The 124,186-nt window shown below is 39.8% G+C and overlaps 5 protein-coding genes and 1 long non-coding RNA gene across 19 annotated transcripts in view; 4 read left to right on the forward strand and 2 right to left on the reverse strand.

Moving 5' to 3' along the window:
• Window positions 1-44,870, forward strand: part of VMP1 (vacuole membrane protein 1) — a 64,315-nt gene extending 19,445 nt beyond the window's left edge. For all 5 annotated transcript variants that reach the window (XM_035343150.1, XM_035343152.1, XM_035343154.1 and 2 more), the window contains 7 exons: window positions 6,755-6,922; window positions 11,669-11,800; window positions 25,409-25,489; window positions 29,088-29,204; window positions 31,649-31,710; window positions 42,664-42,766; window positions 44,071-44,870. In XM_035343150.1, the coding sequence (XP_035199041.1) occupies window positions 6,755-6,922; window positions 11,669-11,800; window positions 25,409-25,489; window positions 29,088-29,204; window positions 31,649-31,710; window positions 42,664-42,766; window positions 44,071-44,214 (807 nt within the window). In that variant the 3' untranslated portion in view covers window positions 44,215-44,870. The remainder of the gene's footprint in view (window positions 1-6,754; window positions 6,923-11,668; window positions 11,801-25,408; window positions 25,490-29,087; window positions 29,205-31,648; window positions 31,711-42,663; window positions 42,767-44,070) is intronic.
• Window positions 44,871-48,123: 3,253 nt separating this feature from the next.
• TUBD1 (tubulin delta 1) lies at window positions 48,124-64,340 on the reverse strand. Of its 7 annotated transcripts, none has more exons than XR_004755316.1 (11): window positions 64,218-64,340; window positions 62,824-63,018; window positions 62,151-62,298; window positions 61,466-61,682; window positions 60,631-60,859; window positions 59,662-59,826; window positions 58,812-58,952; window positions 58,102-58,285; window positions 57,071-57,236; window positions 55,664-55,789; window positions 48,124-50,432 (listed from the first exon to the last, which is right to left on the reverse strand). XR_004755316.1 is itself a non-coding variant. In XM_035343148.1 (9 exons), exons 2-9 carry the CDS (start codon window positions 62,993-62,995, stop codon window positions 57,134-57,136), a joined length of 1,308 nt encoding a protein of 435 aa, XP_035199039.1. In that variant the 5' UTR covers window positions 62,996-63,018; window positions 64,218-64,340; the 3' UTR covers window positions 56,594-57,133. The 7 variants fall into 7 exon arrangements, 5 of the variants coding, with proteins under 5 accessions (XP_035199039.1, XP_035199036.1, XP_035199038.1 ...); XR_004755317.1 differs by having other exon boundaries at window positions 55,660-55,789; XM_035343148.1 differs by lacking the exons at window positions 48,124-50,432; window positions 55,664-55,789 and having other exon boundaries at window positions 56,594-57,236; window positions 60,631-60,808.
• Window positions 64,341-64,602: 262 nt separating this feature from the next.
• Window positions 64,603-80,416, forward strand: RPS6KB1 (ribosomal protein S6 kinase B1). The gene is made up of 15 exons (XM_035343144.1): window positions 64,603-64,802; window positions 67,804-67,853; window positions 68,880-69,000; window positions 69,366-69,434; window positions 69,824-69,971; window positions 70,263-70,320; window positions 71,279-71,379; window positions 72,093-72,183; window positions 72,367-72,457; window positions 72,752-72,859; window positions 73,146-73,208; window positions 74,142-74,219; window positions 75,781-75,888; window positions 76,471-76,583; window positions 77,106-80,416. The coding sequence occupies exons 1-15, from the start codon at window positions 64,731-64,733 to the stop codon at window positions 77,341-77,343; spliced, it is 1,509 nt and encodes a 502-aa protein (XP_035199035.1). The 5' UTR covers window positions 64,603-64,730; the 3' UTR covers window positions 77,344-80,416.
• Window positions 80,417-81,329: 913 nt separating this feature from the next.
• Window positions 81,330-119,921, forward strand: LOC118176260. The gene is made up of 8 exons (XR_004755318.1): window positions 81,330-82,738; window positions 82,882-82,940; window positions 93,394-93,434; window positions 95,913-95,960; window positions 99,453-100,248; window positions 110,717-112,424; window positions 114,654-114,795; window positions 119,637-119,921. It is a non-coding gene; the product is annotated as an uncharacterized LOC118176260 (long non-coding RNA).
• Window positions 83,132-91,861, reverse strand: RNFT1 (ring finger protein, transmembrane 1). Of its 2 annotated transcripts, none has more exons than XM_035343157.1 (9): window positions 91,732-91,861; window positions 89,808-90,171; window positions 89,351-89,427; window positions 88,654-88,754; window positions 87,855-88,008; window positions 86,086-86,244; window positions 85,187-85,252; window positions 84,250-84,351; window positions 83,132-84,075 (listed from the first exon to the last, which is right to left on the reverse strand). In XM_035343157.1, exons 2-9 carry the CDS (start codon window positions 90,127-90,129, stop codon window positions 83,941-83,943), a joined length of 1,116 nt encoding a protein of 371 aa, XP_035199048.1. In that variant the 5' UTR covers window positions 90,130-90,171; window positions 91,732-91,861; the 3' UTR covers window positions 83,132-83,940. The 2 variants fall into 2 exon arrangements, with proteins under 2 accessions (XP_035199048.1, XP_035199047.1); XM_035343156.1 differs by having other exon boundaries at window positions 89,754-90,171; window positions 91,732-91,859.
• Window positions 119,922-122,210: 2,289 nt separating the features above from the next.
• Window positions 122,211-124,186, forward strand: part of MED13 (mediator complex subunit 13) — a 58,621-nt gene continuing 56,645 nt past the window's right edge. For 2 of the 3 annotated variants that reach the window (XM_035342844.1, XM_035342846.1), the window contains exon 1: window positions 122,211-124,139. The gene's annotated coding sequence lies outside the window, so the exon portion shown is untranslated. Of the gene's footprint in view, window positions 124,177-124,186 lie in introns of all 3 variants that reach the window. The other variant, XM_035342845.1, reaches the window with a different exon arrangement.

Here is a 124,186-nt window from a genome sequence, read left to right on the forward strand (position 1 = left end):
CGCAGCAGTGCTCCCCTTCCCAGTGCTGAATGATTTTTGCTAAGTGAGATGTTCGTTTCCAGTCCTTGCTGTTCTTCAATTCACATGTCAACCTGCCAGCAAATGAAATAAAAAATGGTTTTGTCTCATATCTGTGATCAGATTACTGCTATTGAGTTAAGGCAGTTGAAAGCAAAATACATGGTGGGTGCAGAAGACAGAAATTAGTTGTAAAGCTGAAGTGGAGCCTGTTGGTACGAGGGTCGCATGTGACTCTTACTCTTTTATTTGTTTCCTCCATCTCTTCAAACCAACTTCCTCCAGCTGCTCCAAGCTTTTTACAATGAACTGAAACATCCTGGACTACTTGAATCAACACAACTTAAAAATCACTTTTGCTCACCATCCCTTGATGGGAACTCCTGCTTACAGTTCACATGGGCTCTGTTCTGCTCGAACTGCAGCATTTACATTAATAACGCGCTGATGAGCTGGAAGAGCCCGACGCATTAACCAGGACGCCGCTGCCAGATGAGTTGAGCAACCTGGGAGTTTCTTAAATCTCCCGGTGGCTTCCTCGCGTTTAAAACATCTTGAGATGAAAAATGGCATTGTGCTGGTGACTCAGGAGCAGCCCCTGCCGGTCCCCTGCCCTGCTGTGAGGGTGGCAGGGGCTGGTGGAGCAGCTGGAAGCAATAACCTCCCGCACTGCCCCACCGTGAGCTGCCGGGCCGCGTGAGTCAGAACCCGAAGCGGTGGGGCTGCGAGTTCCTTATATGGCCCCCAGCGCTGCTGGAAGTGGTGCACGTCAGGATCTGGACAGTTTATCTAAAGCTGGAACTGTGGTAATAAACAGCTAACGTGAATCTCCTCCATCTGTGCAGGATTAGCTACCTTACTGTGGCTTTTCAGAAGTCTGCACACCACTGATGTCATATTAACATTTAAGCTGTATAGAGCAAGCTGAACTTGCACCAAGGGGTTAGTGGGGTGATCGTGTGCCTGCTTTTCCTTTCAGGGGCTGATGGACTTTACCTTTCGGGTGCTGACACCTTATTTTCATTATTTGCTCGTGATTTCCTTGTCTGATAACTGCTGGGAGGTCGCATTCTGCTTTCCTCTCACTTGTTCTCTTGGAGTTGCTGCTGTGTTTTTTTTTGTTGTTGTTGTTTTAATGCTCGGCCTGAACTTTGTGCTTTTCTTGTCTCTGCTTCCTTGAGCCAGGCTGGAAAAAATGATAACAGTGCAAGGCGATCTCTAATTGGAGATGTTAAAGCCAATCATCACTCCTACTGTCAATTTGAATAGATTCTGTGATTTATTCTTCAGTAATAACAAGTGGGTGGCTAGCGAAGGGCGAGGAGAAAACGCTGACAGATTATTTTTGTCTTCTGTCAGCACCAGAGTATGAACTTGGATTCTTCCAACTGTGCCATGACCGTAGCCTTATGATGCGTCTGCTTTTCATGTTACTCCTCAAAGCAGCAACGTGGCCCTGTTATGCATTCAGAGGTACCACGTGCCTGCTCCCCTGGTGGTTCTTCTCCACTTGTATTTGGAGCTTGTGGCTCATCGTTTGGAATTTCCATCAGCTCTGCACTGGGGCAAGGCTCCACTCAAGTGGGAATGGAAACTTGCGAACAGACACATGACTGTAAAATGAATATGTTGCCTGAAATGGTGTGGTGGTGTGCTAAAGCTAGCCCTGACCGCCTGATGGATGGTTATGTCACTTGAGGATGCTCTAGTTATGGGATCCTTCTTCGTTCTGAGACCCTTTTTACATCCTGTGCTGCCTACCAGGCAATATATAAAATCACGAGACAGTTTAATCTTGTAACGCAGACAGACAGGCTAGATTGACATATTTTCTAGTCACCTCTATGTCCAGTCTTTCTCACGTAATTGCAGAGCGGTTTTCTTGGTGGGTAGTTGTCCACTGCTCCCGGAGATGAAAAGATGCTGTAACTTGGTGTTACTTTCTAGAGAGGTGTAATGACTTCATAGATAAGTATGAGATGAGTCGCAGCTTGGGGCAATGCTTGCAGGATGTTTCCCATGAGAAGCAAGCTTTTGCTTTTCTAATTTATCTTAATCAAATATAGAATGACATGTTTTCCCCCCTGTGGAAGGGCTGAGTCTTGAACCTGGTATGAAAAGCTCTGTATCCGTGGAGGAAAACAGATTTTTAGTACATTAAGTTCAGCAATGAGTTCAGAGTAGTGTTTTTCTTGCTGGCAGACGTATCACTTTTCTTTGTGAAATATTTCTAAATTAGAAGCAGCCTAAAATTATATCTTTCCCCACATAAAAAAAGGTTAAAATTAGATGTCGTTGTTGTGCTCATATCACTTGGGCAGGATGGCTGTTCTGTGAAGGGGCACGTGAGAGAAGAGCATTTGATAAGGAGTCTGTTTGTAGCTATGGTTTTGTTCACAGTCTAGATGCACAGAATGATTAATAACATGAAATGTGATTCACTTTTAATTGGATATTCAGTCGTTTTTCCTTATGGTAAAGACTTCTGTGCTATAAATATAATGCACATCAACATGTTTGTAAGGATTTTAACTTCAGCTTGCAGTGATGAATTTCCAAGTGTGATTTATAAATAAAAGATTATGCTTTCTAGACATGTCATAACACAGCATTTAAAGTAACTTGTTTCTAAGGATTAGCAGTGTCTGTTCTAACTTGGGTGACTTCAATCATGAAACTGAAAATTCTCTCAAGGCCTTTGAGTTCAAGAGTTCGAGGCTGCCTTCTCCAAGACTTTACAGTTGTGTAGAAAGGGATTTCCAAACTCCCCTAAATTACTATTGCTAAAATATAGATTTATGTTGAGTTGATCTCGATGACCAACTCTTGTCTCGTTTGATTTGTAAATTGTACAGATATTTCTAACAAATCACATTCCAGCCTAACCACAGGCTCCTTCTGGTCGTCAGTAGTGGCAAGCAAATGTTTCTCGCCCGAGTCAGCAGAATGTTTCTCAATTTCTTATGTGTTAGCCCTTGGTGGTGCCTCCTGCAATTTGAAAAAAAAAAAATCATTGGAAGAGGGTGAAGAAAAGACAGTTGGTGTTCAAGGATCTTACATGCCTTGAATTTCAGTGACTCTTCCTGGTTTGGCAAGCAGCATGTCTACTAAATCGGCTGGTTTTATATTTGTTGTCTGGTATGAGAGGGTTTGAAGTAGTTTCACAAAGCTATTTTTAAAAGTAGAGGTGCCGTTGGAGTCCAAGAGGAGATACCTTAAAGGTTTCCCTGAAGTGTTGAAATAAACTGAGTTATTGCAAAGAGGTAACACACGGACCGTTGCCTGCAGCTCCATGTGGAGGAGGAGGCAGAGAGGATGGGGAGGCATTGTTTGAAGAGGGTAAAAAAAAAAAAAAAAAAAAAAAAAGAGAGAGAATGAATTCTTCCAGCCCAGGGAGGAGTATAAAGAAAACTTCTGAGTGCATTTTGAGTGGGATTTTTGTAAAGATGGCACCCGGAGCCTTCTTGAAGTTGGTTCCCTATTCCTTTAAGAGTTTAAACCATTGCTATTGCTAAATATAAAGCAAAATGGCACCTCTCTTATGAAACACCCAGTGACCCTCCCACTCTTCCCCCCTCCCTGCACCCATGGTCCTGTTTAGCCAACCATTGTTTTGTGAGGTGCTTGGTAACCAGCTTTGTGAAAGCATGATGCTCGATGTGAGCTTTCGGAGCAGAGCTAGAACAAAAGCAGATGTCAGAGATGTTGCGTGCAGCCTGCCAAGCTGTGCGATGCTGTCCGTTCGACTAGCAGGACAGCTGGGCTCCGCTGTGAGAGGAGGACACGGGATTGTTCTGCTCTCCTTTGGCTCTCTCTGAATTCTAATACTCCACACTTCATCACTCTCAATGAACTGTTTATGCTTTATTTCTTATTCCAGTTAAAATGTGGCTTCTGTGGGTTCCATAACTCCAACTTTTTTCCATTATAGAACTGTTTACATTGCAGTGGAAGAATTATGTTCAATTGGCGTAGTCTTCAGGTGGCTCTCTGGCCATTTACAGCAGCTTTGTGAAATGCCTTTTTTTTCTGCTGGCTGCTCCTTGTACAATTTTTCCTTTTGCAGATGTTCGTTGAGGACTGGGAGAGCTCTCCTAACAGGAGGTGAAACTTGGAGGCTCTGAAGCCATCCAAGGATGGCAACTCTGTTGGGAGGAGCTGCTCATGGCAAGGAGCTCCTGCAAAAGCATGCGGGTCATGCAGCAGCGGTCCCCATGGTAGGCATTTTGTCTTGGCAGTCTCCTGGGAGTGCTGTGGCTTCCCTGGGCTGCCTGCGTGAAGTTTGAGAAGGGCTCGTAACGGTGTCAGTGAAACCTTGCAAAGAGGGTGGGGGCCTCACTACAGTACCGATTACATTTGTCTCTTACTATTATAAAACTGAAACTAACAGTCTCCCATCACAGCTGGCTGTAGTTACACTGTAGTGTGGTTGATCTTCCAAATTTTGTAGAACTGAAAATCGTAGTTCTTGATTCACACGCTGTGCCTCACTGCCTTGGCAGCAAGCTTACCCTTACTTGCAAGGGAACATAGGAAATGGTCATTTACAAATCAAGTACATGGGGATTTCCTCCATGCAAATTTCATATTCAAGAGGTTTTTATTGCAAATTTATGCAGGTGAAAACCACGACTTAGGGAAGAAGGCTTGAGAGACCTTTTTGTCCCAAGTTAGCTGTCAGATCAGGGAGGGGAACGGGATGAACTGAACTCCTGGAGGTTGTGTGGTGCAGAAAGAGGTTCCCAGGCTCACCAGAAATGTACTTTGTAATTTCAGGGAAGTTTCAATTCTCTCTTTGCCTCTGTCCTTCATGAGTAAAATAGAGATACATTATTTGTTTAGATCTGAAACTGGGGGGGACAGGGAGTGCCTTGCAGCTGTTACCAAAAAGGAGGCCATTGCCGTTGCGGCCTAGCGAAATGGCTCTAGCATGTGTTACCTCTCACTTGTTCATTCCTCCTTCTATATCAACATCACTTTTTTTGTATCGAGTTCTGTATCTCTTCTTTTTCAATTTTACTTTAATAAACCTTTGATTATTTTTTTGGGGAATAGACTGTCCCTCGTTTTTCAGCTCGATAGGCAGGCTCTATTGTGAGTATTCACAGAAGTAGGCCTAAAAGCGCTTCTTGAATTAGTCTTCTGTAAAGCAACAAGGAATAAATAAAACAGTTTGCTTGGTATCAGAGCAGCTTTTCTTTTACCAATTGCATGCCAGATGACTGGTATTATTTTGAATTGTGTACATGTGACAACAGTAGTCACAGCTGTCATACAGAAAAAGATAACTGGAATTTTTTTCACCATTCTTTGCTACCATTAAATAAATTGTAGTGTCAATGTAATAATCTAGGTCTTGTGCTTTGGTCTGTACAGTGAGACCTGAAATGTTGACATGAATGAAGGCAACAGAAACCTTCCAAGTAAGTCTAGGAAAGGCGAAGAAGCTGCTCCCCCTTTTGTGTGGGGCATGGCCTGTAGGATTTGACCCTTTAATGTGCATATGAAGCCTGAAGGATCCTCTGAATCTCTCTTGCTCCTGCATTTCAAAGTGAGCTTTGGGAGCCTTGTGTAGGATTTTTAGGCAGTGTTCAGGTCAATCATACTTTCTCTTTCCCTCGGTATTCTGTAATAAATCTAGCTTGGGGGAATGTTATCAGGCTTCCTTATTGATTTAATAAAATGCACACGACTCATTTAAAGGAAGAAATGTAGAAGAAAATCGTTGACAGTGAGTTCCCAAACATGATGTCAAAAGCCATCAATTAATAGCAGAAGTTAGTGTAATATATCTGGCTTTTAAAGAAAATTTTAGATTTAAATCTGTGACTTTATGAGAACAGCTTAGTTTATCTTGGTATTTTTTTCCTTTTCCCCCAACAGTGTTTCCCCAACCTTTTGCTAAGTGATTTGTTTTAGCTACAATATCTATAGCTCAGGCCAGAGACTATTGAATTGCTTTTGACTTCTTTTGTAATAAAATAACAGCAATCCTTTTAGATTTTAGCATTATGTAGCAGTTCAATTCCTGAATCAATTTTGATGCTGGTTTTGTTTGGAGGTTTGTCCAAAAAAATCTTTTACTGTTAGCTGGAGACCAGAAGTAATTCATTTATGTGGCATTTAAATAACATTACAATTTTGAATTATATTTCAAACTATTTTAGCAAACAGCAGTAAGGTCACTTTTTTGTATAAATAGAAAAACCAGCACAGGTTAAGTAACAGATTTTTGGGGAAAGATCCAAAAGTTACAAAGGTCCACTGGAAGATGTGATAAGGTCCAGGCACTCCAAAAAAAAAAAAATTAACATGGAATTTAAATCGTCCTCTAAAAACAACAGTAGGGAAAACACCTGCTCTAATAAAGTTGCAGGCCATAAATACCTTGAAGAGACCATTTTAAAGTTTTGAAATTTTTCCTGTTTTAAGAAATTAGAATTCTTATTTTTCCTTAGCAACATCATACTAGTGTACAACAGTATGGCAAGAACTGAAAGGCTCCTTAACATTAACTGTTGAAAAGAGGGAATTTTTTAAAAGAGTATTAATAACTAAAATTACACTTCAGGTGGTCTAGAAAAACTAGTTTATGTATATAACATCATTAATGGCCAAAATGAGAAACAGTAAGTTTTAGCCTTGGTTCTTTATGTCAGTGTGTTTATTTTAATTTTTATTACTACTAACATAAAATGCATTTGAAATTACTTTTTTTTTTTTTTTTTTTTTTCAGGGTCCACACATAGCATCAGTTACTCTTGCTGCATATGAATGTAACTCAGTTAATTTTCCTGAGCCTCCTTATCCTGATCAAATTATCTGCCCCGATGAGGAGGCAACTGATGGATCCATCTCTCTCTGGGCTATCATCTCAAAAGTCAGGCTGGAGGCCTGCATGTGGGTAAGCTTTGCTTTATAAAACTTAAGGAATTTTAATTTATGCACTTAGTTTCCGTGTTCAGCAATACACAAAAATCCCTGAATTGAGCAAAATAATGATGGCTTACACTGCCAACAGTAACATATCTGCAATATAAATAGTTACTTTCCTCCTGATCTGCCTTCTCTGTACTAGCTGTATGGTATTAATCCCCTGTAGTATTAATCTCCTATTTAAAAAAAAGTAATAACCTATTACAGGATTGTCTTTTGTTAACTGTGGTGTTGACTATATTTCTACATTATAGCAGAAAATACTTGTGTGCTTCAAAGCTGTTGATGCCAAAGGTAAGTTTTAGAGAGGGTATCTGCATTAAAAGTGGTCTTACAGCTGTCAGGTCTTAAACTGAATGCAGTTAAGCAATAAATAATTTCAGTAATTTTGAACCTTTAACTTGAGTGAAGTTGCAGTTACAGTTACTCCTATGAAGGACTCAGACCCTAATACAATAGCTAAGATGTTTTTCTGGGTTACACCAATAAAATTGGTTAAATATAGTGCGATGTCGCAAAAATGTGTGTATTATTTTTGTTTCTCTGCTTGTTCCCATCATGGCAAGCTCTTTGCTTCTAACAGGAAAAGCAGGTTAGTTTTTCAGTGAATCAAGGTCTTAGGAAATGCTGTCATCAGAACTTCCTTTCTGTTTTCCTTTCATTCCTTTTGCAGCTTTTTTTTTTTTTTACAGCTAGATTTTTGGAGGATTTTGGTCAGTTGTTTTTTTCATTATGGGTAGGTGATTTGGAGCTGCAGTTTATACAGATGCATCTGCTGTGAACTGCATGCCAAATGAACTTTATTTTACTACTGGCTTCCTGTTCTGACTGATTTAATTATTAAATTATTGGTTTTTCCAGCTCAAACGTACAGAGAGGAAATTCTGAAAATACACGGTATCTGATGTCTGCCCTGGTATTCCCAGATACCTTCCCATGATAGGAAAAGATACAGTATGGCAACTTCAGTCACTAACAGCTTTTAAAAGCAGTTTTACTACCTAAAAAAAATTACATTTAGGTTGTACACATAGACTAAAGTAGCATACAGCAGTACCAATGTCAAAATAACAACGGAGAAAGTGGACTTACAGCCCACTCAAGAAATAAAGTATGTTTTAAGTTTCAGTCTCTCGAATGAGAAGACAGATTTGCCTGAACGCTTGATAAATAGCTGGAAGTACAAGTACTTATAAGACCATAAATATAAGGTTTTTTTTTCCTTTTTTATTTTGATGCTGGTTCCCTTCTGCTTAAGTTTGTTTAATGAAGACTAGAGTAATAAAAATGGCATTTACAATTACGTTTCTAGGGTTGCAAAATAAAAATGTAACTCGGGGTAAACATGCATTGCTTAATCTTCAGCATTTGAAATAACTGAACTATGAGGAGAATTAACTAGTTTAGAAATGAGTGAATAGAGCTGCAAACACTGAGATCTTGTGTCCTTCTGAGCAGCCAGGCTGGAGAACAAATGGTATCTTCAGTCTCATGTGAGCAGCATTTCTTGGTTCAGGCTAGGGATAGGACAAGGAAATCGGACCATGCCAGAACGCTTTGTATCCCCCTCTTCCCCGCCTTTCTTTCTTCTCGCCTTCAAATTCACTGTCAGCTACCTTTTCACTGAACTCTGTCTCCATGAGATTTTCCCTTGGGAGCATCCTCTGTCTACCAGTGGTGTCTAGTGTAATGTTATGCTTTCTTGGAATGTTTCATGAGTACATAAACATTGCTTGCTAATTTCCTGTAAGCCAAATCAAGTTGGCAACTGCTGCTGCTTCTTCCAATATGTTTCTTTTGTCCTAATTCCAGTTCACATTTTATGGAAGCTGTTGAAGAAAATTACTTTCAATTCTGTCTCTTTTAAAAACAAATTCTACTTAACTGGAAAGTAATAGTGACTTCCAGAAAACAAAGCAAGCTATTTTTTTTGTAACTCAGAACCTTACAATTTTTTTTTTTTTTAAATTGAATAACTTCTCACCTTTTAAAGTGAAATCAGGAATAGTAAGTATAATTCCTGATCTGGGTATGATTGAATGAACTCGCAACGTTTTTTTTTAATAAACAGCAGCTTCTGATTGCATCTAAATTCTGAACTTATCATAAATGTTGGGTAATTGGAAATAAAAGGAATTACTGGATGTGTACAGATGTGCTTGCACCAAAAGCCTGTTTCTTTTAGACTTGTAAAGTGAAATGATGTTGAAAGGCTCCAAAGTAAACCTGGCCAATCTGCTTGATTGTTTGGAGGGAGACAGGAGGGTGGTAGTAATACAAGTTTTCATGTAAAATGTTGAAAGCAGGACGGTCCCACTGGGGACTCTGCAGGCCTCTGACTATAAAGCTGTCCAGGCTAGGTATCCTGCGAGGCCTGAGTGCAGGGATTTATCTGCACAAGGGATTTGATTCAGATCACAAAAACATCAGCAGCTGTTTCAGCCAACTTAAACCAGGTACAGCTTTTTCCAGAGATTAAAATCATTACTAGTCCCCTGCATGTCAGTGATAGCCATTTCTGCTGATAATAAGTGTTACTGGGATTAAATATCACCGTATCGAAGGAATTATTAGGTGAAATGAAAATGATGCTTTTTAAAATCACTATAAAAATTGGCTCCGCCAGTCCTGGCCTGCAGAAGGACTCTCAAAAACAATCTGCTAGGTGTATGCCAGTTTTCACAGCCTTCCATCCCACAGGGACAGGGAATTCAATAGTGCCCTACATATTTAATGTGTTGCAGCTTTTTTTCTTTCTTTTTCTTTTTTTTTTCTTTTTTTTTTTTTTTTTTACAAGAAATGAGGGGAAAGAATAAAATTGTTTAATTGCTCAGGATTAGCAGAACAGGCATTCTGTGTCCTGGCCAGGATAAAAATCTGTTTAAAAGACTCTTTCTAGTGGAGTAATTTCCCGGTTTCCTTTTTTGAATATACATGTGTAAAAGAATTTTGATCAGCCTTTACCTTTCAGGTGTGTTGTTAGTAAAATTGCATTCAAAGTTAAATTGTGAAAATAGAGAGCTAGTGTTACAAAAAGAAGTTAAATAGTTACTGGTGTGTATCCCTGAATTGCTTGCCTTTTTTTTAAAATGCACTTAAGGAACCTATCTCAGGCAGACATGAAATCATATGATTTTGTTGCACTTCTGAAATGTTTTGTAATGAGCATGTGATTTATCCAATTTAAAGAAAGTTCACGTCCAGTACACGCATGCAAACCTCTTCCTCGGTTAACAAAATGAAGCCAAGGCAAATTGGCAGAGCCTGGAGAAGCAATGTGACTTTTTGTTCTTGCATCACCCTGAGAACATAACCTCAAGTTTAATTTTTCTGAAACGTTGTTGCTACTGTTTGCAGGCTTATCTTCCCTTGTGCCAGAAACCGGCAGATTAATGAAGTTCAGCTTGTTGTGCTCGTTTAAATTCTTTTATTCAGTGGAAAACAAGGCGTAAACATGTGAGGCTGTGTACTTTATATGCTCAAACTGTGACTTTAACAGTTTGGGTAACTGCAGAGAACAGCGGTATTTAAAACCACAACCTGTTGATTTGGAATATCCACAGCAGCTGGAATTCTCCCTTGCATGCAGCTGCATCTAGAGTGAGAACAAAGGAAATTGAAAAGCTTTTACATAGCTTCAAAGGAATAGAAAAGCGTTTGTTACAACTGACCGTAAGAAAGAAAAGCCATCTGCATGCTGCTCAGTTTTAGCACTTTTCCAACGAGCTGCCCAACTATTGTGTTATTACCTGTCCTATATTTAAACTATTCTGACTTTAATCCAAGTTCCTGTTTCATCAGCCTATGTTTATCCATATGTTCAATCTTAGTTGTCTCTTTCCTATTCTTTTTTTCTTTGGTTAATGATGCATTGACCCACAAGACAGAAATGAGTCATTTGATGTCCTGAGAAAACAAATATAATTCTCATGTGGTGAGAAAGGAGATGAAAGCATGGCTCCGCTTCTCTCGGCTTTCTTTATTCCATCTTAAGGAGAGAGGAAACTCGAGCTCAAGCTTTGCTTAACCTTATTTTCCTTGCTCGTAGCGGCAGTAAAACCCGAGCCTGTTTTCTAATAAACACTCGCCCAAAGTCTCATGACTTGGTAAACTGCAAGTAAACTGCATGACGGCACAGGGGAGGAGCTCCCAGATTATTCCGAGGGCCGTCACATGCCGGCAAATGTGTCTGGCATCGTGCGGCGGGGTGAGATGGCAGCGCTGTGCTGAGTCAGGGACCGGGGCAGGCAGCAGGCCGTGGCCTGCCTGGCTCCGGCTCCAGCTGCAGAGCGGTGACAGGGCTGCAGCCTCCCCGCTGCACATCCTGGGCCGTGGAGCTGCGCTGCCGCTGGGCAGCACGCCACTTCGCGGGGCCCCAGGGATGCACGGATCTCGTAGTTTGACCTTGCAGGCCACAGCTTGGGAACTGCTGGCCTGCTGCGTGGTACTCTGCCTTGGGAGCAGCTGAATTTCCCTAAGCTAGGGAAGGAGGAAAGTGGGGTCTCAAAGCAATGTCTTTGTATATGTCAGGAGGAATATGTCCTGCTGGATAAAAACAACCATCTCAAGGCAGCTGGTCTCCGCAATTCTTCTGGAATAACACAGCACATATCTCTGGCTTCTAATCTTTTGAAATGTCTAAGGGCCTGTGTGTATCACATGTTTCCTATTTAAGAGCAAACAAAAAAATAAATCGGGATTATTCTTTTCCCAGGGTGCTGGCACAGCAATTGGAGAACTACCTCCATATTTTATGGCGAGGGCGGCCCGACTCTCTGGTGCTGAACCTGATGATGAAGAGTACCAGGAATTTGAGGAGATGCTGGAACACGCAGAGGCTGCACAAGTAAGAACAGTGCAAAACAACAAAATGAATAAAACACAGAACAACTAGATGGAGTAAATAACCATCCCAATTATATGGGAATGGGCCAAAAAGCCGTTGGTGCAAGTTCACAAGGGACTTCCCAGGGGTGGAAGAAGATTCTCCACCAGGTAGAGATACCTCTGGCAACAGGAGAATGAGAACAGAGCTTGTTGAAGCACATAGAGTACTGCAGCCAAAGTATTTGCTACAAATACTACTTCTAGTTAGAGCTTCTAAAACAGCACAATAAAGGCAGGGAGAAAGTAGGCTAACAGATCAGTGATAGAGGAGGTGCTACAACAAGTACTGTTGTGGAATAGCTGCATTTCAAACCTCCCTGGGCCAGATGATTTTCAGTCAGTGTATCCCCCCAGAATGGTGTTTGTCTGCCTTGCCACTAACAGCCTCAGGGGCCAGTGCACGACCCATTCATCAGCCTAAGGGAACATATTCTTAGTGGTGTGAAAATGCAGCCGAACTGCTCTGAGTCCCTTTTTGTTACTCTTGTAACTTATTTTCTTGATAGATTAAATACTGCTTGTGTTGCAGCATAGTTTGCAACTGATGCTGTACGTGAGTCAGATGTTACAGGTGATAATTTTTCATTCAGGTAAGTAGTTTGCATCTTCTTCAGAAGCTATTGATAATGACTTAAAAGAAATCTAATGTGTTTTATTTTTTTTTTTTTCAAACTTCTTGCCACAGATTTTCTTTGCTATATTATTCCTTCTTACCCTGGTATTTGGTCTATCAAAACCACTAGGTAGAAACAGGTCATGAGGCTGTCGTTACACAAACAGCAGAAGCTATTTACTACTCACTGCTGTCTTTTAACTGTTCTGCTGGGGTACTTTGTTCTGCTCGGGTACTTCCTTGATACAAATAAATACTTCCCGCTACCCCCACGCTCCCTCAAATCATGGATGAAGCTTTTGGAAATACCGAGTGCAATCTAGTAATACTAACAGGAATCCCCGTGTTTTATGAGAGCCTCCCTCTACTAAAAAGTTCCAAAGATTTTTTTTTCTGCTATTGTAAGTAGTAAACTCTTCTATTTCTTTAAAAATACAGTGGCAAAAAAAAATCTGCTTTGGTCTTTACCCTCCTGTCAGTCTTTGCTTTGCAAAGTAATCCCTAGCTGCAAAAAAAAAAAAAAAAAAAAAATCAAACACATGGCTCGAGAGCTGAAATGCTATCTCTGTTTACAGAAACTCTCCCAGCAAATTATACGCATGTAAAGTTCTGAGAGCAGCCAGAGCCGCTTTCCAGAACGCGCAGTGAGATTAAGATTCTTGGGCAGAAAAAGAAAATTTTTTGCTAGAGAGCATTTTGTCAGGACAGGCCAAAATATAGCTAGCTGCATTGACTGCCCTTACTAAATGTGCGTTGTGTAATGAGTTAAGGAAAATGATGGTGTTATTTACCAGTACTTTTGATTTTATTTTCTTGGCAGTTGAATTTGGATCGAAACATGTTGTTTTGTGGATGAAATGCCAGAAAAAAAAATCTTTTAAAACTACACTTGTGGTTTGGTTTCTATAAAATTCTCTTAACGTGAGGCTTTGACAATCTGATTAAATTGTATTGCACTCATAAAACTGACAGTTCTGTTTTTTCCACTTGCTAATATGACTTCCTTTCTGCTCTTGGCTTAAATCATGTTTTTGCTAGATGTCTGTGGGAGACAGGCCTGCCTTTTCCTATGACCTTGAGTAAATCCCAATTTTAAGCATAGTTTATCACTATTTGTCCTGCAATCACAACTTCATGAACTGCAATCGCAACTTCATGAAGTCTACTTTTAAATTGCTTAATACCAGTTGTTATTACCTACATCAGCTTCTCCCATTCCCCAAGTTTAAGCCTTATGCTTAGGAGAGCGGGGGATGTGACAAGTGTGTCATGCCGTGGAGACCGCAAATGTTTGACATCAAATGACAGAAGCCTTCTTTCAGTATAAAGGTCTCCCTTCATCCAGCCGTTTTTGAAAGGCATGAAATTGGGTGTGTTAGATTTTGAAGAATAGCTTCCCCTTCTACTTCTGCTGAGCTGCTCTATGCCTACAAGGCAAAGCCAAATGGCTTGACGTTTTTGCGTGCGTGTGTTTTGTTTAGAAAGCTTGTTGCTGCTGTTTCTCAAAAACAATGGTAATTTTGAGAAACAGATGAGAATCTTCTATGGTGAGAATAGACTATGAATTTAACATCCAGCCTGAATGATCTGTAAGGGGGGAATGTGCTTGCTAGCTTGGCAGTTTAAAAAACAATAGGAAAAAAAGGAACTTAAAAGGATTAAACTGTTTAAAGTTTTAGTGCCCCATTCAGAGTTGCACGGAGTAAAATACTATTTACTTTAAAGAGTCTGTTGATGGATTTTGTGTCATAAATTGCAAATCTAAGTGACCTGTCTCCTTGAGCGAGGCTTTGAGAAAACTCATTACCCTGCAGATGATGTGTAAGTCTGCCTCGGACTTTCCATTAGCATACTTCAGAGAAAGCCCCTCATTTTAAAGGAACACTCACTTCTCCTTTCTGGGTGGCTCTCTGCATGCTGACCAGCCTGTCCTGGTTACATAAAGTGAGCTCCAGAGCTTCACTTGCTTCGTGGCTGCTCTTGTTAAAATCGGGTGACTTTGCCCTGGAGAAGGAGTGCGGTTTACAAGCACGGCTGTTTTTTTTTTTTTTCCTCAAAGCTCCACACAATGCAGAGCCCAGCATGCTATAGAAACAGGGCAACTTGGCCCAATTTGTTAACACTTAAGACAGTATTTACGAATTATACATGCTTAAAATGGCATTCAGTTGCTCTTAGCTCTCTTCCAGTCAAACTCCAGAGCAATGGTGACTTGTATCAAAGCTGCCCTTGGAGCAGGAGGAGTATCCCCAGCGCAGCCGTTCAAACCAACCTCGCAATTAGGGGAAGTGAATCTGCTCCTTAGTGCTGGGGCAGCACATTGGTAATAACACGGTGCTAGCACAGCTCCATGGCTCCACACACACGTGCAGGGCTTTTGCTTTTTGAGCGTTTAAGAGTTGCTGATTGTGAAGTGCTCTCCTCTTTTCTCTGTCTTGCTGAAGCTCTTAAAGCTGACGGAGGTTTCTGGTGAAAATGAAGCTTGATGCCAGCTTCCCTCGAGGTACTTAGCGGTAATGCGTCATGCATGCGCCCGTGCAGTGTCATGGTGCGCTTTGCTAAGAGGAGAAATGTACCAGTATCACTGCTGTATATCTAAGCCTTAATGACTGGAAGTGTTTGGATTCATTAAGTAGCATATTTTGAAGAACTAATGATTTTCACTTCAGGCTTTGCTTCTGTGCAGGATCGCTGCAGCCAGATCTCCATGTGAAAATATTTTCTAGTTGCCTGTGTTACTATCAGTTGCTGCTGTTTTACTTCCCAAACTGTGTCCTGCCTTTGAAGGAATACAAAGGTGAAAAAGGGTTAAATCCATGGAAGTGCTGAGATGCAGCAGGGCTCGGTTGTAAATGATTGAGTGCCATCTGCACACTGAATGCCGGTTGTTGCTGGGACCTGTTTTTGACTCCACTGAACCTTTACTGGTTGTGGTTTGTCTGGCCATCACATGACTTCTCTGAAAATTCCCCCTCCCCTCCATTTCCAGTAAACTGTTTGAACAGGAGTGACTCAGACTGAAACCAGCTTCCCTGTAACCACAGGGCTTGTTAAAGAATTTGTCAACGTGGACTCAAGAGGGTTTGTATTAAACTAAGCTGCAACTGCTTCGGTTTGCATTGCGTCAGGAGTTCCACCGAACAACTTCCTGCTCGGAGAGTCGGCTTCTTGTCTGCAAGGAGTTAAACTGATGAACTTTGCGATAGTGACAGTTAGACACATGCTAAACCCATCTTCCCAGCATTTCTGAAAGGTCTTGTGCCTTGAGCTGGATTGCTTTTCCACGTCCTAATGCGGGGTTTCTCTTTGCAGAAGCAGAACAAAGTAGGCTACCACACCCAGCCATGGTTACTGGGAGAACCCAGCTCTGTGTTCTGACACGACACTGTGACTTCACTGAAATGGAATGATTAGGTTCAGCTAATAAGCAAAATGTTACTTAATTAGCAGCGTAAAGTTAGATCGCCAAATTAAAAATGGATCTCTCCCATGATTAAACTAACAATTAGTGTCTGGTAAGTTCCTGCCTGAAAAGGATTCCCTGGCTGCTGGCTGGTTTAATCAAAAGGTTTTCAGGGTATTCTTCAGAAGAAAAAAGAAGTTAGAGCAGACCACAAGCAGGCTTTTATAAAGCAGTTATGATAAAAATGGAAGTGGTAAAGTCACATACAATAACTGGAAAACATCGACTTCTTTTTTTTCTTTCCCAGAAATAACTTGTTTAAACCCAACATCAAATTCCGCTCATAATTTGTCTTGCTCATTCTTCCAGTCACCCCCTTTCCTCATCAGCTTCCTCTCTTTATTAATTGTGCCGTACAAGGAGGAGTTCGGTGTTTGGTCTAGGCTGCCTGATGGGTGGCCACCAGGAGGCTTGTCTGCACACCGGGCGTTCCTGCCGTTCGCTGTGCGCTTTTGTTAATACACGTTCGGGAGGTCTCTCCCTCCTTTTATCTTGGCCCATAATTAAATGTAAACTCAAAACTAATCAAAGCTTGAAGCTTCGCTCTAGAAACTTCGTATGAATGCTGTGGTTTGAGAGTGAGATAGCAGACTGGTAGCAGTAAGCTAATAGCAAAATGTGGTGTCTTTTTTCACAGAAAATACAATGAACTGTGAGTATATCAGGCATTGGCTTTGTTTTAAATTGTTCACCAAAATTAGTGAGTTGAGATAACCTTTGGAACGGGTCAATGAAAGCTTCAAATAAGGGAACTGTTGTTCCCAGGAACTTCCTCAGAAAAGGGGTAGCAAAGAGTTAAGATAGGCACAGGGTAGACAATAGGAGCTATGAGTAACAAATGTGTAAGCCACCTCCTTGCTGGATTTCTTTGGACACTGGCAAGAAAATAGGGCAGCCTTGTGCCTGCATTGTTCTATTCATTTGCACACCTGCTTACAGATAAGGAAAAAACAGCAATGAGGGTTTGCTAATGGTAATCTAGAGATGATTTTTTTCCACGTTCTTCTCTGAGCTGCTCTTTGTGATGCTTCTGTTAGCTAAAACTCGTACAGGGCCCTCTGTCTTTTTAATGTTTAGTGTGAAAGTACATAAATCAGTAACAGTCAAACCACTGAAGAAATCTGGATTACTTGGTAATATTTTCACTTGGTTTGAGGCTGTTAGCTCAGAGGAATTTCTACAGCAACAAATACCTCGCTTTGCAGTAGAAAATAACGTTTTAATACAGATTATCACCACGTTTATTGGAAGTCTTGCATGCAGCTTTTGTACTGCAGCTGTGGAGTGGGGAGAAGCACTCTGCCATTGGGTTTGCATGCCTTGTTCCCCCAGGTTGGCGATGGTTCATACAACTTTCGAAGGGAACAAACTAGTCCTGGCCAGCTATTTTTCACTCTTTCAGAGTCATATGGGCTTTTCTCCGTACAGATCCGTACAGAAAAAGCAGCAGCTGCTCAATAAACCTCTACAGCTTCGGTGAGGCTTTATGGGAGGTTTGGATCTGAGGGGGGAAAAATAAAATTAGTTGTCTCCATGTTTTCTAGGGAGGAAAGCTGGGGTGTTCTTGTCACATCACTGCATAGGGCTCTTCTGAACCATCCAAGTTAGTCACAATTTCTATAATTTCATGGTTATACATAGTTTTTATAACTTTATATGGACAGATAGGCAGCTGTAATACAGTGCTGGGAAAGTAGCCCCTACAACACAGTTGGCCTAGAAATATTTCAAAGAATAAGTTAAAGATTGGGTTCTTAATTTTCTGATTTTCAATCGGAAGGTGGGGTCAGATAAGCTGCTTCAAAAATATTTTTTTCATGGAGAGCCTTCAATAACTGATACAAATTAATTATGGTATCATAAGAATACAGCAACCTTTTTTTTTTCCTGCTGCAGACACTGTTTAAATATCTGTGTTGTACAAGAGTCTGGTATGCAGACCACTTCTCTGAGCTGTCTGGGAACCTCAGCTACTTCCCAGGGTGAACGAGCGAGAGGTATGCTTAGCTCTGCACATCTGTTGAGTACGAAGACTTGCAAGTGCAAAAGGATTTGTCAGCTGTGTATAGAAGTGCTCACTTTTATTATACAAATGTTTTTTTTTCTGTGCATGGGCTTTCTTCCTTAACTTATTTCTAAATTCCCTATGGGGGAAGAGTATAGGGTTTTTTGAGTGACTTTGGTGACTTCAGCTTTGCTTTGTAAGGGATTGGAAAGGTCAGTCTGTTTGTCTGGTTATCAAAAGTTGCTTCCTTTCTTGGTGATGATGGCTGAAGTAAAGTAACTTGCTTAATTCTAGCCATCCTGTGTCCTTTTTTGCAATGCCTGAATCCCCACCAAAAACAAATTTATATATATATAATAATAGGATTTTATAATTTAAAATACTTTTTTTTTTTTTTTTAAATGACAACATCCTGGCATGGCACTGTACACATCGTGCTACTGTAAGTAGCTCAGCAGACCTGTGGCTGCAATGGCTAACTGCAGTTGCAGCCCTGAGATAAACGAGCGCTCACTGTGCAGCTGCAGTGGTATTTTAGGCAGCCAGTACGTTGGTGGAGGCACTGCCAGCACACACTTTCAACTGTAGAAGCAAAGGCCACAGAGGTCAACGTGTGATGTGTGGGAACCAGAGTGATAGGATGTTCTTCTGCTTCATTCTTCCCTCTGGAGGTGGCTGCTCATATCTCGTTCTGGAATCATGGAAGAATTCGTCCTGAAAGGGACCTGAGGCAGTCTTAGTCCAAATTTTGCTCCAAGCAGGGTCAGCTACGAGATAAGGTCAGGTTCCTCGGGCCTTAGCAAGTCTGGTCTTGAAAACCTCCAAGGCTGGAGACGGCACAACCTGTCTGGGTATTCTGTTCTAATGCTGGACTGTCCTAATGGCTTTGCCACTTCCCTGACATGCTAAACTGACAACTGGCTTCCACAAAAAGGGTTCCAGGATCTATTTGCTGCTGTATCTCCTACAAGATGCCAATAGAAAGTAGCTCTTCAGCATACAAAGAAAGAACAGATTTTTTATTTCATGCTCCACTACAAAACTGAAGTGTCCCAGGGGACGTGTAGCTTCACACTACTGCACTGACCTGGCATGAGGATTGGAGCGGGGAGGTGGCACTGGATGGGGTAAATGGCTACTACTGCTCTATAGGACACACATGATAAGACAAATGACATTCTTCCTCTTCCTTCAAACTGCCACTGATGGCAACGTCACCCTCTTAACATCCAAACATCCTCAAGAATTTGAATACAAGCAGATGTGGAAGTCGATCTGTGTATTTGCCTCAACAGTGTGTGTTCAGTGTCCTTGTCCCAGCAAAGGCCAGTAGAGGAATTCACCCGTGTATTTGTTTCCCTTGGGATTTGTATACAGTACCTACTCATCCTTGCATACAAATATTCTGAATAATGCTTTGAAATCTCATCAAGTCATTAAAATGCCCATACCAAAGGTCTGAAGAAGTTTTGTAGGTACTGCTCTCTTTGTCTTTCCTTAGTGCTTCAGTAAAGCCTGCGAAGTCGAGGTCCCTGTTTCATTGCTGTTCATCCTACTTCCTACTGTAATTTCTGAAACTGTGTTTTCATCTGCAACTTGGGCGTGTATTTCTCTTGTAACTCACCCAGGTGATTACACCATTCCTTGTCCAGAATTCAGTGTCTCAGAAAAAAAGTTGTCTTGTGAAGTAGTTTATTTGTATTTATTTTCTCAAGCTTAGAATTCGAGCCCTTCCTCCTACCATGGGATGTCTGTCCCATGCCTGTCACATATAAATACCTTTTATCAAACTTGAGTGCTTGCTTTGCCACCTTCCCTTTGCTGCTTTAAATAATTCTTGAAAACCTTTAACTTCGTGTTTTGGCAGCTCGTTTTCCAATGTATAGGGCCTTTCTTTCTTTCTTTCCCAGAGTTTCTGGTGATAAGTAACTTTAAACCTTGCCTCTCACACCCTTTTCTCTCCAGGTATCAAGACGGAAATATCCCCTTTTTAGTTTGCCCCTTACTTGCATTAACCTGGAAGTATTTTTGAGGAAAGCTAGAGCGGAGGCTCAGGACCGCAGCCCTTCCCAGACACGTTCAGACGTTGAGAGTCACCGCAGCTGAGGGAGCGGGAGATCAGTACCGCCGCGCACCGCTGTCAGAATATTCCTCTTGGCAGCTGACTGGAGCCTTACTCAGATCTGTCACCTTTGATGTCTTGCAGGAGACGTATGGAATGGTTTCTTTGGTCACTGAGTAATGAGCTATTTGCAGCGATAGGCACTGGCTATCAACTGTATCTTGGTCTCTGTTCCCTTCGTCCTAACTGCAGGTTACTGTGTTGATAACACAGCTGCTGAGCTGCTCCTTAGCAGGGATGTGTGGTGTAACCTCTCAGCCCATAGGTAGCTATCTGCCTGCTTTAAAACTGCTCTTCTGCAGTTAATACGTTATTTCAATGAGTTAATAATTCTTCCCAGTCCTCTGAAATTCTAGAATTCATTGCCTAACCACAAATGGTCATTCTCCCATAAGTTGTGTTTGATTCCATTGTGTTGTAATAGAAAGCCAGAAGAAACAAAATACTGTGCAGCTCATTTTTAACATAACTCGGATTTTTACATAAAAAGGAGCACTGTCTTTGCAGGCAGCTTTTTAAATGTTAAGGAATTTATAATTTTAATAACATGTGCAGCTACCATCTCAGATTGTCTTCAATCTTTGGAGAAAAATGTTCTCCTCTGAAGATTATTTGTATAATTAAGCTTCATTTCTGGTAAGAAAAATGCTATGTCCATAATATGGATTAGGCTCAAATGCTGAGGGATTGTCCACTTCTTCCTCACGTGCAAGTTGAGCCTTCGCATGAGGGGAGTCTGCTGGCACCAGGATAAATGCCCATCTCTGCAGCACCTTTGCTGTTCTCATTGTTTGCAGTGGGCCTGTTCCATCGAGGTGCAACACATTCACTTCGGATCCCTGTTTCTCCGTCTTGGTATCATTTTGATGTTAATTCATCATTTTATTTTTTTGTTAGAATAGCAAATCCTGCATAAGCCATCCCAAACCTTCCACAAATCTGTTTTGGACTTCTTAAGGCTGCCATTTAAGGCAAGGTAATTAATATCCTACTTCAGCAGTTGCAGTCACACTGGCATCGCTGATTTTCCTCAGTCCTGTGTTAAGGCACTGCTCGTACTAGTAGAGAATACTTGGGCTGTGAGATTGTGATGGATTTTAGTGTCGTTCTTATAATGCTACTTCCCCATCCCTTACTGGCCTCCTCATTGGTATATTGGTGGATATAGCGTGATTATCGAGATGTTTGTAAAGTATTTAATGTATTTATAGCAGAAAAAAATGGATAGTGAAATGTTCTTCTGGACCTCAAATCAAACTCGCTCTGGATTGCCTCTTTCAGAGGCTGACAGCTGTTGTCCAGGAAGGTTGGCTTGTGATAGGGACTCACAGCTTTCTTGATGCTCCTAACAACTTATTGCAACTTCATGTTAGAAAATAAGCTGTTGTATTGCATAATTGTTCTAGGCCCCTCCGCACAGGCTTTCAAGGGAGTAACTTCTGTGAGCAGTAAATTGTGACCACTCTGTGTTCTGATACTGTAGCAGTGTTATAAAAGGAAAATAATAATAATAAAAAATCTGCTAGAGCTTGTTAACTAAATCCAGTGAAACAATCATCACTGAAATACAGAAAAGCTTGTGCATTTTATTTTACAGTGAAGGTAGAAAGAAGAAATAGAGATTTAAATTACAAATGGAAGCAAGATAAAATAGAAAAATGGGGTGAAGCCTTGTAGCTAAAACAAGAGTGTCCGATCACTCTTTGCAGAAGCAGGACTGATTTCTGGGGGTATACAGTCCATACTGGAGGACTATGGCTCTACTCAAAGCTGCATCACAATGCACATTTAAAGGAGGAACGTTGTGGTAAGCCTTACTTAGCAGCAAAACATGTAATTTCTCTTTACTAGATCCCTTTAGGTTTAGGAGAGGTTTTTTTTTTGCTTCTCTAACACAGTAATGAAATGCTGTTATCAATAAAATGTGCCATTTTACTAAAGGCAGATATGAAGCAAGCTTCCTCAAGCCGCCAGCTGAGACTTGTGAATCAGTATTTCAGCACTGACCTTTTTATGCCTCTTATTTCCATTCCAGTTCTTGAGATCTGATGATTAACCCAATGAAGTAATGTTTAATCATTTAACCTTCCTTTGCCTGTATTGCAGCAGTCACAGGAAATCTATTTCCAAACCAAAAAAAAGAACAAATCATCTTTGAAAGGAACATAGTGAGCAAAAGTATCCTGAAATGTTGTAGCGAATGAATCATATTAGCTGAGAGTCGAGTCCAGTCTAGATACTTTAATTTTGGGGGAATATGTTTTGCCTGTAAGTAGCTGATCTTTTATGTCTTTCTAATTTTTTTTAAAAGCAGTAAGTTATGAAAGTTGTTTTGCTTTAATTTCTAAAAAATCGGAGAAAAGATGATTCCCTATGCAGGATTTAAAACAGAAAAAACAATATTGTGAAATAGGTAAAAGTTGTGAAACTGATGATTGTATTCTCTGAGAAATGAAACTTTTAAGGGTTTTTATTATTGCAGATGTTGCAAAGATTTGACAAATGAAATTTAAGGAAGCAAGCAAAGAGTACTATTTCTTAACTCGTTTACATTAAAGTAAGGCTAGAGACTGCAACATCTATATGTCTGTTGTAACCCTGCTGTGTATATTGCCATGCAAATGATTTCTATCTGTGATTACATTAGATCATGGGAAATAAGAAAAAAAATTCCTAAAGTTATCTCTTTTGGCTTATTTGGAAAGTTTGAAAAAGGAAGGCAAATTTGATGTTTCCCACTGAAGTTTTAAGTGCAGTAGCTGTGCTTTCCATGGAGTACTTAGTAATACAACGAATGCAAAAAAAATCCTTGAAGAAATAATCTGGGTAAAAACTTAAATAAAATAATTCATAAGTTGTGAAAAATGTCTGCAATATTTTTTGAGACAAACTTGTTAGGCTTTTTTCAACACTTTCATAATTGGTTTCAAAGCAAAAATTGTTTTGGTGGAGATAAAAGTTTAAGGCAGCCTTGATTTTGCACTAGCCTAGAAATCTCGTGAGGGAAGCTGTTTATTTTTAAGAAATGTGATGAAAAATGTGTTGTGCTTTCGCTAGGTAAATACAATCTATATATAATTGTAATAATAAATAGTTTATTAACCCATCTGCACTGCCAGCGTTAACTTGTGAGAGAGTTCCTTTCCAGTTCCAGCCTGTGAGCATTAATACAACAGTCCTAGCAATATAGTCCTTAATGGGTAAATATGTTAAATTTAGACCAGAAACTGCTTCTTTTAAGTATATCCTGGATGTATCTGAATAATTGGATTGTATTGTTTTAAATATACTTTATTGGAAGATTTGTAGAGCTGTGAAAATTTTTAGATGGGCTTGTAGAAGTGCAAATGTTGCTCTAATCCCATGAGCATTGTGAAATGGTGAAAAAAGTAGGAACTGAAACTCCCATGGTCACATTCAGCCCTGTTAGCACGGGGGAGACATCTTATGAAATCCCTACAGAGATGGCACTGCTTTTTCAGTTACTCTTTGTAAAGAAAAAAATCTGCCATTGAAAGGACAGTGGTACTGAAAAAGTATACTGAAGCATGACGTTTTAAACTAAATAGCAGAGAAACAAAAAACGTATTTCTGCTTTTGCACTGAGTTAGGAATTAGAATCCCTGCTACCCCCTTCATGTGCCACGTTTAATTGCCTTTATTGAGGGCTCTGTGATCACATCCTTGCATCCTTTTCAGCTTGTGTCCTAAATCCTCAGTGGGACTGAGCGTGTGTATTGCTGCTGACCCGTATCTGCTCGTATTTTAGCTTGCTGTGGTTTTTATTTACAAACTTGAAAATAACGATGAGGGAATTTTAGTCTGGGAAGGAACTGCCCTTGATGTTGCAAGATCTTTGGATTTAGCTCACTGCTAAGCTATCATTTTTTGGTACAAATGACAATTTTTGCAAAAATGCACTCTTAACTGAAAAGCATTAAAGCTACTTCTCTCAGGCAGGCACCCCCTAGACCTGCCTGTACCAACAGAAGCTCAAGAGGTTGGTATCAGCCCCCCCCGGAGCTGGTTCTGGTTATTCATGCATCCTGCACATATCCTAGAAGTTAAACAGAATAATATCAGGAACTGGTTTTTGACACAGTGTAAATATTTCATTGCCTTCCATTTTGCAATAAGACGTTCATGAGCTGGATCGTGTAATCCCAAGTTATTACTCCTGGCTGAAGACAGCAAATTTGCCCCTTGGAGGATATTCCAAAAGCCTTTTGTATTCTCCTGAGGTTAAAAATGTCCCAATGGAACATGTAGGAAGTCTCATTTATTTGGCTTTTTTCTTTAAGTTGCAGTATTTAATTTGTTTTTTGTTCAAATATGAGCTATAAATAATATAATTCTTTTGATATTAATAATTGTTTTTAATTTAAGAATTTAACTATTTTTAAAGCTTTGAAATGATGAATAGTTACCACTTGAACAGAGTGTCAATTCATAGCAAATGGCCTTATCACAGATTTTTTAAATCTGGCATAAAAAGTTACGTCAGTTCTGTAGATTAGAATTTAATAAGAATGTGAAGTAATTGTAATTTACTTGCACTGGTATGGAGTAATGATGGTTTCAACAGAATTGTAACAAAATTGCATAAATTGAGTTCTTCTGGATTATCTTGTAGTTATCGTGCATTAATTACTGATTAATGTTATTTCCTTCTTAAATTTATCTTAACAGTTCTGTACCAAATGCAAATCACTGAATATTGTTCCTGGAAAATCAGGTTTTTGTTACATCTTAGTAGATTTTTAATCATTTTCAATAATTGCTTTTTAAAGCTTCATAAAGAATAGCTCAAATGTTCTATGATCAGCCAGCTCTGTTTCTTTTCAAGTAGTCTAGGTTTAGCTCTACAGATTCAATGAACTTTACAGACCTGTTTTAGAGAGAACCTAGAATTAGCTATTCTGAAAAAGAAGCTGGGTTTGCAAACAGGTAATGGGATATTTTCTCCTGTCTTTGTGTTTTTATAATTGTAGATGGTATTAAAGGAATTTATTCCCTCTCCTTGCTTAAGGAATAAGGTAATAGTGGCATTGGCAATTCAGAGATACGTAGAAAGAAGTACTAGAAACCTGTTTCACTGAGCTTAGTGCCACTTGCAGAGTTTTGAAGAACCAAAGGAAAGCTAAAAACTCAGTACACGTGAGTGGTCAGATTTTCACAACAAGCATCTTCAATTTCTCTTTCTTCCCTCTGAGCCCCGAACTTCAAATTAACTTTGTTGTTGCGAAAATTCATCCAACTGCAAATCGGAAAATCCCAAAGCATGGAGGACACTGCAAGCACATACACTGAGGTGTGTTCATCTGGGGTTTTGCCTTGTTAATGACTTTGTTTTCTTGTTGGCAGGATTTTGCTTCCCGGGCTAAACTGGCTGTCCAGAACCTGGTGCAGAAAGTCGGGTTCTTCGGCATTTTGGCCTGTGCTTCGGTAAGTTCATGCTGTGAACTGGGGGTTGGTTTGTTCGAGTCCATATGAATCTTCACATCTTGTTTGTTATTTCTGTGTTTTCTGGTGCTTAGGGATGTGGGATGGTTGTGGTACTGGCAAGTACAATAGCATGGAGAAACTCCAGTGCTAGATTAGTACCAAACCGAGGGAATTCTGCATAAATGCACAGCTAACAGTTGTTATCCCTTCCATCAGCTTTACCCTTGGGCTTCTTGACACTCATTCTCCTTGAAAAATAGTGACTTTAGAATAGTACTACTTGTGCTACTGTGCAAGAGGGTTCCCTTGAGTTCTTGGGTGGCTTTATTTTGAAAGATAGAGACATTAGAAACTTGTTCAGTTTTAGGAATTGCTCTGTTTCAGACAAGGGATGCTCCTGGCATTACTTTGAGGCCATGTCTTCTCTAACAGAGGCAGATGCTCGCTGCTCTGTTAGTGGGTGTTTGGCAGGTCAGATTGTATGCCCTAGCTCCCCTGACAGCTATCCTTTTGTGACTTTCCCAGTCCAGATTGTTACCTGGCAGGGTACAGTAAGAGCTAGGTGCTTAACCTCTGGAGCTGTGTTATTTCTTCAGACGTGTGTGCCCCGTATCTTACAGTGCTTGACATTTCCAGATTCAAAGATACACACAAACTGAAGAGTGAAAAACTACCTGTACATAGCCTGACCAGCGTATTCATCCCTAATGGTCCTAAATCTGCTCAGGAGGTGTCTTTGGGTTACTAGGAACCAGGGAGAGCAGAATGCAGGAGAGCATTTCAGTCGCGGCTATCCGAGCTGCAGACTACTTGTAGGTTTTTTTTCCTAAGACAGATGTGGTGTGAGCATCTCCTCTGAGGCTATTTTAGTGTTTTAAGTAGGCTAATACTGTTCTTTTGGAGTATGAACATACCAAACCGGTTGAGGTTTAAACCTCTCCCTGGAAGCTTGATGAAAACTGGTAGGAATGATGTGCCTTGCTCTTCCCTCCCACACCCAAATGCACAGAGACATGATTACAGTAAGGGGGGGGGATTGCAGGTCCTCTGTGATCCCATTCTTCTGGAATAACCACAACCGTTAGCCAGCTGCTCAGCTGATGAGGTATTAATTCCACACTTGTCCCTCTTAGTTTCCTAAATTGTAGAGATGACAATGTTAACTATTTGCTCAAATGCAAGTAACCTGTGTTAGCTGGAAAGAATTAAGCTGATTGCAGCTGCTGGCACACAACCTCTGTTTACGAATCTTTTGAACTGTCTTATTGTTTAGAGTGGGGACGTAGGTTACAAGCTGTTCTTTAAATCTTTCCATCCAGTAAGCTCTGAGACTGCTCCTTCGCTGGCTCTGACTCATTGTTCTCTAGTCACCATCTTGTGAGACATCGCTCGTGGCACGGGCTGTTTGGTCTGTCTTGTGTAATGAGAACAGCTTCGGGACGGCAGGGATGAGTTAGTGGAGTAGCTGGACAAGGTGAAATGTGAGCTAGTAGGGAACGTGAGAAGGGAGTTGCTAGACGTGAGAGGTGATGTGTAAGCTCCTCATAGTTCCTGCTTAGTAATATTTAAGTGTTTGCTTAACTTCTTCCCTACTTGATGCAGTGTTCTTCGGTGAGCTCTGAGCTCCAGCTTCCTTTTGCTTACACAGGCTGCCGTGGGTCGGGAGGGATGGGGAATCACGGATCCACCGCAACGCACCTGAGGATTTGTCAATGTGGTTACAGAATAAATGCAGAGTAGCAGCAAAAAGGGTGAGGTAAAGTGTGGGAGAGGCACTGAAACAAGCACAGGGATTCAAAGCTGTCCCTTTCTGTTGCACCTGTAGAGGATGAAGGCACCTCCCACGTGTGCTGCTCGCCTTTGTGCGTTTCCCCACCAGCTTCTGGACTTTTTCAGGGCTCTTCTTGCTTGTTGCTGCTTCTCCTTGTGCTAGAAGGTGTCTCCTTTCCTACCCCCTTATCGTTGTCCTCTTACTTCTGGATTTTAAACGGTATCTTAGCTGGAAGTATTTCTGTGACTAGCGAAAGCGAGGGGAACTTGCTTGGGAAGTGCCAATGTAATGGCTGCCCTAGCTGCATGCTACCATCTGTCAAGTGATGGCTTCTAAATGCAACGTGAAAACTCAGATTGAACTTCAAGCTTTGTGGATTTATCCAGTGAAATCACCTGAACGTAATGCTTAGTGGCAATAAGAAAACTGTGTTATTGTCTCGAGCCTAATTCCCGTGTAAAGGCAGCTGTGGGGAAGGAGCAGAGCGAGGCAGAGATCCTTGCTGTGATTTGGGAGACTTTGCCCTCCCGTCTCTGGGCATTTCTGGCAGCTCTGTGCTGCACACGTGTGGTGTTCTTGTTTTTTTTAAAGCAAACAAAGAGAAAACCTCACTGACCTGCTGATACACTCTAATGTGGACTTGTTAAGTAGTTTTTTACTGCGCTATGTTTAACGTGTTGGTGATATCCACAGTTACCTGTACCTAAAGCATGCTGCTCCCTCTGTGGTGAGAGTAAAGCAGTAATTAAAAGGTGCTGGGAACGTACCAAAAAAAAGCTAAACCAACCAACAAAGAACTTACCGGAGACCTAGACCAGGCTTGGCTCAGGAGATCAAAATTATCTGGTTCTGGCATAAGTAAATAATTTACCAGCCTCCTATGCCGAAGACAGCTGTCAGAGGTACAGGATCACTTTAGCTGCAGTGGGGCATGGTTAGAGACTGTTTCGGGGCATGGTTAGAGACCGTTTCAGATTTCTTCCTATGCAGGTGGTGTTGTGGGTGCTCATAAATTTGAATTGCTAGTCTATAACAGCTAAGTATAACCCTCGTAAGCTTTCTCGCAGATTTCAGATTTCCATTCAGTCAGTCAAAGTTATTATTTTTTATAGCCTTAGATATCTACACTCCCTGTTTGTGTAACAAAACAACACAAGTGCTGCAGGATATTAGATGATGCACTGCTACTGTAAACACACGGGGCATGTTTCCTTTATTCAGGCCATGAGCCCTTGTACTGAGTGTGAAAGGTTGGGATCTGGAGGCTTTCTTGGTTTAACTTCAAAAATATTTTACAGATAGTATCACAATACCAAATGTCAAGCCAAGGATTTAACAATAATAAAAAAAACCTTCTAATTTTAAATGAAATGCATATGCTTAATAAAATTTAATCAGTGCTTTTAAACTGGATACATATGACCATAAATGCCAGTTTTTAATGTACTTTCTCAGATGGGAATCACTGGAGATGATTTTAAACACTGGCTTCCAGGAGTGATGTGCTTGTCAGTGAGAAAATTTGATAGATCACTCAAAATGGCTTTACTGTGGTTTCTGTGCATTTCATATGGAAAACTTTGCTAGCTGTTTTAAAGTCGGGGGTAAGGAGGGACAGTCAGTGGAATTGTCTGGGACACTGTCTCATTAAGTCTCCAAGACTTAAGTTATATGGTGTAACTTTAATGCTTTGGTAAGTATTAAAACACAAGAGTTTTGGATTAAGTTGAAGAAGGGGAAAATGTACATTTTTCAAAGTCTGTAGTATTCCTGTTCTTCTGAGTTAAATACTGCAACTCATGGGCTTTTTTCCCTTGCACTTTACAGATTCCAAACCCTCTGTTTGACCTGGCCGGGATAACATGTGGACACTTTCTGGTTCCCTTCTGGACCTTCTTTGGTGCCACCCTAATTGGGAAAGCAGTAATTAAAATGCACATCCAGGCAAGTAGATTCTACAGCTCCCGTAGGGCTCCGGGCTGAAGACTTCTTTTTTTGTTTTTTTGGTTTTTTTTTGCCTGTTACACTGTGTTACTCCGTAATGAATTCTGGAGTCTCCTTTCCTGACCTGAAGTAATGGAAATTAATTTGGTGTGGAGGATTTACAATAAAGGATCTGCTAGGCTCCTTCACTCAAAACTGAGGCAACTGAATAATTTATAGCTACAAACTAATGAGCTCGCTGCCTACACCACTCAGGAAATTGGTGGTTAGCCAAGTTATTTACCTACGGTTTTTACCAGACTGAAAGGACTTCGTACTCATAATGAACTTGCCTTTTTGGTAACAAATACTCGTTTCAAAGAGCACTGCAACTGGCCTTTACCAGTTAAGTGGCACTTTTAAACGCTCCCTCAGCTGAATGTATAGAGAGAGCCGTGCTCCTTCCAGGCCCTGCTCCCTGCAGAAGGCACTCCAAGGGTATGTTTTTGGGAGTGATGTCTGCAATTTTCAGGCGTGGTTAGTGATTTCTGGTCTATTCAGTCCGTGTTATTGTGAAAGGGCCTGATTTCAGAGAGGGCCTGTTTGATTTTTCTTGCTAACTCAGAGTCTTACCGGATATTCTTAATTTGGCAGTCAGAATCCCAAGTAGCTCAAAAAAAACTGTTGAGCCTTGCTTTTAAAATGTGTCACCATTTTGTCAAATAAAAGATGAAGTATTGATTCCCTGACGGTTGTTAATTGCTGGCAGCATGGTTAGTACAAGTAGAGTGATATAATTCATGATACAGTAAGGGTTAGAGACCGAGCTTTCAGCTGGGGCTTTCTTAAAATATCTTCATAGGACCGTGCAATGCCTGTAGGTTTGTTGCTTGGAAATCTTTGCTGTCACTACGTTAAAATAGCAGAAGCTTAGTAGTATAAAATTGTCTAGTACCCTCATCAAGCTGCTAAAAAATATCTTCCTTTTGCCCTGAACAAGACTTCAGTCCCCACCCCTTTTTTGTTCCCATTTTTTTGTAAATGGTTATTTTACTTTGCATAGTCTTTAAACAGAAGGTAACAAATAGATCTGAATATTTTTTCACTTACTGTGAAAGCAACACTTCTTCTCTACACTTCCTTTTGTGTTCCCTGAATTTTTCTGCTTTTAAACTTGTGTGCTGTTAGAATTTGTTCTGGCAACAGAGAAGAGAAATAGTACTTGTAGGATATTCCTTTAGTTTTATTTGCCTTGTTTAGATAGGAGATTGTTTGCTATGGAACTTCGTGTTCTACACCCAGATAAAATGTAAGATTGAAAAAAAAAATCCAGTGTCTTGCACTGTTGGTAAATCAGCGTATTTTGTAATATGTTTAGCTATTAGAATTCTGTTTTCTGTGTTGTTGTATTTCAAGTATACTCTTGTGCAATAGCCTTGATTTTTTTTTTTTTTTTTTTTTTTTTTTTTCAGTGATCTTGCTGCAATTTGGAATTTAGGAAATGTAACAGTCACAAAACAAGTTTTTAATGAAACGTTTCTCTAGACAGGAAGTAACTGACTCTGCAGTGGCCATCCTGGAGCTGCTTTTAACTAGTCTTTTCCTCTGGACCACCAAATCATTTTGTATAGTTATCACATCCCTTAGTTCCGTACTAGTGAATGCATTCTCATTAGATCATGCTTAAATTCATTTAAGGAGACCGTGGGAACTGTTTGTGTGTATATGTACATCTAGACCTAGTCTTGCTCGCTCTTTGCAAACAAACAAACTATTGAATGTGACGCAAGGAATTGGCAAAAGCTATTTAAAAAAAAAATTAACATGACAGAAGAGAAGGGAGAGGTAAAATTATGGACACTTGGACTCTATGGAAAATAAGCCAGGTGTTACAGAATTGTCTTTACTGAAATTATTCTGTTTTAAATTATCATTCTCTAATGCAATGGATTCTCTGTCTTCCCTGAAGTTGGTCTTCTCTGCAGGTACCCCATGGCTCTTACTTGTTCTTCACTAGGTGTTTCTTTGTTTTGCTTCTCTCTGAAGCACGTGAACAAGGGCGCTATCATCTTTTCAGCTCTGTGATCTTTAAGTCCGTGTGTTTGTGTAGTGGGATGTGAATTTTTCTGCACAGTGCTGGCTGTTTTTCCATTAAAACATTGTTGACGGAGTAAAGTGACCTTGAGCTTCTGGGAATTTAAGTTTGGGGAGGATGCGAATGGTTAGTAGCACAGGCTACAAAAACATTGCAAGAAATGAGATCTATGAGGAAATAGAATAATAAATACATTTCCTTTCTTCTGCCTATTCTTGAAAAGAGTACTGAAAAACAGAAAAGTGAAGGGAAAACTAAGCGCTGGAGAAGCAGTTGGATTGGAAAGGAACATAAATTGTCGTACACCGTTGTCTTTGCTTCCTTCCCCTTTGATCAAACATTTCTCTAACTGATGTTTTCCTTCCTACAGAAACTTTTCGTTATTATAACATTCAGCAAACATATAGTGGAGCAGATGGTGTCCCTCATCGGGTGAGTAATTCTTTAACACCGTAATACCTTCGCTCATTAAGTGGAAAAATACTGGAGGAGCTAAATCAGATGTGCTGAAAAATGTGCTTTGCCTCTAAGTGCCACCTTTGGCTAACTGCTAGCTCAGGTCTTATTTGCAACTTCATTCCTCACCTGAAAGGCTTCAAGAAACAAAATAGCACTGAAGGTCAGCTGGCCTGAATATCTGCTATCTGCATTTAACTTTCACCCCCAAATAGGATAGAGCAATTAATTGTAGCTTGCTACACTTTTCTGAGTACAAATGCACTGGTTGTTTTTTTTTTTGACTTCAGTGTTGTGTTGGGATCCCATGACAAAAACTGAAAGGACTGTTGTGATGTTTGCAGTGTCTCAAAATGATGATAAACATCTCACATAATTAGAATTGCCTTATATGAAATATTTTCTCATAAAACGTCAGGCTGAAAAGTTGATGTAATATTATATCTCCAGTCTGTTAAACTTCACTTTTTGTAGGAGAAATGAGCATTTTCATGGGTGAGCTGTGCCTATTTTGAGAAAGCTCTTTTTTTTTTTTCCTGGAGTTCTTTAGTAATTGATTACTATTTTTTATTTAAGCGAAAATCTCAGTTTCAAACAAGATTAAGCTGATGTTAGCTGTGTTTCTGCTTAAATATATCAATATTAAAACAAGATATTAGATGTTGCCTTCATGGGCTTGCCTGATGACTGAAGTGCCAGACTTCTGCCTCATCTACTTGCTCAGTCATCCCATTCTGTGCACCTTTGCAAATCCATTGTTGATGTGTTACCATTTAAAGCCTGGTAATCCGACAAATTAGACCTCAATAATATTTTTTAACCTAATATGGGTATCCCAAATAAATCCTAAAGGAGTTCTTCCTTTTCCAAGGTCTTTCACTTGTCATGTGGGGCAAACTGACTGATATTTTGCTACCCAAACTTTAATAGCCGTGTTTAATTTTTTTTTAAAAAAAGCCATACTCCTCAAGAACACTTTCAGGAGAGGTGTGTCTGGAAATAATTGCTTTTAAAATATGTAGACTTGAAGTAGTAATGCTATGCAAAGAAAAAGGACCGTTAAAATAAACGTTCTAGGGTCGTTTACTAGTGAAACAAATCCTGCCTTTATTACTTCCTGATCTTCTGATTGGGTGTCTGCTTTGTAACAAACATCCAAATCAATGTGTTGCTTTCAATATTTTAAAGAAGAAAACAAGAGAAATGTGTCTAATTTCAACAATCATTAGTTAGATTTTCTCAGTATTAATCCCACCGTACAATTTTCTACACAATTTTAATCAACACTGCTACTAAGCTAGGTATATTTCCAAGGTTTTCTTATCCTGCAGATCTTTGAGCCAAAACTAGTAGTTTTTTCCTACTTCATCTGTCTTGGAGATAATTTTGCCTCCAACTACATTGAATGCATTCACAAGACCTCTGCTGGATTCCGATTTTATTAGATGGTTGATGTCAGAGTTAAAAAATGTTCTCGAGAGACAGTAAGATTTTTGGAATGTCCCGGTACCCTTGACTTCTCCCAGTCTGTCTGCTAGCATTACCTCATCAATTTCTTCCTAGAGTGGAGTATAAAATATGTTAAACAATAGCTTGCATTAAACTAAATTAAAATATAGATCTATTTAATGGTTAGTAACTTAATTTTAATCAAATTCTATCCAACAATATGACTTGAGACCTTCTTTGCCTGAGACATTGCTTTACACACTGGGAAATGTCTGAGCATGATACTTAATAATGACGACTATATTAATGTGTGGGACAGCTCGCATCTAGACAGAAGATTAAGTTGAGATATGAGGTGGATTCTGAGAACATCTGATTTTATAAGCTAGAGAGAATTTCTCGATAACTGTGATTCCTAGTCAAAAAGCAAAAATGATTTCTTTACCTGTAGACCTTGCCTGGAGCTCAACAGTTGTCTGCGTTTGTTACTGGAAGCTGAGTGTTTTGGTATAATTCAGCGTGATTTGATTTTACATCTTTGTCTAGGCCTTCGTACAAAAGGATCAGAAAATATATAAATGAAATATAGAAAGAAAAGGGAAATAAAGGGGCATGAATTCAAGAAGCTGTTTTAAAAAAAAAAAAGGGAAAAAAATAAAATATTTGCATTATCCAGTATAAAAAAGTGATAGGAAGGGTGGGTGGTGGCAGCAGCAAGGCAAGCAGCAGCTGTGCTGCAGCAAGCTGTGTTACAGAGCAGGGTCAGTGCTGGCTGAGGGGAAGGGGGCATGGAAGGGGTTCAGAAAGCGAAGCTAGCAGGAGTCCTGCAATCGAAGCTGAGCCAAAGATCCTGGTTGCCTACCTGAGGCCAGTAATTATCAACCTGTTCTACCAGTAATAGTCTAAAGTTGTGTTATTGCTGTCAAAAATGCTCAAAGAGGATCGTGTTTTCTCCCAAGCTGTATTACTTTCATGAGCTCTGTGTGAGGAAGGATGGCGTGTAAGAGCTCTGTCTTGCATTCTCATCACTTATTGATCATCCATGGAAAATACTTGGATGCTGAGCTCATTTAAAATGCTTAATTATCATTTGTGTTGTGGGTTTTCTTCCATCTCTTAAAGATTTCCATTTAATTTGTTCTTTACCTACAACTGTGGGATTGTTTATGAAGGCAAACCAAGCGCGTTGCTTTTAAGCACGAACATATTTTCTTTGAAGTGGTAGTTTCAAATGCACACGAAGAATTCCCAGAAAACTCCTAAAGCAGCAGTACTCAAAGCTCACACCACGCATACCATCCCCACCACCGTCTGCCATCAATTTGGGGCAAGTGTTAGAATGAGAAAAATTTAATCTTTTAAATCCAAGCGCGGTCTGATCGTATTTGGTGAAAACGAGCTCATCGTTGTGGAACTTGGGAAAAAAATCTAAAAAATTCAGAAATGTGTTTTATATAGCAGTAGGCACCCAGTGGCCTCCACCTCGGAAGGAGCTGAACCTCAGTGGCAAGTGGTGTGGCTGCATCTCCTCTGGGACAGTCACAGCCCGCGGGCAGAGCTCCCTGCTGAGCACCCTGACAGGGCCTGGGGCAGCTCCTCGGGGAGGCGCGATAAGCGGTCCTGGGCTGCAGCGGGCAGGTCTTGGAGCAGAAGGGAGCTGCTGCCCGTAGCAAATGATGTTTTGCAAATTTTAAGACAAATAGAATTTAATTTAGTCAATGAGTTAATGAACGGAGTCGTCAAACTAATTTGAAGTTTAATACAAGGCAGTGAAATGCAAAAAAATATTCTGTAAAAAACATAAAATGGTGAACGTCCACGGATTTCGACGTTAATTTTAGTGCCTGTAGGGACGAGGCATGTAAGCCCTGTTAACGCTGGGAGCTCTAATTCAACAAGCTTGCACCTGAAAAGCTGCCCAGAATATCAGTGGTACTGAAAGGCTTCTTAATCTGGTGTTTTTCTGGAACAAATTTTAGTGCTTCCCAGTTACGCCTGCCAGTTTGAATAATTGCATGTCTTAAAGCAAAACAGTTTTTTGGTAACAGGCACTTGAACCCTTGCCTTTACAAACCAGTCTGCTTCTATTTGTTGTGCCGTAATTCTTTGCTTCGCAGCTTAATCTCAGCTGATTCTTGCAAGGAGCACGATGTTCCTTTTAGGAAAGGAGTACGAGTGGAATTATGGCAACTGGCATAACTGGAAACTTTGCTTCAAGATGTACACAATTCTTGAAGGAAAAAAAGTATAGGTTTAGGTTATTTCTTTAGAACATAAGCAAGTAGCTGCAGTAATAAAGGGCTGCACCAGAAATAAAATGTCCTCGGGTGGAACGAGTCCTGTTCCTGATTTGGAGCGTGCCGTGCAGTTCCTCTGCCTTCTGGGGGCCTTCAGCAGGGTTTGACCGCGGAGCACGGCCCCGCCAGGTGACCTCCAGGGCCTCACACCGCTCTGCTTTCCACCAGCAGCAGCGAAGGGGTCAGGCCTGCTCTGCCAGCCACACCTTCTGCTTTGGGGACCTTTGTTTTGCATCTGTGCCCTAAAGTCCATAGCCGGTGACCGTATCCTGTTTTCATTCAAGGGTATTTGGAAATAGTTTCCAATCAGCGTCTGAACTCAGACCTCTGTAGCAGAAATCAATTGAAAGCACCCTGAAACGGCTGAGCACGTGGATAAGTGAGCAGTGACTTTAAAATCTCCTGAGATAAATGCTTTTGGAAGCTCATTACAACACACCTGATGCTTTGGTACCATAAATCACTGGCTCCCCTCCCACAGGTATATCGGAAACCTGTGGGACCGTGCCCTCCTACTCCACCGTGCACAATAGATCCGCTCTGCACAACAAAGGCTTCAGCGTCTTGAAAGGGACGCAGATGTGAATGAAATTTGAGTAGCCTTGGTGTTGAAAACCTTCCAGTGGATCACAGCAGAATTATAAAAAGTTTATTTGCAAAAGGCTTGTAGGGTTTAACTCTGAACAAGCAAGCTTTTTTTTTATAACTTGTGTGTACCAAAATCGTGCTCTGTCTTTAAAATGCAGAGAAGTTTCCTTACAAAGAGCAATGTGGAGCAGAGTTAAGAACCACCAGGTCAGAGATGTTGCAATTCCTATTTCTGAGAGCATTGGCCTTAGCGTAACAGAATGTCCCAAGAAAAATGCTTTGCAGGCGGCTTGGTTAACGTGGGTATTGGAGCACAGCGCCAGGTAGGAATGACGTCAAACGGGCAACAATTCTAGCTTAGTAATCTTCAAGTCAGATATTTTCTTTCCTCATCTTGTAAAACCAAGTGAATCTGCCAGGCAGCCACTTAACCCTCAGGGTCTCTGCTGATCCTGGCCATAAAGGAGATGGACTTTCTGCGGCTGCTCACACCGAGCTTTCACCAAATGCTCTGAAGGCCAAGCGGCAGTGGGGGACGCCGGAGCTGCGCTTACTCCCTCTGGTTTTGGAGCCCAGGTTTGCTGTGAATGCTCTCTTTGAGCCACAGGCACCTTGGGAGCCCGGCCAGACTCGCTGCAGCGTAATCTGTCACGGCTGAGTCAGGCTGGGAGGCTGAGGTCCGTTCTGAGTCACGGCAGCAGGGTCCTGGTATTGGCTGAGCCTCAGGGAAATGGATGGTTTAAATACTGTGAGAATCTTTATCAGCACAGGAAATGACAGCTCATTAAAATACTAACCGTTAAGCCTGTTTAGATCACTGTCTGGAAAAAAATTAACCATTGCAGGTTCAGATAACTCTCAGGAAGAAAGGTGCTCTATTCAGAGAGCAAGCAGTATGCAAACTAATCAGCTTTGTACTCGTCCGGTGGCACCAAAATATTTCCACTGGAATCTCTTTTTCAAGGCTTTATAAAACTGTTAAAGAAGTTGATGGTGCTGGAGCAAAACTTTGAGTTTCTTTTGGGGGACGGGTAGCTGAGATAACCAAACACGGGGCCTCCTACTAATGCCGTGCTGCTTACAGGATGGAGTTTAGCCGTGTTCTTACGGGGAGCGCAGAAGTGTGAATCGAACGCAGACCCCACAGTGTGGGAGGAATGGCTGCTCGGTGCGGTGCTTGTTGCTGTTTTGCATGTAACTGTTGTTAGCCGCTCAAAGGTGCGAGCCTGTGCTCGGTCCCCTGGCCTGGCTGTCAATAGCTGCTCCCATTTAAATAAATACTGCTTAAAAAAAACAAAGTTGGGAGGTTCTGAAAGGGACGACTTCATCCCAGCACACTCCCTCCTTCAGTTCATCGCATTCTTCAGCGCCACTGAACTCCCTTTTGTAGCAGGAGATAATCTCTGGCCTCAGGCCATGCTCGCTCCCGGACAGCAGGATGAGATAGCGAATGTGCGCGGGGCTGTGCTGACAAAACACACAATGAAATTTTCCTCTTGGTTTGCTTTGCTGTTATTTAAAAATTCTTCACTGTTGTCTTCATTCTGAATCGGAGCGCCGGCATTTCCTAAGAGGATGTTTTTCTGTAGCTGGCCGAGCCCAAATAGCTGAACTTTAGCAAAAGGGGAGTGACAGCGTGTCCCCCAGACCCTGGCGGTCTGGACTGTGCTTGGCAGCCAGAGAGCCCGACAAAATCAGTCCCCGTGTGAAGTGAAACGTTTTTTCCAAATGAAGCTGTGGATATTAGGGAGCTCATCTACGAGACGGGGCTGTGACTCAAGGCCGCATCACCTTCCCAAGCAGCGCGGCCGTGTGTTTCGGCCCCGGAGCCCAATGGCTCGTGTGTGCCATCGATTCACTGCTTACGGTTCCGACTTCCCTTCAGATCATTGCCGTGATAAAAAGGGATTGCCATGATTTCACAGGAGCAGAGCTCAATGTGTCTTGGTCATCAGAACCGAGGGACTGATCCCAGTCGCTCCCGTGAGCTGCTGAACAGAGTAAACATTTAAGAACCGAATGCCACTGACGGTCTTACGGACAGCTTTAATTTCAATCAAACTAAGTGGAGTTTAGGAACTGCTTAAAATTAATCAGCTGCTTAATCACTTGCTGTCTCTTACAAATGAAACTTTTATTAACATTTAAAACAAAGCAGCACAAACCAGCACAAACCCACCATATTCCTGTTCCTAAACTGGGGGTCTCCCATGGCAACCTGGGGGGTTTCTTAAAGCACTTGCTGCTTCTAACATTTCTCTCTGGAAAAGTGGGCAAACACGCACATGTGCGGGGGGTTTTGGAGCTGGAAACTCTGTATCCTCAACTGTAAATTGATTATTTTGTGAAATGTTAGCAGTGGGAAGTGATTCACAACTGGGGCGTTCAGATGCAGACCTGTGCTTCAGTATTTAGTGCAGCCTGTAATTATTTGTACATTCAAACTGTGAAATTTGTTAGCTGGGAAATAACCTGTAGCCCTTACCATCTCTTAAGATGATAAATTTGCCTTTCAAAAGCGCACATACTATGGTTAAATTGGTTTAGTTTTCATATTGGTAAAACAGTTGACTGGGGTACTGAAGGATTTGATAATTTTGTTAATCTAGCATAGGGAGAATATTTGTTCCGCTGGATTCGGTGCTTAGTCCACGTGCGTTTGAGAAAATTCCTTCAACAAACTGTTACAAAAAAGAAGTTTCCTAAAAATCTTTCCTGCCGATTCGTGCCTTTGCGGTTCAAATACTGTCAGTCCTTCTTTTAAATCTAAAAGCAAATTACCGAATTGCAGAGTGCTACAGAAAACAGCTTTGCTGTTACTGGGATAAGTTTTAGGGCTAATGCTGTCAGAACACACGCTTGGTGTGTTTTTAAACAAATCCTGGAACAACTTTGCTGACTCTGTGTAGTGTGGGGCTTCGAATAGCTGTGCAGGTTTGTTCTATTTGTGGAAAACTATATGACAATTTAGATAGAAATCGTGGCTCTTAATTAACAATAACGAGGGCAGAGGAGGAGCAGATCCCTCTGTTCAGTTACGAGCACCAGGTAATGCATCTGAAAGCAGGCTTCAGCAGTGAAAGCAGAGTTCTTGCTGGCATTAGATTGCAATCAATCTTTTTTACTAAAATGTTGTGATTTTGATGTATTTAAGCTCTGACAAAGACAAGGGCGATTTTTGAAGTCTGTTTTAAGTTTCGATTCCTTGTGAAACATTTAATTGTACCAGAGAATGAGCGTGAGTTAAAACGAATTGTGAGCTGAGTGCTTAAAAATGTTAACTTTTCCTAACATTAGTAATGAATCAAAATATCTTCAAAGTTTTGTTTTCTCAAAAAAAAAAAAAAATCATTTTTTTTTTTTTCCTGAATCTTTTGGCAAAGCTGTGGCCAGCCTTTGTTCTTCAGCTGCACTGTGCTGGAGGGCCGGAGCTCAGCAGCAGCGCAGCCACCTCGCTGGTAGCTGCAAGTTGTGTGACGAGCAGAGAGCAGATCGGGAAGGGCGTTCGTTGCTTGGCAGACAACCTCTGGCTGAGTAACTTTTTCTAGTGAATGACTTTTTTTGCTTCAAGGTGAGGTCCCACAGCAGCTCACTAGGACCTAGGTTTTTGCAGGGATGGTGTGGTTCTTTTCTGGGGGTGTTTTGTTTTGGCAGATAGAGACTGCAAAGCGTGGATGGGCTGAGTTCTGTTGTGTGTTAAGTTTCTTTTCTTCTGTCATCCTCTCCTATTCCTTATTTGAAAGACAAGAGGCTTTATTTTCAAAGGACAATGCCAGGAATGAGTTTCAGGCTGTCCTACAACGGGGTTTTATCTTCCAGCATCTTCCTTCAAGTCGGATGTGTAAATGTGCCTGTGGTTTGCATCGAGGCTCCTGAAACTGCGGTAGCCTTTTGAAGACTTAAAAAAGTCTGATCTTAAAGTCGGGGCTAAGTGGTGCAGAATTATGATGCAAATCTCTTCCTTTTGCATTTGTACCTGCCTCTGCCTGAAGTGGAGCACCTAAAGATGCAGGCTGAAGCCTCCCCCCTCCCCTTTGATGCCTCACTGAGTTGAACTCCACGTTTGTGAGGGTACCTCTCACTCAGCTCTAAATAAATAAATGAAAACTGGAGGATTTGGGGGTTTTGACTTTCAGATCTCAAATGATTTTTACACTTCGATGTTAGGTGACAAACACGTTAGCTGGTTCAGTAAATCGCAGAATGTTGTTGAAAGGGTACGAGTAACTCACCCACTGAGCTGGGAGTGTGACCATTTTATTTCTAGTGCTGTGGATGCACAGAGTTTATTTTCTAGTTTAATTTTACTTAGTTAAACCTCTGCACCTTTTTTCAATGTTAGATGTGTGTGAATGCGCAAAGCGATGCAGATTTTTAGAAATGAAGGTCCTTACGTTCAGGGCTGTACAGTTCTTCAAAACAGCTATAACAAAATGAATGTCCTACACTTAATTTTAGTCATGCTCACAAAGAGCAAATACTGAATGCTTTAGTGGGGGGAAAAAAAATGAAATAGAGCATTGATACACAGGAATCTTTTCAAGCCATCTGAACTTGCTTTTCATGTTTTTGTTCTGTTGTTTAATGCTAACCGGGCACTGACTTGGTTCAGTTTTTCAGAAGAAGAAAGGAAAAAAAGGAGGAATTTGAGTAACTCTCCTGTTACTCATTAATCTCATAATTTAAATTTTCCCCATTTCATACCCGTGTACAATTTTAGAAGTATTACCTCCAGTGGCTTTTCCTGCTTCCAAGTGCCATTTGAAAAAAGAACAGAAAGCCCAGGCCCTAATTCTCCTTTACAGCCGTGACTCGCACTGATCGGCGAGTCACCAGGAGGGTGTTTTACCACAAATAAAGTGGGATTCTTAAGGGTGGGTTTTGCCAAACTGGAAATTGTTTGTAAAAAGTTGACGTGTTTTTATGTAAAATGTGTAATAGGTGTGCTTTAGTCTCAACACTTTTTTTGGCTGAAGATTTACCACTCCAGGCACAAAATTTACTCACCCATTTGTATCATCGCGATGGTGAATCATGAGGGACGCACACTCTTGTTCTTGTAAATATTTTCAAAAAATGATTTGCCCCGACTGTAGTAAAGGAAATAGGTTTCAGAGAGTGAGCTGTTTTGTTTCCCGAATCTGTGCATTTTCATAAATCCTTAAGATCAGGAAGCTGTTACTTTTGAATTGGGCTTTTAGATGGAACAGCTAAGATCATGACAAAACAGGAGACTGAGGAAAATAACTGGAGATCTAGCCCCACGTAGCAATAGCAGCCGTTCGGAGAGGAGGTGATCGGTTTGTAATCCTGTGAGTATGTCTTGGTGACTGAATCCTAAATCCTTCCTGAAATAATAGAATGGGAACTGTAGCATTAAAATTTAAAGTGACTTTTAAATTTAGAATACCTCATTGATTTCTTTAAAATAATATATATAAAAAAACAGTTCTCTTGGAGAATCGGATGGTTTTTGTCAGTGATGGGGAATCTCCCCTAGTTCTTGTTAGGAGGTGGATTAAACCTTGGGACTGTGCTCTCAGATAGTGCTTGTGTTAATGCCACCGGCTGCTGCTGGGGGTAATTTAATTTCCTCTGTGTAACACCTCAGCTTTTTTGTGCGCCATGGCAATTTCTGAAGCTCCTTGCGCCTCCTGCTAAATTGTGTGGTGTGGAGATCAAAAGAAACATCACCTGTGTTGGTTTAGATTGGGGTCTGGATCGGCTGCAGTATTTGCAGGCTGGAACTTGGTGGCTGCTCGCTGTCCTGCGTTACCACCTTTGTGCTTTGGAGGTAGGAGAGCGTTCCTAGTTCCACAAGGCTGTCGGTGATCCTTAGACGTTAGTGTCAGAACAAGGTGTTGGGTAACGTATTGTAGCTTTTGTGCAAGTCATCTGCCATAAACCATGAAATGATTCAGAACAGGGTTCATAGTTCTTTCTTTGTTCCTTTGTTAATCACTGACTTGTGGGAGGTGCCTGCAGAATTTGCTAATGCATTCTTTTTGGGTAAGGATGACGCACAGATTGTCCTAATAAGGACTTAGTTTGAGAAAGGGGCCGTCTTCTTTGAGAAGATAGGGGCAAGTCATAGGGTGAGCAGTTTCTTTTTTAACTGAGGGATGACACAAGCACAAGTCATTTCCTTATTAATCGGTTCAAACCAGTTCTTACAGGAACTGCTGGTGATAAATGTGGGACTTCTGAGAAGTCATTCATTTTATTCTCAGCACTGCATCAGTGCACAGCCTCAGCTGGCTTCTCCCGGGCTTTAAGGAAATGCTCTAGCTCACGGCTTTCTGTCTTACCAACAGTGTGTTACCGCTGATTTGCTCTGAAATATTTTCTTTTTAAACGCTTTTTGAGGATCTGGGGAAATACGTCCCTTTCAGAAGTACCAGCTAAAAGATAAAATTCACTTTATTTTGTGGCTATGTTTTCCCAAGCAGCAGTACCCTTCTGAGCTGTAGCTCAGTCTGAACTTTGTTCTGTTTGGGTCAAGTGGTAAGTTATAAAAAAATATATACATATCTCTCTTTTTTTTTTTTTTTCTTCCCCTATTTTGTCTTGTTCTCTGGGATGAACTTTGCATCAGTGCTATTCCAAGTATAGGTCCTTCTCTTCAGAAGCCATTTCAAGAATATTTGGAAGCTCAGAGGATAAAACTTCACCACAAATCAGACAGTGGCGTGCCACAGGTAAGAGCCTCTCTGCTTCCCTCCCCAGTTAACTTTTCCTTTAGCTGTGTCTTTGGCTGGTCACTTTTAGCAATGTAACTCTTTATTCCGTTTTCCAAAGATTTGCAGTGGCCCAGGGAATCAGTAAAAATTAATTTTAAAAGGAACCTGGGAATTAAAAATAATACTGTAATTTTATGTAACTGGATTGAAACCTCTTAGAGAATACAAAAAGCATTAAACCAACATCAGTGGCTCATCGTGCCTCTGTATCAGTGTGCCTATTTTGAAAGAGAAACTTAAGCAGACAAAAAAGGTGGCAGTTACATGTGAAGCGATAGTGAGCTGCGGCAGCACCGGTACTCCAGGAGCCAGTGGGTTCTGCAGCTTTAATGGCCAAGGAAAGGAACAAAATCCCCAAGCGTCAGTGTTCAAAAGGAAAAGGAAAGTTGGTACAAAGGGGCAGAAGTATCCTCTCAAAGTACTTTAAAAAAACATAAATTTTCAATTCAATTTCCAAGTCCAATTCCCCCCTCAATGTTCAGTGGGGACAGAGGAATTTTAACTTCAGCGAGAGTTCCCTTAGGGTGCGAAGGCATCGTGACGTAAAACCCATTTATCTCACGCTTCACATTTAATACCTGTGGCTGTCCTTGTAAGTGGTTCTTTGCCTGCTTCTTAATAGAAAGATTAAATTAGGGAGGCTCAGTCGGGAAGAACTAAATACTCAGATGCCTTAGATGAGCATTGGAGTGACTTGTGCAGCGCGTTGCTGCCCTCCTTTGACAGAAGCCCACAGTTAAGAGTAGCAGTGGAAACGCTCAAAGCGGGGCTGCGGAGGTCATCGCGTTAACTCCTGGAAGAATTGGCTCCTAATTGGAAGATAGCACACAGTGTGTGCAGTTTAGGAAAAAAAAACATTGTTAACCAATGACCTTATTGTTTTCCTTGCAATGAACATGACAGGGAATGACAGGGGTTGCTAATTCTGAACTCTGTGAATTGTTAGCGAGGTCCAAACAATGCTAGGAATAATAAATCACTTCACTAGCACACGAGTAATGATCAAGGATTCATCGTCTGCCCTGCGGTGTATTTGGCAACCCCTCCTGCATTGTCTTTCAAGGGACTAAAGTCAGCTCTAGAGAGGGACCTGCAGGAATCCTGTCAGCTTGCACTTGGTTCCTGTTTTTAATTTGATGAATTACATAATCCAAAAAAATGTTTGGGCTTTTCCCTTTCACCCATAAAATGGAGAATTTGCCTTTGTGCTGTCCACTAATCTTCATTTTCCTCCTTGTTCTGTTTTGTCTTTGTCTCTTCAGGGGGAAAACTGGCTATCGTGGATGTTTGAAAAATTGGTGATTGTCATGGTTTGTTATTTTATCTTATCTATAATCAACTCCATGGCCCAAAGCTATGCCAAACGACTGCAACAGAAGATGTACTCTGAAGAAAAAACCAAATGAGCTTGGAAAAAAAACCCTTGGGCTGGGTTTTAACAGACATGAAAAATGACACATCTTTCCGTATATTTAAAAATCAGCATTATTCAAAATGGGGGAAAACTTTTTAACATCATTTTTCGACTATAACAGGTTTTTATTTTATTTTGAAAGTAATTTGACTCTTAGAGCAGACATTTCATTGACAAACTTAAAGATATTAAGGTAAGGTATAAATGCTTTACATGTCTGGGTTGTGTTATGGACATATGAATGGACAATGTGATGTGAAACGTTTAACACAGATGTTGTCCATCCAAATTACTTCCAAAACCGATTTAATATTTCCTGATTTAACTTCAGACTGACCTGAGGGTAACTTTTTATTTTGATGGGTGGCTGTTTTGCTTTTTCCTTAACTTTCAAGACCATCAAAATGTATATAAACGAATACAGATTGGGTAAGAACTGTTGCATGTCCCTCATGGTAAGGTTATTCCATCTCAGTTCTCCAGTGTCCCATTGCATTGCACGTGCTCTCGGTTGGAAAAGCCACCCTTTAATCTTCATGATGTTAGCAGAGATGATTGTCAAAATGCTGAAGCTGGCATTTTTTATTCTGTATATTTAGAATGAAGTTAAGATAAAACTTTATAAAGTCATCTTTGATCATTCCAGAATTTCTTGTGTCAGTCTTTTTAAACTGTTTCTTTTCCTCTCCACTTTTGTATACCCAGTTTCTTTGTTAAGCCTTAATCCCATGATGTGCATGCTTTACTCATCCTTCCTGCACAAATGGTGCTGAAACTGCCCCTTATTCTTGGTTGTTTGTTTGTTTTTCTTTCTTTAAGAACTTCTTACTTAGCAGAAGAAAGTAGAAAGCAAATAACTTGACGTATGGCTCACTGGTAATAACCTGAAGCATGTCTGACGCAGGCAGATTAGCTAGCTAGCTATATCTGTTAGCATAAAGTCTTTGTAGACATTTGCCACTGATCACAGCACCATGAGCAACGAAGGGAAAAGATTCCATCTGAAAACAGAATTGGTGTCAAACCCAGCAATGATGTGTAGAACTGTAGAGAACCTTACAGTTTTGCTTTAAAAATCAGACATTTATAGAACAATATTAGGACTCGGTGTGTTCCAGTTTTAATGTATACGACATAACCCATACCAAAACTGATCTCTTCCCTCTTTAGTAAGTAGACACCCATTCCACTGCTACAGCGTATGTATTGCAGCTCCAACAACTTCAGAACTATTGTTCTTCATTTTTACCCTATGGGGCATTAACAAGAATTTGACTTTCAGTTAGTGTTATCAAACGGTGGAATATGAGCACAAAGTAGCTAGATTTTGTTCTCGCTTAGGTTAGATTTATCCCTCTATTAGGGTAGGGCAGCTCTTGAGCAAGGTGAGAGAATAAGTATTATGTTCAATCCTGCCTGAATGTCCTCTTGTGTTGCCAACCGTCGTGACATCTCCATGGCTGTACCATCCTGTCGGATAGCTTATCAGACTGATGTTGACTGTTGGATCTCATGGCAACAACAGTCGGTAGGCTGTCTGACATTTTGGTATCTTTCATCTGACCGTTTGCTCATCCATCTCCAACTGTTTTCATTGAACATCAGTAGCATATAAATGTTTTTAAGTTCCGGTGGAAATGAGTGCGGAAGTCACGCAGCGCAGCAGTATGCATCAAGCATCTTTCCAAGGTTCATCTCAATTGTGTGTAAGGTTTGTAATGTTTATTTTGTATGCTTCATGTATAACTCTAAACATTCTTACTGAGTGAATGGGGAGGCTTGTAATACGGACTGAGCTGCAGACTACATTAAATATCTAAACCTCTGAGTGCTGGGAGGCACTGTGAGATAGCTAAAAGCATAAAGGCCGTTCATTTGCCCCAGTGATTTTTAAAAGATGAATAGTATTTCTTAATTCTTGGCCATAGTAGCTTTTTTTCTTTTTGGCCTAAACTAAATAGGGTCTTTGACAAGTATGTAGCAAAGAACTTACTCTAATACAACACCAAAAATCAGACCAAAACCAGAAAAAACTCATGGTTCTTTTTGATACTTTACTAAAACATCAATTTGGCACATTGTAATAGATCACGCCAGCAGTTCGTAGCTGTTTGATTTTTCTTCAGGGTATTTGGATTAGTGAAACAGCTGTTCGCAGCCTTCCCCAGCTGTAGTGGCAGTGGTTTTTCCTCCGATCTGCCATTCATCCTAAGGCCACTGGTATTTACTTCACAGTTCTAGTAGTGCCTCATGGTCTTTCATGAGAGTCAATGAAATTTACTTATTTAGGTCCCTGTATGCTGTCACCCTGAGATGAGGAGAATGTAATAATTACAAAAGGAGGAAAAAAAAATTTCAAAGCTTGACCCAATAAATAATGCCTTTCTAAATGCCTTAGCTGTCTTGTTATAATTACGCCTCCTTGCCTACTGATTAGTAGTGAAAGATTGCTAGACAAATGGAAAGCTTTCCTCTCACTTGTATTTCAATGTTAACACACATACAGTGAGAAATATATACATACTGTTCTGCAAGTCACGTTTGTATGCATCCATTCGGATGAGCCATGCTGTTGTTTTGAAGCTTTCTAAGAATCTTTAACCAAGGCACTGCTCATTCTACTTGCTTCTTCTACCTGTGCAGGCACTGAGAGACAGTGAGACTTTGGTAAAGGTAAAAAGTGATAGAAATGGAAGTTATGCAAACCTAGTGAGATTTGAAAATGGAAAGTTTTATGTTTGCTTAAATAAACAACTGATTTCCCATGTTTATTTCAGCTGGATTGTTTCTGGTTTTATATATTGAATTTGGTTGTTGTGCTGTGAAATTTGTTATTTCAAGTGTTCTCTAGTGAGTGTGAATATAGAAGATAAATTAGCAATTGCGTTTTGTGGCTTCAAAGACACAGAGCTTTTAGCATTTCTTCTGAAAATGTGTTTTGCTCCCTAAACCCAGAGTTTCCTTTCATTGTATATATTTTCAGTTTTACACTGGAAGCAGTCACTCTTGTAGTTTAAAATGGGTTAGAGGATTCAAAGAGAGCTCTGTCACAAGAGCAGCAACCTTAGCACGCGTCACTGTAATTTATCTGATTCTTCTTGCAGTTTAGACACTGAATAATAAATAATTATTGGAATTAAAAATCACACAGAAGTAAATAGCCCTCATAACAACTAATGGGTGGTTAAACAATCAAAAGATGACCTTGAGGTGTTAAGAGTTTTTAGTCTTATCTGTGGAACGTGGCTAAATCTCTGCTTTCACAAATGCACTCTGTAAATAGGAAACAAAGCAGAAAGCTGGCCAACAATTCCACGCAGTGCATCAGAGCTGAGGTCAGGCAGGATCACAGCTGATCCCCTCTTCATGCCCTTACCACTCAACCTGTCACTGCCCCTCCTCAATGTACGCTGAAGGCTGGCTGAGCCGCGAGCACCCTGGCTGGCACGTCCCCCTCCATGGCAGCCACGATTTACCCGATCAGGGCAAGAAGGATTGTGTTGATGTAAACAAAGCAGAAACGGCCGCACTGGGCCAGCAGACTGGGCCGGGCCGCGTCAGATGGAATCGCCCAGTTCCACACCACGTTTAACTCTGTAAAAGCCACCAGGAAACTTGCTCCCTGTCTCTGCCTGCAGTTCCTTCCCTCCGCCCCAGTGTCACACTGCTTCTTGTTAAAGCACTTCCCTGTAAAATCACCCAGCTGCCTGTCATGCTAAAAGATACTTGTCACTAATACTTGAAGATGGCTTAATGCCGTTCCTGAACGTCCTTCCCTGCTGTGCTTTTGGATTTCATTATTTAATTTGTTAGAATCTGCCTCCTTCTCGCTGCAGGCAGCGCTAATTGCAAGCGCAAATACTGTGGATGTTTCTGTGATCATCAAGCACAAATATAAATGTTAGTGGACAAAATTTATTGCAGATGTAGAAAGAAGCGGTGATTGGGTGTGTTCCTTGGAGGTAAAAATAATTGCAGTTTTCTTTGAAGCAGATGGTTAAAAAAATACTCTGTAATCAGCAGTTAAAAGGTTCAACGTAATCAATCAAAGTAATTGAAATTGCTCTTCTGGGATTTAAATTTCTGTGTTTTTTTTTTCCATATTTTTTTATTTTTTATTTCTGTGGAGGGGAAGAAGAAAAAACTACACAGTAAGTACTTTACCTAGCCTTGACTGGATTGCAGCATTAAGTGGGGCATGAAGGGGGGCGAGCCAGGGAGGGTTTCCTGCTGGGCTCTCACCCCAGACTGGTCCAGGTGAGGGTTTAATTGCTGGAACCTCGGTGGATTGCTGGAACCTCTTCAGGAAACAGGGAGTGAAGCAATCTCTTTCCTTGTGAAACAGCCTGCGAATGTATTCAGAACCAGATAGAGGGTAAATATTTGCATATGCTCTTGCAAACTCATTTTTAAAGGGATTATGCAGAAAAACTCTGAGCTGTGACTTTGTCATTCATGTTTCTAATTGAGGGCACAACATGCTAGCGACTGGCATTTCTTTACCTCTTTCACTTGCTTATTGATGCATCCATAAAAGGCAGCAGAGCAATATTTTGGTAGTGGCGTGAAGAGGAGAGGCTGTGACAACTTGGGCCAGTTGTCAAAGTGAAAGGAGCTCAAATGCAGAAACGGTCATCAAATGTCCTTCAGACATCTGGCCCTCCAGGTAAAAGCAGACAGGAACTGCCCAGCCACCTGTGCTGGGCTTCTTGGTGTGCGGCAGGAATTCAGCCAAAGGGAATTTTGGTTAAAAAAGCTGAGTATGACTGTGTTGAATTCAGACTGAACAGGCTGTTGGGCTCTGAAGTCATTCAGCTTGTTCACTGACAGTGGTGTTTGGTTGTGTTAGAAAATAAGAAATGCACTTGTGAACCTGTTAAATGGCCCAGGCTTCGTTTTAGTTTGCCTTTAACATTGCCCTTTTTACTGCTGGAGGGTTTTTTATTATTCACTCATGGAATGATTCAGAGAGTATTGACTACATTAGCATTAAACCAAAGGTCACCTTTCTTTAAACCTCATTTGACAAGCTGTTCAGATATGGGTATGTAAGCATGCTGCATCTTCCGTGTTTCAAGGGAGTTACTCCCAGCTTAATTGTTCTGCTTTCCCAAGAAGCTTAAATGAGTTGCCCAGGCAGTTGGTAATAAGGAAACTAGCTGCTATTTCCTGATGAAAAGCAGGAGATAGGACTTGTCAGCTCGGTGTATTGTTCCCTGCTCTGATAGCTGCTCTGCAAACCGCACCCATCTCCTGATGGCCTCAGAAACTGCTTTTCTGTCCGTGTAAAAGGTGTCTTCTCTGGTGATTTCTGTGGTCCTCCTCCGTGAGAGATCCTGTGAGAGAAGGACTGTGTTTGCAGGTGATTTAAAGCGTCTCAAATCTAGGGAAATTTATGAACACTGAAGTGCAGCCTGATTTTATGCAAGATTGCGATCACTGTTAGGATTGCTGACATCAGTCTGCAGGTAGTCACCCGTGAACTTTCTTGAATACTGGCCGATCTACATGAAATTTAAGATCTAAAGCCTTTTCTTTGGAAGGTGGCATCGATATGGCAGATGTCAGCCAGAGCTCCAAGCTACTTGGGCACCACCAGTGGCCTGTGTGCCTGGGAAGGTTAAGATCTGCTTTGAACCATTTGACAAAGTCTAATATTTTTTTTTTTTTGAAAGATTAGATGCTTTTCCCAAAGCTTGTTCTGTTTGTATGCAGTGACTTTGTGGCACCTCTATTTTCCTTCCAATATGTCAGGAAAGAAACTGGCAATTCTCTTGCAAAAGTAACTAATGCCAACCTAACCACAAATACTTCATTTAAGGCTCGCACTTGCATGTAGAAACCATGTGAGTTTTAAGGGACCATTTGTCTTTTTTCCTGAGACTACGTGTTTATTGGGTTCATTCCATCTGTTAAAAGGCTTGAAACAGCAATTTTGGGTGCTCGGCATTTCTTTTCTGCCTCTGAAAGAAACTGGACTTAAAGGAAAAATGAACCTTTAGGTTTACAACTCCGTACTAATCTAGCCGTGTTCACAAAACCTCTGCCGTGCTTCTCATTTGCTGCAGCTGCTTTCTTGATAGCTGTAATTTCAGGACATTTCCATAAAAACAAATTTTGTATTTGATTCCCTGATCCTCATGTCTCACTTCAGTCCAGATGACCTCTTGTGACCCAGTCACGTGCACCCGCGCATATTGCATAAGGAGACTCGAGATGGGGAGTAGCAGGAAGAGAAACTTTTAAGATGCCTGAAGCAAGTATTTAGTTAAGCTCAAAGCAAAGGTTGACAAAAAAAAAGTTCAAAGCAGTATTTCTACTAGACCTGTGTTACTGCAATTGGTGATCCTAATTCTGTTGGCTCACTTAACACGTGTGTGTAAACTTGTCTTAAACACTTCTGCATGTGGCAAATCACACTGCAGCATTTCGGCACGAACTAAGAAATGTGATGGCTGCTCACCAGGAGCCTGGTGTTTTTTAAGTGAAGTGTGGAAGTCTCCCGTGTGGGGCTTTGGCAAAAGACTTCAGCTCTGAGCGAGATGATCGTTCTGATTAAATGACTAATGAAAGTGCTTAACTATTTGGCAGACCTGATCCTGAGAATCCTCGCTTAAAATGGTTACTTATGGCTCATCTGCTCAGTTCTTGTAGCCCTGACTGTCCTTGGTGCTTAGCAATATTTGGACAAGTTCAGGCCTGACTGTTGACTGGAGTTTTGTTCGACTTGAGTAGGATCCCATGTGTACTAAAGCATGTTCGGTTTCCTTTACGCACTGAAAAATAGGCTGTCCTTTCACAGTCTGCGTTAGGTTTAGATCTAGTTGTATGTAATTATACTTCACTGTGAAAGTACTGGCTTTGTGGAGAAGCCTGCCTAAATCTTTATGGAGGAAAACAATACGAAAACCTGAGTTAAGGAGTAGTAGGGAGGGAACGGAAGCTTTCTTCTTGTGAGAAGAGTATTTAATTGGATTTCTGTTCATCAGTTGCCAAATACTAGTGTAGTATAAAGTTTCTCCACCAAAATTCAGCCTCGGAAGCAGTCGTTAACTTACAGTGTCAAATAGCTGTATAAAACATTTGCTGTCCAGGTGACTCAGAGTCATGTTGTAATACAGGTTGAAGTTGCTCAAAGTGGGGTGAGGAGGAAATTTCCCAGTGTTTTCTTTGCGAGTGGTAGGAATGCATGACACCCAGCAGCAAGCAGGCTTACAAGGGAGTATGTATGCTCGAACTCGGTATTGTTCTGAGCCATCTGGAGAGCAGTAGCTCTGAACTAGTGCCCAGCTCCAACCATTCTTATTGAGGATATTGTAATGAACCTACAGCTGCCCTTGCCAACCAAGAAGTACAGAGTCAGTATTTTATTACACCTTCAGCATGTGGGATAAGGCTGCTTTCCATTTGGCTCCTCCAGTGGTGTTCTGCTTACATGCTTCAGTAAATGATCTATTACATATTGGAGCCTGCTGGGCAAAAGTTCAAATTAAATCATGCCATCTGACCACAATTACACCATTCTCAGGCAACTGAAGTGTATTTTTGTGAGCCTTTGAATAAACATTACACTGTATGTGTAACCGAATATGTACAATAATCATTTCTAGAGAACGCACCCATTTAAATGCACATATACTGTTTAAGTGGTATTAATTTCTCATCATGTATAATTAGGGAAAAAAGGGCTCACAGCTTACTACTGAAGCTCAAACAAGAAGTGTTGGGAAATGTTTCTTCTGTCTTTTTTCTATTAACCAGTGGCTTATTTTAGTTTCTCTTTTTTTTTTTTCTTTCAAAATGGGAATCTTGGCCTAGAGAAAGTCCTCATTTTGCTTATTTTTCTCTTATGGTGTAACATTCCATCCTTAGAAAAGAAAAAAAAAATCTGCTTCTAGGACAAGCAGACAAGACTTTCTGCAACCTTATTCACATGGCTCCGTACAGAGGCGCCTGTGACATTACTTTATACTGCTGAACTCTTTTAGCAGTCACCATTCAGAATCTCTCAGGCATGTATGAGCCGTGGGGCTGAGGTTTAGACTTCTTCCATCTATTCACTCTAGTGCAACCATGAGTGTTGTCATTGCACATACACACATAAAAAGGGCCTTTAAATTTCCTGGTTCCGAGGGAGCAGAAGCAGCCTCTCTAATCTCTTATCTCAGGCTATCTTCAGCATTTCCAGTTTGCTCTGTATCATTGGCAATGAAATTCGTTGGAAACACCACCCTATTTGCAGCTGTTCGTGCTTCTGGGAAAGGGTTAAGCAGGTTCTGCTGATTCACTGAGGTAGGTGACTCATTACCCCCACCCGGACAGAGGGGAAGTGGCTGTCTAGAGGGAGAGGATTCATACAATGTGAAATCAGAAGGGTCCATTGTGAACTTCCAGTTTGACTGAAAGAGCCGGAAAGGCTCTATAGTTAAAATTCAGGATTATCAGCTCTACATCCAGGCGGGTTAAAGGCTGTCTGAGTGTCCAAGCCGTGCTTCTGGAGCGTGGGCAGAGGTGGGGTAGGAAGCCCAGAGGCAGGCTTGTGGAGGAAGCCTACGCTGGAATTTGCTGTACTGGTAAAGCGGTGTCTGGGTTGGCCTTGAAAGCAGTAGAGGAAAGGCAGCAGCTCAGTTCCTTTTGAAGCTTTTCATAACACATCGGATTCATGAATCATGTTCCTGATGACTGTTAGGGTTTTTTTTAACGTGGTTTACGGCAAAACTTGGACTTTAAAGTACACTCTGACATCAAAGAATACTTAATTTTGGATGTTTGGTCTGTTGTTTCATAGTATTTACCTATACTGAATTTATTAACAAATGCAGAAGGGAATGAATTATTCATTCAATGCCCTTTTGTACCTTAATGTTTCCTAGTTGTGTATCGGCTGGTAATTCATACATAACTTCCTTCTTTCTTACTGATAGAGTCCTGGTCTTTGTGGAAACCACAGGTTTTTGCCCTTAATCTGGAACTGTTCCTGTCTGGTAAATCTGTGCAGATAATCCTCTTCAAAGCCCCTACACATTTTCACTAAAGTACTGTCCTTTCTTTACTGGTAGTTAATCTTACCTTATAAGCACTGATAAGTAAGTCCAACCAAATGGTATTTATATCAGAGCCCTGTCACTTGCCAGTTACTATCTTTTAAGAACTTGTAACACGTTAAACCCCATTCATTAAATATTTCGGCTATAGTTAGTCCTTCAAGCAACTTCCAAGTGAGCTGCACCTGTCCATTACAAAAAACAATAGTGAGATTTGACACATTGTTCCTTGGTTTATAGACATCCTGTGGGTAGTTCGCCTAAAACTGGCTAGGTCAAGGCCACTGATGCTGCTGTCCCCGCCTCAGTGAGCCATTGGCTTGTGCTGACCTTTGATTACCTCACTGATTAAAATTTCTAATGAAATAAAGGCCCTCTGCCAGGCTCAGGCTATCCTTTACACAATTATTTTTCTCAATAAAATAGAAAGGGACTATGTTACCTTCTAATATAATTTTAGATGATGAAAATTTGGTAATAGTTATTCACTTCCTGTCACTATGACCCTCTCCTCTCCACATCCTGGGGAAAAAATAGAGGAATCCAGCCATAGATCAAAAAATGAAGGCTTAGTTTGGGAAAGGGTGTGAGAATTTCAAAACTGAGGTCAGCAGTGAAAAACACTGACAGGAAGAAGCCTAGAGAAGCCTAAAATAATTCCTAACAAACTCTTCTCCAGCAAAAGGGTCTAAAGCAGCTAATACAACAGTTACAGTTCTGTTTTTGCTTCCAGTTTTCTTGTAGCTTTGAGAAGTCTGTGTTGTCAAAATTTGGCTGATGGGCTTGAACCTCTATTGCTGCTTTGAAAAACGTTGTTCTTGCATGGAAGCAGTATTTTCCCTGAATCCGAATTGTGAACAAGTTCCTGCAGAATTACCCTTGTTAAGCAGTAACGAACTTGTTGGCCTAGTGCTGCCTTTGAGCTGCTGTAGTATTTTTCTTCCCTGCTGTTCATATGCTGTAACTTGATATTAAAGAAGGAAATCCCTATTTTGCTTTAGGGATATACATCTTAGCTGTGTGCTGTGTTCCCTGATGTGGCCCAAATTTTGCCAAACTTAAGGAAACACAGATAGCCTGCTCTTTTAACTGAAAGTGATAGAAGCCGTAGATAATATACGTGGCTATAAAGAATGGATAAATGGCTCTACGTTGTTCACAGCTGCAGTAAGTGCCTGCTGTGCTTGCTTCATGCTCAGAATTATAAATACGTAGAGACAATGCAAAATTATTTGTGCAATAAAGTTGCTTGATGTAGCAATTTTTGGTTCTTGGTTCTGAAATTCCTTGGTTCTGAAAGGAGTTATTTGTATAAGCTTTTTAAAATCTTTTACCTAGCCAGAGTAACACTGAGGAAGAATGTGTTCCTGGGTCTTAGTTATTATTATTTTTTTTCAGAAATTTATATTTTCATTTCTGATACTGGAAGAAGTTCTTAGTCTGATAGCATTATCTGTTGAAAACACTAGGGAAAATTATATCTATGTTGCTAAACATCCTGTGCCTTTTTAAGGAGGAAAGAGGGAGAACCTCACCATACTGTCTGCTTTCCTGACCCTTTGTTCCTTGCAAACTTGAATTGCCCCTGCTGTTTATCTTAGTGTCTTATGCAATCTTCCCTCCAGTTTCTTGTGTGAAAATACCAAAGTTAAAGACAATGGTTTAAACTGACAAAAATACAAGACCAGAAAAGCCCTTCTGATCATAACAGTCCCCTAACTCTGAGCTGCCAGGAAGTGCTTTAGTGAAAAAATAGGAAATAATGATAAACAATTGTACATTAAAAATTATATATGTAGTTTTAAACTTCCAGTATAACAGTATAGGGCTTGAAACATGTCTGAATAGTTGAACCACAATTATTGTGTCATCCCCTTTTGAGAGGCTGTTCCTAAAACAGGAATTAAAGCAGCCGAGTGAAAACAGAAAGCAAAATGGACTGAGTTGGATTGTGTACTGTGGTTTTCCAGAAGAGTATTTTCAAAATCTGTTGTTGTAGATGTAAAGGTCTTTTTATATGAAAAGTTACCAGGTATATTTACCCCATCTGCTTTCTCTTCTTTTCCTTCTCTCCTGCATTTCCCCCCCCCATCCACACCCACAAATGATCCTCTATATTTAATGAGTCAGATGTTACATAGCTCTGAATTTACACAGGTAATTTTCTGCATGGACTAGGCTCAACTCTAATGTTGTATGCTGACAGTTCCCCTACTAGTAACAAGCTCCTGACATTTATTTTTGAACACGTAAGAGATTAATACTGCTTATCTATAAACTGCCTTGAAATTTATCAGAATCCATTGTGGCTTGCACTGAATCTAAACCATTCCAGTGATCAGCTATTACTCTATCTGTATTTGAGCAATTGTGAACTTAGCCCCAGTACTTACTTACTTCAGGTTCAATTGTACAGTTACTTGAATTTTGTCAACAAATTTGTTTGCCGTTCCAGATCTCATGTGCCAGAGCTACTTTAAGAACAGTTGCTCCTGGGGCGATTTTAGTGCTCCTGTTCCTGGCCTGAACAAAAGTGAAGAAATAAATGAAACCAGGAAAGGAAATAGAGATAAGAGTAATATACGGTGTCTGCTGTCCTCTAACTGAAGCCCAGCAGAATTACAAGGTCACTCCTGCATCTACTACTGTGTAAATTCATTAAAGATCTAAAATCTAAATCAGAATTTCTAACAGGGCAAGACTTCTATGTGGCCATCGTTAGCCATACTATGGGCTTGCTCATCCTTTAGTTAAAGATGAAGCCTGGCACAAAATAGCACAGACTTAAAGGGGATTTATGACATTTGTCCACTTCTCAAAAGAAAAGTCCTTATTTTAAACGCTTCCAGTACGTGCCCCCATGTGCTATTGCGATCTCTCGCTCCCGTAACTAATTGGCTGATGTGTCCGGCTGTTTGCGAGCTGCAGCTTTGCAGTGGCACCACCTTGTGGTCGTGGTAAAATTTGTCAAAAAAAGAACCGGTTTGTTAAATCAACTTTTGAAATTAAACAGTATGTGACGCTATATTACAGGGACTTGCATCTGGAATCTACCAGCAATTCTCCTCCTAAATCTTTTTAAATAATAAAATAGATATAAACTATCTGCTCCTAACTCTGTAATGTAGGAAGAAGAGTACAAGTTGTTGTTTTCCCGGTTAAGCCTACAGTTAACCTGTAACAAACAGCCAAGATCTCCAATATGCTATATACATTTTTTTAAAGTGATAGGTAGCACAAACATGGCACAGTGAAATGGGTAGGAAAGCATGCAATTCGTTATAATCTCTATTATATGAAGATACCAAGAAAAAGAACACTCCATTCTTTTTTTTTTTTTCAGATGGTTCAGAATTCCCAGTGTTCTGTCATGCTTAAGGCCCTTAAAATAGAATTTAGGTCTTACTTTACTGTAGAGGACGAGGTGGCAGACTATTGGCTTCTGAATGATACACAAATGGAGTTTGGATTTGTAATTCCAATACTGTGCATTTTTATTAACGTTGAAGCCTTCTAGGACAAAGTGTTAGCATGAAAAGTTGGAAGGGGAGAAGCCAGAATGCCTAGAGAAAAATCCTTTATAATAGAAAGTCTTCATAAAAAAATATGCAAGTACTAAAAATGATGTTCAAAGATTTAGCTTCAGTAGATAACTGTATTGAAAAATAACTATTACATATATTAAATATGAATAATACCTGCCCCTATGAATATACTTCGTTCCCATTCATTTCTTACTTTTCTAACACAGGCACACAGTGCTCACAAGACTGAAAAATAGTTATAGGCCAGTAATTTATATACTTTAAGAAGCTGATGGAAGGTCTTCCGGTGCTGAATTCTTTTGGGAAGAGACCATTTCAAAAATTAAAGGACGGTGTAACTGGAGATAACTTGTTCCAGAGCTGTGAAGCTGTCCAAGAAGTCTTCCTCTTCAATTCCATATTTAGTGTACTGGTGAACATAGGCTCTGTGGGAAGTCACAGCAGAAAAATGGTAGGACATTAGAGATCAGTGAAGCCTCTGACACACAAAATCAGGCCGTATAGTTACTGTAACAACTTCAAATGATGGTTGGTTTCTACCTTGCTCTTTTGAACTTATTTCGTAATTCATAGTTACAGATAAGTCATGACTTATTTCTAATAGCATTTATTACTTTGTATAGTGCTTAATGAGACAAAATTACCTCTAACAAAATTGGGCTAACTGGGAAATGGAAGCTAACACAGCTAGTAGATGCAATCTTTCTCCTTTGGCTTTTAGTCATAGAATTCCTGTGCTAGAAACTCAGTATTAGTAGACATTTGCTGTGACACCCAGTAACTTTGGGTTTATGGTGATCAAAGTAAAGAGCCAATTATTGTCTAGATTTCTTGTTTCTAATGAAAAATCAAGCTAATGGAATTGGAGCCTGAGTAAGCACAGAATATTTTTGAACTAAACTAGGAACTTATTTCCTGGAACATCCAGACTGTCTGTATACAATTTAGAAACTGCATGATCACTAGAAGAGTTTCTATGTATTATTTTTAGAATGGTCAGTCTGGAACGCACTAAATTTTGGGAGCTCTAGTACTGAGAAAATGGTCAAATTGACAGCCCTAGAATATGTGTGCTGTTGCTTATCCACGGAACATAAGCTCTGTTCTGTGTAAGGTAAGCACCCTGCCGTCACATTTCAAGCACAAAAAGGTTTCTGCTAAAGTGTGGGAGTAGTGTTTATGCTTATTCACAATTACTTTGCTGAAAAAGAGTTATATTACAGTGATTTTGCTACTTCTGAAGATATAACAACAGCTCTAAATGAAATCAGCATAATTATTTTCACTTACTTGGAAGCAAACATATTCCAAGCTTTTTGTACAACATTGTCAAGAGGTTTCAGCAGGAACTGGCTATTGCTAACCAAAGAAGCAGACTTTTCATACTTATTAAATGCTCTTGGTGTTTTCCATGCACTGAAAGCGTCCTGAGGGTTTAACCATGACGTATATAATGAAGGGTCTCGGAAACTTCCTGTAGCAGAAATAAGAAAGCCATTTTGATAAATGTAAAGCTACAAGGTGTTGTTTCTTGATCTCAGTAGTCCTGGGTGACCTAATGAGGGTTTGGCAGATCAGTCCAGGCTTTGAAAAAAGTCTGCAAACTGGTCAGCCTGTGGCAAATGTAACTGCTTTAAATAGATTCATTATGTTATCTAGGAGTGTACTCTTCTATCAGTACTTCATATATGAGCTATGCTCGTCACTCCAGAATAAATACATTTTCAGACAATATAGCTAAGAATTCTCACATGTATATAGACTTCAGTCTCTTCTTCCTTCCCTGGAATGCTTTAGGAAAAACGGAAATCTAAGTTGGAAATACAACAGCCTTAACCAATTACACAACATATCCTTGGACATTAAAATCTTCCTAGAGGAAATATTGGCCCTATTAGTTAAATAGGTGATTTTTTTTTCTCACTTTCATCAGAAATGGTTGCAAAGAAAACAGTGAGAGGTGAAATGAATTGCTATGACATTGTTCTTTTCCTTCTCACCTAAGTCTGCACTGTGCGTATCTTTTCCTCTCAGGATAACCAGGTTGGCAATGGAAGTATTGAAATGCAGCAGCTTGTTTGTGGAATGGCTGGAGGGAATGGAGGAGCCTGGACGTGGCGGCTGTACTTGCCAATCAATACCTGTGAGGTTTTAGCAAAGGAGATATAAAATAAAGTTAATGTTTCATGAAGTACAGATTCAGACTAGCTGAAGAGTGTTAGCTAACTAACACCGCCCCAAGCTGAGATCGTGTTAGGGTTTGTAGTTTCTACATGTTAGTTAAGCAGCAATTACACAATTCTTAGAAAAAAACAGAGTTCATCCAGCAGTATTTGTCTGGCAGTCACTAGTCGTACCAAAGAAAATAGATACTTGTTTCTATACTTAGCAACCTGCCAGCCCATTCTTTGTATAACTGGAAGTTTTACTGAATTCTCAGTGTAAATGATACAGGAAAGCTAAGCATATGATTTTTATTAGTAGAAGGTATAACAAGAGAAAACATAGCAAAACTAATGATCCAAAGAATGTTCCAAATGAATCATGTAAATTAAGTACACGACCAAAACTGTTGGTTTGCTTTGCATATTTTCAGTGGTTATAATTAACAGAGATGTCTGGGAGCAAAAACAGAAGCAAGCCAGGAGCTGCTGTGGCAGCTGAGTGAATAGTTATAGAAGCAGCTGGCTATCTAGAGGCAAATTCCTGCTGTCTGAGGGCAGCAGCTTGTTTCTGAACCGACTGACTAAAGTTAGTCAGTGAGCTCCAGAAAACAATAAGCTTTGTTTTAACTGTAAAAATGTATGCTTTAAGAGTGATGGACACTGAAGATGAGTGAAAGCTATTTACCTTCTTCCATTTTAGCATTAGCAATAAGCATTTGCCTTAGATGTTTGATGAGTCCAGGCCAACTGAATGTGCTATATGCAAGGGAATTTTCAGGCATCTGAGGTATGTTACGAAGACCCAACATCTTGAATTCAGGATGTGGAACTAATGCCTCCATTAAGTCTCCTGAGGGAAAAAAAATAACAGTTGCTCATACTTGACAAAATTATTACATCAGCTAGTTAAAATGGGAGAAGAGCTTGAGGAATTTTACCAAGATCTAGTAATTTATGAAACAAAACAAGATATAGAAAGTTTGCATTTAACAAATATACAGACACATCAGACAAAATGCAAGCTCTTCCTACTTACTACTGAATTCTATACAAACAAGTTAGCAACACGTATTCTAAAATGACTTGTGTTGCTTAATAGTCTGGCTTGAAATCTTTAAGACCTTATACGCTGTTGAAAAGATTAATAGGAAGGTGAGAAACTTTAATTTTACAAGCAAATCCCTGGCAATATGGGTACCTTTCTCTAATCCTAAATGTCAGCCAGTTGCTTATTGCTACCAAGCTGCATGCTAACTTGTCTTCAGAGTTGCTCACAAAACTTATATTCTATTTGTTTCATAAACTTCTAACCTAATGCAAAATGTAAAAACTCAGTCAAAAATTACCATCCTGCAGAAATTTCCTCTGAAATGCAAATAGGTACAAGGGTGGCTATAGTCAGCTGAAAAACGAGAAACATGGTTCTTTTGGTAAAGAATGAAACCAGAAGTTGGGGTATCTATTTTTGACTCTGCTACAAAATTTGGGTTGAACTTCTAACTTACTTAGTCTTTTGCTTCACTTTTCTTATCTTAAACCTTGGGAAGTATCCAAAAACTTGAGGAAGGAAACTGAAGAACTTGAATTCACAAAATGAAATGGTTAGAGAAAGATAGGTGAGAATGCATTAGGTGGTTATATTACAGTTAGATACCTAATGGGTTTCTGCTATAGTGTAAGCCTTCTGCTGTGTAAGTGGGCTGGAAAACACTCCCCAGCTGATGTGCAATGATTTGATTTACATCCCTGAAGGAAATCTGTTTCATATGCATCAGCTGAGCACAGATCTTGTGGATGACATCATTTTCGTGAACAAGAAGAGCATCTGATGACTGATACAGATGTGACAGAGTCAAAACAGAGTTGTAATTTTGAACAATGACCTGAAGAGGAAAAAAAACACAAAACCACACCAATGAGAGTCAAACAACTTAATCTCTTTCTAGTTTGTATTTCTCTGGCTACTGTCATTTCCTCAATTATGATTTAGGAAGTGACTCATTTTCTTTACCAAAGTGCAGAATGAGGTCAGGAGCTAGCACAGCTGTTTGATGGAAAGAGAGCAAGACCTGTGAAAATGATGTTACCCATATCAGTTCAGAATAGAATCTGTCTGGGAAGTGATTATAATGTTCAGATATTATTGTAACAGGAAATTTATAGTTAGCTTGTAGAGCTTCTCATGAAACTGCATTGTTCCTTAGTAATCTTAAATGTTTTGTTATTATTAGCTTGAGATCTTAGTGATTTTGATAAATTTTGTATTATTTTTTTGTGTGAAACTGCATAACCAAATGTTAGGCAATTTATTAGCTATGTTACTTTGTCATGTTGAATGTTCAAAAAGTGAACTGTTTTTCTTTTCTAGTTTATTTCACTTGCAGATATTTTGTTTTGCTCATAAAAAGTAAACAGTTTATTTAAATTGCTCTCTCTCCATGACCGTGATTATGAACTTGCAGAGTATCTCAGGGAAAAATGACATTCACCTCACCGGTGCCGTAGGGCCAGATAACATGGTTTAGTATAAACGAAGATGGAAAAGCATCTCTTAAGCACTGGGTCACAAATGCTCCTAAACCAGATCCTGTACCACCAGCCATGCTCATTATCGTGAAAAATCCACCCAGTCGGTCACATTTCTCTGCTTCTTTTTGTACCAGATTCATGATTACTTCTTTGTGTCTAGGCCCATGAACAGTGTAACTGTTGGAGGAAAGGAACAAGACGGTTTTCTTTTAAAAGGAAAAAGAGCGAGACATGGCAGGTTTTAGCACAATAAAAGCAGTAAGGTCAGTGTCAATAAAGGATACATTTCTTTGTATTACTTATGTAACCTGGCATTATGTCTCCCACTCTATCTGTGGCAAACAATCCTCTGCTGCTACATTTATTTTGCAAAACAGCTGTTTATAAATTGCACTTAGTGCTTCCTCTTCTTAAATATATCCTCTCTATTCTAAAACTTAACATTTTCACTGTAAGCAATTTCATCTTGCAAAAAGCAGTGTAGAAATTTTGTTGTAATATATGTTGCTATTCTACCTTAAAAATAAAGCAAGTTGTTACATACCCTGTACCCCGCACAGCTGCAACAGTGTCACTCCTAGGGAGTGCAGACAGCTCATTAGTCTCTACAGTTTTGTTACTGAAGCTGGAAATGAGAGTTCATACCCATTTGCCCAGTTGTTCCCAGACCCTTGCTTCTGACAGAAGTGTGAGTGATCATCGTACTTCCAGTAGCCAGACTTGGCAGCTATTGACAACGTTTGGCTGATTACTTTAGGTTCCATGTCAACAAGCACAGCCCGGGCAACAGGTACTGGGTAGGAAGAAAAACAAAACAAAGTGCTAATATTACAACCTGTTATGTAAGATAGACAGACTTGCATCATGGGCCAAGCTGTATTCCTTCCATCCACATAAGCTGAACTAGTAGAGAAAACAGAACTTGGCAGTGTCCTGGATTTCTGGAGAACAATCGACTGCTCTAAGGAGAGATCTGAACTTTACATAGATCTTTCAGGAAAGAAACCTCTTAATTTGTTTGATAACACCAGATTCACATAATCTAGGCCCTGTTCCAGGTATTACCTATCGACAGGGGGAAATGCAGGTGTTTGGCAGGCAACGTCAGTTACATGTATGTTCAGTTTCCAGTTGTGTTACCGGCAGACTTGCTCTCGGTGCTCAGCTGCGCAGTGATTTTGCTTCCATGGTTGTTAGTGATGTCACGAAGGCAGAAGGTTGTAACAATTCTTCAAAACTGATGGGAAAAGTTTTATTACTTCTGCATTAGGCTGGAAACCAGACCCTCTGTGGGAAATGAAACATTTAAATGCCGTACCTCCAGATTCTGCCTCGATGAAAAAGCGTTCTTTACATGCGTCATGGTAGGATTCATTCTCCTTCTTGGAACACAGTCCGTGTGTGCCGTGGACATCACTGCAGATAGCATTAAATACCTCACGACCGATTTGATTACCGCACTGTCCGAGCTGGACTGTAACAATTGACATGCTTATTCACCTTGTGTTTAACCCTAAAAAGAAAAGTATGCCTTCAGTAACTGGGAAACAGAAGTTAAGCAATAAGTTCTGATAAGTGGAATTCTGATCACTTTTGTAATTTCTGACAACCTCTAGTGAGGAGAAAAGGCCCATGCTATAACCACTGCCTATTTCTGGTGAAATACCAACTGTCAGCACTTTATTCTGAGCGTCAAAAGAATGCAGGTGGCACTTTACAGTAAATCAGTCTGTTTACTGTCGCTATACATCTGAACAGGGCTGAAATCAACCCTACAGCTAGGAGAGTCAAGTTTTCTTACGTTTGTTTAATAAGGCAGAGTAGAAGTGACTGACTGTCAATACAACAAAGCTTTAGGTTAGGCTCTAAAAGTGTGTTAAGCACAGTAAGACAGTGCCATAGGGCTTAAGAAACGTGAAGCCTGCCCACAAGTCTCATTGACTTCCAGTCCTGCACTGCTGTGCGCCCGGTGCCAAAATCTGCTGAGGTGACAACGGGACTCCCTAAAGTTCCACCACACAGAGGAAAGTTTTTGATACAGTACTGGTATGTTTGACATTCTCCCCACTCAGCGTTTAGCAGTAGCTCTTTTTGCACTTTTCTATTTATACAAAAACAAGTTTGTTTGTTTTTTTTTCCAAACCGACTCCGTTATTCCGGGCTATTTTTCATTACCACCCCAGCTGTGCTGGAGCACTTCTGCACCAGCATTCTTTGGAAAGCTGCCAGCTGCTGCCAGCGGACCCCGCTGCACGCTGCAGGCAGGTTATGTGTTATTTTTAATGCCCGGGCCCGATTTCGGCGCCGCTGCCGGGCGGCGCCTGCCAGCCTCGGGCCAGCCCCGGCGTTACGGGGCCCGATAAACCCCCACACGACGCCAGCTGAGGGCTCTCCCCCTGCCACCTCGGGCCCCCTGACACCGAGGGGCCGCCCCTCGGGCCCCGCTCCCGGCCGCCCCGTCAGGGCGAGGCGCTGCCGGGCTCCGCAGCGCTGACAGGGCCCGGCCACCCCCGGGGGGCCGCCATGTTGGCGGGGCCGCCCGGCCCTCACAGAACCCGGCCTCCGCCCGCTCCCGGCGTCTTTCTCCTCGCCGCTGCTCCCCTCCCGTCCCCCCCCCCCCGGCGGAACACCGCCCTTACGGGGTGCCGGCCCCGGCCCCGGGCGCCCCCGGCCCTGGGCGCCCCCGGCCCCGGGCGCCCCCTCAGGGCTGACCTCGGCGCCCCCCCGCCCAGCTGAGGCGCTGGGGCAGCGACGGCGCATGCGCGAATGGCCGCCTGAGGGAGCCGCTTCCCCGCCGGGCCGACCCGAGCCGCGCCTTCGAACAGCCCGCCTCGCGCATGCTCACAATGCACTCCGGGCAGCCCTGCGGGCCTCCCGGCTTCACGAAGAGCTCTGCGCATACTCCCTTCCCGCGGCTTCGCCGCGCTTTCTGCGCAAGCTCCGTGCCGACGGCCAGGGAGGCGGAGGCGCACTGCGCATGCTCGGCCGCCTCACCGCGCCCGGCTGCCCGGCCGAGTCCCTTTCCGCGCATGCTCGGCGCGGCGCAGACAGCGGCGGGGCGGCGCCGTGCGCACGCGCGGTGCCCGCAGTCGGGGCGGGGGCGCATGCGCAGCGCGGCCGGGCAGCCGGCGATGGCGGCCGTGGCGGAGTTGGGGGGTGCGGGCCCATGAGGCGGCGCAGGCCCCGGGCACGCAGCGCAGCCGGGAAGGGGGTGGCGGCGGCGCCATGGCGGGCGTGTTCGACATCGACCTGGACCAGCCCGAGGACGCGGGCTCGGACGAGGAGCTGGAGGAGGGGGTGAGAGCGGCGGGCACGGGCCGGCGGCGCGGGGCGGGCGCTGAGGAGAGCGGCGGGGCCGGGGCCGGGGCAGGCCCGGGGCCGCCGGGGCCATCCCGAACGGGGCCGGGGAAGGAGCCGGCGGTGAGGGGAGCGCGGCCGAGGCGGGGCCGGGCCGGGGGAGGCCCGTCCTGCCCCGGGCCGCCACCGCATCGTGCTGCCCGGGGCCCCTCCCCAGGCACGGGGCGCTGTTCTCCGGCCCGGGTGTCGCAGCGCTGTGGTTTTTTTATTATTATTTTATTTTTATTTTTTTTTATTTACCGTCACGCGTTTTGGCGTCAGCGCGGAGCCGCCGAGCTGTCTCGGGCTGTGTGAAGGCGTTGCTCTGGCGCCAGAATTAAAAGCAGAGCTTTAAAGCGCTGCTTGGCGTCTCTGCAGATCAGCGGGCGTCCTCGGCGGCTTTCCCAAACGGGTCACCTTGTGGTCTGCAGCCTGCCGTTCTATAATAGTCCTATAGATTATATTAAAACTACCAGGAGCCTTACTGCAACATCTCCGTTAATGCTTTTCTAGCACTGCTGCTGTTTATCGATACTGTTTTCTATATTAGAAGTTTGTTATTGCCTGAACTGCAGCCGCATTTATTTTACGCTGTTTAAACGCTACTCGGAGTCTCTGAGATGCCTGGTATCACAGCTGGAATACCCACACTGCGTGTAAGCTGTGGAGATGTTTGACAGTTGCAGGCATGAAAAGGTCTCAAGATTGCAGGAAAAGGCACTGTTTGTCACCTCAGTAATCAATAAAGCGTCTGGCTTTAAAAACGTCAATTGCATCACGCTGCTAATGCTGCCAAGAGCAGGTTCTAAAGGGATGGCAAGGAAGTTGATTTTTTTCTCTCACATTCGAATAATTCAGTCGTAGAAGACAATTTAAAAATTTCATTAGTAATTGTGGATTTTGAAAAAGATGTCACGACTGAAATATTTCTGGCACAGGTTCTGTGAATGTGAATGCACGATGGCAACCTGATGTGGTTCTCAGGTTTAAAATAAGGGAAGATCAAAATGGACCTGAAATTGAAACAGGACTGACGTGTAGGGAATATCAGAGTAGGAAAGACAGGGAAGCGTCTCAGGAAAGCGTAAGGCAAAAAATATTTTACAAGCATCAGAAAGGCATTGCAGCCAGAGCAGCTGAGTTCATTAAACTGAACGTGAGCAAGATGTGAAGCCTGGGGTGTTTTGTCTAATCTCAGTGGTGCTGGACCACGGCACCGCCTGAAAGCTGTGAGCCTGATAGCATCCAGAACAGAGCAGTTGTAGTTTTAAGTAGGCATGGCTGTTCTAGAAAAACTGAAGAATTGTTTACGTGGAGTGGTAGCTCATAAAATGTACGGTTGTTTGCACAAATCATTATGGTAAAAAAAAGCACCTTTAATTTTTAGTTTGTAATAAATGAAACAATAAGTACAAACTGAAGGGCCGCTAGCATCCCCACTGGAATGCTGTTGCATTCTTCGGTTTTGAAACAGGAAGAAATCCTGAAAATAGTTGAGTGATATCTAAAGTATTTTTTTTTCACGTTAATGCTGAGAAGGAAAACCATAGTTGACAGCAGCAAGAGCAGTCTGTACGGGCTTTGCCAGAACCTTTGGGTAACTTGGAAAGAATTGTTCTGGGAACGTGATGGGCGTTTATTCTCTGTGTTTGTTGTCATCTAACAGTAGGGTCAAGGGCAGCTTTAGCAGGTTTTATTGTGAAACAGATGTCAATTGGCTGGATTTATCTAATAAACGATATTGAGAGGACGGGAGCTAGCAAATCTCTGACCTGGAAACAGACCTGAACTTCTGGACTCAGCGATTGTTTGTAGGCGGCACCAGGAGTTAAATTCCCCTCTAGATCACCCCCCAAGATCTACCAGCCTCTGTAAGCTTTGGTGGTTAAATGATTTGGAAAGCTTATAATTTGATTTTGTAAGCGAAAAGCCTAACCAGATATTTTAAAATACACTCCTTATCTTGCTATTTGCAGATCTCTGTGCAGCTTTTTTTTCTTCTGGTTCCTTGTATTACCCAAGTCACTCGTTATAATATTTGTATTCAGTCTGTAGATTCCAGGATGTTTCTTGCTAACTTGCAGGCGCTGTCTTGTGTGCATATTTATATATCTAAAGCCGTAAGCTGTAGTCTAAAGCTTACTAGAAGCTTGCCCATTCAATTCTATTTGTGTGCGTTCCAGCTGTCTGCTTGGTTTGCGCTTCTTTTGCCATCTAGAGCCATAATTAGAGGGAGGCATTCGCTTTCATAAGGGATCAAGTTGAAAATTCTTCAAAGAAAATCTCTCTTCAAAATTCAGCTACATTCTTTGGTCCTGGTGCTGAACTGCCTGAGCCTTCTTTGCTAGTATTCATGAGTTAATCTGTCTGAATGATAATTGGTCAGAAAAGGTGTTTAACACCAGAGTCTACCTTAATTCTTTCATCACTATTGGGATTTGATTATTATCAAGATAGAATAATAAAGCCTGCTCAGTTGATTATTTGTTTCTAGTTCATGTGAATCCCAGTTTATCAGTTCAGTCTTTACTGCAGTTCTAATTTGCATAGTACTGTAGGAGGTATTTAAAATTCCTACGGAAGAGCAACTGTAAATAATAATAAAATAATAATAATAATTCGATGCTTTAACATTTCTAGGGTTCACTTGGGGGATGAAATTGTTGCTTCTAATATATAAGTAACTGAGTGATAATTCAGTCAGGTAAAAGAGCGTTTCCCTGTGTCGTTGTATGAGATACGTCCAAGTATCTCATTGCACAGGATTTTGTAGATTTATCTTCCGCTGATAATTTATCATTCATGACGTTTGAACTTGTTTAATTATATATATACACACATATATAAGAAATGAAGTTGTATATATGTAAAGAAGTTGTAAAATACACCAGTACATCTATTTTTCACTCTGCTTCGTTTCTTATGTTGTAATTAATCTTCCTTCTACTCCTCCTGTCCCCAGGGTCAATTAAGCGAGAGCATGGACCATGGAGGAGTTGGCCAATATGACCTGTAAGTTGCTGCTAGGAAATGTTCTGTACTATTCATGCCAACTGTATATGATCTCTACTTTTGTTACATTGTTAAGTTGAATAGAAAATTCTGTCATTCCTGTTCGAGTTGTTTCTAGTTGTTTCTTAACACTAAAATCTGTGAATTGTATCTTGAAATAAAACAACAATAATAAAAAAGACTTCTGGCAAAACCTGCTGTTGTGTTTAATCCTTGTTTCTCCTAACACACCTATTGGATTTGACTAGTACTTGCACTGTGAATGTAGTGCACTGTTTGCAGAACATCGTATGTTCTGTCATTTCTGTCAGTTTTATAAAGGCTACAGTGCGTATTTGCGTAGCAGTCTGAAGCAGATGAGAGTTCAGAAGTTCTGATTTGAAGTTCATGAGACAGCTACCACTTAGCCTGACTTCATGTATAGATTTCCAGATTGTTTTCAGTGTCCCCTGTGAGAAGAACGCAGTAACAGTTAAAACAGTTCAGTTAAGGTTTCTTCAGCTGGGTCAATGTGTTGGCCTTGCCCTGTGTTTTCCAGAAATGTAGTATAATTTTGAAGCATCATTAACTTATGGTTCAGTCTTCTTTTGTGGCATGTTCCGAGTTGTGAGACTTTTTTTGTTACAGCTTTTTCTGCATGTTATTTATGTTACAGAAGTCTTACCGTGACCATTGGTACCGTTGAATGTGATTTAAAACTTAAACACACTTTATAGCCCTGTAGATCTTGTGGAAATACCTAACAGTCAGTTTGAGGCTGTGGTCCTTCAAACTTAATTCTGGTATAACACAAAGATTTATTAGGCATTAAAATGAAGGAATGGTCTTTTTTGTGCAAGTTGCAACTTACTGCTTTGCGCACACCGTAATACAATTTCTGATGCTAAGAACTCTCCAGATCTCCAAAGCAGCCATTCAGTTATGTCAGTTATACTAAGTTTTGCAGTAAGTAATTTGCTTGATTACTATCTCTTGATTATTTTCAAGTATCGGGTAGTCTTATATTCTTGTTTCGGTTTTATCCAGTGGCATGGAACATTGCGAAAAATTTGAGATTTCAGAAACTAGTGTAAACAGAGGTCCAGAAAAGATCCGACCCGAGTGCTTTGAGTTACTACGCGTACTTGGCAAAGGTGGCTATGGAAAGGTAAGGAACTCTTTTCTACAAAAGTAAATCCGTTATACTGAAGTCAGACAAAGTACTCGCCTGCTGCCTTTGGTGAGGTCTAGTCTTACAGCCCTGTATTCTGAAAAGCTCACCCGCCCTGAAGGTAACCTCAGGGCTGCCAAGGTTGGTTGGGACCAAGGTCAGTGGCAGGGCCTCACCAGCTGGGGGCAGTACAAAATATTCCCAAGTATTTTGGGTTCAAATACTTAGCTATTCTCCATCAGGAAGCTTTGCAATTTGCAGATGACCTTGTATCTGTTTTCCAGAACTTTGTTTTTAACTTTTGACAGCTAATGCAGTTCAAAATAATAATAAGTGATTACTTCTGTATTGGTGTTGTGTAGGTATTTCAAGTACGAAAAGTAACTGGAGCAAATACTGGGAAGATTTTTGCCATGAAAGTTCTTAAAAAGGTAATGTGAATGTTTAGCTGTTACAGTTATATAATTATTTAATATACCTGAAATCAGTCTTTATGATATGTACAGTTGCTACAGAGGAATAGCTGAAATTATAATTAATCTAACTAAATTCTTTAACCCGTGAAGTTCTTAGTGGAGAATTTAAATATTTCAAGAGATCCCTTCCAATCTAAAGTATTCTATGACTTTGGAATAAATAATTAAACTTTGGCAAGAAACCTGTCATGTTATGTTGATATGGGGAAATTTTTATTCTGTTGCTGGCTCATATATAGTGTTGTGATTTTGTAAAATCAGAATGAAACTAATATAAAAGCCTGAATTGTTTAGTGTGTTCTTGTACTTACACGCTTGTTCTTGTACTTGCTTGCTTTTTGTAGGCAATGATTGTAAGGAATGCAAAAGATACAGCTCATACAAAAGCAGAGCGGAACATACTGGAGGAAGTGAAACATCCCTTCATTGTAGACTTAATTTATGCCTTTCAGACTGGTGGAAAACTCTACCTCATCCTTGAGTATCTCAGTGGTCAGTATATTATATTCTGTTACTTATTCTTGGTATCTTAGGTCATCGAGAACTTGGATTTCTAATTATAAATAAAAGGGCAACTAACTGTTGGCATCGTGTCTTAAAAATGTACAGTAGGCTAGCTTTAAGAATACCCAGAATTTGTTGCCATTTTATGTGAAACAGCTCTTTGTAGAGCAGTATAGATTAACTTTTTAATAGTTTTCCTGGAAAACAGTTTTTTTCATTGACTAAAATGATAGAATGCACTTTAATAGAGTATAATACTTCTAACTTTTCTCATGGCAGGAGGAGAACTATTTATGCAGTTAGAGAGAGAAGGGATATTTATGGAAGACACAGCTTGGTAAGTGAAACTATTTTGGTAAACTAGTAGGTTTTTTTTTGAGTGCTTAAATTGTTCGTTCTAACTTGGGAGAACTGTAACTACTCATTCATTTCATCGTCTAGAGAAAACAGCAATTAACTGGGCTTTGGGAAGATACATGTGTAGCAGTTTGTGCTGGCAGAACTACAGTCTTACTGCCAGAGAGGGTCCGCTGCTGGTTGCCGAGTGTGGCTGCATTCCACAGGGCTGTGGTAAAGGATGCTGGGGAAAAGACTGAAAGACTTGCTCTGAATCCACTTGTGTTTTTGATCCATGTGCAATTTTACCAGCCAATTACTGACAAATTACTACTGAGTCTGTGTTCTCCTAATGATCAGATATGTGAAGTGATAAAGGTAATTATTTTAATGACAAAGGTAATTATTCTAATGAATGAGAATTAGCCTTTTGAGTAGCAGTATTTTACATATAAACAAGCTGAAGTTACCTCTTTTTGATTAGGTTTCATGCAACTAAATATGGTTGTATCTTCCCACAGCACATGGCTGATAATGTCTTAGAAAAGCTTTGAAGTGCGTATGAGGCTGTAGTACTGCTCCACACATAGCACTCAGGGTGCTGCCGGTTGCATTTTTAGCTTCAGGTTTTTTCTTCAGCTTTGACATCTAGATGTGGTAATACAGAGTGAAGCATGTTTTAACCAGTAACTGGTAAATTCAGCTTCCTTCAAATAGATAATGAGGTAGCTACCGAGCAGATAAACCTAATACTAATGGTGTAATTTTGTAATTCAAGTGGAGTGTCTGTGCCCTTTGGCAAACAAACCTCAAAGGCATCATTGTTTCTCTAGCTTATTCTCTTAGACACTTCTAATGATACTTTCAAGGAATCATTGCTGTGTACATAGTAGCTTTAGTGCTTAAGATGCTTCCCATGATTGAATGTGTCTAATTGTGTGGCATGTGTTCTCTTCCAGCTTTTACTTGGCAGAAATCTCAATGGCACTGGGGCACTTGCATCAAAAAGGAATCATCTATCGTGACCTGAAGCCAGAAAATATCATGCTTAATCATCAAGGTAGAAATATAATAGTTATGCTGTCAGTCTTCGGAAAGTGATTCTTTAAAGGTCACAACACTTAATTCTTACAAGAATTTCTTTGTAACAATGGTGTGTTCGTTATCACTCCTGGTATAACTGTGTAACTGCCAAAGCTAATTGCTTGCTCTTGAACATAGCTTCCTCAGATTTAATGGAGAGAATCCAGCAAGCTCCAAGTTCTATGTATATAGACACAGGCACTTTTTAAACGGTTGACTTGCTACTTCTGCATCTCTGAAATTTATTTGAGCATAATTCTACTGGGTCATTGTAAACTGCTCAAAGATCTGTGTCTCCACTGCACCATCTCTGATACTTCAGTAACAGGGATAACTGAAGACTTTAGCTAGGAAGGGCCAAGTTAGGTAGGATGCCAAATAATCTGCAGATGATATGACTGATGGAGCTGTTGACACTTTAGCAGCAATTCCTGAATGCACAGTTACTTTGACTGTGTGACATTGATTTAGCCTGTCAATCTGTACCATCCAGGATTTTCATGTTATACTAAACAACTTATCCTTTATTTTTATGGGTGATTACCTCGTTCTGTTTTAGAACTGTATTGCTTCCTCAGACAATTGAGGTAGTTCAGAGTTATACATACTGATGTTAACAATATTTTTAACATAACTTAAATGTCAGAATAGTAGCATTTATGTTCTTAAATACTATTTATTTGATTTCAGGTCATGTAAAATTGACTGACTTCGGATTATGTAAAGAATCTATTCACGACGGAACAGTCACACACACATTCTGTGGAACAATTGAATACATGTGAGCTGCCTGATGAAACGTAAAAGTATTACTCTGGGCTGGGGGTAGTGGTTAAATTTTGCCGTTTTTAACTGATGGTTCACATATTCAGTCACTTACGGAAACTCTACTTGAAAACGAGCAGTCGGAATTAGTATTAAGCTTGTTAAAATACTTTCATATTTTCAATTTTTCTTATTATAGGGCCCCTGAAATCTTGATGAGGAGTGGGCATAATCGTGCTGTGGACTGGTGGAGTTTGGGGGCATTAATGTATGACATGCTGACTGGAGCAGTAGGTGCACAGTTATAATTGCATGTATTTTATAGCTTTTGAAGTTACGCGTATTCTAATTCAATTGCATGTATAAATATGTATATAACTGTAGAGACTGTAAGTAAGAAATACAACTAAAATATGACTATACTTATTTTGACTACAGTCATGAGCTGCTCTCATCCAATTAGTTGGAAGTCCCATTTACAGTAATTTTATCCGCTTTATAAATTACTGAAATGAGTTCTGTGTGCACAAATAAGAGACCTAAACAAGTCGTATTTTTCCTTCCATTACAATGGTGCTTTCTAGCCTCCTTTCACTGGGGAGAACAGAAAGAAAACAATTGACAAGATTCTCAAGTGTAAACTCAACTTGCCTCCCTACCTCACACAAGAAGCCAGAGATCTGCTTAAAAAGGTACAATTTTAACGAATGTCAGTACTACACGAGTATGTAGAAAATAGGAATATAATGACACCGCTATGGCTATTCGGTCCATGCTTGTTTTGACTACTACTAAGTCAGTCTTGGTTTTGTGTGGCACAGAAAGTGATTTTCCTTGAAAATGCGATTGTTTTCTGATGAATGCAGATTTTCTGATTGTTCCATAATCATTCTGCATGGTATTCATTCATGATGATTTCTGTCAGGACTAATCTAATCATAATGGCATAACTAACTTGGGATGTTATTTCTCATTAAGCTGCTAAAAAGAAATGCTGCCTCACGTCTAGGAGCTGGTCCTGGAGATGCTGGAGAAGTTCAGGTAACTTTTGCGAACTCAAGAATTCTTAAAATACCTCACTGAAACCATACAGTAGCTTAGTGGGTACATTAGGGGAGGAGAGTTCTTCTGTCTTTAAGTGTAACGAGCAAAAAGGCAGCTCTGCATGACAAGTGATTGAAACATGAACACTTTGAAGTTTAACAAAAGAGCAGTTGTCTGCCTGTTCGATAATTTTAGATTTGGAAAATAACTTTCCTTCTTTAGCTCTGTCTTCCAATAGATCTTTTTTACTAGTTTCACAATGCTGAATTTGACAGTCAACCATGTAAGTGATGTTACTCTAGCAATCTGATAAAAAACCCACCAGCCCTTTTATTTAGTACAACTCTCGGGGGAAAAGTGTAACTAATAGGCATTAAATGTTGCACAGTGAAATTTTCAGCAGAAGCCTAGTTCCTATTTCTTCCAGCTTGACTTTCTGTGGTGAGATTAACCTACTCTAGAGTCATTTCACAGTTCTGATAAGTTGTCATTAATAAAGTGTTTCATCATTATTTGCAGATATCTAACATTTAAAAAGGTGAAAAACGTTGAGGTGTTTTGCATGTCAACTGTCTTTTTCTAATGCTTTCAAGGAAAACATGATAGGGACCTGTGTTGTCTGACTGGGATGTATGGTACCGATTTTCAGGTCTTCCAGCTAATCTGACGTAATGCTGCAGAATATATTACGCTGGGCCTGTCTGTGATTTTGGAAAGACACCACAGAGAGGGTCTGAAAAGAACATGCTTATTAATTCTTGGTCTTGTTTTAATTTGCTTTAACAGCAACATTTAACAAAAACAGTTGTATCTTATTTCTGGAACATCTTACCCTAAGATAAAATCTAGATCTTAACTTTTTAAATCTTAAATTTCTGCAATTTTTACTCAGAAGCTGGTGCATGACTGTGCTATTGCTAACTCTTCTAGGCTCACCCGTTCTTCAGACACATTAACTGGGATGAGCTGTTGGCACGAAAGGTGGAACCTCCTTTTAAACCCTTATTGGTATGTACTCAGAGTACTGAGAGATATTCCTCCTATACCTTTAGGAAAGGTCTTAAACAATGCAGTATCTGAAACTCAGAAACATTCACTCTTACAAACCAGAATACCATTGCTTTCTGTTAACTTTAAATACTTAAATGCATCACCTGAAGTTACTGGTTCTCAGATTGACCCTTTTCAAATTAAAGGGAGAAACTACTCAAACTACTCTAAGTGCAGATTTTTTTTTTCCTGAGATGCTATGTTTAAGAAACAAAACCATCCCTTCATGCTTTTCTGTCTTATTCTACAGTCATGGTATTCAGCTGTCACTGGAATATAATCTTGCTTATGTGAGAAGGTGGCAACATCAGCTAAGAGCTAATTTATCCATCTGTTCAGGCTCCTGAAGGAAGAAAGTTCTACTTCAGTTTTAATTCCTCCTGCTTCTAAACTGTAGATTAATCAGTCTTGGAAGTGCAGTTATTTCTGAATTTCTGCTTCTAAACATTATATAGTAAATCAGTACTTGAAACTAAGATGATAGTTGCTAGGCAGAAGTAAATGAAGTCACGTAATTAAGCATTTTGGATGTTTGCTTATTAATATTTATACTGCGTCTAGTACATTTAGGCAGTAATTAAAGTTCACCTCAAACCAAAGATGTCATGAATAAGCCTGTATTATCCTAATTTTGTATTTTGATTACATGACGTGTCTTTTTTTTTTTTTTTTTTCCCTCTGGGTCCCATTAGCCACAGCAGCAAGGGCGTAGGTACCCCTGATAGTTCCTGACTCTACTAAAAGTCTCACTTTGAACTGACTTATGCATCACTAATGTTGGGCATACTCCAGTGTGGGGACTCCAGGCCTTTTGTCCTCTCCTTTTCTGAATGAAAGCCAGACTGCTATTTCCAAACCAAGTATCTGAAGATAGCTTTTTTGTCTGTTATTAGGAAATTTTATGAAAGTTGTTCTTACTAACCAGGCGTTTTTTAAAATTACCCTTCCATGGTTGCATGAAGGCCTCCACAAATCACATACTTATTTGCCTTTTCAGTAACACTTGAGGAGTGAGAGAGGGATCTTGGAATGATGTCTGATTAAATTAAAGAATATTCTTCATAGCCACTTATTTCACAGTTGTTCGTCCCTTACAGTATAAACACTTCTCTATCTGCAAAAATGGGATGAAATTATCTGGAGAGAGACTTCCAGAAACTAATAGTTGCAACTGTTCTATACTGGTTGTGACCAGAGTTAAACTTGCAAGAAACTGGCATTGTATTTCTAAAAGTTTTTGTTTGTAATTTGACATTTTTTAAAGGCATCTTTTTAATTTGTGTTCCTTTTTGATCCATAATTTTTGCCCCTCCCCCTTGCCTTTATTTCTCAGTGTCAGTGCCCATAGTGACCTCCCACTGGCAGCGACAGGATTCCGACACCACTCCAGGTTTTTACTACAGCAGAGCTCTGCCAAAAAACTATGGAATGAACTCCATCCAGAGGCTACACTGATCACCGCTAAGCCATTTGGTTGATATCTGTAATATAAACCCTTAATCATTTTGTTTTTGCAAAGCAATCTGAAGAGGATGTGAGCCAGTTTGATTCAAAGTTTACACGTCAGACACCTGTTGATAGCCCAGATGACTCTACTCTCAGTGAAAGTGCCAACCAGGTCTTTCTGGTAAGTGAGCCAGAAAGGCGTTTGGTGACTGCGGAGAGTTATGTAGTGTAACTTGGAAGCAGTAGGGCATTTCAGGTAATTTAATTCTGTAGAATTTTACCACCTGATACTTGAAGCAAACTATCATAATTTTAAATATATATACTGCAACAAGTTTGCAACGCTTGCTTTATATACTTTAGTTTGATTGTTTCAGACTGTTTAAAGTAATGGATACGTTAAAAATCACAGCCAACAAACATTGCTTACTTTCTGAAATGTCAGTGTTCTAATTCGAAATTGCATTAAGAGTTGTGGGGATGGGATTGTTTTTATAGACATGGGGTCAGTCCATTCTGTACATCAAAATTAGTTAATTTGGGCATGCCTCTGCGAATCTGAGTAGAAATATCGGGTGAGCAGGCATCCGAGTAAGGAATTCCCTAAAGTCCTGCTGTTTGCTTCAGGAAGTGAGTAGAAGTTCATGTGTCTACAGTTACTGCCCTTTTTATAATTGTCATTTAATGATGGTAATAACTGCACAAGTGATCGGAAATGTAAATCTTGCCTGCATGTTACAAAGCACTCATTCCTGTTTTGCAGGGTTTTACATACGTGGCTCCATCTGTACTTGAAAGTGTAAAAGAGAAATTTTCTTTTGAACCAAAAATTCGATCACCTCGCAGATTTATAGGTAGCCCTAGGACACCAGTCAGGTATCTCTTTTTTCTTTCTTTCCTTTTTTTTTTTTTTGGTAATACAATTTTTGGCAAGTAGTTAAAAATACGGCCTATCTTCTAAGTAACCCCATCTTCTATTACAGTGATACTTTACAAACCATATTATTAGAGATAAATTTATGGTGTTTGGCAGCACAGGAAGTACTAATTTGCCAGCTATGCAAAACTGGTACAGCCTCACAGTCTGGTGACTTTGGTACGCTGTTCCTGTAAAACTTTCAGAACATGCCAAGTGCTTATGTGCTGCTCAAGGATCATTTTAGCATAGAAAATTCTGCAATTGTCTAGACATTTATCCCAATTATTCAAATGAAAGAATTTTACTTTACAAGAGGCCACAGTAGATGGTAGACTTGAAAACTCTCAAACTTCTGGAAGTGGAAAGAAGAATTAAATACTTCTCAACAGACATTTCAGTTCGGCTTCTTGCAGAATGAAGGACGTACCTTTGTGCTGTGTATATCTTCACCTCTGATTTTTATATTTCTTGTTTTAAAGCCCTGTAAAGTTTTCCCCTGGGGAATTTTGGGGAAGAGGTGCTTCTGCCAGCGCATCAAATACTCAGACACCTGTGGAATATCCAATGGAGACAAGTGGAATAGAACAAATGGATGTGACAGTCTGTGGAGAGGCCTCAGCACCACTTCCAATCCGGCAACCAAACTCTGGGCCATATAAAAAACAAGCTTTTCCCATGATTTCCAAACGACCAGAGCACTTGCGCATGAATCTATGACAACACAATTTTTTAAGCCTTTGAAGGTGGAAAACAAAGAATGGACATAAGCCCCGTGAAGTTGAAATATGAGGGCTTGTATGGTTTACTTTTAAAAAGTGACAGTATCAAAGAGTCAGTCCTTGCACAGAGCGACTTGGAAAGCAAAGAAAAATGGATTTTTTTTTTCTGTCAATCAATGGTGCATAAAAAACTTTAGAAAATGGTATTGCAGAACTCTAGGCACATCATCTAACTGATTCGCAGTGACATCTTCTCACCTTATCAAGGATTTTTCAGCTTGGTAGCTTGAAACTGACAGTATTAAGGGTCAGGATGTTGCTTCAGAATCACTGGTCTAGTTGTGAATGTGTCAAGGAGGGTTAGCCCTTTCACTAGGCAAAGTATGAAATGCCTATATGCTTGCGTCTGAGGAATAATTAGCATGCAAGCTTGGTTAAGCTGTTTCCTGCAATGGGGTGGAATCAAAGATGAGAGATAAAATTAATTGGTATTTCACATTCAAAACCGAATGAGTTTTTTTATATATATAAGAAAAAATATATATTTTTCAAATAGATTTTTTTGATTCAGCTCATTATGGAAAGTATCCCAAAATTAAACTGCAAAATAATTGGTTGCTGCGAAGAAAGCAAAGGCTCTAGTTCTGATTCTCCTCATGAAACAAAAAAATCAATAAGCAAATTACTCAATTACCAGCTTGGCAATGCGGGGTGGGAAAGAACTGTTTCACTTGCTTACCCAGCTGAAATACCTGTTCCTGCAAAGACAAATGGATCTAATCAAATCACAGTGCTGCTATGTTCTAGGCTTAACTGGAAGCCATGGGCTCAAATACACGTCCTGCTTATTTCATCCTTGTCCTCAGCAGACATTTCACTGGGAAACATCACTTTTGTATATGCCAGTCACTTAGATGGAGACAGCTGGATATACTGAGATTCTTACCCATATAAAAGGTCAGGAAAAAGTGCATCGGAACACAAGGTCAGTTGATGTGGATATATTACCACAGCAAACATACGCAAGTTCTACACCGTATAAGCAAATAAACCTTTTTGTAACCAATGGGTAAGAACTCAAGGAAAATTTTTTTAAAATAAAATTTTGCTTATGGGAGTTCCCTGTCATTATACATTTCTAAATTTACTAATTTTTTTTTTCTATGCTGGGGCAATAAATTCGTTGATTGTATGAGGGAAAAAAAAAATGTTATATGGCCTTTCAGTGAATGTCTTCCACAGTGGGTCAGAACTTTAGCAACTTAATTTAGGAAACATGTTCTAAGGACACTATTTATGTTTTTGAAATTGTCATAATCTGTACAAATGACTTACAGGTACAAAGAATAAAATAAAGGTAACTTTACCTTACTTAATACTTCCTGCCTTAAAGAAAGCATTTCCATGAACATAGCTGGTGAAAGGGTTAATATCTGCAGAGCTTTACACTAGTTAGAGCGTGTATGGTGTGTGCGTGTGTATATGATCATGCAACTGCATACAAATCCTGTCATTTTTTGCCTGCCACATGTTGCATTATCTTTAGTCAAACTGTGCAAAGTCTACTTCTAGTGTTTCACAACAGTAGGGATTTTTTATAGATTCTGCTTATTCTGTGTATACTGAATCTTTTTGAGCCATAGGATCCAAGCCATAGAACTCTACACGTGCTGAATCCAATCAGAGTGCTATTTTCTAAAACTTGCAAGCCAGAAGGATTCAGTGATATATCTTGGTGATACTAATGAAGAACCAACAAAAATATACTTATGATTGAGCAAAAAATAGTACTTTTTTCTTCCTGATAAGCCTTTTGTTGGATAATTTCTTCTTTTTTTTTTTTAGCTTTATAAGGAAAATCAAGTTACCTTATAGTGACATAAATTGTACGGGAAGGTTACCATTTTTGGTAATATGGCCACCGGTGACATGTTGTGAAACCGAAATCAAAGTGCTCACGTGTGTATTATACATATTTGCAAAGAGGCAACACTGCAAGTGATGAGCAATGCCTGCTCTGTGCCACTTGTTAACATAGGTTTCGTAACATGTTTACTGACTTTAAAGTGTTTTTTTTTTGTTGTTGTTTTTTTTTTTTTTTTGAGGCAAATCTCTCTTGGTCCTAGCTACAGCTAACAGTTGCTTTTTGGTTGGCTGGATATATCTGTCCACTAGAGTTGGTTTAGTATGGCTGGCAAGAATGGCAAGAGTTGTTTGTCTGAATTCACTGCTTAATTACAGATACAGTTTTATCATTTTTAAAAGTAAATTTCATGTACTGTCAATGTTTCATCCCATAGGTTATAAGTTTAATTCCCTACCATAACTGTGAAACTTTTGGAGTGTGACTCAGACAGCAAGCACACACTATGCAATATGGTTTATCCTGTATTTATTTGTAAAAATATCAGACATAGATCCTCTATATATATATAGTAGTATCAAAATTACTAGTCATGACCTAAGGGGAGTGGAGTTCTAGCTCCTGTCTGGCTATTTCAGATAAGTGCAGAATGCATTGAATATTGGAGAGCTTAACAAGTGCTTTCTTTTGTTCATTTAAAAATGTCTTAAATTTTTCATTAGAGTATAGAATCTTATTTTTTTTATTTTGTATGAGCTGCGCTTTTTTAATTATAATCACTGAAAAAATCACTATAATTTGATTTTATAGGATTTTTGTAGCATTACAAAAATATAGTAAAACTGAGGTTAATACCTGTTTTGGCTAACCATATAAAAGTATTAAATCTTAAACTTGAACAAAAGTCATATTTTTTTTTACTAGATGTTAAACAGGGGAGTATTTTGTTCTGCAGGTCATTATCACAAAAGGTTTATAGGTCAGCTGTGTTACCAGCAGTTTTCCTTTTCCCATTTAATGCAGAAGCTATTCTGGTATAAGATACTCAGAATTTCATCATTTTTTCTCTGTGGGAGTGATACATACATTTGATGCCATTTGTGTACTAAATTGTAATTTTGGGAATGCTGGAATAATTCCTACCAAGACTGTCTTAATTGTGCCATCTGACATTTGAATGTCATCCTGGTATTAGCTCATAATAAAAGATAAAAATAAATGAGTCAATTGTTCCTTTGAATATCCCTTTTTTTTTCTCACTATCCAAAAGCTGAACTGCTGGAGAACATTTAATATGTGTCCACGCTATATGGTGGATGTTTACTTTGGGTCTTATTCTCTTTTTAATATTAACTCCCAAACTGCTCTCACTGTTCATCTCACTCTGTTTCCCAGTTTACAGAGAGGTAAAGAAGAAAAAAAAAGTTTTTAAGAACAAGGCAAATTACTTCAGTATTCTTCCTGTAGGTCCTTGATGATTTACTGTACGTGGTTTCTGTGTATGAACTTCTACAGATTGTTCTCTTCTAGATTAACTTGGCTTTGTAGCTGTGTTCAAGAAACAAACTTCAGCTGCCTTAGTAGGAAAAAAAAAGGTAATCCCTATTCTGTTTTTCATCTTTCACAATTTACTGGAGCTAAATACACTGCAGCGTAAGATGGATGTGAATAGCAATTAACTGAAAATTTAAACATGCCAATCCAAGTGACCTATTTTTTTATTTTTTAGGAAGTAGGTAGGGCCTAAGCATAACTGTCATTCATGACAGCTTTGAAGGAAAAAGGAGGGAGGTAGAATTTAAATGAGCTTAGAACTTAAACGACCTGACAGATGCTAGTTCTGCTCAGTCTGTCTTTACTAAGGGCTGGTACCTTTTCCTAGTTTCTTTGGCTCTTAAAGAAAGGATATTGATTGCCATTTGCCATCCTCTTCTCTGTTCTGTCTCCTGCAGAATCACGTGCTGGGTGTTGGTGTCTGTGTGTGTGCGCGTGTGTGTGTCTGTGTGGAAAGCAGTGCAGCTACCCTGGCCTGAGTGGGCTTGAAGAGGAAGAGCTGCATCTTAATAGCATGGTGCTGACAAGCGGATCAGAGAGGATGTCACTCATGGATGTAAGTTACTCGCTTCTTTCCTCTCTGTAACTAAGATGAGAATGACTTGTTTCATTTATGAAATGTAACCTGGCTGATAAATCTTTTAAGTTCTTTTTTTTTTTTAAATAAACGGTGTTTGATAATATTACTGGGTTTGGGTAATTGTCACTGTATCTTGAAGAAAGTGCATTAACTGGGACAGAGAATAGGACAAATTATTCTCTGATCCTATATCTGACCAATATTCGCCCTTATTCTAGTAAGGTGGTGTTACTACTATGTGGCAGACAAAAACCAGAGGATCAGCAACAATGCAAGACTGACTTAAAGCACTTACAGCATATTTTGTTGTGCTCCCTACTTTTCTAGAATACTAGGCAAGTTGGTTATTATAGTTTAAGAGAAGGGCAAATATGTCTTAGGCTTATTCACACTTTTTTTTTTTTTTGTAGGTGCTGTTTGTTGACTGAATTAAATATGGCACTCAAATTGCTTAAACAATATTCACACAATATCTGTATTAAGAAAAAAAAAACAAACACCACAACAAATTAGAACCCCATTTAGGTAAACTGTATGTTCAGCTTCTTTAGGAAAGTCTAAATATGATTACATAACTGTCTGAAGAGCCACGTAAGCTGCCAAAGTTCTGTGGGTGTTTCAGATTCAGAATCCAACCTTCAGTTCCCCCTACTCATTTTTGTTCCTTGACAGATTCAGTCCTTGTCTATCACTCAAGGTAAGTTCTGCTGCAGCAGCAGTCTGAGCATTAGCATAGATGAAATTCAGATGACAGAGACCTGATCTTGTATCAACTTTAAATGCAAACTAAGGCACAGCTAGATCTCTCCAAGGAAACAAAGAGCAGTTTGTTCTGCCAGTACCGGAGGCATGAGCGCTAGACCGTTATAGCACAGCTCAGGCTGTGGCCAAGCACTAATTTTTCCCTGACACCCTCTGGCCTGCACTAACACCATTCAGCTGCACATTCTCCAAACTAAGTACCTCACCTGCTGGGAAAGGCCTCCCTGAGAACCAGTCTCTTGTACTCCCAGAAGTTTCCAATTACAGACTCAGAAGCTTTTGCCTGTTTTCTTTAAGCTGGAGTCTTTTTCCCCAGTCACTCAGATTCCATGGTGGAACAACCATACAGCACACTTATCTGAACTGCAGTAAACTTCAAACAAAAATGTAATTAGCAAATACATAGTATGCTATAGAAAAACCTGACATAAAACGATACCTGTTAGCTTGAATCTTCCGTAACATTAAGATTTTATTCAGAATAGTAGATCTTACTAGTATTACACTTTAGCTGTACCTTTAAGCACTCTCCCATCATGCTCTGTCAGTCCTATAAATCTGCCTGCTTCTGCTGCAACTTCACAGTACTCAGGCACCCTGCCTGGCTGTTTGAGTTGCTACATCATTCATCAAGTAAGTATTTAACTTTTTAATTCCTTTTTCATAATTTAGAAGTTTCCTAAATATACTCAGTTAAGAAAAACTTAAATTAATGACAACTTAATTCAGCTTTGCCTGTAATAATAAGTGCTTTTTTTTGTTGTTGTTTTTTTTAGTATTTTCTGAATAGCAAGGTGAGAAAAGACAAGCAGGAAAAAAAAAGGAAGTAAGATAGGTAAGTTAGATCCATAATCAGCATAAAGACTAGTCATGAATAAGTTGGAGCATTTGGGTTTTTGTTTTTCATAAGACATTAGTTTAACCAGCAAGGTATGCCTAGCAGTGAGCTGTTACTATGTACTTACATGTAAGTTAATACTGAAACAGTAACGAAACTTGTTTTTTTATTCAATGTGCACCAAACAAATGATTTAAATGCATTTATTCTCTGATTTTTATGTATACCACAAATTGCATATATAATATAAAATAGATTCTCCCCTGTACGAAAATCTGGTTCCTGATGTGACAAGAAAATATAGTATTAAAGATCTGTTTTAAAAATACCAGCTTCATAAAATGCCAAGTAAAAAACTAGTATCAGTGATTGATTCATGTATTAAGCTTAAGATCAATTAGATATCTGCAAGAACCTAAAGGGGAAACATCTTATTCTTGTGTCATATTTCCAGGTACAGTGAGAAATAGTTGCTGTTTTAGATGCATGAATAAGAAGTTAATTTCTCTGATCTGTTGAGCTAGCATTAAAGGATCTTTAATGTCAAGTGTGACACATAGCTTTAACTCCCACTGTAATCCAGAGTGTAAAATTTGCTCATAATCTAGGTTTTTGTTTTCAGTAATGTTAAAAGGATAAATAAAATTTAGCGCAGTCTGGAAAACTATTTAAACTTTTAAATAAAATGTTGAATGAAGAAGCAGCTGCAAGCAGCAATGCAGCATTTTTTTAAGGATTTGATTTGTTTCCCGGAAGAATCACAGGAGAAGCAATGCTGGCTTTTCTCCTTTCATTCTGAAAACTTATTTTTCTGTACTTAAGAAAGCAAATTAACATTCCCTGCACTGTTTTAAATATTGGGATATTTCATAAAGGCATAAAATCCTAGATAATCTATGATTTGGAAACTCGTTCCCTGTCACCTACACTTTCACCTGCAGTAAGCTGGAAGACCTTAGCTTGTACAAATGAACCGTAAAACAAGATTTAACATGCTTTAGAAAATCTGTAGATGCATAGATGTAGCTCCATCCTTCCACTTGTTAACATGGTCTGAAATAACAGTTCTGCAGAGTGGACACGTTTTTTCTCTATTAAACCATAAAGAGATGCATTCTTCACAAAATGTGTGCTGTAATGAAAAGAATGACAACTTAGAGCTTCTAAGCTCTTCCACTTATAAGAAGGTCTATTATTTGCATTACCTCATTTCTAAAGATAATCAGAAGACAGACACTTGCTAATCTATGTTAACCAGTTTTTTTAAAAAACATTTGCAAAAAATAATTCTGATTATGTGTATTACCTGACAGATAAGCAGAATAGGCTTCTGAAATTCAGCTTGACAGATAGAACAAATATCATCTGATTCAGAACACTGTCTCTTGCTAGCCATCACCCCATAGTGCTGTAAAACAAGATTTTTTTCAGCAGATAATAGTTTCAAAGGGGGAAAAGAAAATGACAGAAAGGAATTGGGAATAAGGGTATGTCAGGAGAAATATCCAATCCCTAATCTAAAACCTTGCTAGATTTTTCAACAGTTGTTCTAGGGACTATTGCTTATGCCCTCTCCCCTACCATAATGTGCAGTTAATATCTTCCCCTGATAATAGTTGTAGGAAAAATCTGTAGCAGTTTTATTTTAAGTGACCTCCAAGCAAAACACTTAAATTTCATCTTAAATTTGATCAAGACAGCACTTAAAAAAATGAAAACACTGAAGTGCTTTAGTATTGTCTTAGTTCAGTGATACTGTGCTCTAAAGTCTTCTATATATTTTACTGCATAAATAGCAGATATTAAATAACTATACTTGTTACTATAGAGAAAGATTATTGAGAAGCTTTTAAAACTGTAGCAGATATTACTTGCATGTCAATTATTTTGGAAAGCTTCATTTTTCACTTATATTTCTGCATAAAGCTTTACCTATATCCAACCAATATTTATTCCAGTTAAAAATTAGGAAAACAAGGATAGGTTATTCCACATAGTTTTACCTGAAGGGACATGCAGAATAGTGGTGGTTTAGTTTTCTTTGGTTCAAGTTAGCCCATAATTACATAGTCAGGAAACCTACACTGTGAAATGGGGGAGTGTGTTTAGAGGGATTACTTTAAAAATGCAGTTGTCTACTTCTAGAACTATACAAAGGAATATATGAATGAGATATTTCAAAAAGAAGCCTTTTCACTTAAATCAGATCTACCGTTTTTGTCATAAGAGCATTCAATACTCACTGGTCGTGTAAAAAATATCCGTAAAACCTGTTTGAAGTTTCTCAATTGTCCAAAAAAACTCAAAAGCTGAAACGGGAAGGAAAACCTAAGTTATGTTTAAAGTCTTTCTCTGTGAATTAAAGAAAGCTTCCAAGCTTCCGTGCAAATCCCAGCAGTAGAAGTGCCACTGTAATCTGATGTTGGCAGGAACATAAGCAAAGCAATAGTTCAGACCAACCCTATTTTTAGTTGCTACATGTGTAGCCAAACTCAGAATTTATCCCGAAGATCTTTTTCACCAAGAGGTGGCTGTTCTTTACAAGAAAAATATTGGTAAGGTTATGAAATGAAGCACTCAATTTCAAATATACCAGCATTATTATTATGTACACAGTAGACTTTAGTCTTGTAATTAAGGCACCATAGTATTATGAAGTATTTTTCATGTTCAAAGCAGAACTTGTACTGAGATTGGTTACACTTGGGGCGGATGAGCTCTTTAGCACAGTAGACAGCCATTTTAAACACTTTTCTAACTTGTTTAGCATCACGGAGGCATTCTAGCAGAGAAAATCTCCTTTGTTGGAAAATGCTAGCTTTTTTAAGCCATAAATTTCATCTTTATTTTTCAAGCACTCTTTCTCTGAGTTTCTGATGCCAGTCTGATCAATGTCTGATTTGAGAAGGGTCCTATAGTAACAGTGTTCTTTGATACACAACCCCAGTCTCCCAGAACAGGTGCAGAAATAGACAAGAAGATTTAGGAAAACCGGCTCAGGGTGCTATCGGTTTTGGAAGATTGTATCGGTTAAACTGAAGCATCAACTTGCAAGTTAGTTCTAACAGCTAGCTCATATGCCTCTACCCCTCCAGTGACAATTACTGTAAAATAGTTTATGAGGACTATAAGGCTTACGTACCTTTAGGATGAGGTAGAGAAGGCCCAGCAATATCCCAAGGGTCCAGCCTAGCACACTGTCAGGCTCCCCATAGCCAATAAGAAAACGGAACCAAACTGGTATGGGGACAAACATACGGTAATACTGGCAGAGTTCTTCTAACAGCATGTACCAGTAGCCCTAAGCAAGACATGCAAAAGAATCTCTCAAGATGTAAACTACAAACACTTTTAAAAATATATAGAAAAGATGTACTAGCATTCTTTAGAGTAACTTCCCCATATCAGATCTTGAAGTAAGCGTATATGAAGGACAAAACTGGAAGAACGAAGACCAGATGATAAATTTCACCACAACTGTACAAGCAACAATAGCACAATTAATTGCTGTACTGAAGAAAAATTAATAGGCTAAAATAGGGTGGCTTTGGAGGATGCCTGCCTTCTAGAATGCTATCAAACTTGCTTTCATAAGCATTAAAAAAGAAAAAGTTACCTGAAAAAGGAAGCTAAGACACAGATCAGCTTGTCATTACAAGTTTTCGCCATTTAGGATTAAAAACCAGTAAGGCCTCTCTCTTTATTAAAAAGCATAATGATTAGATGAAACCCATTTTTAATATATTTCATGCCTGTGTAAAAAGGCTTCTCTTGTGATAAATAACCCCTATGTAGAAATGGGTAATAAGAAAAAGGTGGGGACAGGAGGAGAAAGAAACAAGAGTATGTGGGCTGAACAGGTAAACTGAGTTCACTAATGCCCTAAACGTTACTGAATAGTAACTACAAAAGACAAGTAGCCTCCACAGAGCACTGCAAACACATGTATATACTTCTAATAATTGTGAGTGTGTATTTGATTAATCATAGGTATTAGCTCTAATAACAGGGGATGAAGTACTCTTTGACTAATTTGACAGGAAAATGGCATGATTTCTCACTATTGACCAGATTCTTTCTTTAATTTAGTCAATTTAAGTCACCGTTGGTGTAATGGAATTTCCAATAACAATTTTGTGCTGTTGTATGGGTAGTTGTAGATACGGAGATCTTGATTATAAGCTAGTATTTCTCCAAATCATCCATACCTAAGAAATACTGTTCTGGTACATTTTAAAAGATAAAACCTACAAAAACACTTGTTCAAATCCTATCACATGCTAACTATATTTGTTTGTTTTACTAGTACTAGCATGTTATATTTCAACATAAAACAGATTATTTTTTGCATGTCTTACCTTGGGAAGCAGATAAAGATACATACCCACCAACCAATGCACACTTCTATAAAAATCATTAAATTTCATTGGTTTGAGGAAAAAAAAAGCTATGAATCAAACTCATTGGTCTGACAAACATTACTAATTAACAAAAGGAAAATGATTTTTTTTAAAGAGAAAAAAGTCATTTACACGCACAGGTATTAAAATCTCCCCATATCAGTTACTGACAAGCAAGTACAAAATTTACTGTCCATTAGCTGGTCATGCTAGCAGCCTGTATACACATTCTTACATTGCTGCAAATAAAAGGTTTCTTCATCCTACCACTTACAATAGAAATAAACCCACTTATCCCATGAAATAATACAAGCGATTGTTTCAGATCAGACTGTAAACCTTCCTTAGCACCAAGAGGGGAAGAACATGAAATTCACAGGGTTTTCTTGCCCAGTGTAGTGGTAGATTATATACAGACCTTTAATTTAAAAGACTTTCCTTTAGGTAAAATTTATAATTAGCTAATTTTACCATAAAAGGATGCTCATAAGGATAGAGATTGTTTTCTTACCTTGGATTTAAAGGACATAATAAAAGAAGGCACCAAGAGAATAAAGCACTTGAAGCCCATGAAGAGGAATTTCAGAATAAAGTCTGTGACTCCCACAATCCAAAGCACCTCCCAGAAGTTCTTAAAATCCACAGTAGGGTTTAAAAAGATTAAGCTACAAAAAAAAAAAAAAAGTACCAGAAGTTACTGGAGCACACTGTTTAGAGGAAAGCATAACCAGAGATAATACCACAGCAGGCTTAAATAAATAAATGGTTTACATAGAGGAGAAAAATACTTGCTAAGAAAATGAACTCTTTATTATAAATTGATCCTTTATGATCTCTGGCAATCTCTCCATTTCTGAGCCTTCTTTCACAAGGCAAACCTTGTCCTCTAGAGATGGGCTTTCTTTTCCATTTTTGCAATACAGCCTTTGACTGATTTACAACCAAGGCTGTAGCTACAGAATAATAACGGTAACAAATAAATGGCAGATATAAGCCCCCCAGAGTGCCAGAATGCTTTGTATTCAGTATGCTGAAGGCAAGGTGGTAGGATCAAAGCTAGGAATCAAACCCAGCTGCTTCCCCCGTGGCACAGTACAGCCTTTAAGTTGAGTTCGTGGTCTAATTTTGCAAATTCCAACATAATGTTTTTAAGAACAACACCTGTTCAGTTTAGCAGAAGAGGAGGAATGGAGATTACAATGAAAGAAATCAATGCTACAATTAAAGAAAAACAGCTGTTGCCCAGATAAAGTGTTTCCAGTTAATATTTTATTAATCTATGATCTGAGTGGAGATGTTCCTCTACTTACCTGTAATACAGTGACTGAGAATGAAAGGTGTAATACAAGAGGAGAGACGATCCAGTTAGGTATACTAGTAACCAAGCACATTGCAACTTGGAGCACCGTTCCTGTAAGATAATTGTTAAGACAAATTACAGCCCTTATCTTGGTAAAAACATCTTAACTGTGTCTCCAAAGCACTAAGTCATACTTGAACAGAGTTATTGCTAGAGGATTCCATACTAATTCATACTGATTTTAGGTCAGATAAAACCACAGAACTCATTGGAAAAGTAACGCAGTGATTCTAATGTTTTCTACATAATTTCTGCGTGTATCAATGTCTTTCCTAAAAGCACACCAAAAGCCATCCCACTCTGAAAGAACAACAAATTTTCCTTTGAGACTGCTGGAAGTTTAAACTATCAACTGCTATTTGATTCCAAACACAGTTAAGTTCTTCCATAAACTGCAAAAATCCTGTATCACTTGAAGTGATTTCAACAGTCAAAAGCAGAAAAATACTGAATTTTGCAAACTTTAATCTGAGAAGCTCTACACTGTATAAAAGCATTAAGATTTACAAGACTGCTTCTGTCTTGAAACCTATTACACTTAGTTTTATTTACCAAATAATGCTATCTCCATTCAGATTTCTTTCTGGAATCAATGGATAAAGGTCTTGGTTAACTTACAGAATTATGTTGTGTAGGGTGATACTTACTCTTAGAAAAACCTGATTTACTATGCTTTTGTTTGCATACATATAAGTTGTTAGCAGCCCAATTCCAAGAGAAATGCCTATTAGGAAAAAAGGGTCAGTTATACACAAGAAATTAAAAAAAAAAACATACTGAATTGTTTTTTAAAAAAAAGCTGTTTCTAGTATTTCTTTGTGATTTCATTAATAGCTCAAACTATCAAGCCAGAATAATTAAACATGTTTTATGTGTGCCAGCAAAGGAAACAGAAGCTATTGAAATGTAGTTTAGTAAATCTCTATTTCTGATGAACAAAGCAAATAAAAATAAAGCTAAAAATAAATCAAATTATATCTCAGGCATGGTTATCGGTTTATCTTTGGGGGGAGGGTCTCTTCCCTCAGACCGTGTTTTGTTATACTCTACCAATTATATGCTGCATGATCAATTTCACACACAGAATCAAGATATACGGCAGACTTTTGTGCAGCCACTGGAGGAGGTATCTGAGCTCCGAGAGGGAGCTGCCGCTGTGTTCCTCTGAGTCTGGAGCAGAGTCATCAAGCCCCCCTGCTTCGTTGTGGGCATGTCCGTGTGAGCGACTTTGGGAACCTGGCCTCGAAGGCCGGGAACTCGCATTTTCTCTGCCTTCTCCTGCAGCAGTGCTTAGCTGTATGCGAACATCTCCGCTATGATGGCATGAGCTTTCTCCTGATGACCTCGCTGCGTGGGTGCTTTGAGAAGGTGAAGAGTCATCACCACTCCCTTGGATGTTGTGGAGATGACTGCAGTTTGCTTGCATGGTGGGATTGTTTTCTGGTCCAGACTCTTACTACTTTGTCTCCTGAAATGGGAAATAAAAGGTCATCATTGAAGGAAGAGTACAACTATGCAGGGAAAAAAGACACAGCACAAAAATACAGTAAATTGTATTGAGTGATTGCCTGAATGAAGCAAAGTAAAGGCTCTCCTAACAGATACTGGCTCTCTTCATGCTGAAAGCTGATGTGCTGGGTTTGCACCCTGTCATCACAGGGCTACTTTCTGTGTGCCTTATTAAATGGCTTCCTCTCATTCACATGCAGATTTTCTAGCCTGCAGTGAACCTGGCTGCCTTGGCAAAATCTGAGGTTGTTTCAGTGCAAATGAGACCAGCAAAAGCTGTTGAATTGGAGATCAATGCTAGCTGGTACTGTGGCAGCTCAGAACTGCTGCCTAATTTCACAAAAATAGTCAGTAACAGTAGTAGGCCAAAAAAAGGAACAAACGATGATGGGAAGGAAGCAAAGAGTACATTTACATGCATCCACAAAATGGTGTTTGTTCGGACAAGTCTAGTCAAAAGGCAGTGCATATTAAAAATTGAGGGCCATTATAAGATTAACAAGAGATTACCCTGTCTGGGTAAGCAAGCAGAACCCGGTTTAGTCCATATTGTAAGAAGCATTTGAAAGAGCCTGGACCATCTGGTTCAGGTCAAAAAAAAAGAAGCACATCCAACAAGCTGGGTGAGACCACCCAAATGAGGATTTCTTTTTTCCTTTGACATCCTTCTACTGTCTTCTTAGACAGTTTTTCACTTCTGTGTCTGTCTTTGATGAAATAGTGTTTCATCTGTTTTGTGAGATGAAAAGGTAATTTTGCACAGCAAGAAATTCTTAATGTATTTGCACAAACCTGAGAGCCTTTAGCCTCTAAAATTGAGCTTATATTAGATGAGTAAATTGTATGAATTTATACAATAGAACTTCTTACTACCATTTAGAAATGCTGCTGCTACTATATTTTTGTTGGCCAAAGATTACATCATGCTTCAGCACAGCCAAAATTCATGTTCTGTAATTTAATGCAGGAGTAAAGCCAATAAACTGGAAATAGCATTAACTTTACAAACAGCACGTCTCCAGGATTGGGCCACGAATGCTGTTTTTAAAAGGAAAACAACATTCATTTGCGATCTTCAGTTAGTAAAAGTAGGGCCTGCTTCTGCAAAACCTGACAGAACGATGCTAAAAAAAAGTGAGCGAGCCCATTGTCCGAGTACACAGGCTCCTGCCTGACAAACTTGCAGGAACTAAGTTACGGGGGGAAGTTGTGGGGCTGTATTTAAGTGTGTTTCCACACACATACAGCCGCTCTTAGCTCTGACAGCACTTTTAGAGCCCCCTCACGCCGGGCGCTGCCCCCACTCGCTCGGGGCGCGGCTGGAGGCCGCAGCTCGGTCCCAGGAGGACGGGACAGGGCCGGGGCAGCGCCGCGCCGTTCCCCCGCTCCCCACCACCCTCCACAGAAGCCCCGACACGGGAGGGGAACGACCCCGGAGGCGCCTCCCCGCTCCCGCCCGCCGCTGTCGGGGACCCCTCTCCCGCCCTTCCCCTGCCCGGGCGCGGCCCGGCGGCGGTACCTCAGGGGGCGGCGGCTCCTCATGGGGCGGGCGGTGCCTCAGGGGGCGGCCGGCGCCTCCCGCCCGCCGCCGCCGCTGCCCAGGCCGCGGCCGCCCGCCGCCTCCATCGCCGCCGCCGAGGCCGAGTGGGCGGGAGAGGGCGCGGCGGGGGGAGGAAGAGGAGGAGCCGTGAGGGGACGAGGAGGAGAAGGAGGAGGAAGGCTGGGAGTTGCTGTGGCAACGGGCGGCCGCGGCTCCGCCAGGCCTTTGCTCCATGAGGGGACGAGGGGCTAGGCGGGGGGGGACCCCCCTCAGCGGCAGGGCTGCCGTTCCCGGTGGTTTTTTTTTTGTTGTTATTGTGAAAGTGTCGGTTAAAATGGGTCAGGGGAGCAATAATAAGGAAGGAAGTGAAGGAACGTCCGTGTGGGCGCTGGGGTACGGTCACTGCTCGCCGCAGGGAAGTCCTGCTGGGGGAACTGGCTGCGCCTCCCAGGAGACCTGAGGAAAAGGCTGCTCTTAGGAGAAGCTTGGAATTAAATAGCTACAGGGTTTTCTTTCAAAATGTGCTCCCGAATAAATTAGTTTGCATCCAAAAATGGCATCTGTTTCCCTTGGCTCAGACACTTCTGCAAGCGTTTAGGTACGCAGCTCACGTTGAAGCTTGGTGCCCGATACCTGAGCGGTTTTGAAAATCAGAATGAAAACAGGGAAACTTCTGGGCTGTGGGGTCAGTAACCCTGGGAGAGGGAGGGACTTAGCCATCACGTCATGAGTGGAAAACTAGGCATTTTGAGGAGCTAAGTGGCCTGCTCTCTAGTAATTCCTGCCAGCCCATAGCAAACCTCTTTTATACTTGAGGACTGAAGCAGCTGAAATTGCTGGACGTGTCTCTTTCCGTTGGAGGTAGGTTTGAAGTAGGCACCTGCAGCACTTTTACATGCCATTATGATGTTATTGCTGACCTTCGAATGAATCTGTATCCAGGTTCATTCGAATTTCTTGACGGGAAGTTTCTGCCCCCCTCTGAGGGAAGAAGGGATTAGCTTTTGTATTTCACTTGGGCTGCAGATGATGTTTTGGAATCAAAATAACGCCAAACTTGGGCTAGTTATGACAAATATGCTTAAATCCTAAATAAGCCTCCTGTTCCTGTAGGCCCCCTGAACTAAGGAGACCTTTTAATTTGTAGAGAATTATTATCTAAATACTTCTCAGGAGCAACAACAATGCAGACTTAAGATGCTCAGCTGGAAACAGTCTGAGAATTATAATGCTGTATCCCCATCTTATGCTATAAGCGTGTAACAGTACTGTTATATTTTTATAATGCCCTACCTGTGTTATGCTTATATTCATTCTCTTTGCTCAGTAGGTCATTCTCATGGTGTATTTGGATTATGAAGGACAATGTGGACTATCTTGATACTTATATCAGGAAGAACAATTATAAATCTTATTTTAAAGTAGTATTTTATGATTGGAAATTATGCATGCCTTCTGTACATGCTTTGAAAGTGTATAAATATAAAAAGCCTAGTTCAGCTGTTCCTTTTTTGTAATTATAAAATGCATTAAATTATGAATGTAGTTTAAATCGCAGTTGCTCTCAAAGTTTCTTACACGCACTTGAAATATGAAAATAATTAATGGCAAATGATTAATCAATAATATTTGCTCATGCAGGTCACTTGCTGGTTTATCTCCAATTCACAACTCATTAGAAGGTATGTAGCTCTTCAGTGATGTTGTTACTTAACAGGTATCTTTTCATGATGCTATTAATGACATCTGGATTTAGTCACTCCTTAAAAACAAGATAGACTTCAGAGATTATTAACATAAATTTTGAATCCTCTTCCCATGGGTATTGCATATGTTGGGTTATGTAATGCTTAATTAAAAATCAACCAATCTGTATTTTTGACTCGCCTCCTAGAATGCCCATAAATCTCACACAGAGAGACAAATCACTGTCCAGGCATGTTTTCAGGTGGGGAAAGAAGACAGTCTGGAAGCACAAAGATATAAGTAGTCCCAGACTTTCCCATCCTCCTAGGTACAGGTAGTACCTCCTTAATTGATGGTATCAGCAGATTTCATCAGCTTATACCTGCTTTTCCCATCATTGTTAATAAATTCATGAAACAATATTGGAACAAACACTGATCCTCGTGGAACTCTGCTGGTGCTGTCCTGGCAGTGTACTACCTACCTTTTAAACAGTTACTCTGTACTAAAAGTTACCTAGTTTTATGCATAAAAATATTAGAAGAAAGTATTTTGCATCCTAATTCCTGATGGAGCTTTGCAAAGCTTCCCTCTTAGAACAGATTAGGGGATTACAATCTTAATCTTAATTTCTTTTTCCACTTAGTAAATTCTAATATTACTATTTTTCAAAAACGTGGAAGGAACGACGGTCCTTTAAAGTTTGGTGTACAGCATACGTTTTTGGTGAAATTAGTAGGAACTGATCTCAGAGGCATGGAAAGAAATTGTAGTTAATGATATGGTAAAAATTTGTTTCCTTGCTAGAGTATGTAAAATAGCAGAATGTCCTGAATATTCAAAGGCTTTATTGGTTGTCTTCATTATCCACAAAATGTTACATGAGTATGGAAGATGTGCAAAATTAAGGGGATTTAGTTTACACTGTTTGGAGGATTTGAAAATCTTAGCAAGAGGCTCAAATGACCTTTACAATTTGAATGCTTCCTGAGCTTCAGGTGCTCAATCCCTGTAAAAACTAGCTCCTGCAATTATACAACCTTCACTTCAATTTGAATTTTGAGCACAGGAAAACAGTTCTAGCACTCCCGTATGTAAGGCACTTCAGAATAGAGACCAGTTTTGAAAACCCATCACTTGAGTGATTGCAGAGGAATCTGAATTTCACTGTTGAAGTTTGATTATGTAGGCTTTTTCAACAGACTTGTGAGGAATTTTAACCAGATATTTTTATAAAGCAGTGACATCATCTTGTTCCCTGAGGTTTCCAGAAATCTTACTAGCCCTCTGTGTACAGCAACATGCTGAATTCTGTTAAATCATTCTGTACTGAGAGTAATTCCACTGAAATGGTGTCATATAATTGCTTTAAGACTGGTGAATCAGATCCCAGAGTCTTGGGTTTTGTGTGCAGATAGAGCCTTGAATGAAAACTAGACAGTGGAACCACAAAGGGCAGTTGTAATTTTTGCTCACTGCACAGGAGGGTGCTCAGCCTCTGTCTTTATCTGCAAGAAAGAGCGATTTCCATGGTCATTAGGCTGAAGTGGAGAAGCTGTCATCTGGACTGGTCTTTTCTTGTGGTGACATTGAAGGATCTGTTAAATACAATTACTCAAAAAATATTCAGCTGTTGAAGAATTTTAGAAGGTGCACGTTAATTGGTGCTTTGAGAGCTGCTTACAAAGGTATTTAGGTCAGAAGACGAACTATAATGATCATCCTCTGTGTAAGACATCGGTATTCTCTAATGGGTGTGTTTAAAGGTGCTGGAATTTTCAACAGAATCTTTGAAGTTTCTCAAAATTATTATTTTTTCCAATCTGTCTAATGTGTTAATCTGAATGTGTGAAACCTTGTGTGAATAGTTCTATTGAATAATGACTTCTCATGTAAATAAAACCCTGCTCTGTGTGGGTTTACTAGAAAGGGATTTGTTTAATTTGTATTTGATCTATAGTATCTGCTTACAGTTATATCCTTAATTATTCTTCATTTTCCTTGGTAGATATTAACATATTTAAGGTTCAAAAGACAAATGAATGTTCTAACGTGTCATATGATAGAAATATTTAAAAGTTATGTTTTATGTTGGCTTATTAGTCTAGGTTCGTATGTGTTGGTTTATGGTGGGAAAGGCTTTGAGGGGGGGGTCTGTGACACTTTAATGGGAGCGAATGCTGTGTTTTTGAGGCTGTTCGTACCTCAGGATGACGTATTGCTTCCTGTAGGTACTTATGTAACTGCTCCGTGTGTGTGTTCCCATAGGGTGACAGTCCTTAACTCACAGGGGAAAAAAGTCTGCTTTTCTTTTGAATTATTAAGATTGTCTGACATAAATTTTTGTATTTAGCTAATTATAACTGAAACGATATGAGAGATTATGTTCTGGTGTTAGTTACCACTATATAAGTAAGACAAATACTGATTTAAGAGGGGCTGAAAATTGACTAACTTTCTGTTTACGTTTTTAGAGACAAGTTAAACAGAGGTCTTGGAAGCTGTTACCTGCTCAGACTTTAGTGAGTGAGTTAACACATTCTGTCTGTTTGAAAACAATTCATTAAACCTCCATCTTGTCCAATGCTAAAATATTCTGGCCCTCTGAATGCATATCCGTTGCTAAGGTAAAACAGTTATGTTTTTAAAAAGCGTTGTCACTGTAGAAAGATTTCCAGATAATTTTTTTCAGAACTTTTGGAATAAATACAAATACAGAATATAGTAGGCAAAATCTTATTTGATGTTGAATGGGATTCGTCCCATTAACGTCAGCACCTAAATATTTGCTTCAGTTCAGTCAATATTTACCTCGCTGGTCAATAAAGCTTGTTTTGCACTTCACAAAGTTAATATTTGCTTACTGTTTTTAGTTTGGTGACAATATACAAAATCTGTTTCTAACAATATAAAAGGTGTTTTTATTTCTTTTTGAACAAAAAAGACTTAATATTAACAAATCTGATAGTTTATTAGGAAGTCTTACCCACAAGTAAAGCAATGTTCATCAAATAATAAAATTAACTAGATTATGTGTACGACATTTTACAAACATAAAAATATATATTTTTGGGGGAAAAAAAAGGTAAAATGGCGAACTATATTATTGAATTAGAACATTATTGTATAGAACTGTAAAACAGGAATTGCACATTGGTTACTTTTATATTTATTTTGTGCCAGTCAATTTCTCTCATAAAGGAAAAAGTGCCATTATTAATTAAGTGATGGTTTAGTATTTTGTTTTTTAAAGTTTCTTGCATAAAATAGAACAACTAGACTGAAAGAGAACCTCAGAAACAGCATGTAGATTTTTGTCTCATAGAAAAGTTATTGGGAGTTAAATTTAGGTAAATCATTGACATGTCCTAAGCAAATCCTTGTCATCAATATCCAGCGCTTAATGTCTTGCATATTCTAGCTTTCCACAAAAAGAATCCTAGAGCACTAGTGTGGTTTGTTTTCTTTTTTCTTGGTCTTTTTTCTTCCCTTCCATTTTTAAGTGTTGTAAATTTGGACTTTGTTGTCAAATATGTTAAAAGAAGAAAAAGACACGGGGAAAAAAAAGGAAAAAACTTCAAAGTTATTTGTGATATTTTGCCTGATGACACTGCTCTCATATTTGCTTCTCTTAAAAAAAATTAATTTATCATGAGAAGTGTATCTGAAGGATCTCATCTGATAGCAGGTGAGCACTGTGATGATCTTTACTCCAGAAAACTCAGGCTATGTTCGGATGCTCTGCTGGAGTCCTTGCTCACCAGTTTAGAGGTATAACAGAATTGAACACTGGATACTTCTGAAAGCTCAAGAACATGCTTTTGGTCCCTCTCAGAAATATTTTCCAATATTTTGAAGAAATTATGGTCACCTTTTTCGTACCAACGCTTACTGACCATCACTAAATGCAATGTGTCTTCTGTGCTCCCTTTATTTCTCACCTTTTCTACATGTCTGGGGCCTTTTATTAGAGAGTGCAGAATTATTTCCTGTTGAAACACTGCTATTTCATTCATGTTTAGATTAATACACGTTAACATGGTTTTCTTAGTTGAATGCCATACAAGCAAAATGTTACTGCTACAACAGCCTAAACGATCGATTTGGTTTAGCTAAAACTCAAAGCTATTTATTGCAAGTATATTACAAATCAGTGGAGATTACTGCGGTAATACAAAATATGACACTAAATGATTTTTCCTTCTCTGGGAAGCCAACATACTCTGATAGTTTTGATTTCTAAGGATGGGATGTTTTAGCATTAATAACTGTAAAAAGTGACATTACGAGAAACTTCCCAGCTCTCAGAGGACAAGACACTCCTCTAACAATTTTCTGTTACAAAGCAATCACCATAGACTCTCTATGTCCACCAGAGTTTAAGAGGCAGAAACTATTTTTGTCATGATTTTCAAGAAGGTTTACGATTCTAGAGACCAAGGTGCACAGCTTTTCCTTAATTTTGTTAGAATAACGGGTAAAATTGAATATGCAAAGAGTGAGTAAAACATTTTCAGATATGTTAGCTGTAGCTTCTGCAGAAACTTGACTGTGCTTTCAGCAGTGTGAGCTATCTCTATGGTAATTTTTAGGACCTAATCCTTTGAGAGTATGTGATTAGTATACATAAGTGAGTAGTCACATTAGAGTCAAGGAACTCCTTGTCCATGAAGTTATTTGCATGAGGATGTTGGGTCAAGGAAGGCCCTCTTTACCTCAGCTCTAAATAAAAATAAAAATACTTGTTTTGCCGTTAGGAAATCCTTAAGCTTATGCCCACACATAGCTCACTGTGTTCTGATTTCATTGATAAAAGTAGTTTAGCTGGAGAGGAGATACTGATGTTTATATAATGCACACAACTATGGTTGTTCGTTACATAATTTCTTATGATATGCATCACGTAGAAACTCCTGCCTGTAGTTTTCTCATCCTTGCCCTTGTTTAAATCAGTGGTAGGCTGACTAACAGCAACAAGCAGGTTTCCAGGTGTTTGTGGGGCTAGTAGCATAGTATGCTATGCTAATGCTGCAGCTCGTGGAAAGTGAAAAATTAGTAACTGAATTATGCAAAACACAGAATGACTTGTTGCTGAACTTAGGGTTATCATGTGCCCTTAGTTACTACAAAATCAGGTATAGACTTCAACAGCTTCTTGAAGAGGCAGCATGTTTCTGAACTGAATGCCGCAGATGAAACTGGGATGTTAATTCAGAAGGCAAAAGTTTCTGGAATAACATTAGAGTACTTCTAACTTGAAAATTATTTTTGTTTTGGAAAGCAAGCACAAACAGCAAATTTTCGGTAAAGTCAAAGGAAGGACAGAAGTCAGATGCACAGCAGAGGAGAAAACGTGTAGATGACCTTTGGATCCTTACAGCTGACTACTCTAAGTTTCCAAATGTGACAATTAATTTCCACAGAAATTTTTTTCCCTTGTGCCTTTCACATTTGTATCATAGTTGGCTACATGGCTGTTTTGTAGTGGTTTAGTTATAGTATAATTGAATATGTGGTAGCACGCGCTCTTTGACTTTCAACCTGCCAGGGGCTTTGTCTGCAACATATGGTTAAGAGATAGTGCCATCTCCTTGGTATCTGGTCAAGGGAGATAACACTGTTGTTTGTTAAGCAAGTCACATTTGTTATCTTGCTGCAATGTACGCTTTTCTTCCAGTGGCATACTTTAAACCAGTTTTGAGTAGGTAGAAAAAATTCAATATGTTTGCGCTTATGTCGAGAAACAACACTAGCATCTTTTTGCAAAGACCTTCAACTCAGTTCCTTGGAGTGGTGATTTTGTGATTTATACAGTTTGAGACTAGGGTGAGACTATTTAACTCATTAAATCTTATGGTCTGAGTTTTCAGATGAATTTAAGTGTCTAAACTAAATCATAGCACTCCCATACCACTGAAAACTGTCAAATAAAAATCCATTTATGATAAAGATTGTTTTAATTTAAGGAAATATCCTTCTGTTCTAGCTTACCCAATACTTTTCACCTTTAGTAGAAAGAATTAATGCAAGACTGCTTACAAGAGAACTTGCTGCTTACCCAAGAACTGCTTACAAAGTAAAACACTGGTGCAGGAATACTGTTATCCATCTTCGGCTCTTATATAACTTATTTCAGAAGATGTTACAATGATTAAGCATGTAAGTTTGTTGACTCCAAGTGTGGTGTCTCCCCTGTTTTCACTAGAAAATGACTGTCTTGCCCATCAGTTTCAGCCAGCTGTGTGCTCATACCTCAAAAGTACAAACAAAATGCCGAAGGCCATTTGGGCTCTAGCAACTTAACAGACTTATATTTGTTGATATGGCAACTGAAGCACCAAGGTTTAAGTGAAAATTGTAGGACTTGATTGCCTGAAGTTAAGTAAGAAATACTCAGATAAGTAAATATGTAAAAAGGCCCCTTTTTGAGTGATACACAAAGCCCTTGTAACTTGGAGACCTGTGCCTGTCTGCAGAACAGATTTCCTAATATGTGTAAATAAGGATCTGGACGTGTAACTGCAGGCATTCAAACTTGAAAAGTTTGGTCTACTACTCTATTTCTCCTTTTGATGCTGAGTACATCACACCACGCTGCTCGGGTGTTTGTTTGTTTTCAAATTATCATGGTTATAATTTTGACAGTAGCTTTGTAGAATAGAAGACCAAATGGAGATGTCAACTGTGTGAGCAGGGACAAGGAACATATGGCTGGGTATATTCAGACCAACAAAAGATTCCTTTCAGCCCAGTGAGAGGGGAAAGAAAGCTACAGAGAATAGCAGCATCAGGAAAGGGGAATGGATATAGGTAAATGAACCTATAAATTTAGCACATTACAGCACTGTTAGAGCTCCAGCTGCAATATAATAAATGCCCAAAGCTTTTGCCAGCGTGTGTGGAGTAGGGCACATACAGACTTCTCCAAACTTCCCAGTCAGGCATTCCATCTTGCACAATTCACAACATCTCTGTACAGAGGGTATTGCTCTGTGCCTCTTGTCAGAAAGAGCCTGCAGAATGTCTTCTGCACGGTCTTCAGTGAGGCTAACGCTTTGTTTAGTGCTTATGGAAAAACTAGTTCAAGGCTTGCAGAAGAGTTGGCATATTTGTTGAAATTTCTTAAATGCATCACAGTGATAACGGCATATTTCTTGTGTATATTTCAGTGTGCAACAGAACATCCTTTTTCTTGCTAATGTAAAAGGAAAATATGAAGCATTGCAACAAAATAATGCCTGCAGATCCTGCCCAGGGTCACTCAGATATCCATCTAAGCTTTTATGGTACATTCAGAGAAAGATGTGATAGCAGATAAAGGACATGAACCAGTGAAACTGTGGTCAATGGAAATGTTGGATATATTTCATTGTTTATATCCTGACACTGTAATTGTTCTCTATCACTGTATAATTGCCACAATGTTAAAATATAATTGTAAAACACTTTACTCTTTCATTCATATTTTGAAACTTTATACAAGTCACATAATTGTCTACATACAGAACTGTTTGTGATGGTTTAACATGCATACATGCATTAACATGCATAATTCATGTCTATTCTTTTTAAGTAAGTTTCTGTTGAACTTAACCAAGTTTACCATTTTTCAGCCACCAATGCTGCAGTGAAAATGTACTTCCTTAAATCTAGTTTGCTTGCAGACAGAGGCTGACACAGTAGATTTAGTACAGCTGCAGTATTAATGTTCAAAACTCCCATGCTGCACAGTTTTCCCAAATGCTACATAAAAATGCTGTGCAGTTTCTCACTCCAAGGCTGCTCTATTAGGGCATTAACTGACTGTATGCCTCCAGTTTGGTTAATGTTTTCATTTATACACAATGCAGCTTTGCACACTCACCCAAATTACTATCTATTGCAAAATAATGATGGTGAAATTGTAATTTTATCTAATACTGGGTTAACATTAATTTTCAAACTGTGGAAGTCGGTAGAAAATAAATCTGGGAAAGCACTGGGCAAGTGGAAGATGCAGAACCACAGAAGAGTTGCTAGAGAATAACTGGTTATATGTTGTACTTATGCATTTTTAACTAGTTATAAGAAAATATAATTGAGAGAATTTCTGGAAGTATGAAGGAAGCAGCACGGATTTCCATATGCACTGTAGTAGTGGGAGGTGAGGGAAATGCTCACCAATCTGGGTCAGTGCATTTATTGTCCCCTATCATAATGTAGAGTTTTGTTAACTCCGTTTCAGAAGGGCAGCTTTCCCACATTTTTGGTGTTTTTTTTTTTGAGGCAGGTGTAATGACTTCAGCATGTAGTGGATGTAGCAAGTTCTTGGAGATAGGTTTGTAAATCATATTTCAAAAGGTGGCAAATGTGGGTTTCTTTGAAGGCCTGAACTATAGGGCCTTGGTGTTTTGGATGTTGTTGAGTTTCTGGTCAAGAACAAAACAGACCAAAACAGATTTCAGTCTTTGATCTTTCCTTCTGCTCATACACGATAGGACTGTATGCTTTCACAGTTTGATAGCAATCCAGCCTCTTCATCATTTAATCCTTAAAGGCAATGAATAGCTTCAGTGCTCATTTACTTCTACCAAATTTGAGAGCAGTCCGTTACACTGAACAAAGCATTTGAATTCAGGCTTGAAGTTAAACTGTTTGCCTGCAAGCTGTGCACCTTACAGGCTGGATTTCATTTGGGAAGTGTTCAGAAATGTAAATCATTGGGTTTGTGGAGTAGATGAATTTTCAGAGCTCCACAACAGCTAAATAACAGTAGGAGGATTGCAGCCTCCTCCATTTCTTTTCATGTCAAAAGAATTTCTATTATTTTTATCTTCTAAATAAATATTTCCTCCCCTTTATTTTACCTAGGGTCCTTTTTAGCAACCAACTGTATTTCTTGACCCCATCAGTTTTTGTTTTTCTATCCAGGTTTGGAAATCACTTCACCCCATTTCATTCAGCCTCTGGTGGTCCCCTGCGTCCACATAAATCTCGGTTGGATTTCTTATGGGGTCAGTGGTGGAGGCTACAGAGCCGTGCAGCATCCTCGCGGGCGCTGCTGTTGCGTCTCCTGCAGGGAATGCAGTGTCCCACAGCCAGCAGAGCCCTGGAGGAGGAAGTAGCACAGACATTCTTCATAAAGCAGAGAAAATAGGTGCAGGCAAATATTTTAAATCGAACTATAATGAAATTATTGTTTATGGCCTAGCTCCTACCTTACATCCAGAATCTGTCATTTAGGTGATTGGGCCAGCAGGTGGCAAATATAATTGAATTCAAGAAAATAAATAAGGAAGTAGGCTGGGGACTGGTTGCTAAAAAGATGACATCTAGTTTACTAATTAGGAGGATTTATGGCATGCTGCACATAAAAATAGATGATTATTGATAGCTCATCTTGATCGTGAAAGTTACCATTTCCTATATGCAGCGTTGCTGCAGCAGTGTGATGTGCTTACAGCATGCACAGGGAGGCTGACCTCGTGTTAAGCCACCTGCCATGGGCTGCAGTGCCTCGGAAGCTGCGAGGGCAGGGGCTGCGGGCTGTGCTGCCATAGCTGCGTTGCTCCTGGTGTTCAGACATGGCCTTTGGTACCCACAGGTTGCACTTCTTCCTCTAACATTGGGGTGGAGAACAGAAAGAATTGTATCTGGTTCTGTGTTAGCAATAACCTGAAACAAACCAACAGACCCACTGCACTGGGTGCTGTTATTGTCACTGGGATCTTTATGAAAGGCTGCACAAAAACAGTGTTACTAATTTAGAGAGGAGGCAGCGAAAGATAGGGTGTGTTATATCTGTCTTTGAATAGGCAGAAAGAGAAAGGGGGTTGGACTTCTTTTTAATTAATTGAAAGAGAATGTGTAAAAATGATAAGACAACAGGAAAGTAAGGTGGAGATTGCTTCTGAAATTCCCATATATCGAAGTAGCAATCTGAAGGTATTTTAAACAGAAATCAGAAATGGATATTAAAGCATTTGTCAGTGGAGGCTGAAGAAATGGAACTCAACTCTCTTTCTCTGTAGTGAAGATAACTGACATTTAGGTCAATATCATCTCATTAAAGTTGTTCTAATGTTCAAGGCTCTATCCGTTTCTGGTGAGCCCATCGTGGCACCTATGTATGGATCATACATTTCCCTATGCCCTCACCTAATTCATTTTTCTGTACTACATTTTGGAATAATTTGAATATGAAGAATATCAGGAGAACAGAATTGTTTTGTTCTAAATGGAAAGCTCGGGCAGAACTATTCCTCACAAAAAGTAACAAACATCCAGACTGAATTACAATAGAGGAGATTGCAGCAGAGATTGTAAATATTATTTTGAGAGACGTAGGTTTCCTTCTGAAAGGAAAGAGCATTAAGGGATATGTCGAAAATGTAGAAGGGGAGTAATAACAAAAAGAAGATAAGATACATTTGGCTAGCCAGCCTTTTTTGCTATTTCATGGCTCTCATTCATACTGGAGATCTAGCAGTTGCATCAGGCTGAGGTGAGTTGAGTCTTATGTGCCTGGTAAAATGGAGTTGGTTCACAAGGATCTGCTCCTTTCTCTACTGTTAGCTAATATTACTGTTACAATATCTGCGCATTACTTCCACCAACCAAACATTTTTAAAAACAGTTTGGAGAAAAATAAAAGTTTGAAAGTAAATATTTTTGTATTCATTTTCCTGCATTCAGTTGCTCAATAGAGTTTCTTTATTGCATATACTTCCAAGTAATTTGTGGTGATAAAATGCAATACTGAAGTAAGCTAAGTAGTGAATTAAAATTTAGATGGAAAGAGATTAGTTTAGTTTAGTATTTCAAAGAGGTGTGATGTAAACCTTTCTTATGTCCAGCAACAAATAAATTAATGGACAAGGAGTCAGAAAACCTTGCACTTTGGTGTTGAGGCAGGTGCTCGTTCCAGGCTATGGAATAAGGTGGTTCTTTTGGACAGAGAACTTCCATTCTGCATTTGACAGAGCTGCTCTGAGCACGGTCTCACAGTGCCCCAGGAGACAGGATTTTAATTGATTTGATGGAAAACAAAAGGTCTAGAGACATCTTCATCTATTTGCCGTTACTCAGTTGCTAAGAAATAACTTGTCTCATGAATAATCCAACTTTGTGTAAAAATTATTTAAAGATTTAATTGCAAAATGATTCAGACTTTGTGTATTGTATGTGTGAGTAAAACAATTTTAGACTTTAGTATTTGTGCTACCTGTTTTACATGTTTGTGTTTAATGCAGCTGAAGGATAATTGAATAAAATGTGTTAGTTTGACTCGTTAAAGGAACTGCCAACATGCATTTGCCTGAGTTACCTCAGCAGTGGAGAGGAGAGGACGAATTCCAAACACATCATCCAGACTTCACAAGTCTGCAGAGATCTCCAAAGTGAACTTCTCCATCTGCGTTAGGTAGTAAATATCGCTCTACTTTTGCTGCATGCAAATGCCTGCATATGTGCGCTCATTCTCTGTACTTAATCCATATGTTCTCTGTAATGTTCTCTGTAAGCTGTAGGTCTTTGTCTAGTTGTATGTATGCATGTGCTTTTTGGACTGAAGTCACTAAACACTAAGAATAATTGGGTGTACTTAAAGTATCTTAGTTTGTACATGTGTACAAGATACAGGAAAAATTCACAGTTGTTTTTCAGTTGGAAACAGTATAAATAATGAATGATGCTTGAGCAAACAGCAATTGGTATTTGCGATTTAGTTTTATAATTTAGTTTTCTTTCAGTTTACCATGCTAGCTAATACATGGCCCTTGGAAATTGATCAAGGGATAAGGATGTAATAACAAATACGGAATGGCAATCCAGCTTCTTTTCATTACGTAACTACTTTCTTACTCTGTTGATGATGTAAATGTCTTTATTTACATTCAGGTATAAATATTCCATATTCTCAAACTTAATACAGTGTAATAAGTCAAGGTTGCAATTGTTATTAATGGTGAGTACTATTTTCCAGTGTTCAGATGTTAATCAGTATGAATTTCTTAATGATGATAGTGGGACTGCAAAGTCCGTGTTAGTAGAAGTGGCTGTGAGTTATCTTTTTGTTTGTTTGTCTGTTCCTTGTTCAGCATGTATGTGCTTAGTGCAGCCTTCCTAGGCTCTGACGGTGTAGAGGAATCGCCATGCAGTATGGCATGGGTTAAGAGTATGTGTAGGCACAGGCAATTGATGTGATCCCCCCACTGGAAGTGATTTTCTAAAGCCTGTCTGTTGCATCAGAGAAGCTCCTGTTACTTTGAATCTTTCCTTGCATCACAAAGTCATGGTTCAGCCTATATCCCTCTATCGCTTTCTCATCCTGTGTTGGTGGCTGTAACTCTGTAAATTGCTTTATCTGACAAACAGCATTCTGAGTCAAAATGGATGACATAATTCTCTTCTGCTTCCTTGAATGTACAAAGGTTACTCTGCTATGGCAGAGAATTGTCTGTATTTACAGTAGTCCCTGGATCTATTTAAGTAGTGGGAAATGTTTTTGCATTTCTGGTGTCTCATATGGTTGGCAAAAATTGGCAGCTGCAATTATAATCCCCCTTCATTCCCTAGTTGTAGTGCAGGTGCAGAACTTACCTTCTATCTAACCTTCCTCCAGAGCAGGATAAGTTTTCCATCTGAACATCACTAATTCGCTAAATGTTTAGGGAGAATTCTTAGCTCATAACTACAGGCATTCCTCCCCAGAATCTTAGTATTTGTGTGTTCACCCATCCTGAAGTGACAAAAGGCAGGAGAGGAAGGGAGACTTTACCCAAATCTGCGCTTCAAAAGAAACAATGAAGAAAATAACCCTTGTCTGGTTCTCAAAACCAAGGCACCAGGATAGCTGCCTGGTGATGATTTTTAGCAAGCATAGTGGATATTGTTCACAGTTCTCTGCTTTAACAGTATTTAGGCTTTATTGTTCGATTTGTCCAGGGATCCACTGGCATCATCCTCATCGTGGGAGAGCACTTCCCCTTCTAAAGAGTTTCTGTGGGATCTCTTTCCACAGCGCGCACACAAATTGTGTTGTACCTTTCAACTGGATCCTATAAATTAAAGACTCCTGGTATAGCAAAAACGCATTCACTTCATTGTTATTTGCATTGTGTATCCATGAAGGGTCCTTCTGGACTTAGTTCTAAAGGAATAATTATACTATTTAAATATTAATCATCAAAGTTCTTCTTTTATTGTTAAACCAATTTTAAAGTAGGGCAAAACTGATTTACAGTTTATGGCCTTGCATTCCGGAATTGCTGGTGTTGCATTTGATGCCCTGTTTCAGTGATATTGGCACTGCCAGAAGGCTCAGGAGTGTAGATTCTAATCAAAAACTTTGAGATATACTTCGGTTAAGTGATGAATTAATCTTTCCTTATGAACTTTCAGGCTGTTATAAAAGGCGAATTGCTGCAGCTTCCTTTGAATCAATTCAGAAGCATGCTTTTGTCAGTATATGATTTCAATATAATGAAATTGAAAGTTGTGTGTCTTTTTCTCACAGATTGTTATTTAATCACTATATATTAGCTTTCATTGCCCTTTTCATATATTTAAACTCATAAACTTCTCATTGAATGGATTGAATTTACCATTATGTTGTTACTTTTTATGAATAGAATAAATCAATATTGGATACATCGGCTTGCACTGAATTGTTTATTTTCAGGGGTGTTTAAACTTTACCGAAAGGAGAAAAAAAAAAAAGTTATCTCCAGGAATGGAAGGTCTGATGCCCAGTGGTCCACTGTAAAACTCATTATTTGATAACACCTTGAGATACAACCTTCTTCAACTATATGCTGTAAGTGCTACACATATTATCCAGAGATACTAGATTAATAAATTCTCCTAACGTTATTTGAACTGTAATATGTTTTGAAGTAGTCCCAATATATAGCATTTAAATACTTGAAAGTTGTTTTATTATTGTAATAGAAAGCTTTCATTTCATTATTAGGGAAATTTTTGAGAATAACAACAATACTTTTTTCACTAAATCAACTGTGTCCATAATGTCTGCCAAATATCTCCTTTTATTCTAAAACCTAGTCTATCTCATTCAAAAATTGAATACTAGCAGATCAATGAGAGCTGCCTTCTGAAATTTATTGCTCAGTTCTTAATATTTATGATATCCACCAAAGTTGAAAACATCTGTTCTGCAGAGAAGCAGCTATTAAAATACACTTAACCAGGGAGAACTGTCTCTTAATTCAGTCAGAACTTTGCTTGGTAGCCTTGCAGCCTTGATTCCAAGAAAACGATAGATGTTCTTTTGACTGTAAGAAACTAGCAATTTATTTCACTTAAAGGCTGTAGTCCTCGAATAATCTGTACAAACTGGCTGACTTCGTCTATGAATTTGAAGCAGTTTTTTAAAAAAATATCATTTGGTTAATTTTGTCATTGAATTTTAAGAATGCTCTTTCTTGCTTTTTTTGTTCATTTGTTTTATATATGTTTGTTATTATTAATCAAGCAAATTTCCACATAGACAATTGCAAAATTATTTATAAAAACTTGGGGATTCTTACAACAGTGTAATCATGTAATAACAGCTCGTGATTTCTCAGGCTTTGTGCTTGATGGAGATATTTTGTTTGGATTCAGTGTTGCTTCTGCAGTCTTTTCCTCCCCAGTTATGTATGCATCTTTATTATTGTATTAAGTAGCTAATTAAGTCTGGTCAGGTTAACCTTTCTTGATGATTATAAGTAGGAATCTCATCCACTGAAAAAGCTAATCATTTTGGGTGGAACATCTTGTTCTTGTTTGAATAATTATCTTTGTTTACATTCACACAGCATTAATCACTTGAACCAGACATCTTTTGGAAAAAGAAAAAAAAGGGGGAGTGCCCATAGCAGGTTTTCAAATGACATATGCATAAGTTATAAAGGAGGATGCATTTTCCTCCATTCTTCTCTATCAGGAAAATAGGAAGACATTTTGAGTTCATAATCCAGAATAAAAGCTGTGTTTTCAAAGTACACAAAGAACCACAGTTTCTTTTCAAATAACTTTTAATAGCAAGTCCTCCAGGCTGATCAGCTAAATTGAAGTCTTGTTTCCTTGGTGAACATTCTTTAGCAGTAGCATTGCAATGTTTTCCTGGAATAGTGTTTTTTCATTCTTTTCAGTCGTTACTGTTATTATCTTATAACTCTATCTGTCTTTCTTCTGTGGCCTGTTTTTTTTTTTTTTCCTTTTTCTTTCTTAATGCTAGTGAAATCTTTTTCCCTGTCCTTCTTGGTTTTGATCCTTTCTGCTAATCCTTCTGCCTGAAAGCATGATTTTTTGTGATGGGTAGGTCTTGCCTTCGTATAGTCATTGCCTGATCGCTCATGGGAGGAGCACATCCCTAACAAATGCTCCGAATGTTGTGGCTTCTGTCATCAAGGTTGGGAAGACCAAAAGGAGAGACTGCAAAGCAACCTCCTGGCACTGCTTCTGTGCTCCTTCCACCTTGCATCTGAAGACTTTTGTTTGGATCATGAAACGCCTTGGTGTTTATAAACTATTACTTCTCTTGGACAAAAATTTGGCATTCTAAGAGATCTGTTAGCTAAATGCTGTGATGCCTAGGGGTCAAATAGGATGCTAGGAATAATCAGAAAATAGAGAGGGGGAAAACACACAAAACATTTTGATACCATGATAAATACACCATATATCTGCATCTTGATGACTGTGTGTCTTGAAAAGGTTATGTTAAAACAGCAAAAGCTGTAGAGAAGAGCAACAAGCGCAATCAAAGATGTGGCAGATGAGCAGACTGAACCATATTCACATGTGTTTCCACCTAGAGAAGGTCTTGAAGTCATTTAAAGCTATAACTTCTATGCTATTCCTTTTCTGATTAAAATTGCCTTCTGTAAGTGATTTTATGATATATATAAATATGATGGTTATCAGTCTTCACAGTTAAAATAAGGCTTTTGTCTTTGGAGAGTGGAAGGCTATACATGCAAATTCAGATTCCTAATGCATTTCCACTTACTCTGCCCTTACGTTCAGACAGAAGAAAGAAACTGTGTGTTTCATTTCTTTTTTATCTATTTGTTTATGGATCTTCTGTTCTTCCTTGATTGTCACTTTATTTCTTGTATTCTTATCTTGTTCTTTTACTTTTCTGTGGGCACATTTGTGGCTGTGTTTTTCTCTTTCATTTGTTTACTTTGCCTTGAACTTTCTCCCAAGCCCTTAAATTTTCCCCTTCTTAGCTAGACCTGAATGTACACACGGAGTCATCATATTTCTCCCCTTCCATTTCTACTTCCTTTCTTCTGTTCCTTCAGTATTCATATTTTCCCCTTTCCTTCCTAATTTCACCATTTCTTTTCTCAGCATCTGTTGTTATCTGTCTTTCCCTGTACTTCCCTGCCCTTTTCTCAGTGTATTGTGTTTTAGCTCAGAGGGAGAGATTAAAGAAGGATTTGGGCCTTGAACTTTTTCTTAGTAATGCAGAACTGGGTGGAAACTACCTTAAAATCATGGGGGAAAGGCTATCTCAAAGCTGATCTGTGGCATGAGATGACTGAGAGAAAATAAAGTCCTGTTTAGCAAATTTAACTTCCTCTAAAAATTCAGGCTCCATCCTTCAGCTGGAAAGAAAAGAATATAACGGGTGTTACAAGCTGTTAAAATTTGAGACTGAGGAGGGGAAATAGGCTGAAGTTATTCTATGAATTGTTCATTTCTTTGTGGGAGGCTGTTAAAATAAAGCAACAATATAAAAGATGAATTATATACAATTTAATGTAAAGCTGTTTGATGTCATTATGATATTTCTTCCTTGATTGTCTCACATTTGTGTACTTTTAAAAAGTTTTACATTTTTTTTCTGAACATTATGAAAATTGTACTGAGAGGAGTAAATTCATTTGCATAAAATTGACTGCAAAGAGCAATTAGTCCTTCATTAATATGCAAATTTGGTCCAGTGCAAATTCATCTATATATGAGGCTTAAATATGCAAGTCAGTCTTGCTGTGCGAGAAACCCAGATGCTTTTATTTACTTTGAAATTGAGGGATTTGGTTAATGATGTTGTTGACAGGAAAACTTGAATAAATTTGATGATCACCATCTTTCATATTAGACGAAGCCCACGGAAAAAAATTACCAAGTAAAATACCAATTTTATTTGGTAATTTCCTATTACCAATCTAGTAATAAAATGTAAGATACAAAGTAATAGAGTTAGATTTCCTAATGTAGTTATCCTGAGACTTAAACTGTTCCCCAAAGATAGAACCATTTTTCTTAAACTTTGTTTTTCCAGAGGGTAAAGACATCTACATAAGCTGTATGAATAACATACTGCCTGGAGATTTAATATTGGAAAGTTAGCTCTGTTGCTTGGTTCATTTGGAGAGAGTATATAGGCCTGGGAATTAAAAATCAGGAGCTCTGGAAACAACTGTCATCATCGTCTTCCATTAATGATCTGTGTAGTCTTCTCAGGGTTTGGTGTTGGGGCCTTTGCTCTGAAACTGCAAAGCCAGACTGGAAGCTGTCTGAACCCACGGCCAGTTATATTTGGATCACCTAAGCTCATTAATAAACATCTTTTCTTACAACTTTTAAGTCTTTACAGCCGTTAGTAGCAACCTTCATACTGCTATCACTCAATGTGGACGGGCTCAGAGAAGCAGGATTTTTCCTTACCAGACGAAAGATGTGGTGCGTCTGGCTCTTGTCTTCCTGCCACGGTCCTTCTGGCACACCCAGGACTTCCGTGGTTGTGGCCGTTACAGCCGTGGCAGTCTTCACTCCGAGTCGTGTGGCCAAGGTTCCCTTTGCAGTTGTCAGTCTTGCTTCATTTGCAAGGAGAGTGTGCCATGAACATTTGCTCTGGCTTTTCTTCCCTTTCTCCGTTGTTCTCTCAGGCCTATATTTAGCTTTGGCATAAGCAACCTGGTCTTTGACTTTGGTCATGCACACTTGTGCCAGAACTAAATTTGGGCTTCTGTCTTGCCTGTGTGGCACACTGGCACTTTTAAAATGACAGAGAAATGTAGTTTAAATGGACTAGACTCTGGCAATTCATAAAGCTCTAGTTGTAACTACCCGAGGACAAGTTAATAGATTATGCTGTTTGATTCCTCTGACTTCTTGGCACAGCTGTTTGGGATATAAATCCTCTCAGTAGTGAACGGTTAGTTTCCAAATCCTTAATGTGCTATACTAGGCAAAAAGTTCATAGAACGATGTTGAGGGGAGAAAAAATGTAATGAGATATTAAAATTGATGTGCATGCTCGCCACATGCTGTATTGTTGTAGGTGAATCTAAAAGCAGGAAAACAGAGAGGATGGAGTATTCAGGGGACCTGGGGGGTCTGTCAGACTACTAAAGGCTCTGGTTATCCCACAAGGAAACCTGTCCTTTCTTCCCATCACAGTAAGGCATTGACAGCTGTCAGAAGGCATAGCATAGAAGGCGTATTTGCAGGACAAAAGAGTCCAGGAGATGACAAATTGATTAAAAGGTGAAGCTTAAAAATGTGATGTCTTCTGAAATTTTAATAATCCCTGCCCGTGAGAACGTATATATAGTAGCTGGACAGTTTCTAGTACTGTTTAGGAACATCCACAGCAATCTTGGCTTTCTGATCTAGCTCTCAAAAGGAGGAAAATATTAATTTTCAGGGTCTTAAAATACATAAACAATAGGTATCTCAGCACAACCTGAGGTTGTCTCCTATCAACTTTATAATCTTTATATTCTAGATAAATAAACACTTCAGTCTTGGAGTTTATTAGTCCAAAATATATTTATTACCTCATAAATTCAAAGCCCTTCCAGTTAACATCTAATTAAACTGCAGTAGTGTGCAAGCTGTCTTAGGGGACGTATTAATAATGAAATTACGTTGTGAAACAGTAATTACATGCTTTGTACATTCTTTTCCTTACTTTTTTTTTTTTCAGAATCTATGTGATGAGTGGGGCACACAGTGCTCCATTGTTTTGAGCTCCTCCAAACTCTGTAAGTATCCAAGTATAAGCAGATTTTTTCCCTCTTAGTTAAAGGGAGAGAAAAGTTCGTGCATTTTTGCACTTGGGAAAGGGAAGGACCAATGCCACCGGCTAGGCACAGTTATGAAACATGATTGTGCAAGTAATTTTAGCTCATGTTTTCTCCTTAGTCTTTGAGGATATTACTCACAGGAATAAAACCTACTTACAAGATCTTTTTTAAGGCAGTTCTTAACTGCAGTTGCCAAAAAGTGAAGAAGATGACCACTTTATTTGCAAGAGAATATTCACTTACTGAACTTCACGGTTATGTAGATTTGAAAAAAAAGGCAAATGCTCTTAAAGCCTTTCTCAGGAGAGAGATTCACTTACAGTTTTTTTCAGTGGTAAGTGTACTTACTGTATTCTAATTTATATGTGTTTTGGTTTTATCTGTGCTTGTGCTTTATCAAGGTTGTCTTTCCATCTTCTCAGCATACACTAGTGACTGTGTACTGACACTATTTCCTCGCTAAGTTTTCTTCACTTACTGCAGAATAAGGTATTCTGAATCCCAGCTAATGTGCACTTCTACAATGAAAATGATTGCACAAGAGGCAAAACAGTTTGCACATACCTTCCATGTGTTCTTTAAGTACCCCTTTTATCTCTCTAGTTCAAGTACATCTGTTGAGTAATAATACGAGCATGTGACACAGCATTCTTGTTGACATAGGCTCTTGCTCTACCTGAATGAAGCAGGTTTTCATTCTCTGTTGTCCTTCCAGATACTGTAATCCAGAAGTTTGTTTTTTCAGGATCCATATGTAAAGTGGAATGTCCTGCTCTACGGCCACCTTCTTGTCTTGTAATTTTTACAGCCTTCTTGTTGTTTCATTGCAGTTACTGCTTCTCTGCAGTTATCTGCATTTATGGGGCACTTTCCATCAATTTCTTCACTGAATCTTTTAAGTCTTTATGGCACAAGAAGTGTTTTGCCTTCTCCCTAGTTTTATGCTATGCAAGTTCTATAGCCTTATTGGAATTGCATTGCAAAGTTACACTTTTGTGAAATATGATAATATTCAGACTGTACCTAGTACTTTGCAAACAGCAATGAATCTTCCAGGAGCTTAGTCATCTAAAGAAGACTTTTTATTATTATTGTTAAAAAAAAAAAAAAAAAAAAAAAAACTAAGCATGTTTTTGATACATGAAGTAGAACCCAGTTTTGTATTGGTTGGATCATAGAATTCTAATTTATCCTTAACATGGCATTAAATAGTGGTGATATGATTCAACCTCCAGCTAGTACTCCAACCCCATTCTACATTGCAGTTGCAACTTAACATTTTACTTGCATTTTGCAGTCATTCTGGGACCAAGCTTTCAAATCTTCAACATTTGGACTCTTTTATATTTCATTTTAGAGTCCTGCAAGACTGCTGCAAACAGAAAGGTCCATTGTGTTTGAAAGCAGATAGTATTTCTAGTACTTATTGCTTTCTAAACCTAGTTGGTTTTGGGTATCTAACATGAGTGACTCAGGGATTTAGCTTCCTGAGCGTACGAAAGCTTAGGGCTTCAGAGGAGCAATGGGCATCTATCTTAGTAAGCAATTGTTATGGCACTTTCCCTTCTGACCTGGTGATGGGTAGTTGCCTTTTCTAAGACAAATAAGAGTGAATTAGCCATCAAATAAAATAACTACAGTTATTACTTTTCTGGCTTGGTATTGTAAAGCTTTAGACTTGATATTTCTTGAACATACTTTACTATTATTTTTACTATTATTATTATTTCTTGGGATTTAGTAGTGGTTAGTCAGAACCTGCTAATTTCAAAACTTTTGGCAGTCTTATGTTTCTTGTGGCTATTGATGTGAAAAGGTAGTCCCTGTGGCTGCAAAAGCACAGAATGGCTAAAGGTTGTGCCTTGCTGATGCTGTCACACCAAAGTGTATGCCACTGGTGTCTAATTTGAAAATTCGAAAACTTGAAAATTAGATGCCTTTCTAACATACTTCCTGATGTGAGTAAATTCACTACACAGTACTCCCAGAGAGAGAGAAGCTTGTTGTCAAGCAGTTCTATCAGATGAAACATATAGAAGAGTAATATTAAAGTCTAAATTTATTTTACCTAATTTATAGGTGGGAAATCTGAAGATGAATTCTGGGAATTGAGGGAAGGAAAAAGGAAGTTTTTTGTTTTTCTTGATAATTTTTCTCCTTCTTCTTCTTTTCCTCTATATTTTGCAGGAATTGTTTTAACTCTGCAAGCTCTCAGTTCATGAAACATATTATGGCTGAAGATGTAAAGAAGACATTAAAGCTTTTGCCCACTTACAGCTATTACTCTGGAGACAAACACAACTAAGAAGACAAATGTTATGAGCTACCTGTAAGTTCTGGTTCACATAACAGATAAGGAGCCAGAGATACTTCTGAACTCACAAATGAAATTTATTCTCAGTATAATGATTGAGCTCATTATCTACAGCTCTTCCTAAATGTAAAGGAAGGAGTGAAATGCCCATATATTCTATGTGTAAACAGCTGTCATGTTTTCTGCATTCTTGTATTTGCTTAAAAAGTCATGGGTAATCAATTTAATTTGATGTGCAAAATATAATGCATGGATGAATTCTGATACATATCACATGCCATATCTGTGCTGTTATGAGAGGCAAAAACGTCCAGAAAATAAATAGCAATGAAAATCTTCCTGATAATTTTCTCATCAGTTTTTCTCCAAGAACTGTAGGCGGATTCTTCAGACAGGTTTCCCCCCACCCCGAATGACAGGTTCTGTATGTCAGTTATTTTCTCACTGTCTTTCTTGCTGTATTAGAAATCAAACCTATTTATCACTTCAGATGTGATCATTTCAGATCACTTCCCTATAACCTTAATTATGAGAAGCTAACCTGAAATATTTACTTTTCTTTTTTTTTAATCACTTAAATATATTTAAAAAAATAAAAAAAAAAGCCTTTACATGTGTTACAAATAACTCTACACGTTATTGTTGTTGTGAAGCAGAACAGGCAGGAACCAGCAGCATAGACAGATGTGATTGTAACAGAGGCTAGTGTTTTATAAGTAATAGCCTGGGTGTAATGAGACTTGTGGTCTTAATTAACTCTTAGAATGTTTTTCAACACAACTAAAGTAAATAATTTAAAAATCTAATTTACTTGTCCACACACTATCAGCTTACGTTTTGCCTTACTTCTTTTGGGTGACAAAAACCAAGCCAATTTTGCTTAGATTTCAGAGAATTTCTGATAGGGTAGAGTATCTATAGTTACAGCAAAAAGGGAAATTTCCATGGTTAAGGAGGATGAGTGATAATTCTGATGGTGCAGAAAAAGAATTGGTCTGTGAGGTTTGATTTAATTCCGTGTTAGCATATTCCTTTCTTGGAAATCTCTATTTTTTGCCAGAATATCCATCGCCATTACATAGAGTGACAAAATTTTGTTGTAGTATTTCAGATAGTTGGTGTATCTTTTTGCTGGAAAGAAACAGCTGGATATTTTCTGTCATAATGTGACCAGTCCACCTCTGTTGTTGTCACTTTAATTGCTGTGGCTGTTTTTTTAAGTCCTCTACAGAAGGTCTTTGTAGTGACAAGTGAACAGTTTACGCTTCATAAGCAAACATAAAGAAAGCTGCTGCTAATTGGAGAGGGAGTAATGCAGTTATGATTCCATCAACATTTAAGTTACATTGTTGAAGGACACATTTTGGTTGTTTATGTTGCCACATAAAATTTTACTCAGGGTGAATTTGGTGGAGATTTTGTAACAAAAAATACTAATTGTAGGATAAGAGGGGAGGGACAGGAAGAGAAGTTAAATTTTCTGACCCACATATGTAATATGAAAAATCAGCATTATATTACTCGATTATAACTCTAATTGTATTATTATATACTTATATATTGTTATATTCTTATGTGGCTGGTAAAGTAGGTTGTCTATGAAATGGAAAGATACTCACAGCCCCTGAAAAGCTCACTTTCCCCTGCTTTGAAGAACTGTAACCACAGTGTTTCGTGGTGAGGAGGACTCTTGGACTCTTTGAACATCACCAGCAGAGTCATTTCATTTCCCAAAAGAAGGAGATTATTATTCAGTATTTTTTTTTTTTCCCTAGAAATTGTGCATGTTGTGTCTGTAGACCTCCCAACTCTAAAAGTCCGGAGGACCCTATTTTAAATCTTCTTTTTCCTAAATTACATTTCCATGAAATACTTGGCTATAGATGAATAGTTCTGCAGTGACATGCCCCAGTTTGTTTCCTCTTAATACAGTTTTTTTTTTTCCTATTTGCATCTTTTTTCTCAGGTGTCAGAATTCTTGGAGCCTCATTTTGAATAGTTTTATGAGGGCCAAAGGTGCTTCCTTTTCCAGTTCTTTGGCTACCTTGTCTTGTTTTAGCATATACAATTTTTTAGCATCCAAGCAGGGAAATCACCGTTATTTACAGGAGAAGAATCATAGAGCTGACAGGGGTTCCCCCCGCAAAGCACTCTCTGTGTAATTGCTGAAGACATTCCAAGCCACTCTAACGATGTGTACTGTCTGCCAGTCATTATGCTCTTCTTGGAAGACCATCTGTGGCATTTCAAATATGTAAAGGTCTGCTTTTATTTTTTGCACCAAACAAATCAGTTTCTTTATCTGATATGGTATAACTCATGAATATGGACTAAAGGTAGTTTCGGTTGCAAAGTACAGGATATTCTCTTCTGTTGCACTGTAAATGAAAGGTAGTCATTATTCATCTCAAAATTCAAAAGACAAACATACTGATTAAACTAATTTCAGTGCTTTTGAATGATTTCAATTTCTTTGGCAACAAATTATCAATAACAACAACAAAAAAATCTGAAATAGATTTTCTCTTAGCTCAGCCATAAGCATATTGTAAGATTTTTGCTTCTGGCAAATGAACCTGTCCATTGTAGTGGTATCCAGATTTGATGTATACTAACATTTGAGTTAGAATGACTTAATTTAACGAAATTCAGTAGTTAGGTTATTTTAATCAGAAACTAGTAAGTCAAAGAAACTTTCAGTGTCTTTTGGTAAATAATAGATCTAGAAGCTGGAAGTGCTAGGACCTTTCTTCTGATAAGCAGACATCCCTTACAAGAACATAATATTTGGTCGTACAATACTTGATTTAAATGAATTAGCTAGAATCCTTTCTGTGAGCAGAAGATGCAAGATCAGACATGCACTGATGATTTGTTTTGTTTTTTTCCTGGTGCAGATTCAAAGAGTATGTATAGTCATTCATCTCAGATTGGAGACAAGAAGTGTAGTATTTTCACAGCAGCGAAGTTCTGTTCAGAGATTTCCAAGCAGAGAAATACATAAAAATTTCAGTCTGATTAGGGAGTGGGCCTATCTTTTTCTCTTTCCATTCTCCTTACTGCATAGTGGCTAATGTTCTGGTCAGAAGTAATAATATGTTAGATCTTGAATGTCGGTAGCCTCAGAGATTCTGACAAGACTATTCATGTGCATTCATACATCTTAACCAAAGCTGACACTAAAGAGAGTAAGAATTCTCATATTCCTCTTTTTTTTATTGCCATGCGTTAAACTCAGATCTTCTCTTAGAGGCCTCTGCTAAAAATGACATATTCATCATTTGAAAAAAGCATTTTTGCAATATCTAAGCAAAGCAGCCGAACATCAATATAGCACGGAGCGGAGTCTCCTGTGAAAACTCTCAGTGCAAATCTAAATTACGTTTTACACTACAATTATGGACAACTTACAAATGTTATAAGATTTGTGAGTATGTGACTAATGAGAAATAAACAGTTCCCCTAATCTTATCTCCTGGGGGAGTTTTGCTATTGTCATTTTAATTAAAAAGTAACTGGTCTTCTAATTTCTTGAAGCTATATGGCATGCCCTTATAGGAATACTTGGATTCCAGTAACTTGAGCTGGTTGTTTTCCGAGAAACACACATTGTGTAAAGATTCTGCTGTACCTTTTACTCTAGACACAGTTATATGCGTACTTGTAGCATCATGTTTGGGTAACTTTGCAGGGATCTCATCACATTGTTAAAGCCTGATAGACGTTTCTTTGCAGCAATGATATTTTTAATCTCCTTTTAAAAATTGTTTGGTAGTAGTGACTAATGCAGACTAGGTGGCTCTGGGCATCCAGCCATTTTTAGGTAGTTTAATTTGTTAAAAATTGTCTTTCTTCCCACCCAAGTCCCCTTGAAACCATTTGGAGAAGAGAACTGTTGAACAGTTGCCCATAATAAGTCCTGCTGAGACCGCTGTATCCTCCTGATGGAACTCCCTGTGCCAACTGGAGACTGGCTGGCATGAGTTTGAACTCTATACTTCTTGATGTATTTGCTTCACATGGACCAATTACAGTAATTACCACCTCAGTAGCTGAAGTTTAAGCATTCAGTCTGCACTTCATACCTCAGGTTGCTGGCAATATGTTCAATCCTATAATCTCAATTTTCTTTGAACTAATTAAGTAGAAAATAAATACTGTGCAAAACTAGGAGAGAGTCTGAATAGAAATAAGAGGCTAAATAATGTCATTGTTTTTCATGTTGCTATTGTCCTTAAGCTGCATTTCTTTCTTTTTAGTCTTTACTTCTAAAAGGTAGCATTTTCTTTTTAAGTTTGTCCACAGAGAGATGTGCTAGGAGATGCTGTAGACCATTGACTTTTCATATTCAACAGGGGAGTCTCTTTCAGTGTGAATGAAAAAGCAATACAAACAAGAAGATACTAGAAATGCAAACTATATATAAAATCCTGCTTTTTGCTTTGGTGTTTTTCAAAATAGCATTCTTGTCAAAATAAATACATATGACTAAAGGGAAAAACTATCCATCCCTTGCTACTTTGGGAAATATATTTCAGAGTGACTGTATGAGAGTGTAAGGATTTAATACCAGGTCGAGTGACTACAGTGTTAACTGCCCAGTTCCCAACAATTCCATTGGTTTAAATCTGATGCAATGCTGATCATCTCACCCCCGCCCCCACTATCGTTCTTTCCAAAACACTAGTTAATTTTTAAATTGGAACAGTACCTTTCTTTTTTTTTTAATGGCAAAGTTTATATTACAGAAAGATTAACCTTAGAATGAGCACAAACTCGCTTGACTATATCATTCGTAATATGAATGCATCGCACAATGTATATACTAAAATTTATATTAAATTTTCTTCATGCAGTTCGCCTCTAGGGAGAAGAAGAGGGAAGAAAAGGCTACATGTGACAGATGCTAATTATGCAGCTTAATGCACTTCTGGAAGTTGCAGAGATGAGAACTATGTAAGAACCTATCTGAAAAATAGAAAGCATATTTTCAATAACATTTTCCCTTTTTTAATTTTATTTTTAATTTGCCTCCTCCCTCTTTTTTTAAGGAGGCTTTATTTCTCAAATAGTATGTACTGCAAGCAAAGGGCAAGCTATGTTTCAGGTCCAAAATTTTCCATAAATGCATATGACTGTTATCTGGTGTGTCTTAACGTTATTTAGTGCCGTGCGTGTAATTAGGAAAGCTGGTGACTTGAAGGTTCTGTAACTCACATATGACACAGGAAGGGAATGACTCTTAAAACAAATCTCTAGTTGATTTGTTAGTTTTGTTTCCTCTTTCATCAGTGTTTTCTTCATTCATCATCCTGTATTTATGTTTACTGGAGAAATTATGTTCTGTGCTTGACTGTGCTGGGGTACTGCATAGGTATTTATTGTGATTAATATGTAAGTACTAATGAACCGGATCTCAAAATACACTTTACAAATAGGTAAACTGAGACCTAGAAGCTGGGTTCCTCAAAACTGTGAAGTGAATCGGTGCCAAAACCTGTGTTACACACTAGATTAATCTTCTCCTCCAGACACTGAAGTTTATGGTTTCAGGCAAAAGAAGTGGATTCTCAGCTAATGAAAATTTGGTGTCATCCTGAAATCAAGGGGAAGATGCAAGAGTACATTTGTTATGCATCTAGCCCACACTGTGTCATTTGCCTGGATTTCCGTTCCTCCTGCCAAATCCCAGTTTTACCAAAAGACGCCTTTTCCTCTTAGAGAGAGAAAACCATACTGGTTCTTGTGCACTAATGCCAAATGTTGCTTTCTTTTATTTTCTTCAAAGTGTTGGATTTCTCCTTAGGGAGGTGTGACTTAATATTGCCAGCAACTCTCTGCACAGTGAGATAATCGCTCTAATGACCAAAGCGTCACACCGAAACTTCAGAGGGCCTTCGTGTGCCTCTCGGTGCCCACGGTGGTGCAGAGGAGTGAGTTCTGAGCGCCACCGCAGAGCAAATCCCTCTCACACCATGGTCCTCACCACAGAGAAAACCATCTGTTCCACTTGGAAAGGGGCTTGGTTCCACTCGCCCTCCCCCCGCTTCCCAGCTCTGGCCCCAGCTGCTGTGGTTCGATGAGCAGTGAGGGAATGAATCTCCTGCGTTAAAAATACTCGGGTTCTATTTAGATAAAAAGAAGAATCTTGCTTGCCTACACTGACATACAAAAATAGTCCTAGTGTGAGTAAATCTTCAAAGTTTTTCTCTGTGAAAATATCTAGCCTCACTTTTTTTTTTTTTTTTTTTTTTTTTTTAACTTACCATACAAATTTATTTATAGAGTGTCCTTCTTTCCTCCCACTCTATCAAGGCAGAAGGTTGCCACTCATCTTGTTCATGAGTCCTGAAATAATTTGCAGGGCCTTTGAAACATCATCATGTTGCATAGTTGTGATGCAATGTGCTGCTGTTGCAGGAACGTATCGTATTTTAATGTGAATGTCGTATTAGCTTAGACATTTAAATCTTTACTTTAAGCACTTTACACTAGTTTGTACTTTCATTCTAAGTTTGCAGTCAAAAAGAATCTGCATATAGTAACTTAAAATTTTACATTCTACATGCAAACCATTGCATGAAAAATTAATTTGTAATACGAGAGGATTAGCAAGTGCAATATACTTTCCAAGCGTTTCTTAAAAATAGCTTTCACTGACACTGTAGCATCTTAATTCTGAATAATCTCAAATCTGTGCAGATAGTAACAGAGGAACCACCTACTTTGTCCTCATAAACTGCATAACGTGTAGCTGTGTGAAGAACATGACCTGGAGTACAGTTCAGCTCCACAAGGTATGATGTCTGTAGGGCTATTGAAACCATTAATGCTTACGCTAAATATTACTGCAAGCTTTTTAAATTCTTGCCTGTGTTTTAGAATGGCTCTAAGATCCTTAATACGGAATTTATTTTGCAGTGCAAAGAGGAAGGATGGTATTAAGCACAGACTTAAGGAAAACTCTGCCAAGGGGTAGAAATTTGTGGCAGAGGAGCCAAGACGAGGATTTCCGGGAGGTGAGAGCCCATGTCCATGCCCGGCCTTTGGCTCAGGCTGCCCAGACGAGATGGATGCCCGCAAAACACCCCCTGTAAGACCCCGGGGGTGCGGAGCGGGGATACCCGGCGCCCCCTCAGCTCTGAGCCGGGCTTCGGGCCCAGCCACGCCAGGCCCGGCTGAGAGGAGGAGGCGGGACTCGAACCGTCGAACCCGCGCTGTCGCCTCTGCGCCCAAGCGCGCGGCCCAGCCCGCTGCGCCACGGCCGCTAGATGGCGGCCTCCCAGCGGGGAAGGCGCCGGGCCCAGCAGCGCCGAGGAGGCGCCTGGCGGCCGCGCCGCGCCACTGCCCCCTCCTCCCTTCCCCCGGCAGCGACGGCGGCCATGGCCGGGCGGGCCCACGTGACGGCGGGGCGGCCAACGAGAGCGCGGCGGAGGGGGGGGGGCCCGACTCTCGTCCCCGCGGCCGCCATTAAAGCGAAAGGGGCTCGGAATTAACCGGCAGGAGCAGCGCCGCGCCGCGCCCCCCGCCCCGCCCCGCCGCGACATGGGGGAGACGCGCTGAGGGGGGAGCTGGCCCAGCACCATGCCGCGGCCGGGCAGCCGCCGACAGAGGCACCGCTGAGGGGGAAGCGAGGAGGAGGAGGACGAGAGCAGCCGGCGGGGGCTTCGCGGCACCGACTCCGCCAGCAGCAGCAGCCTCGGCGGGGCCGGGCTTTGTGGGGCTGCCCCCCCTTCCCCCGCCGCCCTTCCGCCTGACGAGACCCCGGGGCCCGGCCGCCGCCTCCCCCCCCGCCCTGCCGAGGAGGGGGCCCGCCGCCCACCGCCTCCCCCCCCCCCACCCGGCGCCTGAAGAGAGCGGGGGGCCCGGCCCGGCCCTGCCCTGCCCCGCCGGGGGGCCCTCAGGGCTCGCTCCCGCCCCCCGCCCGCAGAAGACACCGCTCCGTTTGAAGACTATCGTTTTTATATTTTTCATATTTTTCCTTTTTTTTTTTTTTTTCGCCTTTATTATTATTTTTTTTAAGGGGGCAGCCCCTTTTTAAGGCGTCCCTCCCCGCCGAGCACCCCCCCCTCCTTTTCCTCTCCCCTCAGCCCGACGGGTTCTTGAGGGGCTTCGGCGGTAACTTGGCGGGGGCCGGGCCCCCCTGAAGAGACCCGCCCGGCCCCGTGGACTTTGTGGGGCTCCCCCTGGCCCCGGAGGACAGCTGGGGGGGCGCAGGCTCCCCGAAGACACCCCGCGATCTGCCCCTGCCTCCTCCCCCGAGCAGCCTGGGGATCGGCCTCCGGGAGCCTCCTCCAGCCGTCCCCGAAGAGACTCCGAGGGGCGCCCACAATTTCCTCCTTCCAGCCCTCGCCCCCCTCCCTCCTTTCCCCACGGAAGGATTTTTACCCACCGGAGGATATTTTGGTTTTACCCTCTCGACGAAGAGTCTTTTCGGGGAGGGGGGAATTTAACCCCCCCGCTGGGCTGCTGAGGAGACTTTTGCGGCCTTTTTCTCTCAAGGAATACCTTCCCTCCCCTGCCCCCGCAGATGGTTTTTGGGGTACACCCCAGGAATTTTTTTTCTTGTCCAGCCTTTACGAATTCTCCAGACTTGCCTTGCTTCGGGCCCCCGAAGTTTGTTTTTATGATTTAAAATTTTAATTTATTGGAATATTTTTGGAGCGGGGGAGAAGAATCCGATCCCCCCCACCCTGTTGCCCTCGGACTCCGAAGAGACGAGCCTGGATTTTTCTCTCTCCCTCAGCCAACCCTTCCCAGTCATTCCGCTGTTTGCCCCTTTCTCATCTGATCACTAAAGAAACGGGAGGAAGAGGAGGGAGGTTTCTGGATTGATTGCCCCCATCGGATTATTTATTTTCCTACTTCTCTTGCTCGGCATCTGAGATAAGAGGAAGGAGGGATGTCAACTGATTTTTACCCCTAGCCCCCCTGGATTAATTACCCCGTTTTTATTCTCTTGTTGGATCAATTACCCCTTCACCTTACCTCCTCTCCCTCCCCTCCTTAAGCGAATGAGAAGACAAGAGGAACAGGGAGGATTTTGATCTTAATCTCCTGTCGTTGGATTACTTACCACCTCCCTCTTTCTGGGCTCCCCTTCCGTGGTGGCTTTGCCCCCCCCATTTGATATCCAGAAGAAGAGAAAACGTTCCGAGTTTCTCTCGCTCTCTTTTTAAAAATCGCTATTTTTTTTTTTAAAAAAAAAAAAACCTCTCTTACACCTCTCTCCTCCCGGGCTATTTACCCAGCCCCTATTTCGTGTGCGTGTGTGTGTGTGTACGTATGTAAATCCCTTATTTAATTGCATTATTATTTGTGCGTGTGCCTCGCCCCCCTCCCCCCGTTCCCTCGCAGTGTCTCTCTCTCTCTCTCTCTCTCTCTCTCTCTCTCTCTCTCTCTCTCT

This window comes from Oxyura jamaicensis, chromosome 19 (assembly GCF_011077185.1).
Source record: "Oxyura jamaicensis isolate SHBP4307 breed ruddy duck chromosome 19, BPBGC_Ojam_1.0, whole genome shotgun sequence".
NCBI lineage: Eukaryota > Metazoa > Chordata > Aves > Anseriformes > Anatidae > Oxyura > Oxyura jamaicensis.

Excerpts from the sequence above, each read along its gene's own strand:
- RNFT1 (XM_035343156.1), bottom strand. The coding sequence starts at position 90,129 with ATGCAAGCAAACTGCAGTCATCTCCACAACATCCAAGGGAGTGGTGAT. Across the intron at positions 89,428-89,753 it reads GATCATGCAGCATATAATTG|GCATTTCTCTTGGAATTGGG; the intron begins GTAGAGTATAAC and ends TTTTCCTAATAG. Across the intron at positions 84,352-85,186 it reads GGATATTTTTTACACGACCA|CACTATGGGGTGATGGCTAG; the intron begins GTGAGTATTGAA and ends CTTGTTTTACAG.
- TUBD1 (XM_035343145.1), bottom strand. The coding sequence starts at position 62,995 with ATGTCAATTGTTACAGTCCAGCTCGGACAGTGCGGTAATCAAATCGGT. Across the intron at positions 61,683-62,150 it reads GGGAACAACTGGGCAAATGG|TTACACTGTTCATGGGCCTA; the intron begins GTATGAACTCTC and ends TTCCTCCAACAG. Across the intron at positions 58,286-58,811 it reads TACGCACAGTGCAGACTTAG|GAAGTTTCCGAGACCCTTCA; the intron begins GTGAGAAGGAAA and ends TTTCTGCTACAG.
- RPS6KB1 (XM_035343144.1), top strand. The coding sequence starts at position 64,731 with ATGGCGGGCGTGTTCGACATCGACCTGGACCAGCCCGAGGACGCGGGC. Across the intron at positions 70,321-71,278 it reads TTTATGGAAGACACAGCTTG|CTTTTACTTGGCAGAAATCT; the intron begins GTAAGTGAAACT and ends GTTCTCTTCCAG. Across the intron at positions 71,380-72,092 it reads TATCATGCTTAATCATCAAG|GTCATGTAAAATTGACTGAC; the intron begins GTAGAAATATAA and ends ATTTGATTTCAG.